The sequence below is a fragment of the Danio rerio genome, chromosome 4 (genome assembly GCF_049306965.1).
Source record: "Danio rerio strain Tuebingen ecotype United States chromosome 4, GRCz12tu, whole genome shotgun sequence".
In the NCBI taxonomy this organism is placed as follows: Eukaryota; Metazoa; Chordata; class Actinopteri; order Cypriniformes; family Danionidae; genus Danio; species Danio rerio.
The window spans coordinates 16,426,879-16,571,057 of record NC_133179.1 but is presented as its reverse complement, the minus strand read 5'-3'; the positions used below and the strand labels follow the sequence as shown (position 1 = coordinate 16,571,057).

Here is a 144,179-nt window from a genome sequence, read left to right as displayed (position 1 = left end):
TTCACCATATGCTAAAGAAAAAAATACAGAGCTATATTATTTATTTATTTATTTATATATATATATATATATATATATATATATATATATATATATATATATATATATATATATATATATATATATATATATATATCATTCAGAACTAACCAATCATTTGTGTTTTTTTATGATTTAAACTTTTTATTGGTTTTCTTAATTGCAAAATATGCAGATGATATCAAATACAGAGCATTAACATAAAAGCTGAACGATACAAAACAAATATTGTCTTATAAATTGCGTAAATAAACCAAACCAAAACACATACAAAAAAAAAAAAAAAAAAAGAGGATGGTTGTCAATATCATAGTCATACTTTTTATTTCATCTCATTAATATGTTTGCTAGCTCCTTTGGTTTACTTTTCTGACAACGTAATAAGGATGTTGATAATACATTAGATTGTGATCTTACTAGTGATGAAACCAAAGCAGAGCTGGAGACGCTGGGCACTTTGTCCACAATGGCCTGTTTCATGTATCGTTCAATAGCCTGCAACATTGTGGTCTGACGGAACGGTTGGAAGAAGAACAGTTAATCCATAAACAGAAAAGATCATTTATATGAGTTCCTTTAGTTTTAATGTACTTTATGTCTCCCTGAGAGCCAATTAAATGAGTTTTCAAGCAGCTGAGACTCACATCAGTGATCCTGCAGAGAGCTCTGATTGCTGGTCCTCTATAAACGTCCTCTTTGCCAGTCATGTCCTTTGTCAAGCTGAGACGCAAACAAAACATTCATCAGCGCTTTTCTTAAAGGTAATATATGTGGCGTGTCCAATGATTTCCGTTCTTCATTTAATAATGTATTTTTAAGCTACATGCATTATAAAAAGTATATTGCAAATAATATTAAAAATGCTGCCATGGCAACCGGAGCTTCTCACCTGCTTGTAACAATGATCACATCCTCTGAGATGTTGGCCATCTCCTTTATGGTCAGGTAGCACATTCTTCTCAGGGTTTGCTAAGAATGCAATGCAAGAAATTATGACTTGGAAATTAACAAGAAATGATGACTTAAGTAACAAAACTAAAAAATGAAAATGAAATAATAAAAAACTATTTAATATTGTGGCTGGAAACGAACATTATTTGCATTTAAATATCTGCAATAAACTGAACAACAAATAATTGAATTATTTAATTAATAAAATTATTTATATAAATATTTAAAAACTACTCATTTTTTATTAATTTAATTTTAATTGTAGTTTTGTTTTTCCCCAGATAAAAACATAGTAATTACAGTCCTTAGACAAAGTTATTTTAGGTTAACTTCTTTGATAACGATTGTTATTTTTGTCAGTTTTATGCTTTTATTTTGTAATATTTTATTTAGATTATATTCAATTTCAATGTTCTTCATAGCTTTAGTTTATGAAAACAACCCTGGTCGGTGTACATAAATACACACACATACACAATTTTTATTGATCAAACTGTGCTAGCATGTTTGATTAATGACCAATTCGAAAACCAACAGCCTCAATAATGCGAGTGATTTTTGAACTACATTTAATATAGTTAAATATTAATGTAGCTTAATACATTCATTGCATTAGTTCAGGGTTAAAATTAGTGTATATAATTCAATGTTAAAAATAATTACATTAAATGATATCCATTTATTTATTTTTTAATAATTAATAATAATAAAAATAAATAAATAAAAGGTTCGATTTAACATCACTTAACAAAAAAAAAAAAAAAAAAAAAAAACTAAATGAACGTCAATTTCTTACATCATTAGACTGGAACAGCCTTGTCATGGCAAAGAAAGCTTCAGTGGCTTCTGTGGTTCCAAAATGCTCACCCTGAAAAATAAAACAGCTTAGTAATGCATCAGTCCACATAGAAGGATATAGAAATTGTAATAATCAATTCAAAATATGTGCCCAGATACCTGGTTGAGCAGGTAAATGATCTTGGTCAGGATATGCAGACATCTTCTTGGATTTATAGGCGTCTCATTAAAGATCCGAGCCTTTGAAACAACCATATAAAGCGTTTTAAAATACAACACTAAAGAGACATTCATGTCATTTTAATATCCAGCGGTATTAAACTCACCTCCTGTAGTACAGCGCTCTTCTCCAAATGCTGAAAGGGGTTTGAGCCACTTCCTAAACACATCACAATACAGATGTTAATCAGCTAAAGGTTAGTGCATTCATTCAGCTACTATAAATATTATTTAAACATATATATATATATATATATATATATATATATATATATATATATATATATATATATATATTTAAACTTGGATTACATAATAAATCAATCATAAATCATAAGATAAGACGTAATTTCTTTGTGGAAAAACAGTAAATAAAAGCATGGAATATAATATATAATCTATTGTGTTCAGGAATAAACATCAACATTAGTCACTTATCTAAAATTTTAACCCTAAATGTAAGGTAAAATACTAGCAGACTTGAATCTGAGCTATGAATATTACTAATCTGATCAAGTGCCTTGATCAAACAGTTAAAGTTTGTTGTGACAGGACAGAATAGCTTCTATACATGGCATGTTTTCATCCATTTATCCAATTTTATTAGTAATTTCTCTATAAGATAAAAAAAATGGAGAGCTCGTGATGAATAACCACTAAACATGTGTACAACCTTTTCCACTGACACAAAAATAAAATGATGAATACAAACGAAAACAGCAATTGCTAATCCATTAGCTTCTTTCGTGTAAATGAAATAGTCAAATTACATGACATTGCAAAGGCACAGAGCAACCACTGGCTAATCAGCCATCAAATTCAGATTTGAATATATATCTGAAGCATGCACATAAATCTTCAGTGTTATAGTTTAGTTAACGTTACAGATGTTGTGATGTGGCCTGCAGAAGCTCTTCCTTAGCAAAGCAGCCGATTTCCCTTTCGGCCACTGCAATACGCAGTTATTCATAGTAAGCTTCCTGTATAATGTGGCAGGATGTATTTAATAAAGATCTTACCAGACTCCTCGTCCTTCTTGTCGAATTTCTTGATCATTTTGCGGAATGTTTGAGAGCAGTAAGCGAAATGATCAGACAGTCATTCACGCTCTTTTCCTCCACGTCAACTAGTGTGACGTACGTTGTGAGCTGGCGGAGGTGAAGATGGCGCTCCACGCTTCAAATTAAAAGTCTGCGTAAAAGTCTCGATTGCTATAAAAATGTTGTTTCTTTTTGTACTTTAGAAATAGAACACACAATTAAAACACATTTTAATATATATATATATATATATATATATATATATATATATATATATATATATATATATATATATATATATATATATATATATATATATATATTTATATCTTAAACTTGCTAGTTTATTTGAAGTAATTTACCAAAATGTTGTGGTTGATGTGGTGCAGTGACAAAAAAAAACCACAAAGCTAAATGTATCTGTCTATTTTAAGACATTGGAAGGCTGGAAGGGCATCTACTGCTAAAGCATATGCTGAATAAATTGGCGGTTCATTCCGCTGTGGCAGGAAACGCTGTCAAACTCAGTTCTTGGAGGGGCGCAGCCCTACATATTTCAGTTCCAACCCTGCTTCAACACACTAACCTGGAGGTTTAAAACAAGCCTGAAGGGCTCAATTAGTGTGATCATATACATACAATATATACAGTATATATATATATATATATATATATATATATATATATATATATATATACAATATAATACTATATTATTTTGAGAAGGCATTTTCCACGCATGGAAACGTTTTGGGAAAACAGAAAAGGTCAAAGTTTTGGAAAAGTCCGGGAAATTTGTTTAACAAATTTCTATATACTTAAATTAGGGCTGTGTGATATTGGAATAATCTGACATTACCATATTTTGTATTTCTGTGATACATATTGCGTATGAATATTATTTCACCATGATGATTTAACAGGTTTATTTGGATTGATTGGGGGGGGGGGGGGGGGATTCTGTAGAGGAGTGAATTTCGAATAATATATAACAAATAAATTACAAGCATAGATAAAATAAAACACAGTAAAAATAAAAGTGAATTATAGTTTTCATGTATTTATTCAGGTACAGATATTGAATAATCAACACTGCATAGTCTCCGTTGTATATTATTTAAGCTTTATTAAAGTTGCAAAAACTGTGGCCGGATGTTTTAAAATTTTAATTATTGAAATGTTCACACAGCCACAGGCCTTAAAGGAACAGTTTACTCAAAGATTAAAATGTACTCACTATTTACTCACACTTCACTTGTTTCAATATTATAGGAGCTATTAAATTGTATATTTTTTTGTGTGTTCAAAAAAAAAAAAAGAAAATTCATAAATGTTTGAAACAAGTGAAGGGTGTAATGACAATGGTAAGTAATTTTAGGGTGAACTATCTCTTTAAAACTGCATGCAGGTGCAAGTTTGTCTTCTTGACTTCTGGTCTTAAAAGGTTAAGCTAGACAAGTGAATATGTTTTGAAAGATGAGCAAAAAAGAAAACCCCTTAAATAATATTCTTCAAATAGACTCTTTAGTTTCGTTTGCATTTATTTATTTATTAAACGATAAAATAATTATTTTCAGTACAAAAATATTCAACTGTCGGTTTCATCAACAGAAAGTTTTCTGAACTTACATCCAACCCTTCAGCCGTGTATTTTTATTCATATGACATTTTTCAAAATTAATTGACATTCATCCGATCCGAGATAGGTAAATTGTGCTGATGAATAGAGATAGTAACGGTAGTATTTTCTTTCACAGAGCAAAAAAAATAATAATAAATAAATATTAAAATAAATACATAAATAAATAAACAGTCAAATAATTAAATAAATAAACAAATTGATACTCCAATCTCACAAATTTAGCACTGAAATCGAGTTTCAAAACAATAATTGTGTTTTCAAAATCCAGTCATGATGTCATAAGTCAATTTTTCCGGTTAAACAACACAAACAATCAAACAAACGTAAGTATCAAGACCAAACCATTATGTGCTGTAATGGGCAGCCTACCTCCTAAATCAAAACCCATTTACATCACCTCTGTATAATCTTTTGAAGTTCCATTCATGTCCAGTATTGCTAATCTGCTAGCCTATATGCACCTGAAAAAAACAAACTTTATTGAGATAACATGCCTCAAGTGGATACAAAAATGCTCAAGTCAAATTGGTGACACGAACACAGAGTTCATTTTCTCTTTCCAATCTGCGCAAGTAGACGCGCGTTGTCGTCCGCCTTCGCGCGCAGGTTCTTGGCTTTGGCAATGTTGAAGAGGATGTTCATAATGTTGGTGGGCACGTCGAGGGATAGAGTGACCTGGCTGCGTCGGTCGCTCTTCGCACTGTTGCGGTACAGTTTACTTCTAAGCTGCGTCTGGCTCAAGTATCTGTATTTGGACGCGGGAGTTGTCCTCCTCTCGCGCGGCTCCTCGGAGGAAAGCGCGTGAGCTGACTTGAAGAGGAGGTTTACACTGTCCAGCAGGGAGTTCGTCGGCTGCCTCTTATCATTCGCCTCGGAAAACACCTCGTTGTTGCAGAGAAAGTTGGGCTCGGGGTCGTATGTTGGTAAGCAGAGGCTGGAAACTGGTGCGCAAAGGAGTGCCAGAGCGAGGAGGGTCCGCGCTAGCCACATTGTTCTGCCCTGTTGAACGGAGGCGAGAGAGATTGTTTACAAGGCAAGCACTTTCATATTTTGTGAGGAGGTTAACATTTGAGTGGCAAATTTGAAAAGCTTCTGAATATACTGTGGTAAAAGGTGACATTAACGGGATATTTATACTCTAAAAATTTAATTTACAATAATTTTACGTGCCCTCGACTGGTTCCAAACCTTTACGAGGTTCTTTTTTCTTCTGTTGAACAAAATATATTTTGTTGAAAGCTAAAAACTTGTAACCATTGACTTCCACAAAGGAAAACACACTATAAGCAATGGTTACACGTTTCCAACATGTTTCCAAATCATTTATTTTGTGAATAAAGAAGAATGTAACTCATAAAAGTTTGAAACAAGCGAGTAGCTAAATGATTTGAGAATTTTTAGAGTGAACTATCCCCTTAAATAAGTTGATAATTACAATGTTATTACTGCATCCTTGTGTCCTTCCAAACATAACTTTTTTCCCATCTGGATAAAACAAAGTGTCCTGTTTCTGACTGCATCTTTGTAATTGCATAAAGAAAAATGTGCACTGTAAGCCCCCATAAGTCATGCATATCTGGAACAACCTGTGTATAAATTACGGCAATCTAGTATGCTACTGTCTTATTGATGAAAGAATGATTCCCTCAAATGTGCAAAAGTGCCTTACCTGCACTCTTTGAATGAGGAAAGTCTTCTGAGGTGAAGCGCTTCTCGCTCAGCCAGAACTTTTGGATCTCGAGTCCGAAGTGTTATTGAAAAGGCAAGCGAGTCACTATCAACTCAATATCGCATTGGATCATAAGAGTGATTTAGTGGGTTTGATATCTCCCTGGCTGCTCATAATATCCGCTTGGACTGTTTGCTCATTGGACGTGCATTCATTTAGTATAAGCACAATTACGCCGCAGTCGTACGCCAGCAATAACGTCATTTATTGGGATCCTCCCAGTAAAATGAGGCGGTGATTAATGCGCTCGAGCACCTAACGCGCGTGTACAGTCACCTTATAAAATATACAAAGCTGATTTGCGTATATAGCCTTAATGTATGACTCTCATTCAGTGCATGTGCATTCATAAAACATTCCTACCTTATATTATTTTAATACTGATCAGCATTTCATTAATGAGTGAATGCGAACAGATTTGAAAGTTTTAAGGTTGTTTTTACCATGGTATTACTGGATAACTTCTTTATATATATATATTTGAAAGTTTTAGAATAATGACTACATTTGCATGTATTTATGATATGCAAGAGCAGAGATGCCAAAGTTGGCCCATGACAACCTTTGATTTGCCCCACCATTCCATCTGAGAAGAGGGTAAAAATGGAGGGGTTGGTTGCTTTTATTAGAGCTTATATTTTCTAACTTTTTTTATCGTTGAGATACAAAAAAGCAAGCTTGAATTAAATGTTTCAATTAAATTAAATGAATGGCACAGACTAATTTGAACTCCATTGTGTTATAAATAGAATTGTTTCTTTTCATTGTAGTTAATTTTAAAATATACAAAATGATAACGCAATAGTTAACATAATATGATTAAAGTAATCCTTTCTATTTATTTTTAAATATTGTTATTATTAAATTAGTAATTAGGCAATTTTGTAATACAGTTTGCAATATTTACCTTCAGCCTACAGCCTTCAATTATGTTTGGTTTTTGGCTCATGATAAGAAAAGGTTTTGGCATTCCTGTGTAAGAGCATGTTATAATCTGACCAGTTTTTAGCACTGGAATGAATCCCAAAATGTAAAAATTTATAACTAATCTATAACTTATGATTAATCAAAAGTTGATTTGCTGATAACAAAACATTGGTAACAAAAACGCTGATAACAAAGCAGAAGTTTTAAGCTAAAATATAAATAAATATTGTTTAAATGTTCACTCTCTAATTAAAAAAGTCCAACTTTTTTCATGCCGCAAAGTATTCTCAATAGACTTTTACATATAATTGTGCTAGATGTGGGGAAAATGCTTTGCAAAACTTTTATACTAACATTTACACTCTCAGAAATAAAGGTACAAAAGTCATCACTGGGTCTGTACCTTTTCAAAATGGAATATTTTGTACCATACAGGTGCACATTGGTACCTTAAAGGAACATTTTTGTACCTGTAGGGTTTACTTGTGTACTTTTATGGTACTCTGAAGTACACAGTTGTACTTAAGGTATACCTATGTATCTTTATGGTACAAAAGTGGACCTGAAAGGAATAAAATTTTACCTTTAGAAAAGGTACTGCCCCAGTGACAGCTTTTGTACCTTTATTTAAGAGAACTAAAAGTCTTCCATACATACCTGGGTCCAAAATGCCCCAATCACAAGATGTGTGCATTTTCAAATAGTAATTTTGCCTAAAAATAATTGTTAAAAAGTTCAATATAAAAAAAAAAAGATGTTTATTTTGGATGGATATTATGGATGATGGATTTACAGCACAGTTTGGTCCCCCTAGTTGAAACTATGCAGTTTTCAGACATTGCTTAAGGATTATGGATCAATTCTAACCAAAATATATTATGACGATTGAAGAATGTGAAAAAAAAAAGATTTTGTCTTATATACCGCTCACTGTACATTATAAAGATGTTATAAATAGCTAACTTACATACATTTGTACATAGATAAACAAACACACATTAAATATTTATGTAAATTACTTGGGGGTTAACCAATCCAATCTTATGAGAAATATATAACTTAGCATGTTTTCAATTTATTAGATATTATTTACTGGACATTTTGCCATGTGCAAAATAATTCATTCATTCATTTTCCTTCAGCTTGGTCACTTTATTTATCACGGATCGCCACAACGGAATAAACCTACAACTTATCCAGCATATGTTTTACACAGCGGATGCCCTTCCAGCTGCAACCCAGTACTGGGAAACATCCATACACACTTATTCACACACATACACTACGGACAATTTAGTTTATCCAATTCACCTATAGTGCATGTCTTTGGACTGTGGGGGAAACCCATGCACCAATAGGAAACCCACACGAACATCCAGAACATCCAATCTCCACACATAAATGCCAACTTGGCAAGCCGGGACCTTCTTGTTGTGAGGCAACAGTGCAAACCACTTAGTCACCATGTCATCCCTTTTGCAAAATAATAAAATATCTAATTTGTTAGTTATTATATAAAACAACTGACCACTCATTGACCTGACTAGCAAACAAAAATACCCCAGAGAGCTTATGACTGAAAAGGTAATAAACGAAGGCTTTTAAATCAGTCAACATAATGAGAATCTACCAGCACATCTAAAAACATTCAGCACCACGGACAGCGCCGTGTCTTACTTACTTCCACTGCATGAGCAATAAACCATTGACAAATCTGGAAGTCTGCATGTTGTTTCCTCAGTTTTCAGGGTCAGTGACCACTTCGAATGTTTGTGTCTCTTTTTAGACATCCCTGCGAGTTAATTGCCGTGCAGTTCACGCTCATAAGTTTAATGAGTTGTCTCCGCACCTCTTTTAAATGATTGATTGTTTTGCTATCAAGGGCCCTGAAGTTTAGCGACTTCATTAACGGTCACCCTTAAAACATTGTAAACATTGCGCTTTGGACTTGTGCATTATTCCACATGACGTTAAAGGAAGCTCATTAAAGCTTAAAAACGACAGGCTACATTTTAAAGCAGGTGTAAAGGGCATCTGTGCTCGGTAGTGTACACAATGCAGTTCACTCAGGGATCCCCTTAGACACAGTGTAAAGGGCGTCCTGTGTTCTGACTTGTACCACAGTCTTCTCAATGTGCTCTCAATTGGACCGCAGCCTGAAACACGCACCTCCTGCAGACGGGACATATGTAAAGGGCGAGAAACCTCGGGATGCAGCAGGGAGCAGCTAGGTTGGGGGTTTATATAAGACAGAACACAGTGAATGTCGGAGGAGGGTGAAGCTGGATAAAGGGATGAAAGATATTGAGGGGTAAAAAATGAGAATGAAAGAGATGGGGGAAGATGTCGCCATTAACAACAATGTGCATTTATTTTTAACACTCTGGTGTTGTTCGGTCAATTTAGACTGAAATGAATGCATTTTCAGTTTTAAAAAAATCATAACTTTGTAGGAATGATAGAAAATGTGGAAATTGCTTGTGTGAAGATATAAATATTTACTGTATATTAAGCTGTTTTATAGAATAGCCATGTTAATAATGGCTTTAAAAAATGTACTTACTTTTCGAGTGCTTTGGACTTATGATTTCGTTGTTTATCTTTATGAATTCCTTACCCAAAGAGCACAGACACATTAATTATCCCTGAAGCACTTTTGGTTTGATTTTGTATTTTGTTATGGTTGTTTGCAAACATAAAATGTCCATGAACTTAAATTAACAGGAAATGCAGTTAAATTTGTGAAAATTTGTTACAAAAAAACAAAGAAACACAAAACATGTGACTGGAAAAGAGCAAAGTTTTGGGAATTTGTGAACGAAATTCAATTATTTTGCAATAATGCACAATTTAATAATTTAAAACATATTAAAATTCTAAAACTTAATAAAAGCTTTACAGGTTTTTGTTCCCAAGATGGCAACTCTTTGTCTCCATTTGGTTGATTTTAGGTATGTTTACTCTACTTTTAACTTTAACACTGGGTCTGATTTTGGGTCGTGTGCTGGCAGTTTACGGTGTGAAAATACAATGTTATTACTTTAAGGTAATGTAGCTCTTAATCTGCTTTATAAATTAAGTGAAAATTGTAGATAGATAGAAAGACACACAGACAAACAGACAGTTAGTTAGTTAGTTAGTCAGTTAATTAGTTAGTTAGTTTTGTGGTCGGTCAGCGGACGGTCGGTAGGTCTGTCTTACTTAAAATTAGCCAAATGGAGACAAAGTTTTGCGGATAGCCCACGGTCAGACGATTGGGCCGTCAGTCTTAAAAATAGCCAAATGGAGACAAAGTCTTGTGATTGGTCGGTCGGTCGGTCAGTCTTAAAAATAGCCAAGTAGAGACAAAGTTTTACGGTTGGTCGGTCTTAAAAATAGAGAATGGAGACAAAGTTTTACGATTGGTTGGTCGTTCTGCGGTTGGTTTGTCTTATGAATAGCCAAATGGAGACAATAGTTTTGCGGTTAGTTGGTCGGTCTGCGATCGGCGGGTCTTAAAAATAGCCAAATGGAGACAAGATTTTGCAGTAGGTCAGTTGGTCTGCGGCCAGTCGGTAGGTTGGTCAGTCCTAAAAATAGCCAAATGAAGACAAAGTTTTGCTGTTGCTCGGTCGGTCAGTGGTTGGTCAGTCTTAAAAATAGGCAAATGGAGACAAAGTTTTGCTGTTGCTCGGTCAGTCAGCGGTCAGTCAGTCTTAAAAATAGCCTAATGGAAACAAAGTTTTGCAGTGGCTCGGTCAGTCAGCGGCCAGTCAATCTTAAAAATAGCCAAATGGAGACAAAGTTTTGTGGTTGTTCGGTCGGTCAGTGGTTGGTCAGTCTTAAAAATAGCCAAATGGAGACAATAGTTTTGCGGTTGGTCAGTTGGTCTGCGATCGGTCAGTCTTAAAAATAGCCAAATGAAGACAAAGTTTTGCAGTTGCTCGGTCGGTCAGCAGTCGGTCAGTCTTAAAAATAGCCAAATGGAAACAAAGTTTTGCAGTGGCTCGGTCAGTCAGCGGCCAGTTAGTCTTAAAAATAGCCAAATGGAGACAAAGTTTTGCGGTTGTTTGGTCGGTCAGTGGTCGGTCAGTCTTAAAAATAGCCAAATGGAGAAAAGATTTTGCGGTTGAATTATTATTAAATTTAATAATAAAGACATATTTAATTAGCCATATTTTAATTAATGACTCAAAATAGTAATACTATAAATGCAAATTATATTGATCACACTCAGATAAAAATAGTGAAGTAAATCTTATCCTGTCCAACTCACATATACACAAATGTGTAAATGTAAGCCACCCACAAATACAGCTCATCCACTCAGATGCACACAGGGCCTTTCTGCCTGCCCACAGGAGATGCCGTCCAGACACGACTCGACTAACATTGCTGAAGAAAAGCCAACATGGCAGCACTTATACACAACACAGGGCCAAGCTCGGTGAACACTGTCCAAAATCAGAGGTCACGATGAGCAAACATTCTCACGCACACACACATTCACTCACAGGGAAAGCTATATAGCTCATTCAAAAAATGTATTCCGTTCATTCTTTTATTATCTCACATATTATATTAAAAACAGTCAGATTAGGAACATATTACAAACCGAACCATTAGTGCAAAATGGTAAACAGGACACTTATAATAATAGTGCATTTAACAACTAAATTAATCATTTTTTAAACTGTAAATCAACATTTACACATTTAATCATACCAACAAAACTGTATGGCTTAAAGTAAAGATCATGTGTTATGAATTTGTTGATGTCCTTGTATTACAACAAAAGTGCAATACATGATGAATAAGGAAGTTATGAACATTGTTTTTGTCGCATACAGCTATAATGGACTAATATACATATGGGAAATGTACAAAAATAGCATTTTCAGTAAAGTTAACATCAGTTTAGCTGTTAAAATAGCATGTATTTTCCTTCTTCAGGATCCAGAATCTGTAAGTAGACAGAAAAATGTAACTTAATATTCTGCTATATTACTTTAGACAAAAATTGCAGTTTAGATATCCTTAAATTATTAATAATAATAATAATAATAATAATTATTATTATTTTATTTTACTTTCTGATTGTAATTTTTCTTAAATATCACCTCTGATCATTTATTTTAAAACCTGAAGTCTGAATTCTGATTGGCTCTTTACCTCTCCTTCCCAGAATGCATGTACTCTGGCAGTCCTGTTTGGAGCTGAATCGGTTCCCATTTCCTCCACAGCCACCGTACACAAAAGGACGGCATTCTCCTGACACGGCATAATAGTACCAGAGCAGGACGTATTCAGTGCAGTGGCCCTCGGACATGGGTTCAAGACAGAGTTCAGCTGCCGAGTCGACATTCACTGCAGGTAGATATTACATTACATCAATTTCAAGGCAGTAGAAATGCATTCACACCGCTGCAAGGAAAACAATGTATTGAATCTGAAAAAAAGAAGTCAAAACCTATTAAATAATAACAATTTTTAAAATGTAAAAATATTCAGTCGTTTATCTGAGCTGTCAATATATTGCTGCAGGGATATATATATATATATATATATATATATATATATATATATATATATATATATATATATATATATATATATATATAAATTATATATAAATACAAGAACTATAAATGATAACTAGACAAATAAGAAATCTTGGAGCTAAGCTGTCCATATATCACTGCAAAGATTTTAATTTTAAAATGTAATGGAATTTTCAAATGATTTTAATGTTCAGTTTATTAAACTATCAATATAGAAACATACAATTATTAAATTATTAAACTTTAAAAACTGAAATCATATACAGCACTCAGCATATATAAGTACACTCCTCACAAATCTATCTTTTAAATCTGCATGTTTTTATGCATATACATTAGATTTGTCAGTACTGAAGCTAAATCTGGAGCTTATCTTACAAAATAACTTAAGATAACGGTCTAAAATCTAGTACACCAATATTTATATGTTTCAGAAAAATATTAAATACAAATTTAAAAAAGAGAAGCAAAAAATGTGCAAAGTTTAGCAGAAAATGTGTAGGTTGTAATTTATTTTTGCAATATTTTGCTTGAATTTGATTGTATTATCCTTCAATTTTTAAATATGTTTGGTGACTAAAATATAATTTTAATTAATATATCTGTTTAATGAATCTGTTTTGTTTAAATGCACTAAAATATCAACACCATCATACCATCAATATATCACTACAAGTAATACTTGGATCTTCATATATCTATCATATAGATCATATATGATATATGATATATCAATTTATTAAACTATCAATATAGAAACATACAACTATTAAATTATTAAACTTTAAAAACTGAAATCATATACAGTACTCAGCATATACAAGTACACTCCTCACAAATCTATCTTTTAAATCTTCATATTTTTATGCATATACATTAGATTAGTCAGTACTGAAGACAAATCTGGAGCTTATCTTACAAAATAACTTAAGATAACGGTCTAAAATCTAGTACACCAATATTTATGTTTCAGAAAAACATTAAATACAAATTTTAAAAAGAGAAGCAAAAAAATGTGCGAAATTTAGCAGAAAAATTGTAGGTTGTAATTTATTTTTGCAATATTTTGCTTGAATTTGATTGTATTATCCTTCAATTTTTTATTATGTTTGGTGACTAAAATATAATTTTAATTGATATATCTGTTTAATGAATTTGTTTTGTTTAAATGCACTAAAATATCAACACCATCATACCATCAATATATCACTACAATTAATACTTGTATCTTCATATATCTATCATATAGATCATATTTGATATATGATCAGATATATATATGTCATATATCCTGTCTAACAGCAGCTCTTACTTTTAATCAAATGTATCACATGTCTTTCTATCAGTCAAATGTTCGGCTTATCTCTTGTCTCTGTCATACATATGCATTTTATAAATGGAAGCCCAACACAGCGATGATCGGAATGTATTTATTCAGCGCTCTCATTCTAGTCTTATCTGTCTCTTTTGGTTCCCTGTTTCTCATATTACACAGTGGATATGACAGAAATAGCTTATGCTCATGCTTATGTGCTTTTGGTGCTCACTACTTGCCTCACTACTTTCCCTGATATAAACCAAATTTTTTTCACTGCAGAACCTTTTAATTTAAGATGCAGGTTTAATTTGTGAATATCACTTATGCAAGCAGTTATTGTAGCTGTATAAACTGGTTCAAAGCACTTGGAGCTGCAGTCAGCAGAGGACGATGTTCTCCTCTTTTACTCCACACACACACGCACCTGAGTGGAGCTTGAGTACACGTCTCTTTTCTCTCTGCTCTCCAGCTCTCTCAGCACTGGCACCTGAGTGCAACAGAAAAGCTTTTATCAGAGCCAGATTCAGACTTAGTTTACACCAAGTACGTCAAAGCACAATCCATAGTAGACATGAATTTGGTATATAGACTCATTTTCAAGATCAAATTTACTAATGTTGATCTATTTACACTACAGTATGGTTGTTGGACAAAAGGGGAATGCATAATATTGGCATTGTGATTGGTCAGATTACTTGTCTGTCAAACTCCTGGAGTGGTATTGCTTCAGTATTGACCTTAATCTTCAATGCGGAAGTGCGCTCGTTTTTGCAATTGTTTTAGAACTTTTGATTCAGTCAGCCATGGGAGAAATGACTAGGAATAATAAACGGCAGAAAACGGTCAAACTATGCTCTACAAACAAGTGCATGCATGACTTTACATAAAAAGCAGAATAATATAACAAGAAAATAATTTGTTCTCAAGTTTTAAGTTCATACAAGTAGTCATACAAGTTAATACTTAGATTTAGGGGTATTACATTTTGGAATGATTTATACCATACAATGAAAAATTGTTCCTCTTTAACAAGTTTTAAGAGATGCATACTGTAGGTAACACTTTACTATAAGGTTCATTAGTTAATGTATTTACTAAAATGAACTAATCATGAACAACACAGCATTTATTAATCATAATTGAACATTTACCAATGCATTACTAACATTTAAGTCCATGCTAGTTAACATTAGTTAATGCACCATGAGTTAACATGAACTAATAATGAAAAACTGCATTTTCATTAACTAACATTTATTAACATGAATAAATACAGTAGTAGATGTATTGTTCATTGTTTGTTCATGTTAGTAAATGCATTACTTAACATTAACTAATGAACCTTATTGTAAAGTGTGGTGGTGTGGAGAGTCTCCCTCATGATTATGAAGCGCTTTGGGTGTATGGCCATACACAATAAATGCGCTATATAAATACACATTACATTACATTACCGATGCATAAGAAATCACTTTCATTTTGTCCTGTAATTTTATAAGAATTCTATTGTATGCATGATTTAATTTTATTTCATGTGTGTATGTGACTTTGTAATTTCATTTGTGTGTATTATTATTCACTAGTCACTGTCATTTAGCATTTTTTGTAATGCGATTGTTTTGTCATTGTCTTTTTATAATTATTATTTAGGCTCTAAAGAGGCTTTTTGGGCTTTTTGCCTCTTCATGCACATTATGGCTTATTTTTTCAGTTTTATTCAAATATTATTGTATTCTTGTGCAAATACATAAAGTGAAATAATATCAGTTTGCAACATCACAAACTGTTTTCAACATCTACATTTTTTTTGCAAATGAAGGAGACCTGAAGTCTCTAGCCAAAAAGATTCAAATAGCTGTGCCTACTCGTACGTGAAGAATAAGGTCAATATTTTGACAATGAATGTCTGGATCCTATCCACAAGAGTGGCGTTTTGATGAAACGTAAAAATGTTCTGTATGTTTTTCTCTCAAGAGCAAAATAAACCCACAATTTTTTTAAATAATTAATAATAAAAGCATATTGATCTGGGTGTTTGCACAAGCTCTACAGTCTATCAGCATTATTTTGAGAGATGCAACAAATACATTTCATTATTGGTTGGATGCTAAAAGTATATTTGAGATTATAGACAATATAAATATTCTTAATATTAATATTAAAATTATATTTATATAGTCTATGGTCTCAAAATATACTTACTCAAATATACTTATTGCCAGGTAGTATAAACACTACCTGACAAAAGTTTTAGGAACAACAAATAATAACTTGACTTTTAGTTGATCATTTGGTATCAGAAGTGTCATATGAAAAGCAAAGGCCTCTAGATTACGCTTATTTTACCTAAATAAAATATGATCATGGCTTGATTTTTAATTATTTAATTAGGACAGTAAGGTCTGACTTAGCTTAGACAAAAGTCTTGTTACTTAACAGAAATACAGTATAGAACAAAGTCATGGTGCAGTGGAATTAATATTGTGGCTGTTGATGTTGCCATCCACTCTGCAGATGTCTCGTATGCACCCATACTGAATGTGTCCCCAAACCATACTTTTTCCTTCACCAAATTTGACTCATTTCCATGCGGGTTGCAATAGGTCTTCTGCAGTATTGATTGATGATTGGAATTTATCTGAAAAATCAGCCTTCTGCCACTTTTTCAAAGGATTAACTAGAAGTCAAGTTATTATTTGTTGCTCTTACAACTGGGATTGACGACAAGACTTTTGTCAGGTGTATTATGGATTCTGCAATTTCTTTGATATTATGCTAGAAAATAGCTCTTTCTGTATTTATTCTGAACGTTGCATTAGCTTTCGTTTCATGTCTCAGGGATGAAACTGAGACTCTTGGAATCATGCACAAACAGCACATCCTTTTGGTTTTGATTTTGGCAAAATTGTCCAGACTTCTTGAAATAAAAACTGACTCTACACGAATTTATAAATAGGCTAGGAAGTTCTCAGCTTTTCAAAGCTTAAAACAGCATTTCATTATTGACAGTTTTTAGATATACCCACTTTAAACAAAAGAAAAAAAGCTATTTTATTATTGTACATCAAATGATTAATAAAGATTGTCCCTTTTTCAAAAAGAGCCACTGACTAGTTTACAGTCTGACTCTCTCTGTAACTCAAATACAGACAAAAGTCTGAAACTAACAAGAACATTAAAGCAAGCACTGGTTTTGAAGATCCTATAATCTTTTCTCTCAATTTATTCTATGATGTACTTAATTGATGACAAAGAACAGTTCGGCTATGTCTGATTGCCTGAAATCTTTGTCTTTGATTGCATACGTCATATAATAATGTGTAGCCTTTGCTGACTGTCACATCAGGCTACAAAAAGTAACTACTAGATGGTTGGAACTATAAAAAAAACAAACATTTCAAGTGATATTCACAGTGTGTGACTCATTTGCTTAAAAATAACACAGAGTAGACCATGCAGAACCTTTGCGTATGCCTCGGTATCTATTTCCTGTCACCATTTCCTGTTTTCCATCAAGCAAAGAAAAACAAGTAGCGTTTATGGATGAATGAGCTCTTCTAAAGATGCCAGATATCAATATAATAGGACTGATGTCTATTATTTACATTTAATCAATTCTCATCTGAATATGAAACTGTTAAATAAAACGAGAGTTTCCCTCATGCACACCCTTCCAAACACAAACCAAAAGGATGATATCATAACAGAGAGAGCGTGCTATAACATATTGGTTCAAAGCGGGAATATACCTACTTGTAACGTTGCCATATGCTGTTGTTGGCTCGGAAACAGCAGGATGAACTGTAGTTGTTTCATCCTCCACCTCTTCGTCCCACACTTTGGGACGGGTGAGCAAAAAGCGAGAGGCAGAATCCACTCTTTTCTCTTCCCTCAGGATGCTCCCATCATCTGGATCATTGGTGTTCACCATCAGGAGGATTTCTTTTCCTTTAGTTGAAAACATGAGCAACTTTATTTGCCAAATTAAATTCAAATGCATTCAAATAAAAAGGAAAAACAATCATTTAAATTGAGAGAAGTCATAAGAGTGTTACATTAGAGTATTACTGAGAGTGCTATAGAGAGTAGTGTGGTGTTGGTATTAATGAATGAGTTAGAACATGGAGTCCTTTGCCATTTTTCTTCAGTAAGAGAATCTACAAGAACACAACAGATGGTGGAACCCATGAGGTCTTCAGGCCTCCACGACGGGAGCATAAACTGAGAGAAACAAACTTGCACGTACACACAAAACCACACACTTTATCCACCTACAAACACATGTTAATGAAGCTCTGTTTTTCAGTCATCATTTCAGTTCAATGAATGGCAGTAAAACATGCAAATGAATTGGGTGACGTTTTAGTTTGGGGACCAGAAGAATATTAATATTGGCTATTTAGTGTACTAGTATTGATTGATGCCTTATTATGGGTGGCGTATTTCAGATTCCTTAATCCAATGACACATTGCATTTATGAACAACTTAATGACTATTAATAAGCAGCAAAACTAAAATGTGACCAAGAATGGATGTTAATGGGGATTGGTGGCATATTTAACATTATTTGCGGTTTTCTCTTTAAAATAGATTTTCTTATTTAGTTTTGATTTCAGTACAGTTACCTAAAATTTCCTAAATGCAGGGTTACTACAGGTTCTTGAAACCCTTGAAAGTTTGTAAAATGAAAATAATAAATAAATAAATAAATAAATAAATAATAATAATAATAATAATAGCAATAATAATAAATTAATTAATTTAACCTCCTTGAAAGTTTGTGAAAATAAATTTAATAATAAATATATAAATAATACAGGTCCTTGAAAGGGCTTGAATTTATTTTGTGCATGAAGTTTTCAAGAAAAAAAATATTTATTATTTCCTCTGGTCCACTAATATAAATGATAATAATAATAATACTATAATAATAATTGTACTATAATAATACTATAATACCCCCCCCCCCCCCCCACACACACACACACACACACACACACATTACATAATGCTTAAGCCTTGTTTTCTGAAATAGTGGTAAAAAAATAAAAAATTAAGGAAGTTTTTTTCTGAAAGCAAGAAAAGTAAACATAATTCTAAGAAAAAATAAGATGTTACCCAAAATATTTCCCAGATGATGTTTAACAGGGCAAGGAAATTTTTAAAGTATGTGTGATAATACTTTTTCTTCTGGAGAAAGCTTTATTTGTTTTATTTTGTCTAGAATAAAAGCAGTTTTACATTTTTTTAAACACCATTTTAAAGGTCAATATTATTAGCCCCTTTAAGCTATATTTTTTCCCATAGTCTACAGATCAAACCATCGCTATACAATAACTTGCCTAATTACCCTAACTGGCCTAGTTAACCTAATTAACCTAGTTAATTCTTTAAATGTCACTTTAAGCTGAATAGAAGTGTCTTGAAAAATATCTAGTCAAATATAATTTATTGTCATCATGGCAAAGATAAAATAAATCAGTTATTAGAGATGAGTTATTAAAACTATTATATTTAGAAATGTGCTGAAAAAATCTTCTCTCTGTTAAACAGAAATTGGGAAAACAAACAAACAGGGAGGCTAATAATTCAGGGAGGCTAATAATTCTGACTTCAACTGTATATATTATTTCTTGCTTCAAGCATTAACCTTCAACTTAATGCTTTTTAAGTTTGATTTGAACCAATTTTCTGGAAATAAGACATATCTTGAGCCATGTACGTTTTATGTAAATGCATCTTGCTGTTAATTGTTTAAGTTAGTATTACTGGAACCAGTTAGTATTATAAGAGCTGCATACTAAGAAAGATAATCCCTGTTTTTTTGTTTTTTTTGTTTTGTTAATTCATAATGAGGTGCTCAATGCACTCTTACTCGTAGGAAAAATAAGGGTTTTATTTTAACATGAATGGTTCTACAGACCCTTTAATATTCACAGAACCTCACAATTAAATACAAAATAAAACAAAAATGTTAAACTATTTTACACACACAAACTATTAAATAACTATTTACAAAAATAGCTGTTTAAGGCAAAAGTATCAAACTCTTCTATGGGATGCCAGAAAAAAAAACACGCTTTGGAAACTTTATTTTTAAGATACGAAGGTCCATTATGTGTTTAGTATTTGCCAAACTACATATGTCATACACACATACTCACCACACTTGTCAACCACCTCTTTTGTCACAAGATCTTTCACTTCCTCCACCTGAACAAAAGAAACAAGTATTCCAACACACTGTAATCCATAATAACTTATATGTATGTATATGTATATATATTAGATAGAAGGTATTGCTGTTCACATACACTGAGTCCTGGATCTCCTTTTTCTCCTTTTGTGCCTGAGGATCCCTCTTCCCCCTGCATAAAGAATGCTGCGTGAATAACTTGGAAATGTAAATGTTTGTGAACAGATAAACTCCTGTTATGGTGGAGGATGCAGTTATTTGTGTGTATATGCTTTATTACATCTAGGCCTCGGAGTCCAGGTATTCCAGGCGGTCCCCGCTGACAGGCCTTTCCTCTGCCTCTCCTGCCCTTCTCTCCCTGAAAACATCAAAGCTGCATGTCAGCACTAAACAATCACTGACCCTGGGCCAGCCTGAGGCTACATACTGTACAACTAAACCAATGGATTTCTTACATCATTACTTACTTGAAATATATTCATATAAAATACTGTACAGACAATTTTAGAAAAGAAAACAGCAGAAAGTTAAGACTTTGCAATAATGCGAATGTGTAGTTTATAGTCATTTAAGCTATAGTTCATCCAAAACATGAAAATGACCTCCTTCATGCTGTTTTAAACCTTCATGAGTTTTTCTTTTTTTCTGTTTTTGCTGGCACTCTTTGACTTCCATAGTAGGGAAAATAATATATGGGGGTCAGTGCGTCCTAGCAACTATGGAGCTAATAATATGCCAAAAACAATTTGATTTTAATTGTGTTAATTTTAATTATTAACAATTTTAATTCAAATTTTTATATGCTGTTAAAAGTTGTTTTAAATTTAAATTTCATAACTTGAATATTGAATATTTGAAATTTAGAACAACTGAATTTTTCAAGGCTGAATTTTTATAGGCGTATTTTCAAACTTGAGATTTTTTTTTGTGTTCTGAATTCCAAGATTGCAGATGTCCAGTTTGTAAAAATACAGCTTCAAATATTCAAGGTGAGGAAATTCAGAACATCAAATTGTATGTTCTAAAATTCAAAACCAGAAATTAAAATTTTGAAATTCAGATTCTGCAGAAAGCAGTTCAGGGGTCATCAACCGAAACAAGTAGACGATTTGACGTTTGAAAATACATCTATAAAAAAATTCAGCTGTCTTAAATTTCAGATGTTCAATATTCAAGTTATGAAATTCAAATTCAAATAAGAAATAAAAAACAATTTTTAACAGCACATAAAAATTCTGATTTATTAAAATTACAATTGTCAATAATTCAATTTAAAACAATTCAAATTCTGATAATTTTGGCATATTATTAGCTCCATAAGCAACCAGCATTTTCCAAAATACCCTCTTTCAGAAGGAAGAAACTCAAACTGGTTTTTAATGAGTTAAGGGTGACTAAATGATGACTGAAAAGCATGGCAGTAGATATCATGAATTAACATGTATTATATATACAATATCCAATATTTATGATTTAATATACAATTATTATTTCTGCATGTATAATTTTGCAATGTTGTGTGTTTTTATTATTATTACTACTATGAATACTATTATAAATGGTTTACATTAATACTACTTCAAATCGAACGCTAACAATGAACAATTGTATGTTTAGAATTAAAATCAACAATAATACCAAAAAAGTTATATAAAATTATTATTATACAAAGTTATAGAAATTACATACCATTAATATAAATTTAACACTATGCTAATAATTTTTGGCTTATTTAAACGAGCATGAACTAGCAATGAACAATAACCTTTTTGTAATTAATCAACAACAACTACAAATAATCACAATCACCATTAATAGCACTTCATAATTAATATTATTAATTGGGGTTTATGTCTAAATATGTACATTTTGTGGCAGAGGCAAGAAGTTCACCAATACGGGTGAGTAAATACAGTACACAAAGTGACCATATCTTTCAATTTCAACAACCTTAATCCATTTCACAAAACCTGGGCCATGTTTTAAGATGAACAGTCCACGAGTGGAGCTTTCTGAACCTCTCCTTTCCCATCAACATCAAGAGCTGCCTAATTGTGGCTAAAGGCGGCCTCAGTGCAGAGTTTGGTTTGATAGCTCAAATCTTCATCCCAGCAGAAATAGCTCCAACCCCCCAACCTCCCTGTATCTGTCTCTCATCCTCTCCGTTTCGTGGGTTAATTAGGTCTTGTCCTCCTCCACATGAGATTGAGTGAGGTATGAAGTTGGCCGTAATTACACCGGCTTGACTATTTATCCATCTATTTGTGAGGTTTGATGAATCACACGCACATATAGGAATGCACATCTATTATTGTTTTATATATTGAATGTGATGTGGGTCATACCTTCGGTCCCATTTCACCTTTGGGTCCAACTGGTCCAGGTCGACCCGAAGGACCGTTAGTACCAGGTGTGCCTGGAGATCCCTTAAATCCTGAGAAACCTGCAAATCCAGTCACACCCTGAGGAAGGACGCGATGAATATGGGAATAAGCTCAAACTTATTCGGTGATCATTTCCTCACATACACATACTTAAGACATACATGGTAATGAATCATGATACATCACGCAACAAATATGGTGTCAATAATTGTTTTCCTGTGTCTTATAATTGAATTTGCACTGATAATAGTATTATTTTAGATCTATTAATTCCAGCAACAATAAACATAATAATAACTATATCCACAGTGATGGGTTGCGGCTGGAAGGGCATCTGCTGCATAAAACACATGCTGGATAAATTCATCCCACTGTGGCGACTCCTGATTAATAAATGCATTAAGCCGAAAAGAAAATGAATGAATGAATTAAAACTATCATTATACATTTGTGTTCACCTCAGTGTTGATGTCTGCTGTTTGAAATGTTCTGAATTTGTTAAAGCAGGATGGATTTTGATTGGTTGTCAATGTGTTTACCTTCTATCACCTCATTCCAACAATATAATTCATTTTTACCACCATCTTTGGTAATGTAGTGTGGACTATGCAGTTCTTTAACATTTCCAGCAATCTTTAAAACTACATCTTAATTGTCGTAGTTATGGTTTTTGGTTAGGAGAGTCCTTTATGGTTTTTATTCATATTCTGAATGAGCTTTTCTTGCATTCTCCATAAGTTTACATTGTCAGTTTACCTTCTCTCCTTTTTGTCCGGGAGCTCCATCAAGACCATTCAGCCCACTATCACCTTTTTCTCCCTGGACATTAACAAATAGCAATGAAAAAAGAAATGACAATTAACTCACCTTTAAAATAAAAAAAATCTATATCTCGCTGTGTAGAGACTCGCCTTTCGTCCTGGGAGGCCGTTTAGTCCTGGAAGGCCAGGCCTTCCGGGGTCTCCATGATCACCCTGTGTTTTACATTCAAAAGAGCGGTTCTTAGAGGCTTTTTTAAAACAATTTCTTGCTTAAGATGTAATTTAGACAAAAATACCTGTTCTCCATCCAATCCCGGGCTCCCTATTCGACCAGGGAAACCTCTGAAGCCCTGCAGAAGAATAAGACATGCAATGCAATACTTGAAGGTCATTGAGAATATAAAAAAGTAAAATCAATAACATCAGATTGAATTTTCCTACCTTTTCTCCTTTAATACCTGTATCTCCAGGTAAACCAGGTTCACCTGTCTCACCCTAAAAGCAGAAACCAATGGGCGTCAAGACTCTGAATAAAGTGTGCAATCTTAAATAACTTAAAACTGACAGGAAAACCTACTTAATTATTGAATCATTCATCTAAATAATGGAGTTAGTTAGAAAGGTTAAGGAACAGTGTTCCCCCTCTCAGGTACCAATGTTGCTCACAGGATTTTTTTCTTAATATTTAATGCAGATGATTCATATCCTCACCTGATCTCCCTTACGGCCCTGCACACCCGTGTCTCCCTTATCACCTTTCTCACCATCCAGTCCATGTTCTCCATTCCGACCCTGTCAAAAAAATCAGGAAGATTTAAAATAGTTCATGAAAAGCATATATAAGAGTCACGAGTGTTATGCTAAAGGTTACCTTTTCCCCATTGGCACCTGGTTCCCCTGGATCTCCCTAAGCAAAGAGTAGTATCTTCAGTATTTTCAGCATGTCTTTCTAGATATTGGTTTGATATTGGTTTTTGTTTATCAAATATCTTTCAGAATTTACCCCAATATACCGTGCTCAGCATAATTGAGTACACCCCATTTTGAAAATGAATTTTTTTTATCCATTTCTCTGTGAATATGGGTAATATATTGGTGCCTTTAAACAAAACATTTATAAAACAGATATATTTATTAAAATAATATTTTAGTCACAGAACATCTTTAGAAATGAAAAGAAAATACATTTAAATTCATGCAAAAAAAATAATACAAACCACAACATTTCAACAAAATTGTAAATATATTTTTTGTTTCTCTTAATTTTTGCTATTTTTGAAAATGTTTTTTTTTATATTTTTCCCTAACATACAAATTAGGGCTACTAATCTTTGAACCATTATTGTAAGTTATTTTGATAGATTAGCCCCAGTATTGGCTTCAGTACTAACAATTCTAATGTACAGTATATACACAAATATAATATTGTAAAGCATTTTATTGAAAACATTAATTTAAATGAGAGAGTTGCGGGGGGTGTACTCATATATGCTGAGCACTGTAACATGTCACACAAAATAATAATATAATAATAATAATAATACATTTTATTTATAGTGTGCTTGTCTCAGACCTAAAGTGCTACAAGGCATACAAGACAAACAGTAACGAAGCAGAACAATAAAAAAAAGTAAAAAAGACCACAATAAAACAATAAAATATGAACGACTCAGTATAATTGGATGATTAAATTAACAAAAATAGTAAATAAAAAGAAGAAGTTTCTTAAAACCGTCCAGAGAAGCAACATTCCTGATGCTAATGGGTTGGCCAATATAATCTACAGTGTTCTAAAAATGTACTTTTATCAGCAAAGTGGTGTAAATAAATGTCATTAGTGTTATCCTTGACCTTTTGTCCTACTGGACCACGTGCACCAAAAGGTCCCATGCCTCCTTTGGTACCAGCTTCACCCTTGAGCCCCTGAAAATGCATAAAAATAAATGATAAAAATTCACTTTACATTGTCAACATATGCAAATCTCTTAATGTGTTTGGAAAAAAAGAAGAAAAATTGAGTCCAGTAGCATTTTATTATACAAACAAAATAAAAGGAAGCAATTTAATGGGGTTAATTTACTGCATTCCTACTAAAAATAATAAAAACATATATTGAAAAACAAAACTGACTCCCTAATTAAAAAAAAAAATACATTCACTTAGAATGATGTGTAAAATACTTTTGCACCAGGTGGACCATCTTCACCCTTCTCTCCTTTATCTCCATCAAATCCAGGAAGTCCGCGTTCACCCTGCCATACAAGATATAGACTACACATCAACAACACTGACTTAAATTGGTCATTTCTTAACTAAAACCTGATATGAACTGTTAACTAAGAAATGTTATGAAAATTGTACAATAAGGTACAACCTTTAGAGGAAACAGAAAAATAAAGCGCAGAAATATCTTACTGTATCTCCTTTTAGACCCTTATATCCTCTGGGACCTGGCATGGAGAGAGGGCTGCCCTACACAAACACGAAACCAACTGGTAAAACAATCTATATAAACACCATTTAGGTATTTAATATAAGTGTACGCAATCCTTACTTTCTCTCCTCGGTGACCGGACATACCTTTGTCACCCTGTCAATCCAAAAAGTTTTGTCTTTATTCATTTTATGGTGGGATAATTCTAAACAAACGAATCTAAAACAATAGGTGAGATGGACCATTAAACAATTGAAAAGGATTACTGTACATTTGAACCTGTCATACAGTTATGCTGAGGAAAATTCACGACTGCAGTAGACTGTACTGTCACCATATAAATATTTTTTTTGAATATAGACACTAAAGGTCGAAGAATAGATACTGGCCAGTCAGTACAGAGAAGTGAAGCTCTGTCAAAGCTGTCTGCAAGCCAGAAAATGGCCATGACAGGTTGCTCGGCTATTAATATTTAAAGCCCTTCCATGTTGTGAACTTGTTTGGAATTTAAACCAGGGTGGGTTAAAAATAGATACTCACCTTTTCTCCTTTCGCACCAGTCAGGCCTTTGGGACCCTTAATTAAAGATAAAGGTCATAAGAACACAGGGCATTATATAGAATCATAACATCTTTATTAAACCACATATTTGGCTGGTTGTTCAGTACTGTTTATTGCATGGACGCACAAAACATTGTTGCATTGATTTATTGATTTTCAGTGCTTTAATTCAAAGTATGTTAAATGAGAAAATACATTGAGCTAATATAAGAAAACAACACTGACTGATATATTTGACTACAAAAATATGCGAAATAAAAAACAAGATCATTTGCAGCTTCACAGAAGTTGTTTATTAACTGTTGTATTATCAATCTTTTGTTTATCAATCACATGTTTTATGCTTTTCTGTTTAGAAAAATCATATTAGATATTTTCTTGTCACCAATTTGGTCATTTTCTTTTTAAATTGTGTACTTAGACTGAATAAGTTAACTAATCAATTTATAGAAAGAGAATAATTAGGGCAAATAATTGAAACAAAAGCTATAAACAATTTAAAACATATATATATTAAATAAATGGAATATATATATATATATATATATATATATATATATATATATATATATATATATATATATATATATAACATTTAATCTGATTATGATATAGTGTCTTCTAAATTGATAGTGACGTACCATGTGACCTGGTGGTCCTTTATTGCCATCAGTGCCTTTGGCTCCCTTGTAAAGCAAAAAAATGTTGTTTCAATACAATTTAATAGCACCATATGCAGTTAGTAATCACAATAAACATGCTATTACAGAAAAAAACTGTACTAAAATCAATTTAAAAATAACATTTATCATATTATTACCCGGCGACCCGGGAGTCCAGAATTTCCTCTGTCTCCTGGTTCCCCTGGGATACTGTCTCCCTGGAGATAACACATAAATCCTTCAAAGGAGTGTGCATTTATTCCTGGTTGTGCTTCATTTTGAACTAATATATTGATGTTGAGGTTTAACATTGCATAACATAATTCACCTTTTCACCTTTAACTCCAGCAAGACCAGGAGGCCCCTGTAAAATGAACCACAACTTTCAAAATCCAAGGTAGAAGTATACTCTACAAAATAATAATAATAATAATAATAATAATAATAATAATAATAATAATAATAATAATAATAATAATTAATTAATTGCAGTTAATAAAAAATCATTTCTACTTGAAAATTGCATTAAGCTCTGTACTTGTATGTTAGCATATGCACACATTCGACTGCACAGCCACTTTAAATATGCAGTTTTGGTAAAGAAATAAAAATAAATAAATACAAACATCATTCACACTATACATTGACCCTTGTGTTAAAAAAAAACGACCTAAAAAAAACAACATAATTTGCAACACTATATGCAAACACAGCCATTTAGTGCATGCTCTATTAAATAGCATATGTGAACACAGGTGTTAAAAAACTTTCATTTTGTCTTGAGAAGTTATGAGCAAAAATAACATCTTTGTATTCATTTAAAGCATTTTAGAGTAGTAAATGTTTTATGCACTTATCGATGCACTTTGGGCCTAATTAAACACATTACCTTGACATTTCTTTGCAAATGCTGCTTAAATTTACTATACCAACTTCTGAACTTGTGCAATAAACTTTAAAGTAGACAAACCGGCTGTCCAGGAGGACCAATTGCACCTTGAGCACCAGCTGAGCCGTTCTTCCCTCGTTTCCCTCTATCACCCTTTAAAACAAGCAAACAAACAAACAATTATTTCATTAATGTTAATTTCCTAGCAAAGTATGAATAAATAAACACAATTATTACAATAAAGAAAACTATTAACAGCATGGGGGCTGCACAGTGGGTAACACATTCGCCTCACAGCAAAAAAGTCTCTGATTCAAGCTCCGGCTGGGTCAGTTGGCGTTTCTGTGTGAAGTTTGCATGTTCTCCCTGTGTTTGCGTGGGTTTCCTCCGGGTGCTGCGGTTTCCCCCACAGTCCAAAGACACGCACTATAGGTGAATCGGGTAGGATAAATTGTCCGTGGTGTATGTGTGTGAATGAGTGTGTATGGATGTTTCCCAGAGATGGAAGGGCATCCGCTGCGCAAAAACATATGCTGGATTAGTTGGCGGTTCATTCCGCTGTGGCGACCCCAGATTAATGAAGGGACTAAGCCGAAAAGAAAATGAATGACTGAACTGACAGCATGTTGACCTGTCTGCCTGGCTCTCCGGGATCACCTGGCTGACCTCTTTGACCCACTGATCCAGGGATGCCAGGGTTGCCACGAATACCCTGAATGCCCTGTGCTCCAGTTGGTCCTGGTTCTCCAGGCTCACCCTATGCACATTACATTCAAAAGGCAAAAGTCATGAAAAAGTTAGTTTTATACTATATAGCAGGGGTGTCAAACTCAATTCCTGGAGGGCCGCAGCCCTGCACAGTTTAGTTCCAACCCTGCTCCAACACACTTAACTGTAGGTTTCAAACAAGCCTGAAGGACTCAATTAGTTTGATCAGGTGTGTTTAATTAGGGTTGGAACTAAACTGTGCAGAGCTGCGGCCCTTTTGGAACTGAGTTTAACATCTGTGCTACATAGGGATGGCACAATATATCGTTTCAGCATCTATATCGCAACGTGTGCATTCGCAATAGTCGCAGGATCTGCAATGCTGAGTTTATGTTGAGCTCCAATGTTGGATTATAGTTGATCAGCAATGAAGTCTGCACAGTGTTATTTAACATTACATTTGATTATTCAGTTACTCTACCTGAATATCCGACTACTGTTTGACTCTCTGGAAAACCACAGAGCACTGCTTGTTTCACTTTCACCTTAGCTCCATCTTATTTATTTATGCTTGCAATTTGTTTGATTCACTCCGCTACAAAATAATCTCAATCCATAAAAATGAATGATCTCATTTCAAACAGAGCTATTCAAGTTAGCTGCTGAAATTATATTCATATCTCAATATATATTGCAGAAATATAAAAGGTCACACTGAATTTTGATGGTCCGTTTGTTTTATTTTAAGTTACACTTTGGATAAAAGCGTCTGCTAAATGACTAAATGTAAATGTACACTGCAACTAATTCTCAGTAGATTATAAGTAGACTGTTAGGTTGAGGATAGGGTTAGTGTAAGTTGACATGCACTTGCTTGCTGTTTCTTTTAGTCAGTAAATGTCTGTTGAAGGAGCAGTATCAACAGATATTAAGCAGACAGTCTACTAATACTCAAATGGACCATCAAAATAAAGTGTTACCATATAAAATAATGCAATGTTAGATTTCTTTCAATATCATGCAGCCCTAGTTGCATGTCTAAACCTTTTTGGAATGTAATATTTAAATTATTAAACTAATAGAATAAATTGAAAGTTACACAGCATTAATTAATGAACTAACCACCTTTTGTCCTGCTTGACCAGCTTGTCCAATTGGCCCACGGTGACCAGTTCCAGGCTCTCCCTAGCACAGAACATATACAGCTCAAAGGAGGCTAAAGCATTATAGAATAACAGAGTTACTGACACCAAAGATTAAATCCAGTGTACCTTTTGGCCTTTTTCTCCAATCTCCCCCTGTACAAATTCACAACAGAACAACCACTCCATTTTTTTACATGACAAATAAACAAAAACAGCTCAAAAAGTTCAACAGTACATTATTATTAAACAGATCAAAACTCATTTCATGCATATAGGAGTACAAGTAAAGCTCTGGGGGCATCAAAGCAAGTAGAAGTGGGCTCCTGAAATTCCGCCCACCCACTTTGATTGACAGTAATAATCTCCTAGCATTGAGAATGAGGAGGCGGGATGTCATATGCGTAGGCAGGGGCGAGGGCCAATCAGGAAGCGGAAACGATTATCTAACAGACTTTGGTTTGGGAACACACAGAGCTTATTCACTAACAAGACCTGATGAGAACACTGCTTGAAAAATATATTTTCATGATAAGACTATCATTCTTATTAGAAAGGACAGACTGCTCTGACCTACAGTATAATGAAAAGGTTTGTCTGACCTTAGGGCCCGGTTTTCCATTTTCACCAGGAGGTCCCTGTACAAGAAAATAGTTACAGATATACAAAATTTGTTTATTATTATCGATTTTTTTTTTTTTGGATGTGCATAATTACAGTGGGGTACAAAAGAGCATAGAAATATACGTAAATTGAATTGAATGTTTATGTAAAGATAGATACTGTAGATAGATGTTTTATAATTATGGAATATAATATAATATAATATAATATAATATAATATAATATAATATAATATAATATAATATAATATAATATAATATAATATAATATAATTTAGTGTGACTCAAAGATTTTACATACACTAACCGGCCACTTTATTAGGTACACCTGTCCAACTGCTCGTTAATGCAAATTTCATCCAATCACATGGCAACAACTCAATGCATTTAGGCATGTAGACATGTTCAAGACGATCTGCTGTATTTCAAACCAAGCATCAAAATGGGGAACAAAAGTGATTTAAGTGAATTTGAATGTGGCATGCTTGTTGGTGCCAGACGAGTTGATCAGTCAGATGAGTGTTTCAGAAACTGCTGATCTATTGGGATTTTCATGCACAACCATCTCTAGAGTTTACAGATAATGGTCCAAAAAAGAAAAAAATATCCAGTGAGTGGCAGTTCTGTGTGCTCAAATGACTTGTCGATGCCAAAGGTCAGCGGAGAATGGCCAGACTGGTTAGAAAGACAACAAAAAAATAACCACTCGTTACAATCGAGATTTGCAGAAGAGCATCTCTACACCACTGAGGCTACTATTTGCACAGGCACACCAAATTTGGACAATACTAGATTGGAAAAACATTGACGTCCCGATTTCTGCTGCAACATTTGAATGGTAGGGTCAGAATTTAACATCAACAATATGAAAGCATGGGTCCTTCCTGCCTTGTATCAATGGTTCAAGCTGGTGGTGGTGGTGTAATGATGTGGGGATATTTTCTTGGCACATTTTGGGCCCCTTAGTACCAATTGAGCATTGTATCAACACCACAGCCTTCCTGAGTATCGTTGCTGACCATGTTCATCCCTTTATGACCACAGCGTACCCATTTTCTGATGGCTACTTCCAGCAGGATAACACACGTGAATCATCTCAGACTGGATTCTTGAACAAGACAATGAGTTCAGTGTACTCAAACGACCTCCACAGTCACCAGAACTCAATCCAACAGTGCACCTTTGTGATGTAGTGGAACGGGAGATTCGCATCATGGATGTGCAGCTGACAAATCTGCAGCCACTGTGTGATGCTAGCATGTCAACATAGACCAAAATCTCTGAGGAATATTTCCAGTACCTTGTTGAATCTCTGCCATGAAGGATTAAGGTGCTTCTGAAGGCAAATGGGGTCTCACCCGGTACTAGTAAGGTGTACCTAATAAAGTGGCCGGTGAGTGTATGTAAATCAGATGTGTAGAGTATTTGTGTACATAATTTTTACATGCATAAAGCACACTTACATTTTAAAGCACTCTCTTACCTTCAGATAATCACAGTGGGAAATATGTGGCCCCATGTCCTCTTCTCTGCTCGTCTCTCCCATCCTCTCCCTCTCCATCTGTTCTCTTTGTCTCTCCCACTCCAGTCTCTGTCTCTGCAACTGTCTCTCTCTCTCCTCTTGCTCCATCTCGACCTCCCTCTCCCGCTCTCTCTCGCTTTTCAGTTCTTCCTCTCGTTCCGTCTCCAGCTCCATCCGTTCTCTCTCCATCTCCTGTCTCTCTCTCTCCCTCTCCAGCTCAAACTCTTCCTCCTCATCGCCATCGCCTGAGCTGTATTCTTTGCTCTCCGTTGCACCATCCTCTTCCTCCACATCCCACTGTGCCTCCGTTTCTCTTTCCTCTTCAGTCACCATCTCCTTGTTGTCAAGATAGCCTTCGTCCTCTCTCTCTGTGCCCATGTGAGTCTCCGTCACAAGTTCAGACTCTTTGTTTTCTTGTTTCTTTTTCTACAAAAGTGACAGAAAATAAAGTGTGAGAACTTTTTATCTTAATATAAGTTTGTTTTTTTCTTGCACTGGAAAAACTGTATTTAAATTTAGAGGATAATTCTTAAATGTGTGATACTGCATTTTTGTTTATTAGTAAACCAGCTTGATCTTATAAGGAAACGTAACTATTTTACGCTTTGTCAGTTTAGTGGCTAAATTGTACAAATTTGTACTAGTTCATTCGTATGGAAAATTTTTACTATTTTAAAAAGGCGGATTGGCACCCAACAGCACCCCTAACTCGAACCGTCATTGAGGCATGAGCAACTAAATCGTACGAATAACATTGTAAAAATTAGCCACTAAATAAAAAAAAAAGCTACGAATTGCTGTGAGATCATGTTGGAAATACAGTAGAATGCATGCACTGTAAAACCCAATAACTTAAGGCAGGGGTGTCCAAACTCCTGGAGGGCCGAGCTTCAACTTCCTCCAACACACCTGCCTGGAAGTTTCCTAGAGTTAACTAGAAAGAGCTTGATTAGCTGGTTTAGGTGTGTTTAATTGGGGTTGGAACTAAACTATGCAGGACACTGGCCCTCCAGGACCGAGTTTGGACAACCCTGACTTAACGTAACTCAAACCATTTAAGGAAACCGTTTGCAACAATCCATTTAAGTTCACAAACTAATCCTAATGAGTGCTGTGAACTTAATCCGTTTGAGTAAACGAAGCAATTTAAAAGCCAATAAATGAGGATAACTCAAACTAACTGAGTACTGTAAAACCCAATAAGTTAAGGCAGCTCAAACCATGTGAAGAATCTGATTGCTACAAACCATTTGAGTTCCATTTGAGTTCCATTTGAGTCTGTATGAGTACTGTGAACTTACTGTAAATGAGTAATATTAACTTTCAGCAAATTTTGAGTTAACTACATTCATTTCATTTAATAAAGTTGACTGTTGGGTTTTACAGTGTGGGCTTACTATCAAAATAAATAAATGAAAAAAAAAAAGAAAAACCACACTGTAAAAAAAATCTTACTGCCTTGAATATTTTAGTACAATCAATTAATATTTTCTACATATCTTAACTTACATCAGTCAGAGTGACTTAAAATATTAAGTTAACCTTGTATAACTTATAAAAATGTATTTGAAACCTGATTAACTTATTAATATGGGTTGAAGTAATGTTAAAGCTTTTGTTATATTTTAGCCTTTAAAACCAGTATGTTAAGTTTTCGAGTGTATTTTGGTAGATATTCCATTACAAATTAGAACAGTAGCTTTTAAATCCCACAAATTAATAGCAAACAGCCACAACAGGAACCAATTAAAACCAATACAATTTACAGTAGAACCATTAAACCCATGTTAACCCTTATAAGCTGTTGGGGATGTTTTCATCCACTCTGGAGTGATTTTGTGTCTCAATTCGGCCATGACTTTTCTCCTCAATGATACACTCTGGGCAAATTTACTATACTTTTGTTAAGTTCATGATTAAAACATCCACTGAATTTAACTGCTGTAAAAACGCACCAGGAATTTTATTTTATTTTTTTGAATAAATCTGTTAATCAACATTAATTCTGATCAAAGCTACTAAATTGTTTATAAAATTACAGGATTTTGACTCTTTAATTGGCAAATTTATAAATGATGTCACTGATTTGGGGGGAAAAAATCCACAAAATGACATTTTCAATATAAAAAGTAATTGACTGGATTTTTTTTTTAACCTTTTCTCAAAGTCTTGGGCATGAGAAGCAACATTGCATTTGATGCTTTGTTTTTAATTAATTTTCATTTATTTCTCCCTAATTTACTGTTGGTGGCTGTTTTTGCCCCATTATAACAACATTTTTTAAATTATAAAGCCATGACTCTATATAGTCCTACATTTTTGATTGTTTGTGGTTTTCCTCAGTTGGGATAAATTTGTAATTTACTGTTGATCATCAGTTGGCATCATTTACCCTTAATTAAATAGGCCTGTGCAAAAAAAAAAGCTTAGTTTCTCGATTTTATATGGTGTATAACAGCAAATTAAAGTGTGTGTATATGTGTCTGTTAGTGACCTTTACGCAAATATCTTGGTGTGTCTGAGAAAATCAAAATATGAATCTCAGCTCTCAGAACTACACAGAGTAAATAAAAACAGAGGCTGTGTATTTATGCACTCTCAAAATATGGTTATAATGGAAGTCAATGGGGCAAAAACAGCCACCAACAGTAAATTAGAGAGAAAAGTTTTGAATCTAGCAATGCATCAGGGCCAATTTTGTTACTAATCGTAAAGGTAAAAAAAAAATAAATAAATAAAGGTAAAAAAAATCCAGTTCACACTTATTTTATATATTCTATAAGTCATTTTGTGTGTTTTTTCCCCAAATCAGTGACATTATTTGTGAACTTGGTAATTAAGGAGTTAAAATCCTAGAAATCTCTAAACAATTTAGTAGTTGACTGATGTTGTTTAACAGATTCATGCAAAAATAATTGACAAAATAATAATCTGATGCATTTTTATAGCAGTTTAACTCAGTGGATGTTTTCACCCCGAACATAACAAAGAGTGGTAATTTTGAACAGTACACAAGAGTTAAGGCATATGATTTAGCATCATTAATAACATTTTTATTGCTTGCTTGTACACATGGCTAACATGTTTTGTCTTGCTTCTCGTGGGTTTCTAGCATTAGTTAGCAAATTGATAGGATTTGAAAAAAAAAAAACAATAATAATAATGACACTTTTAAAGTTTTTAAATTGGGTAAATTGCTAATTTTTTCAGGTATACTTACATTCAGCTTATTTTTGCCTTGTGTACCTGAGGTCGACCTCTAAAAGAGAAGGAGAAAATGCTGTTTTACTTTGCTCCAATAATTTCCCCCTAATTCAGCTCATCAAATCAGAAGCATTAAATACAGCAGTTTTTATCACCTTATATCCTTGCCTGTATCGGTTTAGTCCTCCTGGTGTCCCAGGCATATGGGCCTAGAGAAGATATACATGATTTGTGCTTCATTAAGCTGCTTTTTCTACGTGCAAATGATATATTCTCCAATCAATACAGTTTTGAACAAGAAGTTTTACCATGTACTGAGGTGAGAGGGCGCTTCTCTTCACTTTATATCTTGCTGCTTCCAGGCCACTACTATGGGAGAAGTTCCCCTGTTTATACCCAAACACTCTTATAAGCAATCAACTCACTTTGAAATCAAAACCATTTCAAATCTTATTGATTTTTAACATCGCAATATTTGTTATCATTGATTTGTGGCCTAATACACCGCAATTAAAATGTATTCGCAGTATTCTTGCAACATCCCTTCTTTACTGTACTAGTCTGAATATTTGTGCGAGAGCAGGGAAATGTGTGACAGTCAATGTTACTTGAATCAGCCAATCAATTCCAGATGGACAATATCGAATTCTACTTTTTTTCGTTTGCTTTACTAATATATAATTCACATTAGGCAAAATGCTGCTTCATGTAGTGATGCTCATTTCGGTTAATTTTCCCAACTGACAACTGCTGCTGATTAACCAAATATTAACCATTAACCTAATAAATAAATAATTGACGTGTCCAATTTGTGTCTAACACGTATTCCATTTTAAAATATTGATTTATAGCATAGAACAGCAACAAATCTTCATGCTCCTGCAGCGTTTCCAACAGCATAGGAAAAAAATAATAAACTAAATAAAAATCATACATTTAATAGTCATTTAAATACCATTACTTAATGATCAGGACTACCAAACTTTGAGAAATTATTTTTGAATGTCTGTTCTTTTAAATTAGCTTAAAAAAAAAGAAGAAAAAAAAAGAAAATTAGATTTGTTTTTACATTTTATCGAGCTGTATCTTAAAATAGAATGATGCATCTTCAGACATACTTTGCCAGGTCTAGTCACAGATAATAATCATTTTAACCATTTAACTGATATTAATCAGTTAAAAACGCATTCTTTCGGTTAACGGTTAAACAGTTATTATGAGCATCTCTAGTTTCATGCTGACAATAACATACGCATGTAGATTTACTCCACTACTTTACTTCCCACCTACCAAACCAAATAAGTAAACAACTGGAATTGCTATGCTATTCTACAATTTGAACATCACATTATAATATTTCTCCTTCTCCACTACCTGTTTATATTTTGCCCTACATTTATTACGTTATTGGTCATGTTTTCTCTTGCATTAAGTGTGGTTTATAAGGTGGACTATATTTTTCTGTTGCTTTAATTTAATTTGTTTCAATGATCTATTGTTTCATTAATCTAGCTATACGTGTGGTTTATAAGGTGGATTATATATATTTTTGTTACTTTATTTAATTTAATTTGTTTCAATAATCAATTGTTTGGTAACACTTTATTTTGATGGTCCATTTGAGTTTTAGTAGACTGTCTGCGTAATATCTTTTGATACAGCTCCTTCAACAGACATTTACTGACTATAAGAAACTTTGCAAGTACATGTCAACTTACACTAACCCCAACCTAACAGTCTACTTATAATCTAATAAGAATTAGTTGGAATGTAGTTGCAATGTAACTTAAATTCAACAAACGGACCATTAAAATAAAGTGTGACCGATTGTTTTAATAATCTAGCATTACGTGTGGTTTATAAAGTAGATTATATATTTTTGGTACTTTATTTTATTTGTTTTAATCATGAAAAAAAGCAGCAATTTCTCCTTATCTGTCTAGCTTGATTGTGACACTTACGCTGTAAAAAGTGATGACTTGACTGTTTTAGTTGCTTATTGAGTCAACAAACTATGTGCATGCACTGTATTGCCTTACATTTTTAGATGAATAAAATGAACTTTTCTTTTTCAGCTCAACTTACGTCAGTTAAACAGACTGAAAATATTAAGTTAAACTTTGTATAACTTAAAAACTGTTGTTGAAACCCGGGTAACTTATTTAAATAAGGTAAAGCAACATAAAATATTTTATCTTTACATTTACATTTTACAGTGTAGTTATAAAAGTTAAGCCAATGAGTTTACTGATTTTATTTTAAGTAAAATCAACTTGTTGCTTTTAATGCAATGGGTGTACTCACTTTGTTTTAGGGTAAAGTAACTGATCACTTTTTACAGTGTACAAATAATCAAAGCAGCTAAAACAAATAAAATAAATCTATAAATCTGGCCAATTTCTGATATCAATATATCACACATTCCTATTAAAATATGTAACAAAGCAAAGTTTTTCACGAAACACACACAACACACAATAAAGACTCAGAAACAGTTTAAGATTTAGGAAGAGCACATTTACTGACAGACATGCACAGACAGATTAAATATGAAAGAAATGCCAGTGAACTTCACCAGTGAAAACAGGTCTCACATTGTGTAAAAGTAAATATGCAGACAAAATACAATCTCTTTTAGATCTTATTAATAAATATGGAGCTGATTACCAAACTGATATTGCATGAGCTGTCAGGACAATAAAAACAAAACCTATTTAAACAATTCAGAATAATGCCTTGTGTTTGTCATGTGAATAATATATACGATTTAGCTTCTGGTTGTACCGTAAATGTAAAGGCAGCACATTACAGACACATTTGGTGGTTTCTTCTCAATCTATCAAAGGCACTTGCAGCATACTGAACGCTAGTCGTGGTGGAGGCAGCATGGACGAATGACATCATCATTGTGCGACGGGAAAGGAGGCTCTCCCAAAGTAATGCCGGCCAGTCAGATCCTCCCCCTCTCTTTTACCCTTCACAGTTTCTACACACTTGAATGTCTCTCTTACAGAGTTTAGGGGAGCTCCTGTGTTAAGAAAATACATATATTAAAGAAAACCTGAAGCGGAGGGACGATGAAGCGCGTTTAATGGTTTGTTTTGCATTGCGAGTGCACAAACCAGACTTGAAAATCAGGTGCAGTGCATGCTGGGATGCCAGTGTGTTACTGTATGATCATATTTCTTTTTTTTATTTTTGAAATTGACATTCATTTTACATAAAATATTGTTTGCACTGGTGAAATTCACTGACGAAATAAAGGGGATTCATTTCTCATGCAACAAAAAAATAATGCATGCACGTTAAATGACTCAAATAAATTACTTCGCTAGTTGCAATTGGACAAAACGGCCAACAGACATGCTAATAGAAAGATTTAGAAAGCTCTGTTAGGTTCGTGCTTCAAGCAAAATAGCATATGAATGATTTAGAGAACGTCAGCGCATGAGGTTTTGAACATAACAAACAGGATAGAAGATAGAAAGCAAAATGACAGACAGGTTTTTACCTCCTCTCCAGTTTGTGTTTCATTTAGCTTCAATAATAACGTGGTTTCCGGTGGCTTCTGTAAAACACACAAAATAACTTCAGTATTTTGTTTAATACTGTCAGAATGATTGTCATGTGTGTGACGTACCTGCACTGTGATGCTTGATAATACCCGAGGACTCTCTGTTGTTGTGTGAGCCGTCTGAAACAAATTGAGAGGACAATTTTTAGGCATTTTGCAGGTTTCAACTATTTTAAGTGAACTTAAAGGGGACCTATTTTACCCTTTTTCAAGATTTAAGATAATCTTCTGTGTCTCCGGAATGAGTCTATAAAGTTTCAGCTCAAAATACCCATCAGGTTGTTTATTATACCTTTATGAATATTGGAGATTTCAGGTCTGAGCACATTGTAGCTGTTTTTGTGCCCTGTGCCTTTAATGCAAATGAGGTAGCTCTCCCTGCCCACCATTCCCACATGCCTGTCAGAGTGCGTCTCCATAGCTGCGTCCCAATTTGTATACTATCCATCTTAAATAGTAATCAAAAACAGAATATGTCCCAAACCACCAAAAGTGTATGCCAAAGGTTCCCGGATGGTTTACTATTTCCGATTAAAACTCGAAGTGTAGAAAAGTCCTTACTCTAACCACTGTTATTACCCACTATACATTACACTTTGGACGTGAATTTGTTTAGAACTACAAGCTCGGGTAAAAAGTGTAAACAAACTAAAAACATGGCGGACGCGTGAGACCAACCGTTAAGCAGAGAGGCTTTGGTAGTTGTTTGAATGACAGTTAATTAAGATCTAGCCACCTGTTACATGTTTAAACCGCGTTTTCCGTGTTATATTTCATCTGCAACAACAATTACATCAAGATATGTTCGGACATTAACTTCTGAACGCATAATTACTCAAACACCTGAGAAGATTTCTCTGCATGAAAGACTCGAGAATGGCAGATTATTCTGCTGCTGCTTTCACCGGTAAGGTAGGAAATTAAATATGAAAGAAATGTGGATGATATGTTGAGATGATCGACAAGGAACGAAAACAACATAATGATCTGTTAATGAGGAAGTATGTCCCAAAGCTTGCATACTCTTCTGTTACACACTTAAAAGTATATACTTTTCCTTTACAAAAAAAGTACATAATTTTAGGGCGTAGTACAAGTGTGTAAATTAGGACGCAGCATCTCTCTTGCTGCGTCAGATAAACAGCACAGTGACATACGTGAGGGAAGTAAATCTCACATAACGTTTGTGAGAAATACTACCGTAAGAACTTACCCAATGATTATTTGATGTATTTGCTGTGGAATAAAATTCAAGCCTTTCTGCAATGATGAGTCACACAATGTCATTACCGAGTTCACGCACACAGCGCTTGCGTTTAAATACGCTCTGTTTTTGCACGACAAATGTGACAGGATACACTATATGGACATCCTTTATGTTAATGTACAAAATAAACCTGATTTAACATCCACAAAGCAGGATTAAATTGTCTTCTTTTAGAATTGTACTGACACTATGCAGCTGTGGTGATGAATTACATCGATTTTACTGCATTTTTTACAAACATGCACTGTTTTAAACACGTTTTAAACCTGTAAAACTCATTACTGATCACATTTGATGATGATTGATGATCGCAGAGTGTTAAACTGATCTTTTAATCCCAGTTGCTTTGCATATGTCCTGTTTTGTGGATGTGATTACACGCTTTATTACAAAGACATGTTAATATGCGGCTGTCAATCAATTGGGCAGGGAAAACCGCACTACGTCACATTGCAGTGAGCTTCAAAATGGTAGGGATTTGTATCCTATTTTAACGTCAGGAAATAAAAAAAAAAAAGAGACTTATTGTGTTTATATGACCCCAATATGACTGTGGACATACTATCCCTACACACAGATCTGTCCAAACAGCTTACAAAAGATGATTTAATCATAGGTGCCCTTTAATATTTTTAGTCAGTTTGATTGATGTGTGTATATATATATATATATATATATATATATATATATATATATATATATATATATATATATATATATATATATATATATATATATATATATATATATATATATATATATATACATATACATATATATATATATATATATATACATATACATATATATATATATATATATATATATATATATATACATATATATACACATATAGTGTATATATATGTAGTGTATATTCTCACCAGTGTAACTTCTTCTGGAGACTGTGTAATCTTATACGTTTCTGTCTCACCCTGTGTGATATTTTGACAATTAGACCATTTTTAATCACAACCATATAAAATGATTAGCAATATTAAAAAGAAACCATTCCACACAGACACTTACCTCAATTTCTTCTGTATATAAAGCTGTCGTTGCTAAGTATTTTAGCTGAGGACAAAAACAGAAAAAAATAGCTCATTGATCATATTGTGTTGATGAAGCTGTCTGCTTTATTTTCTTTATTGTGGGCGTTTCGTAACTCTCCAAAGTTTCTTTCTATTTTCATATTCTCAATTTTTCAGCAAATTTGACATCAAAATGTGATCATTTTATTAACCATAACCATTTACCTTTTTAAAAATCAAATCCACCATTTTTGTGTGTGTTTATACAGCAAATATCACAAAAACCTCCCAGTTTTGTGCAAAAATGGCTAACTCACCTGTTCCCCTCCACCATCTTCCTCCTGAGAGGGAAAAGGCTCTTTTGTGGGCAGCTCGTCCTGACACAATACAAAACATGCGGGAAAAAAAAATCATGAAAAAAAGTGTTTTGATTGAAGACTTAATTTAAGAAAGCAAGCAATGGGAGATTAGGAGAATAATTACTCGATGTTAATTAGAAATGTTGTGATTACTGTTTCTTATTAAGGCTGGGAGTATTATATTAACATGTAGTCATTTTGTGTGATGTGAATAGTGTTATTGGATTTTAGAGTGTGGGTGTGAGTGAGGGAAATATCAGGTGATTAGCGTAGGTTGTATAGTTAGCATGTTAACGCTAAGAGAAGCATCATTGGGCGGATGTATTGTGTGATATCTTTTAAGATTATAATGATTCACAATACAAGGTGACAAGATGTCTTTCATTAGCAAGATCAAAAGGTACAAAATACCTCATATTCAAGACTGTATTCCTCATCGTCATATGATGCTTCCTGAAGCTCCTCTTCCATGTTGTCTTGACCCTCCTGTAATTTACAGTATGAAAATATGATTTCTGTCTTACAATAATTGATATTGATCAAACAGACAGTACATGATGAGCTAAAAAGATTTATTTTATACATATATTTTGACATATTTAAAAAAAAAAGATATAATAATGCAATAATCACAGAACATGTTATGCATTACAGTGTTAGTTACTGAACTTTATAAGGAATTTATGAAACTATAATTAATTAAAAATTAAAATATATTTTAATAACTCCACAATGACACTTTAAATGTTTTTTAGCAGCAGTGTTTGTTAAATTAGTTATGCATTATGATTATGTACATTTAAAGTTTGATTTTTGTTCATTGTTATTTTAGGATTTATGCCATTTCAAAGAAATATTTAGACATATTTAGAAAAGTAGCTCAATTAGATCAGAATATTCAAGCAATCACAAAAATAAAGGTTAATTTAACAGTCATAAAGAGCATTATTTAGTCAAAGTTAAGCTTGCTCGGGTGTGAATGATGTGTGAATGTCAGGTTAGAAGTGATGAAACATTTACCAAACGTTTCCTTTGCCGTTTTTGACGTCCTTTATTTCCTTTGCCCTGGTTGAGAGTTTAGCAGTTGAGAAGCATCATAATTTATGAGACGGCTTTAAATAACAATCATCAGAAATATTTAGAGACATTTAATAAGATAGTGGCAATCCTATTTAACTGTAATGTTATGTTATTATTATGTCTGATTAGGATGTCATTATTACCTGCCAGATTGAATACTTTCAACAGCACAAAGTTATTTGTTTAAAAGCCAAATCCAGTTTATGGCAAGTTTTATATTTTTTATTAATTGTTAATTCACAGTAAGAATAACATATAACTGAGACTTACTATACATATATATATACATCTATCTATAGTAATGTTTAATCAAGCAACTTTTTAGTTTCTGTATCACTTTACCTTTCCCTTCTCTCTGCCTTTCTTCTTCTCTCCAGATGTTTTCTTCCCTGTGTCCTCATGGCTGTGGAAAGCTGTCTCCATACTTACCTCAACCTTTCCAGAACCCAGCTGTCAAAAAACAAACAAACAAACAAACAAACAAACAAACAAACAAACAAACAAACAAACAAACAAACAAACAAAAAAGCCATTAAGACCTGCTTTAAAATGAGCCAGAAGTTTAAGTATTATTCAACTAAATCTTATAATAAGACAATCCAAATCAAAATAAACTCAGTCGTAAATACAAAATTAATGTTTTCTGATTGCTTTAAAATAATAACTGCTTAAGTGCTGAGGTGCAAGTTTGGCATTTTTAAATAGATGAACTTCATTTGTATGCATATAAATACACTCTAAAAAGTTTCACTTAAACATTAAATAAAAAAACAATGATCAAAAATGAAAATTGTATTTTAATGTACTCATTAAGACTGTGGTTATTGGTGGTTCATATAATGCAAGTCAATGGCTTCCAGGACTCCAAAAAACACATATACACAGGCAAAACTAAATTAATACCTATGGCATACCCGTCAACCCTCTCGTCTTTGCCAGGATTCTCCCGTATTCCGGAATTCTATCCCACTATCATCCCGTAAAGGTATTTTCCCATATTTCTCCCTTATTTGTAATCTTTCTATGAAGGGTGGCAATAAACATTAAAGAGTGGATCCTCCCTATTCGCAACCTATACCGCCGAACCACCAGGGGGCGCCCATTGCTCTTAAATTTGAATTTGTTCTGTGCTTTTATTTTATTTAGGCATGAAAACACTGAAATAAATATAAAAGCAGTGGGTATCCCTTATTTTCACATTCCAATGTTGACAGGAATGACATGTGGCTCCTGACAACACTCTGTCCTGAGTGTATTTCTTCCAATGACTAATTGTTTCACTACATAAGACATCAATGTATCATCAGGCACCACATGTATTACTTTCCTTTTGACTATATATGCTTTTATTTAACTCTCAACGTATCGATAACTGCTGACCAACATGGTACTGTATGATGGTTTAAGCTTGAAAAGCTCTCTAATGTTCTACTAACAAAAGTGTTTCATAATGGATGACTATCTTTGGTTACTAACTCTATAAATACCACTAGTAATCCTACCCTTTCAGAGGAGCTGTTGATTTGGAGAAACTTTAAAGATGTAACATCACTGAAGTTGGTTTCTACTAGTTTCTTTTCTTCTACATCTACCAGCATGTCCTTGGTTTTACTCAGATCATCATTTTTGCGAACAGTAGAGATAGTCCAAACAGTAGGAAGCACTTCTGGTTCACCCACAGTCTCCTTAAGACAATACAAACATTCTATCAGTACAAAATGTGTCAAATATATTTAAGAAAAAAGTATTTAAGTGATGTTATGTTTAATGTTAATGTTTGCTTACAGGACTGGGTTCAGGCATCTGTCCTTCTTCAAGATCAGACTCTTCTTCAATCAAGTCTGTATCAGGTAATGGCTCTTGCGGGTGACTGTACTTTACTGAGCTCTGTGGGTTAGAGGTTTTATCGTTCAGAAAGGCTAACGGTAAGTGCACTCTGACTACTAATCAGAATGTCACTATGATCCTTCTCATAGATAGTTTAGTAAATTCAGGAGGAACTCACGGTGTATTCAGTGATGATGTTGGAGTCAGGATCTCTTCTGTCTCCTTTCACTCTTCTGCTGGTGCTGATCTCGTGAAGAAGCTCCTCCATTCCATCCTGAAGCAGCCTGTCAATCAAAGCCTTCAGCAGAGAGAGCTGGAAAGAGTGATTCATATTTTATTGTAGTGTAATGTCAATGCATTTCAAAATTGTATGGCTTGACAAAGGGAAAATTGATTTATGGATGGCTTAAAAACCAGTGAGAAAGGTCACAGTTTGTATATACCTTGGCAGACTACTGATCATTTAAACTGCATGATTCAACTCAACTCAATTTATTTCTACATCACTTTCAACGTACCACAATGGGTACCAAAGTGCTGTACATGAAAACACACAATACATGCAAGCACACAAGGAACCAAAATACATAAACCCACAACACATGATGAAAAGCTAAAGATTTTTCAATGACCTTTGAAATGACTCCAAAGTAGGAGATGTTCTTAAGAAGAGTGGAAGATCGTTCCAGTCTTTGAGCTGCTACTGAAAAAGCTCTATCACAGGGGTGTCCAAACTCGGTCATGGAGGTGCGCTGTCCTGCAGATTTTAGCTCCAACTTGCCTCAAAACTCCTGCACCGATGTTTCTTGAAAGCCTAGTACAAGCTTGATTAGCAAGACCAGGTGTGTCTGATTGGGACTGGAACTAAACTTTGCAGGACACCGGCACTCCAGGGCTGAGCTTGAGCACCCCTGCTCAACATTTCAAGTGGAACTGTCAAACAGAGTGGATTCTTAGAGTGAAGAGATCTCACAGGTTGACGTACATTATATTTATTAGCTCAGAAAATATAGTAGTTAAGTATATAATTAACTCACATATAATTCACTGTTTGTTGTTGAGTAGGTTTAATTTTTTTAATATAGGATAAGAATTGTTATAGAAAAGTAATTTGAAAGGGTTTGTGCTGTTGAATGTAATAGATGCAGCCTTCAGCAAAAATAGCAGCTTTATTTTATATAACTAATTGAATAATAAACCCTGTTTTTGCTTTTAGGGTAAAATATTACTGTTAAAGTTTTCTATATTCATTTCAATAAAGTAAATAAATAATAATTATATTATTAAAGCATGAGTAAAACTTACAAAGGAAAAAATGAAGTTTTCTGTTTCATCATACTATTAATAATAAAAAAAAAAAGCTGAAACAACTATTCTTGTTTTTTTGGGACACAACTTAATTGTTTTTTATGTTCAACCCACTTAAATGGGTAAAAACAAATAAGGTAACTCAATTCCTGCATGTTCTCACAACACAAATCAATTGTGTAGAACCCAGTATTGTTTTTGCTGGTGTAGGAGTCAATTATGTAAACAATTAATATTCTGATATCAGCAAAAAGATTTAATGTAATATAATATTTATGTAAATAAAACCATTTCGGGCGAGGCAGTGGCGCAGTAGGTAGTGCTGTCGCCTCACAGCAAGAAGGTCGCTGGTTCGAACCTCGGCTCAGTTGGCGTTTCTGTATAGAGTTTGCATGTTCTCCCTGCCTTCGCGTGGTTTTCCTCTGGGTGCTCCTGTTTTCCCCACAGTCCAATGACATGCGGTACAGGTGAATTGGGTAGGCTAAATTGTCTGTAGTGTATGGGTGTGTGTGTGAATGTGTGTGTGGATGTTTCCCAGAGCTGGAAGGGCATCCGCTGCATAAAAACTTGCTGGATAAGTTGCCGGTTCATTCCACTGTGGCGACCCCGGATTAATAAAGGGACTAAGCCAACAAGAAAATGAATGAATGAATGAATGAATGAATAAAACCATTTCATTCCCGTCTTTCCGTTGTTTCACAGCTCCACACTTCTTCCTTTATATTGTACTTTCGAAAAACTTTAAAATTAATCCTGTGTTCCAGAAAAATCGAACTTCATGCCTGCAGGGTTAAAGGCGAGCTGTTTAAAATATACACCACACTTACTTTAATGCCATACGAATCGAACAAGCCTTCAATGTCCTGAAATAGAGCACAGCAATGTTTAAACCACCTAAGACCAGTTTTATAATCAAGTAAATAATATAAAGGCATTGAGTAACCATGAAGACCTTCATTTCAACCGCTCTCCCAGGTGCGCCAGCATCCCCCTGTTAAATAATACAGTTTGAACTATCATTCCTTCTGCAACATGTGAAGGCAATCAATGCTGAAAGATTTGATACCTTTTCTCCTTTCAAACCCATCTCTCCTTTCTCTCCCTGCCAAGCAAATAGGAAGACTTAAATATATCACCTCAGACTTTTCATTTATCCAATAAACTTCTGCCAATTCAACTTTACCTTCATCCCAGGAGGGCCCTATAAAGACAGAAGCGTGCATGTAACTAAAAAGTCTTTGCATCCAAATGCCTCAAAAGTGTAAGGTTACATTGACTGTGTTCAAAATGCTATCAATGTTCCACACTCACTGTCGCGCCAGGAGGTCCCATCGGTAAGGGAAATGCCTTTTTCATGTCCTCAATCGACATGCCCTTAGAGCAAACACACATTTAGCAGCAGTTGCGGTTGTAAATAGTAGTTCGTCTAAGCTGAAACTGGTAAACTTTTACCTCCTGTAGGACAATAGGAGGACCTGGCAATCCTGGAGATCCTTGCTCTCCTTTTTGACCTTCATTTCCCTAAAATAGTGAAAATAATGAATAAAATGGATATAAATAAACATTCAAGGAAAGAAATGTTGCATTATTACATAGATAATTTGTATTATCTTACATTTGCACCAGGTTCACCTTTTACACCCTATGAATTAAAAGAAGAAATGATGTTGTTTAAATACATTTAAATTGAAATTTAATTGTTTATTTGAGTCTGTTGTCCCACCTTTTCTCCTTCATCACCCTTTGGTCCTCGTTCTCCCTGAGGAAAAATGTGTTTTTATAAAAAAAAATAGGTCAAATGTAAAAATACAATAAGATTTAGTTAACCAAAAAACTAAGGTAGTAATCATTTACTCCTTTACATACAGTAGTCAACATTTGAAGTGGATCAAAACCTTTCAATAAAGTTGTCTTTTCAACAACACCTATTTTTGTCTTAGGATAATTTTAAAAAGCATTTTTGATGCACTTCAAATGTTGATTACTGTATATTTCTTATTTTGAACAACACAAAAGATGACATTGAAGAACATTGGAAACGAAAAAGTTTATGGAAATCATTGACATCCATTGTGGGGTTTTTTCTAATATGGAAGTCGATGGCTAATGTCAACTGGTCATCTTCATTTTTAAATCAACAGAAAACATAAACCCATACAGGCTTAAAACAAGTAGAGGGTCTGTAAATGATTAGTAAGTCATTTTTGGATGAACAACTGCTTTAAACCTACATCTTTTCCAGAAACTCCACGCTTCCCATCAACACCAGGTTTACCCTACAAGAAAAGAAATTAAATTAGAGGCTTGATTATAGAGATGTAATGTTTTATAACTGCTGTAAATGTTTGTATACTTACAGGTGTCCCAGGTAAACCAGGCATACCAGTAATCCCAGCACGTCCGTGATCTCCTTTCTCTCCTTTCTTATTAATTAAACAAACACACACACAAGATGATGAATTCCGTGTTTTACTGTATGAGACATCGCATAGACATATTTTTAATATAATATAATAATTTAATATATTTTTAATGTACAAACAGAATATATTATCACCAAACCCATTTAAATTGTCATCATTTAATTTGATTTATAAGCTGCTAAACTTGCTCTCCTTATAGGAACTCAATCCCACAGTCACAAACATCTGAGGGATTACTATCCTTGTTCAGACATTATTACCCACAACATACTGTGGGAAATACCTGAACACACACATACACACACAAAACACGTAAAAAGGACATCATTGACTTCAACTACTCTAATTATGATAATAATCTATCCTTCAGAAGAAAAAAAATAACCTTTATGAAAGTGCATATAAATGATAGATTTTAAACATTTTAGCTAGAAATCTTCATTTTAACTGACATTAAGCAAAATGGTGTCACACAGTATTACTCATCAGCAGTCATTTTGGAGCACTTTAATACTGTACACCCTGCAATTCAGTTAATGCCTTTGAAATTTCAGATATGAATCATGTAACCACAAAATAAGTTTTATTGGGCCTACTTACTGATCCTGGTTCACCTTTCTGTCCGGCTTCACCCTGTTCACACAACCACAGTTATCAATAAACTTATATAAATTATTAATACAATACATATGAAGAAAGCCATCAACAGTATACATAAAAGCTGTATAAATGAAACAAGGTACGGTCTCACTTTAATTTGATGGTCCATTTCTTGAATTTAAGTTACATTGCAACTGCCTGCCAACTAATTCTCATTAGATTAAAAGTAGACTGTTAGGTTGAGGTTTGTGTTAGTGTACGTTGACATGTACTTTGCACTTATAGTCAGTTAAATGTCTGTTGAAGGAGCAGTATTAACAGATATTAAGCAGACAGTCTACTAATACTCAAACGGACCATCAAAATAAAGTGCTACCGAAAGTACTCAAACCTTAGATCCAGGGATTCCTGGCAGACCATCCAGACCGTCTTTCCCTGTACTTGATCCAAACTAAAAGAGAAAGAATACAGAGCTAGCCAAGTCATGTTATAGACATTAATACTAATAATTATGCTACTAATAAAAAAAACAACAACAACAACAGACTTTCTATTAAAAAAAGACAAAAGGGAATTATATTTCTGTGTCCAAAGATGTCTCATTCCATACCATATATTAGATGAACATTACTGCTCTATTAAGGCAAAGTGCCCTTAAAATGCCTTTAAAGCTTTTATTTTTTTACACCAGTCATAAACATATTAGGAAAAATCAGGATAAATCAGGATAAAAGTCTCCTTATCAGAACTTAATACAATTTTGACCCAATGTGTAATCACTGCACATTGCCTTTGGTGGGCAGAATAGTATGCAAGTATGTGAGTTGAGTAGTATTAGTAGTAGTAGTAGTAGTCAAATTCAAAGTATTCTTAAAAGAATCTTTCAGTGAGATTCTGAAATGTGCATATAATGGATTTTTTACTATCCCATAAGGCCACAGAAGAGGACTATGTCTTAATTTATATCATTAATTTATTTTTAAAATATTTCCCAAGTTATGTTTAACAGAGCAAGCAAATTTTCACAGTAATTAAAATCCGATAATATTTTTTTTTTTCTGGAGAAAGTCTTTTGTTTTATTTCGGCTAGAATAAAAGTAGGTTTTAATTTAAAAAAAAAACTATTTTATAGGTCAATATTATTAGCCCCTTTATGCCATATTTTTTACAGTCTAGAAAACAAACCACTGTTATACAGTAACTTGCCGAATTACCCTAACCTGCCTAGTTAACCTATTTAACCTAATTAAGCCTTTAAAATGTCACTTTAAACTGTATAGAAGTGTCTTGAAAAATATCTAGTCAAATATTATTTACTGTCATCATGGCAAAGAAATCAGTTATTAGAAATTAGTCAATAAAACTATTATGTTAGGAAAAGTGTTGAATAAATCTAAACAGAAATTTAAGAAAAAAAAGAGGGCTAATAATTCAGGGGGGCTAATAATTCTGACTTTAACTGTATATAGAGTGCATACTTTGCATTGGTATAAAAAGTAGTACTATCAGAAATTATATGATGAATTAGTCATGTCAACATGTGTTTTTAGTTCATTGTAACTTGTTAAACTAAGTTGATCAGGTTCTTAACTTAATTTTATAAGTTACAAAAGCTATTTTAAGCCGGTTTACCAATATAAGTTCAATAGACTCTTAAGGTTAATTTGATTCAGCTTGAAAATATAAGCCAACCAGTATTTTTTTTACAGTGTAGTATACATTATGCAGTTTAGGATGCGGCTTATAGCTCACCAGTGAATTTCCTGGAGGTCCTGGTTTACCTTCAGGACCCTAATAGAGAATAAATCCAACATTTAGACATATTGCTCTGTTTTAATTAGTTTGTTCATTGGATGGGAGGCTTTACTTACAGGTGGTCCAGGACGTCCTGTCTCCCCCGGTGGTCCAGGGAGCCCAGATTCACCAGGTTCACCCTTTCAAGCACATCAAAAACACATTCACAAATAACTGAAGGTCACTAAAGGTGTTGTTGTGTATCAGTCAGTTTAGGTGTCTTACTGTACCTTAATGGCCCTGGTGAGAACGGTGTTGTCTGATGTGGTAAACTAGGAAAGCAGAATTAACAACAAAAATTAAAGCGACCCTACAATGCTATTTTAAGGGGTTTTATTTTCTTTTAATACACATTGGATTTCTAATAATGCACATAGCATTAAGTTTTTTTAATCTAAGTGAAGTTTTTAAACAAATTTCGAGAGGAGCACATGATATAATTGACTGCAGCTGGCCATCTATCTACACTCATTAGTTAGCCAATCAGATCTATCCTAACTCACTATAAGTATTACTCCCTTATCTTCGTTTTCCAAAGAAACCCCCCATCCACCCCCTTTCTCCTCCTTTTCTTCTTTACAAAAAAGGGGAGCTCTCGAGAACCACCTGATCTCGTACTCCCCTCACATATTCTATGGACCTGGCGGGAGCCCTGGGCTCAACTATCTCCGAGCTCAGGGTTCTCTCCTGGGACAGCATGCCAAACCTGTTTACAGTTGTCAAGCAATATCTAAGTGTGAACTCTTGAAACATCTTTTCAAGAGCATAATTGGCTGTTATTGGTAAGAATACCCAGTCTGTAGAAACTGATTGAGTTTTAAAGCACTTTTAAACACACTGGTAAATAGTTGTCCTTTTTACCTCAACATCTTTCGACATGAATTGAAGTGCAAGCAAAGACAAATTGCTTTTGCACCACCGAAAACTAAATCGGCCTAGCATGCCAACAACACTAATCAAACTTATTCATGTCTTAGCTAGAGCACTACATTAAACAAGTATGCAAAGTATTACAAACCTACAAGGTCATCATTGACAACTCATTTCAGATGGTTTGGAATGAATATTTCTGTAGTCAAAAAAGCTATTATTCGTAAACTTCACTAATCTACTAACTACTAATCTTTAAAACACAGCAGGTCTTTAAGAATTCCAAACAGCTATTTCACACACTGCATGAAAGACAATATGAAAAAAAGTTAAACAGGTGCACTTTAACAAGGACAACCAATAAACAATCAAACAAATGATGAAAAAGTAACATAGCAGTGCCTCTAAGAAACCAATAGAGCTGCATAGGATTGACAGATTTCGTCATGTGTAACAAACTAAACAACTGGAAATGGCATTTACATTCATTTATGTAAAATATGTTGATTGTAACACCCAGTAAGGGTGGTTAAAAACTCACTTGAGTAACTCCCGGTGGTCCCGGCAATCCCTGCAGGGATTAAAACATTAATACAGTGACTCTTCAATTGATCAGCAGAGAGCTCCAGAGGGAAAACAACTGAGATGTTATGCTATCTTTAATGTGAAGTATTGAAGTGTAGTATAAAAAATGAAATAATTTCTGGGTTTTTAAATAGCAGCCCATACCGGCTCGCCTTTCAATCCTTTGTGTCCCTCCGGACCCTGAAAAACATGAGCATTCATTATCAAAAGATATTGACTGATCTGCTGTTCATAATTCAGCATCTCTCTAGAAGTGCTGTAAAGGGGAATTTCATCAAATATGCTTTACACAATGTTAAATAAAGGATGCTGCCTACTGGTAAGCCTAATTTCCCAGGCTCGCCTTTGTCTCCAGGGTCACCAGGTCGTCCTGGAAGACCGAGGGGTCCCTGATAGTGGAGATGAGAAAAAAAGTGTGTTTTAGACTTTATGCTTTTAGATGCAATAGAATATTTCCATTTTTGCTTGAAATACCTTAACACCCCTATCTCCAGGCTCTCCTCGAGAACCAGGTTCTCCCTGTAACAATAAAAAATTAAATAATAATTAAGCATTTTAATTCACCGTAGGATCGAAGGCTATTTGCATTGTAAAAGTAAAACATAAAAATAAACAATTTATATCAAACATAAATAAAATCAGCTTTGGTTTGGAGAAAATAAAATACATGTTGCTCATTATAAAAACAATAGAAGTCAATAGAGGATGCCCACTATGATAGAAATCTCACCCTTGATCCTGTGTCCCCTTTTAGGCCTGGCACACCCTTAAAATAAGCAAATGAAATTATTTAAATATGAATGAAGCATAATTAAAAAGCAAATCATAGATAATTGATGACAAAATAACGCTTTTATTTCTAATATCTTTGATACAAATGATGCAAAAGACACACACTCACTCACATAGACACACTGACACTCTTAAACTTTTGGTATCAGTCACTCTGGGCTCTCCATTTACTTACATCTTTACCTCTTAGTCCTGGAGAACCTGAGGTGCCTGGTAAACCGATCTCTCCTTTGTCTCCTTTGGACCCATCATTGCCCTGGAAAAAAAGTCAGTGTTTCTGTGACATACGTTTCATAAAATGTTTGTTAATATGTAAGAGTTATATTAAATAAAAGAAAACTTACTTTAGGCCCTGGTTTTCCTGATAGTCCAACATTGCCCTGAACATTTAAAAAAAAGAAAAAGAAAAAAAAAAGAGACAAAATTGATGTGTTTTTGCATTTAATTTTGTTTTCAAAGCCTTGGTGAGGATCAGAGAGATTAATTGTGTGTTCACACCTTGCAAATTCGGTTCAGCTGAAACAAACTAAGACTTGATTGATAAGTTAACACTGCCATCAGAGCCTCACATTACACCAAACAAGTGGATTAAAACAGCTGAAAATTGTGTTTCAGCCCACTTCTAAATGTACTTGAATATTGTGACTGCAACAGGTCATGAAATACACTTCCAAAGAGGACAGAATAACCAAGCAATTCTATTTGTTTTCTCATCATAGAACCTAAATTGCCCATAGTAGTTCAGCACAGATGTATTAAATGCAACCCTCCTTTAAGCAGACCTTCTGGTTCTGTTCTGACTCCTGAATCCATTTTATGAGCTCTCAGTTGATAAAAAATACCATTATATGTACACATACATACAACATTCATACCGCATGCATACCACATTAAATTCAAAATTCTCCTCCTAGCATTTAGATCCTTAAATAACCTAGCACCCTCCTATCTCTGCAACATGCTTGTCCCCTACACCCCAACTCACTCTTTACGTTCTGCTGACTCTGGCCTTCTCGCTGTCCCTCCGTACCGCCTCTCTTCAATGGGGGGCAGATCATTTAGTGTTGTTGCACCCAAACTCTGGAACTCTCTACCACGCTCACTCCGCTCTGCTAATAATATCTCTGAATTAAAATCCTTACTTAAGACTCACTTATTTTCTGAATGCTTCGCTTCTGATCTGCCAAACTGACTACTTTAACTGACTACTCTATCTGATCCACTAACACTCTACTCATATGTCTCTTAGGTCTTGTTTGTGTAATTCCAGTTTGTTATATTTGACTTCATGTATGTTTGTTCATCTTTTTGTTGCATTCCTTGTAAAGTGTCCTTGAGCTCTGGAAAGGTGCTATATAAATAAAAATTATTATTGTTTTTATTATTAACATTGGTTTGGATGTTTATTTATTTATATTATCTTCAGGTTTAGTCTTTAAAAAATTACAGCTTAAATGCCAGGAGTAAATGTGTTATTTAGTTTTTGTGGTGCAGACCAAAAGAACGAGAACTGACCCAGCAAACAATTTAGTGTATATATAGACATCTAATAGACATCTAAACATAGACAGCTTGGCTAAAACAAGGCTTTTTTTTTAGTTTTCAAAAGATGTCTAATAGATGTCTAATGGACGTCTAATAGACATCTAAATGAAGACAGCTTGGCTAAAACAAGACCTCACTTGGGATGTCAGTGAAAATCTAATAGACATCCAAGAATAGCCCAAAACTAAACTAGTCATCAAATAGACAGATTAGACAGACTTTATATGTGTAGTCATTTATTTCTATTTATTTGATGACTAGTCTAGTTTTGGCCTATTTTTAGATGTCTATTTTCACTGACGGCCCAAATTTAGCCTTGTTTTAGCCAGGATGACTATGTTTAGACATCTATCAGACATCTTCTAAAAACAAAAAATGCTTGCTGGGAAGCCAAAAGTGTGAACACATTCTAACAAATCTAGAGGATCCCAAACCTTTGAAGAGTAATATATATGAGTTTCATTTCATCCACACCTTATTAAGATGTAAAAACTTAAAACATTGTTGAATACCATCAGAATCAGTAATGTTAGTGTGTGGACATTTTTCTGCATCGTGTTATGTGGTTGCATAACCCAACATAATGCACATTTTCTGTCCGTTTCCAACCTATAAGCCTTATAAATACTCACTCTTTCTCCACTTTCTCCTTTGGGACCAGGCTGACCAGGGATTCCAAATCCCGGATTGCCCTTTAAAAAGCCAGCAGATGTCAAGTCAGAACATGCAGATCAATAAATGCAATTAATTGTACTTCCATGTCTAAAACTCCAAACAAACACCTACCTTTTCACCTTTATCACCTCGATCTCCTTTGATTCCTTGCGGTCCTGGTGGCCCAACTAGCCCGATATCCCCCTTTACACCCAGGAAAAATAGATAATCTCTCTCATATATATATATGATTATGTCCATGTAAAACCAACAAGTAATCAATAACGCAATTGTCCTCAAGCTTAGTCTGAATTACCAACTGAAAACTTTTAATGAAATGCGCCAATCATCAATTTAGCCCTGGAGTGTTTTGGGACCTGGAACAAAGCTCCGTAGTCTATAAAATGATAGACTAGATTTGTGAGAGCACTTATTTTTTATATCGATGCTCATGACACTAATTAACCGTGTTTAAGTTGTCCAAGTGCTGGATGCACTGCTTGTTTTCAATGTAGATGAGGAGAGCCCAATGGGAAAAACTGCCAGACTTCACTCATGCATGTGGGACGTAAAATGCGAAGATGATCTGGCTTTGGTGCAGACAATTAAGACATTTTCTGAAAACGATTCTTGATCTTACCCTGGCACCTTTTTTCCCTGGAGGACCAAGTATCTGTGGAAAATTAGGGGAAATATTAGGAATAGTATACTCTTAAATAAATTCTGGCCTTCTGGGAGATCACTTTTACCCCTTTAGCTGGCTCGCCGGGAGCGCCACGTTGCCCCTGTCAATCAAGCACAGGAATACACATCACACACTGTCTGAAAATACTTGCTTAAGAAGAAACATATCCATTTATTTCAAGTGAAACCTCTACCAAGGTCAAATAATTTGCAGTAGGCATTTTACTAGCAAACACAAGCTGAAGAACCACTTCTATTAATGTTTTTTTAAAACATTAATGATCACTGATTACACATTTGTGATAATATATGCATGAAAAATATGTGATAGTGATATAAAATTAGCAAAAATGAAGGTCTAGGTATCATTTATTGTCTCCTTATAGGAGAAATGTATTATATTACTTCTTGTGCATTTTATAACCATTATATTCATACTCATTTAGTGGCAGAAACAGATAAACGTGGCTGTGTCAAAGTTTTATTATATTAATTCAAGCCTCTATTTCAGCATTTTGGAGATCAAATGACCAATGATTGGCACAAAAAACAAAAAATGTGAATGCATTATAGCCACCTAAACAAATCTCAAACCTTACCAAATGTGTTTAAATGGGAAGCATAACGGTTTTTCTGCAGTTTTGAAATGGCTTTGAGCTCTTTTGTTTTCAAAGTTCTCACTGTAAGCAAGTTTACTACATTGTAAAAGCCATACATAAGCACATAGATATGTGATGCAGACGTTGAAATGTATTTTAAGGGCGATAACATAATGATGTGCAAAATAAGTGAGTTTTTTTATTAATAATGTGGTCTGGAATTACAATTTGCAATAAACAGAATTAAAGTTGTTGGTGTTTTACTTCCTCTGGTGATAATTTCCGCTAAAAACTGCTGCAAGTTCTATACTGTCAGTATATTTTTAGAGTTTTTCCATAAATGTTGGTAGAAGCTGAGCATGATACGCAGTTTTAGGTGTACTAACTTCAGGTATAGTCAAAACAAGTGAGATCCTACATAATTTGAGCAGTGTAGAAGCACTATCTGTGATTTAATGAAGCAAATAGTTTAGATTCACCTCATCGCCCTTTCGTCCAGCAGCTCCAGGGAAGCCCTAAAGTTTCAAAAGAGAAAGTCAGCTTTCCTTCTAATCATGGCAAGAATTATGAAATTAGTATTCAGCAAATACGAATGACCTCAGGTGCTTTGAGAGATGTCAGAAGTCTAGTGCAGGCTCTCTGAGAGCATCTTTAGTGCTGCAGTAGAGCTCCCAACCAAACGTTTTATCATACCATAGTGTTTCTCTGGGAATCGAGGTATAATGAGGAGTCGAATCGTTAGAGAGTTTGCTTGATCTGCTCTCTGAAGGGATTGGTTTACTAATGACTGTTTAAGCTTCTTTTTTTAAGCAGAGATGGACACAAGGTGGCAAGGTTGCAGGTAAATGATATAATAATCTGGTAACTCTTAATGCTTCGCACATGTTATTCTCTTGCCGTCTAATTATTTGATGGAAACTCCATCCAGGTGTTTCTTTTTTTAATCAGGTCGATTATGCTTTGACGTGTATTTGGGAGTCCATCACTGGCCAGAGAGCTGAGAGGAGGCGTTTTTTTCCTCTTTCCTAATCGACTCTTTTAATTTCCCCAGAGATCTACAGCTCATTCTTGCCCTGAAAAGAACTCAGTACCACACAGAGTGAAAAAAAAGTTTGAAGAGTTAACAAATGATTTAGGATCCGACTTCTCACTCTTCAGGTTTAAGTCTATTAACTGGTTCATCAGTCTGTTGTTTAGCTGATTCAGATGCTATTCATATTTTTCAGGAAAACAAACAAGTGAAACTTAATGGACTTACTGCTATTCCTGGAGACCCGATCGGCCCATTTTCCCCCTGTGCACCCTGTCAAGCAAATGTATTGTTGAATAGGGTAAGTAGTTTATTTGGTAATGAACAAACGTTACGAATGATGAATCAGAATAGAGTACTCCAAGGAAAATATTTTCATAAAAAATTATTTTATTTGATGCTTTAAAAAGTTAGTATTTCAAAGAGTAAACAGAGTTATGACCACAAGACTAAACTGAAAAAACTATTTACCATATATTTGATTAATATTTGTTGTTTTATTTTAATTGAAAGCAACAGTCGGGTTCCAGAGAAAAAAAAAAAAAAACTCATTCATTTTCTCCGTAGGGGAACTGATAGTTCACAGCAGGTCTGTCTTTTTAAACTAATTACAGTATATATTCTTTAGTTGAACCTTTATTTAGTAACACTTTATTTTAATGGTCCATTCGAGTTTTAGTAGACTGTCTGCTTAATATCTGTTGATACTGCTCCTTCAACAGACATTTAACTGACTACAAGTGCAAAGGATGTCAACTTACACTAACCCTAATCCTATTCCCAACATAACTGTCTACTTCTAATCTTATAAGCATTGACATGTAGATGCAATGTAATTTAAATTCAACAAACGAACCATCACAATAAAGTGTGCCCCTTTATTTTTATAGAAAAGGCACATTTGTCATGTTCCTTAGTAAAATACCTTCTCTCCTTGATCTCCTTTAAGACCCTTTTTCCCCTAAACAGAGACAAAAACACGAAACGGTGAAAAACCTCTGCCATTATGCAACACTTTTTCAACCAAATCTGTGAAAATATTCACACTGATTTACTTTTAAAGTGACATTATTTAACACTATGAATTGACTTTAAATGTGAAATGGTTGTGTAAAGTCTGACAAACCCGAGGGCCTGCGATCCCTTGGAGTCCTTGGATTCCTACTTCACCCTTGGGATGAATACAATACAGATTACACATTCCACAAGAAAGTCATTTAATTCCATTGATTTTAAATACTTGCTTACCTTTGAGCCTGAGAGTCCAGTGTTTCCCTTAAGAATGTATTAGAACTTATTTAATATTTACTCCTTTTACAGACAAAACATTTATACATTTAACAAAATGCTAATATGAATGTGGTTTGTGTTCATCGGAAAAGCAAACCTTTTCTCCAGGTGGTCCAGGTGGACCTTGAGCACCTTGTGTTCCAATACCGTCCTGTCCCTTTATATTTAACACAAAAGAAATTCAATCAAAAAAATCCAGCTGTACTATTTTTAGCACTATGCAGTTCTGACTGAGAGGAAGTGCGATTTTTTTTACAACACTCCCAACAATGAGTCTTACAAAAAAAGGGCCAGAATATTTTATTGATGCATTTTAACTTTCTTGTGCATTTATGTATTTTAACTTTCTGTAGACAGTCATTCCTCAAAATAGCTTTTATACTACTGCTGAAAGTACAAATAATGACACATGAAACTATACTACTGTAGATGTTTGTATATATCTCTCATTCTCACCCACCTTTTCCCCCTTCTGGCCAGCAAGTCCTGGAAGTCCATCCACTCCCACTGGTCCTGGTAAACCTGGCAAACCCTTCATAAACACATACACATGACTGAACTATTTATTAATTATCTACAATTTAAAATACAGCCTACTTTTGCAAAATAAAATAAGAAAAGTATATGAAGCTTTAGATCCCACAAAGCATTCTGTTCAGTTTTGACAAGGAGATAGTAAGAGAGCGTATAACTTTTTGAATGTTTTAAAACTCCCTCTCAATATATACACATTATGCTTTTACATTTTTTTTATTAATTACTGTTAAGGTTACTGTATAGGTTTTATTTTGGGTATATATGGAGTAAAATTACATGTCAAACAGACTTTTTGTTCATTTCGTCACCTTAGAATTATAAGGTTCTATCTGACATTTTTGTAAAAACGGAGTTATTGACATACTCTTATTAAATGACAACTTATCTACATTATGGGATGATTTTTTTAAAGTTGTTTATATTAAGACTTTTTATTTAAAAAACAAATTCCGGGAGTTTTCCGGGAGACAGAACAATACGGGAGATGGATCTGAAATACGGGAGACTCCCGGGAAAAGTGTTGGCAGGTATGAGATAGAACTATATAATACCAATGTGACAATATATTTACGATCTTAAAATACTATTGTGAAATATATGAGTATCGAGTATCTCACACTTTCGGGACTCTTTTAATAAACATTGCTATGCATGTCTATTGACAAACCAGAAACCGATACTAACGAACTGAAGAAAGTGAAAATTTGTTTAATCTGAGCTTGTTTCATGTTTATTCAAGTAATGCAAGTATTAGAAATAAATATGCAGAGCTCATACATATGCATTTATATTTATATTCATTTCTATGATTTTGAATGTGTTATTAGGGTTAATATAGTATGCACTTACATTATTCCCCTGCTCTCCTTTCTCTCCTTTTTGACCTGGTTTTCCACGTGGACCCTGAAGAGTGTGAGAAGCATTAAGATTGCACATTGTTTATTGTGTGTTTAGTATGCATGTTTTATTGTAAATTACTGCTTGCACTTAGATGACTTACTTTAGGACCAGGTTCTCCAGACTCCCCCTAAGAGGAAGAAGTAAAACAAGGCTGAAACTCCACTCAAGTCATTAAAACGTATTCAGGTCAATACATATGCATACAACCTTAAATGGCCTTGGATTGTAACTACAAAGGGACAGTTAACCAAAAGTTACTTTTCCCACACCTATATGTGATTCTTTTTTTTTTCTCATGAACACAAAAGAAGATAGATTGAAGGGTGGGAAACTGATGTCAGAGTCCATGAATTTCATGTGATGAATATTTTATACTAACCTTAATAGAGAGTCCTGGAGACCCTGAAGGCCCAGGAAGACCAGGCAGTCCTGGAGGACCAGATACCCCTGGGACCCCAGGAGCACCTGAAGGGCCCTTATAATTGAGAGAGCAAATACATGAAAAAATCTGAATAAATTACTAAAATCCAATATAATTAAGATAAGAAAAATACTATGTTAACCAGGGGTGTCCAAACTTGTTCTTGGAGTGCTAGTGTCCTGCATAGTTTAGCTCCAACTTCCTTTAACACACCTGCCAGGAAGTTTTAGCTAGAAAGAGCTTGATTAGCTGTTTATTTGGGGTTGGAACTAAAATATGTAAGACACCGGCCCCCCAAGACCGAGTTTGGGCACCCCTGATGTATACTAAGCAGCAGTTTAGTATGATACCAGCACTTACTGAGGATCCGGGTTCTCCTTTACGGCCTGGAAGAACCTCCATACCTCCCATCACATAGCCTGGCTCACCCTAGAAAGAGAGAAAAAGGTTGAAATACAAAAGCTGACTTAATTTAAATAGCATTTTATTTAGGAAACTATTGCATTTACAAAATAATACAAAAAAAAAAAAACATTTTAACAGGCTTGATATAAAAATCAAATTATATGTTCTTTTCAATGACTATCTTTTTGTCAATTTCTGTTAAAGACTTGTCAAAAAGTACACAAAAAGAAGCTAATTCAAGTCAATATGATTCCAATTATATATATATATATATATATATATATTATTATTATTATTATTTTTTTAATAAAATAAAATGTAAACACAATTATACACCACATAACACGGTCGTCTGTGCCTGAACTTACTCTCTCTCCTCTCTGTCCTTTAGGTCCAGTATTACCAGGAGGCCCCTGAGATTGTGGAAAAAGCAAGACAGGAGAGAAAAGGTTTTTCTAAAAGTCTTGAGGCACAATCACACAGAGAAGTATCAAAACGTGAGACGTTTAAAAGAAACTATACCGACTAGCCATAATCATTCCTCATTACTCCCTCTGTGAATCATAATTACACCTTTCCCAATTCTCGTACTAAAATGTACAAAGGGTCAGGGCATTACCAGCGAACTAACTACCGTTTCCAGAATATCACCACCTACATTATGTTTTTATATAGCAAGGTGTACAAAAAAATGACACTCACCATGTCTCCGGGAATTCCAGAAGGCCCCTGAATCACATTAAGAGATTGTTTCTTGCTTATTCAACATGACTATACTTAATAAGATACATATTCTGCTTGATTGAATTAAAATAAATTGTTCACCCTTTGTCCAGGAGAACCAGGTGGTCCAGTTCTGCCTGGCCGTCCTGGTAAACCTGGAATACCATCAGTCCCGGGAAGACCCTGAATAATGGAAATATACAAGCAAACAATAAACATCACAATATTATACATTTATATAACACACAGAAGCTGTTTGATGCTCCTCAAAATACAACATCAGAACATCTTCAGCTGCGCATATTACTTTGAAATCAAATATAGAGCAATATGAATCCACGCCTTCGCATTGATACGTATCGCCAAAAAAAATAAACAAGGCAACGTCTACAACAATGCGGCTCTTGTTAGCATGACCTGTCACATTTCATTTGTTATTCAAAAGAGTCGCTTTGATATGACAAGCGCTTTCATGTGTCGCCTTCTCAAAGAGATAACAGGAACAAAAAAAAAGCAAAGTACGAACGTCATCCCTCGCCGAGGCAGATCTGTGATATTAATAATTAGATTTAATCCTTTAATCTGGTAAAACAACAAGTGAGTCACAAAAACAATCTCATCATTAACAGAACGCTTTGGTTTAGCTAATAAACGCTTCAGTAATTAACAAACACTAAAGTGCGATTGCGGAGGGCGTTTTATTGATGTTTATTTAAGTTTGTGTTGTGAAGCCAATCTTCGGATGCTGGATGTACTCACCCGCTCACCCTTTTCTCCTTTAACCTTCAGAGAGAATGAGTCAAAATGCCCTGGGCCTTGCTGGAGCCGCTATGTCAACAGGAAAAATAAATAAATATATATGAAAAAGAGAATTACAGTAGAGATAATACTGCATGAAAGACATTAGATTTATATATTTTCTGAAGAAATCGCGTGGGCAAAACTGAAGCTGTTTGTAAACCAAAGTGTTATGGGTGGTTGAAAATGCCAGCATTCTTCTTCTTCAAAATCCAAAAACATATCTGTGGTTGTGGAATGTTTTTTTTTTTTTTTTTTTTCTTGTTGATGAAAAATAAAGTGAGATACTTTTGTTATGATGTAGAATATCTGCAGTACTGCACTGTTAAAAAAAACAATCAATGTCACGACTGCATGTTTTTATATTTAAATAGACCCTTAAAATTAGTCATTTCATTTTTTTTAAGTATTACAAGTTGTTATAAGTCTAAGTTTAAAGTTATGTAAGTTAAAATGACAGGCAACAATTTACACTCTAAAAGATGCTGTGGTCCACTGTATTGACGTGTTGGGACAACATGAAAAAATCAAACTAACTTATACGTTTTCACAAATGTAAGTTCATAAAACATAAGTTGTTTCAAAAAAATAAATTAATTAAAAAAAAAATTGCAAGAATTGTGTTGCTTTGCACTTTGGTTGTGCAACGTTTTTTTTTTCTTGTTTAACAACTTGTTGTTAAAAATGGTATAATCAATATGTGACGACTGCATGTCTTTATTTTTACATAACTCATTAAAATTAGTCATTTCAATATATTTTTTTAAGTTTTACAAATTGTTAAGTCTACGTTTAAAGTTATGCAAGTTAAAATTACTAAAAAAGATTTAAGGCAACAACAATTTACACTCAAAAAAATGTTGTGTTTCACTCAATTCATTTGTGTTGGGACAACATGAAGAAATTAAGCTAACTTATAAGTTTTTACAAATTTAAGTTGATTGAACATAAAAAAATTAGGTTGTTCCAAAAAAAAAAAAATCTCAAGAATTGTGTTGCTTTGCACTTTGGTTGTGCATCTTTTTTTTCTTGTTGAGAAAAAATAAAGTAATATATTTTTATTATGACGTAGAATATCTGCGCTGTTAAAAATAGTATAACACGACTAGTATAACACGACTGCATGTTTTTATGTTTATATAACCAATTAAATTTTTTTATTTCAATATTTTTTAAGTCTTACAAGTTAAGTTTAAAGTTACATAAACTTTAAACTTATTTAAAGACTAAAAACATTTAAGGCAACAACAATTTACACTCTACACTGTAAAAAAGAGACTTTTACTTAAAGCGAGTAAACCATTGACTTTACAAAAATAATGTGACCAATTGTAACTTGGAAGTTTTACTTAATTTTGTTATTTAATGAACTGTTATTTAATTTAATCTACATAAAAAAAATATTTATTGTGGCAATGATTAAGACAATCAATTTCGCTGTGTAGGGTTAAGGGTTTGATTAAACTTAATTAAAAATATGGATATCACTTTAGTAAACAACCCTAAAAAAGAAAAAAAAAAAGTCCATCTGTGTGAGTTAGTCAAACTGAATTCCAAGATGATCCATTGATATTATAGAAAACCAGAAGGAAATGAAGAAACATACCAGGCCTCCATGACCAAACCCATCGCCCTGCAGCAGAGAAAATACATGCAATCATACCATCAGTTATAATAACACGATCGATATCAACACAGCACCACAACAGCCACTTACCTTTTCTCCTTTCTGACCCTGAGAATGAAAACAAACCAGGAATTAGGTTTCACATGAAACATGACATCAGTATCCTACATTTTGTAAATATATCTAAATATAAAAATAAATTGTGTGCACTAGCATAAAAGTTGAGGTGTATTAATTTCTATGTTGAATAAAACACAAATTAACGATTAAATCAGCTAAATTTATAGCCCCTTTTACAATAATTATGCTTCCAGCCTTAATTTCGCAATACAATTCTGAATACAACATACTGTGAATTTCACAGTTAAATCCTGTAAAGTAATGCTAATGTAATTTACTGTGAAAAAATACAGTAACATCGAGATAACATTTGTCAGAGAAAGCATTTACCTTGCAGTTAAGCGGACAAGGTCCTTCTGGTTTAGCAAGAGCTTCTGGGTCTTCTGTAGGTGTGTCCAGTTGAGCAGACTACACAAAAATATGAACATATTATTAGTGTTGGGTATATTTATAGCTATAATTTCTTTTATCTGCATGGCTCACCTCGTCGTGTTGTTTAAATTCGGACTGCAGGGCTTCGCTGCAAATGCTACCGATGAACTCTCTCTCGATGGATGGGAGGTCGTCAAAATCACTGGCGTAGAAGATGTTCTTGTATGTGGTGGGAGACGCGATTGTCCTCACCTCCTCCATGTCGGCGTGAGCGATGCCGATGACCAACACACTGACCCCTAACAGACAAGTAGCAGAAACTGATGTTTAGCATTCACTTCTGCTTATACTGAAGTCTACGCTGATGGAGTAGTAAGTGTACTTTTTAAAATACATTCATACAATTTTAGTTTACCTCTGTTGTTTGTTGAAACATATAAGTCGGAGAGCCAAAGCATCAGATACATAGAATTATTAGACATCAACTGCTCCAAATTTAGCAGCAGAACACAATTTGCTAACATGTTCTTTCTCTCTGAATAAAGTAATACAATTACATATTCTTGCATTAAGGAAAACAATAAAAAAAAACAAAAAACATGTATTTGGCCAAACAATACTGAAAATATATAAATACAAATATGCAAAGAGTGCAGCAGTAGAAAATAAATAAAAATAAAAATAAATAAAAATAAAAATAAAAATAAATAAAAATAAATAAAAATAAATAAAAATAAAAATAAAAATAAAAATAAATAAATAAATAAATAAATAAATAAATAAATAAATAAATAAATAAATAAATAAATAAACAAACACTCTCCATTTATAACTAAGTCAGGGGCAGGGAAAATAGGTCAGCTAAATACTTGCATACATATACACATTTATTTATTATTTTTACTTTTAAATTGTAAGAGGAAGGGTTGTTAAATAGTGCCAAATTTTTCAGTATTACTGCAAACTGTATATCTAATCTTTTCTATTTGCATAGACAACATCAGATCATGCATCATTTATACAATTTTTTATATATTTTTTCAAGGATATATTAAATTGACATTTTTTTGACAGTAAATTAGCCAAAAGGTCCTTCAAATAAATAGTAGTTCCTAGTATAGACCATTTTGAGGCATGTAAACAAAACTTTTGTTTTCATTTCTATAGCTTCTGAGAATCTAAAAAGAGCCACATATTGATAAATAATCTTATGACGGCTGTTTTAACAAAGTTATGATTGAATTGCCTCTTGTTACAGTAAGGAAATGATTGTGGGCCAATGTTATGACCACATTGGAATGGTCTATAGATGCATGGGTAGGAGGCTTTAATTTTTATGTTTCAGTTTTTATCGTTATAGTTTTGTAGACATTTTGTTATGTTATTTGTTTTTATTTTTATTATAGTTTTTATTTTATTTTAGTTAACAGTTATTTTTAGATTTTTGGATTTCCATGTGCTTTTCGTTCAGTATTAAAATCTTATTTAAATTTGTGATTTTTTTTCACAAATAAACAGATCTTCACTGTAAGAAATAAACGTAGAAAAATATAAATCTTAATCAACAACTACTGAAATAAAAATGCATAAATAATTTAATAAACGTTAAGACTGGATGGCTTTAGAAAGACAGCTTTAAATGACAAAAATAAAAACATAATTTTTTGTATTTATTATTAATATAGAAATGATTATAGATTAATATAGAAGATATTTATTTTAAATGCCAATATTTAAATATATTTAGTCCTAGGGCTGGGCGATAAATCGAAAAGTAATCAAAATTGACATTTTAAAACCTATAATTGATTACTTTTTCCAGGACAATTTTTTCAATTTATTTCCCGACGTGTCACGTGACGATAATTTTTACATTTAAAAGGCTGTGACTGACTTCTACTTCTGCGGCCACTTTGCAGCCACAGCTGATCTTTGGTCAAGTAGAAAGATGGACTCATTCTTGAGCCTTACTTTGCACTACATTGACGATGAATGGAAGATGTGCCAGAGATGCATTTAAATGGCATATAAAACTGGTCAGTGAACTATGAGGGCAAACATTTTTAATAAATAAAAAAATAATCTCAAGATTTTAGGCCAAATCGCTGAGCCCTATCTTGTCCGTATAGCAGGGGTCGGGAGCCTTTTTTTCAGCAAAGTCCATTTCAGACTTTTTTGGCAAATGCATTTTTTTTAAAGACCCACTATATATATATATATATATCTGATATATGTATAGTTTACATTTAACCAAAACCTTAATTTATGTATAATATAAACCTATATAGGTTTAACCTAAACCTTAATTTATGTCCATGCACAATCCAAAAATTAACTATTAAGCAAGTCCATGAATGAAGAAAAGACAATTTATAGAATTTTTTCTTCTCGCCATCCCCACTCATTACTGTTGTTTGAAGTTATGTGTACGAGGTGACCATAGAAATGTTTGCCCTTTATTTGTTGTGGGAATTCAAGTTTATCCATTGGTCAAAACATCCTTTTATTGTAAACTAAGTTTTCATTCATTTTGTTCTAATTATTATTAATTAAATTATTATTTTTTGGTCAAGAAGCTACATGTGTCTCGCAAGCTATAGGTTTGCCTGATAGTATGTTGCAGTAATACTTTTTTAATTGTCTGTAAAAATCTATACTTTTATGATGGTTTTCTCAAAACTTACGGCATCATTTATTAGCCATTGTGTTTTGCTGTGAAAATATTGTACACAAAAATATTGTATAATGTTTCTATTTTATTTTTATCTCAAGAACAATTGAACTCATAAATCATTATTACTGTTATTTTATTTGTGATCAAATAAATCCAGACGTGATGAGACTCTCCCCTTGACTGGTGTGTTTAGTCATATATGAATGTTACTGTCTCTCACCCAAAGCGTGCGCTATCCTGGATGGCGGCTCCACATCATCCTGTGCTCTTCCATCCGTCAACAGCACCAACACATGAGGAGCTTCCTGTCTCATTCCCAAAGACTCCTGAAACATCTCCCTGAGGACATAACTGATCCCACGACCTACACACACACATCCACAATCAGCACATTTCAGACATGATCGCTAACTATTTTGAATGTAACCTCTGAATGTAAGAATTAACCTGTTTTTGTGTTTCCTCCTCCATAGCGGACTTCTCGGAGAGCTCTTAAGACGGAGTTACGGTCTTTATGAGTGTTGAAGTTGAACTCGATCCTGGGTTGATCACTGTAGTGAACTACTGCTATCTAAGGCAAGAGAATAAGACAGTACAGATTTATTATAGTAGCATTTGCTGTACAGTTTACAGTTTGGATTAGCATTAGAAATTAACAAAAGTGAGTGATTGGTGTTATTGAGAAGAAGATTCAAAATGGCCTAAAATAAGTGAAAAAGCATTAATTTGATGTAGCACATTAGCATGTCCTACCTGCGTTCCCTTAGGTCCTATAGAGGGGAAGTAGGTGACCGTTCTGAATAGGAAATCCTTCAGCTTTCCAAAATTATTAGTACCAATGCTCCAGGATTCATCCACCAGAAACACAATATCTGCCTTTACCCTGCCACACACTGAAAGATAAACACAATTCATTCAAACATTCACATAAATAGCAGGTTTTCTTTTGTTTTTTAAAAATTTGAAGTGTTGTTTTTTTATATTTAGTTAATATTTAAATTCACAAAAACATTATTTATTTTTTCTCATGTCTTTCCAAATATGATTAAACCCCTTAAGTTTATATATTAGTTAATATGATAATTGTATTAAAGTTATGTTTATACTATTATTAAATGTTATGATTGACCCTAATATTTATATTAAGTACAATAATATTCAGTAAATGCAATAAAATTTACTAAAATACTTGGCCAAGGTTGTGTTATTTTTCTGTTTAATTATATTCAGTAGAAAAAAATAAAGTTAAAGATAAAAATAATAAAGTTGACCTAACTTGGATAAAAGTGAAATTGATGATTTTAATTTAGGTGTGAACAGTATCTTTAAATGTTAAATAATAAATAATATGGGTTATTTAAAACTCATGGAAAAATCCCAATATTGTAGTGGAGTTCTTATAGGCTTCATATTGTATAAAACCTATGAATAACAATTAATGTGTGTGGAAAATTTCAGCTCAGATGTAAAACTTTACAAGGCATTTAGAAAGCAACAAAACCAGCCTGTTTTATTTTAAGGGGTCACTGAGAGGGTGGATAAAGGTCATGTGTTATATAACAGAAGTTTAGTCATTTTTATATTGGTCAAGTTGAAAATTGAGGGTACTTTTGCACAATATATGAAGATGATTGCATTTTTAAACCTCTATTTAAAACTCATTTTCAGGCCCTTACAACACCAACATCCTGTAAATGAATGTATAAAAATGTATCTGTTTGTTTTTAAAATGGTGTTATGCAAACGCCCCCTGAAAAAAAAAGAGATCAACATCATATTGATTGTGAATGACCTGGTCCAGGTGGAGGTGTTTCAGCAGACAGGATGCTTTGGTCATTGACTGTGGTCATTCTAATCAGTGCTGAAGCCGTTTGGCCGGTGGCAGAGGCTGTAACAGGGGCTTTGACCACTGGGGTACGAGTGTTTCTGGTTGTGGTTTGGAGATGCATGTCATTGCTCTTGGTGTTTGCAGAGACAGGAGCCGGTGTGGAGCTCTGGACAGGAACAAGACGAGGCTCTCCCACTGTAACACAAGCAGAAACAGCACAAACAAACATTTGAGTACACGGTTTAGTACAAAATACCAAAATATTGGGTTACTAAGATTTCATGTATTTGATAGAAATTTCACAAAGGCCTCGTTGACTTGAACAAAAATACAGTGAAAACTTACAAATAGAAATGATTGTTTGCTATTTTGAGGCATATAGAGTACACAGTGCCAATAAAAATCATCATACCCTTTGAAAATCTGCACTTTTATTCACATTACAACCTGGTTTCAAAATACCTCTGGAATACAGTTGTGTTATTTGATTGTAGGCTGTATGACAAATAAAGTAAAATAAAAATATAGATATTTTAAAGGGGTACAATGATTTCCTATAGGCATATAAATATATATATATATATATACCCACGCACACACACACACGCGCGCACACACACACACGCGCACACACACACACACACACACACACACACACACACACACACACACACACACACACACACACACACACACACACACACACACACACACACACACACACATATATATATATATATATACACACACACACACACACACACACACACACACACACACACACACACACACACACACACACACACATGTTTGTTATACATATACATGTTTGTTTATATATATATATATATATATATATATATATATATATATATATATATATATATATACATATATACATATATACATACATATATACATATATATACATATATACATATATATATATATGTATATATATATATATATATATATATATATATATATATATATATATATATATATATATATATATAAACAAACATGTATACAAAGCATAGCATCAAATTAAATGTGATCTTATACACAGAGAACAGTAAGATGTCTACTTATTAAAAATATATAAGCCTATGTGATCATACCAAGATTTATAATATTGTACAATAATAAAAAACTTTCTGATCAATAAGCAAACCTCGTGGTTTGAAGGACAGTTTAAAAGTATTCCTTAGTATAGCCATAAACGCTTTTTAAAATACCATGAAACAATTATTGTTCTAGATATGAATGACAATCTTCTTGGTATGTAATCTGTTGTTACACTGAATTATATGTTCGGGAGTGTCTTCTATAAATCACGTTAAAAATGATGATAATCATAATTATTTTTCAAGAAATAAAGATACTGTACACAAGCTGTCACAATTGTACCTAAAGAGTCCATATTGAAATTTCAAATTAATATTTGAATACCTTAAGAGTGCAATATTATTGCTTTTATAATATTTACATACTATTTATGTACTTTTAAGCCATCAAGATGGAGCCAAGTACATAAGGTGTTCACCAGTTGCTTTATTTTAGAGTGCAGTCTTATAAATTGCAAAACTGCCTTACAGATTCTTTTGGTGATGGTTGTGACCGGACCCTCCACTTCCCCATAAAGTGGCCTGATGGAAAAGATGTAGGTTCTGCCATACTGGAGATCTCGGATCTTATACGAGGTGAAGCCAGAGCTCAGCAGATCAGTGGACACGTCCACCTCTACAGAAAACAACAACAACAAAGACAATCATATCAGGACTGAATAATGGCTCCAATGGTGCCAGCTGAAGAAAACTAAATGTGGGAGAGACTATTGTCTGCACAATGACAAAATAAATGACTCTTCAATATTAGTTTAAAACCCTTAAAGGGCACCATGACTTCAGAATCTGAAAATTTTACTGACAGTCTTATAAGCATCAAAAGCTAAATAATAAAAATCCACCTTTAAAACCCTCATAACCTTCATGTTCGGGCAAAGGACGTCCTCAGTATAAGGCCCTGCTGACGTCATTATAACTGGCATGAATCACAGATCTTTCATGACATTATCTCCGCTGTCTATTCTGTTCTTTTTTTTTATGTCTGCATATCAGACAAAACGCCTTTTGTGAGAGGAACTGTTATTACAGTTCTTATCTGAAATTAGTTTTGCCCCACCATTTAGCAACACTAATTAACAAATAAATGGTCATCCTCTTTGTTCTATACAATCTGAGCAGTATTAGAGTGAAGATCCAGTAAATGTAATATACAGAAAATAGAATTAGTTTTTACTTTGTTATTATTTTCAAACTTAATTCACCTGAATATCCAATGTGCATGTGCCAATGTTAACTGTCGGCTATTAATATTATTGTATTAATAATGTTTATATCTATACTAGAAATACACATTTGGTAGAAACACAGATTTTGAGAACAGAATTTTTAAATGTTGTTATTATTTATTTGATAATTTATCATTATTTTAAAATTGTTATTATTTATTATTTAATATTACTACAAATTTTACATTTGTATTATATTTTGAGAGGTTAAAAAAGTCAAAACTGTGAAAGGTCATGATTATAAGAAATAAAATCATAATTCAGAGTGGAAAAATTGTGAATTGGAAGGTTTGATGCAAGGGCTGAGAGGAAAAAATAGTCACATTTGTAGGTAATACTTTAAAATAGGATCATATTAGTTAATGTTAGTTAATTTATTTACTAACATGAACAAACAACGAACAATATTATTTATTACAGTGTTTATTCATGTTAAGATTATTTAAAAATATATAGTTGTTCATTGTTGGCTCATGTTAACTCATGGCGCATGAACTAATGTTAACAAACATGAATTTGGATGTCGATAGTGCATTAGTAAATGTTGAACTATGATTAATACATGCTGTGCAAGTATTATTCATAATTAGTTCATCTTAACATATAGATGAACTAACATTAACTAATGAAACCTTATTGAAAGTTGTGACCTAATTGGGAAAAATAAACAGGAGAAGGGCATAATTCAGTTGTGAAACGAAGGTAAAACTGCAATAAAATTGAGAAAGGTTACAGTTATACAGGTACAAAAATGGCCATGTGTACTTTATTTCAGCGATAAACATTCTTTGTTATATAAACATAGTTTTCAGAGTGATTTGCATATTACCGTGCTACCATTTTCCCTACATATCTAAATTGACATTATATATATTTACTTATACAGTAGGTGACACTTTAATAGCATTACTGCCATGCCTTGTACCGCCGCCGCTCTAAAGGGGTAAGGGTTTTTTTTAGGTATGACCGCAGTTTGCAACTATGCCGCCAGGGAAAGGATGCGAACGGACAGAAATAGCCTATATAGTAGCTGAAAATACTCTGCTACTTGTAAATAAAGATAAACAATAAAACAAAGCATTATAATTCCTTCATTATTCATTAAAAACTTTTTAACAAGCTTTATTATCATTGTAAACTTGTTAAGTGCAATGAAAATTCATATTGAAAAGTAGATTTAACGAAATGAAAGATAATTAAAATGAAAGTACAAACATAATTACAAATAAATAGGCATGTATAAATAAATAAATAAATAAAACAGAGTTTTAGCCTAAATATAGTATATTTTATTTGTTATTTATGAATTCAAATATAAAAATGAATGCAGTCTATGTGGAATTATGAATGCTAATGATTCCCACCAGATATGTGTCTCCAGGACAGCAGGTATTCCTGCATTATTTGTTATATAAATATAATCATAAACATAGTTTTCAGAGTGATTTGTATATCAATGTGCTACCATTTTAAGTACATATCTAAATTGACATTATATATATATGTATTTATAAGTATATTATTTATATATGACTTAAAAAAAAGTGAATGCAGTCTATGTGTAAATGTGAATGCTAATGTTTCCTACCAGATATGTGTCTCCAGGACAGCAGGTATCCCGAGACTCCAGTCACACTCGTCCAGTTTAATACAGTGCTGTTGTCTGTGGTGTTCAGAGCACTGAATCCAGTCACCTTGGGCAGATCCACTGGAACAAAACACCACACGTATGAATACTCTTATGCAAATACAAAAAAAAATAAAAATAAATAAAAAATAAGCAGCCTGAAATATTAAACTCACGAGTGCGAGCGGTCACCATTACTGGACTTCCCTCTTTGCTTCTGACCATTGCAGAAAGCTGGATCTTGTAGGCAGAACCGGCTGGCAGATCAGTGATGGTGAAGGAAGTGGCAGAAGAAGACACGGCCTCACTCTTCTTCTCTCCACCTGAGTAAAAACGAACAGATGGATGATGGATTGAAGAGTGACTATAATGCAGTGTAATGTGGATGGCCGGTGCCTACCGTGGAAGGGGCTCCAGGTGATTTTGTAGCCAGTGACGCCTGGTGTTTTCTTCCATGCCAGTTTGAAAGAGCTGACGCCAGTGTCCACAACCTTCACCTCGCGAACTGTCTCGATCAGCTCGGAGTCGGTCAAAGAGGCTGGGAAATTGATACGGATAGTGACACAGAGTACAAGGAAATTCATTCAAATATGTGTATAATTTAAGTTTGATTCTTTTTTTATTTAACAAAATTTCAATTTACTATTAAAATAAGTCAAATCTATTCAATTATCCATCATTGCATTTTTGATGACTTTAAGTTTTTTTATACAGTATACACACAGAAAGAGAACAAACATCGGCTCGTACTGTAGACATTCAAAAGACAATATAAAAGAACTCAAAAAAGCCCCCCCTCCCCCACCCGCCCAAATAAAACTAGAGAGGGTATATAACTGAAACTCTAGAGGGGTCACTGGATTGCTCTTGAGATATAGATTTGTCAAATAAATCAAGAAATTGACCCCAAGTGGCCAAATATCATATCTGCAATCCAGTTGTGGAATGAAGGGAGTAAATGTGATTTCCAATTATTAAGCACTAGTCTTTTAGCCACCACCATGCCATGGTTCAAGGGAGAGAAGATGTGTTTTGTAAGAAGCCAAAGATAGCAAGTTCGGCATTTGGTAGAAAAGGTCTGCTATAAGCCTTGGAGTACCAGTCAAATATGACATTATTGTATTTTATAAGATATTAATAAAAGAGCATGAAACACGTATTTTAAAACTTATTTAAATCAAAACATAATCATAAACCTGCCATAAGCAAGACATTTCATACAAAATTTTACACCGATTTAAAATGGTATAAAATCATGCTTAATTATTCTGTTCAGATTTTTTAATGGTCATTTTAAATTATGATGTCATAAAAATTGGATGCAACTTCATTCATAATAGGAATTTTCACACTAAAACATGTTTTAATTCCTTTATATTAGTTTATAATTGAACAAACTATTATTAACTATTCATTCATTCATTCCCCTTATCAATCTGGGATCGACAGCGGACTGAACCACCAATTTATCCAGCATATATTTTATGCAGTGGATGCCTCCTCCAGCTGGAACCCATCACGAAACATCCATACACACTCATTCACCCACATAAACTACGGACAATTTAGCTCACCCAATTCACCTGTACCACATGGGTTGGACTTGTGGGGGAAACCGGAGCATCCGGAAGAAAATCCATGTGAACATGGAAAGAACATGCAAACTCCACACAGAAATGCCAACTAACCCAGCTGAGGATCAAACAGGGCGACCTTCTTGCTGTGAGGTGATCGTGCTACCCACTGCGCCCCCTTGACGCCCATTATTAATTATTATATTTCTTTATTTCCTTACATTCTCCATTCTTTACGTAATGCAATTGCTTAATAAATGCATATCAGTCAAAATGGGTCAAATAAATATTATGTTATTAAACATAGCATATACAGGCAATCTTTATATTTGTGTGTGCATATAATAGCGCCATGATAAATTATTACTATAATTCTTCTGTTAAACCTTGTAAAGCTGTTACAGTATAATTAGTGTAATCTTTATGCATATGGCATTAAACTGCTGTGATTTGAAACAGCATTTTTTATATATGTGTATCAAGTGCAGCTGTTTTTATCTAATGGTGTTGCCTGGAATATGGTGAGACATGCTGCCAGCAGTTAAGCACACACACATACACCGAGCATCAGTAAAAATACTGCTATACAGCTGTGCTCCTAAACATGGGAGCTCAAACACAGGAGCTGTCAATCAATCTCCTGATATCCGACAATCCCACTGGAACAATGGGCGGAAGATCTCCATATCCCCGGACACTGACTGTCTGAAGTGTCTAATTAACTGAGCACAGTTTTCTTCTTATGGCTCTGATAAATGACATGTGCCTGTCCACAGAGCCAAACCAAGCAGACTAAAACGAGTCAAGATTTGTTAGTACAGATCACATAGAGAGAAAGAGAAACAGAGTGGAAGACAGCATTAAAATAAAGTGAATTTTAATTAAGGTAAAAAAACATTTTAAAGGAAAAAAAAAAGATTTAAGTATAAAGACAAAAAGTATTTATAAGTATTTAGACAAAATCATTGTATACAATAACCCATAACAAACAAAAGGTTAGCAAATATACAGCACTTTAAAAGGAATATTCTGCAATCTGACGTTATGATTGAGAATGAAAAAAAAAAAATTTGACATTACTTAGACAAACCGAACAGAACCAAAATAAAAACCACAAAACTGAGAAAAGACCAAACTAAAAAAAAGACAACAGCGCAAAACAAGAAACAAAACAAAAGTGAAGAGTAAGAATCAGGACATAAAAGAGCATAAACCGAACTAAACAAGGCAAAACAAGATGAAAAAGAACAAAAGTGATTCAGTAAATAAAAAAAATAAATAAAAAAAAATCAACTAAAAATTTAATAAAATACTAAATGTCCTGGTTATGTCTGTAACCCATGCTCCCTGAATAGGGAACGGAGACGTGCGTCTGAAACAGAAAATGGGAGTTCGCCAGACGACCAATCACTCTGAAGAGTAAGAAAACGGGCCAATGAATGTCAAATGAATTGGCGGAGCTCAGCTCCACAGCTGTCAGTGATTAATCATTAACAGACTATTTCACCTGATGGCTAGGAAGCAAGCATTAGAATTTTTGCCTGCTAAAGAGCAGTCACAGCTAACAGTTGCTGGGGCAGTGGAGACACACGTCTCCGTTCCCTGTTTGGGGAACATGGGTTACGTACATAACCAGGACGTTGAACATTAAAGGGGAACATATGTCTGGAACAGTCTGTGAGAGACTGTATGGAAAACGCAAAGGCAGCTAAACCTATTATTACGCTTCTGATGTGAAGTTTGCCAAGCATAGCGTGAGCGCACAAGCATCACCAACACCGCAAACCTTCCTATGTCACCATAGCTCTTAAATTAACATTAGATGGGAATATTTAGAAAATTTTACAAAAAATAAAAAATTAATTAATTAAATCAATAAATAAACAAAGACAAAAACAAACAATAACAAAACAATACTTTGAGACTATATCCTCTGTTCAAATGTATACTATCTGAACAGGATTAAATAGAAGTGAACAGAATAGAATTCAATAGTATAGCAAAACAAAACTAAACAAAAAACAGAATGCCACTAAAATACTGTTTGAATTGAATAGAATAAAATAGAACTAAATGCAACTGATTTAAACAAAACAAAAGAGAACAAAAGAGATGAAAACAACAAGGAAAATTATAATAAATACGAAACAGGACTGAAAAGGGCAAAACAACATGAAAAAAACAACAACAAAAATAACAACAAAACAAAAACAAATAAGACAAATTCCTCTGTTTAAATGTGCACTGTCTGAACAGAATGAAATAGAAATGAACAGAAAAGAATTCAACTGTATTGAATAGCAAAACAAATAAACAGAATGGCACTGTAAATCTGTATGATTAGAAGAGATTAAAATAGAACTCAGAACTGGTTTAAACAAAACAAAGCAGAGCAACACTTTAAACTCTTTTGTAAATATAGGTGTTGTTTGAGATATTTTTATTGGAAATAAAAATAGTTTAAAATCTTCTTTTAATGATCAATCTTTCTGAACTCGTACTGAATTCTTAATGTTCTTTGGAAATGAATGCTTGGGTGTCTTGAAGTCCAGAAACAACCCAAACAAACTTCTCTAATACGCTTTAATCAAACTTTAATCAAATTAAACATGTTTTTGATTCACAGTACCTGTCTGCTGTGAGAGGGTGATATCTGGCCCTTCCGTGTTGCTGTAGAGAGCGTGAATGCTGACAGAATAAAGTGTGTTTGGCTGAAGACCAGTGATGCTGTGCTTCAAAACGCTACGGTCCAGATAACGGCTCTGAGGACGAATGAATTCTGCGAGCAAACATACCCAAAATCAAACCAAATAATTCTAATTACATATGCCATATTAGAATTCATTTATGAACCAACGGGTGAAGAGCTTCTACCTGAACTCCAGGTGAGTTTGTATTCGGTGGCTCCTACAATAGGACTCCATTCCACGTGAATGGATGAGCTGGTGTATGAAGTCACTTTAAAATTTGAGACGTATCCGAGAGGAGCTGCAGAGAAGAAATGTGTAAAACTGACTAACAAACATTCTTCTGGACATTCTTCTTTTACAAATAAAACCAATCTTTTGATGCCACTATAGAGTTACTGCATCCCAGCCACCAATAATATAAGAATTTATAAAAAAGGTAAATGAATTTGAGCATCTGAGATAGAAACATTGTGATTGTCAACATCATTACAGCGCACTGTGAGCATATAGTGCTTGATAGAGAGTTTGGACCAGTAAATTTGACGTCAGATTTAATGAGCGAATAGTGAAAATGTGTTTGGTCACTCACAAGTCCTGAATGTAGCAGTGATGCCCGGACCGACCACTGAGCCAAAGAGCACATATAGAGAAAGCACATACTCTGTGTCGTGAACCAGATTCTTCAGAATATATTCAGTAGTGCTGCCATTCAGAGCCAGCTGCCTCGGCCGATCTCTGCCTGTGAACTCTACGCACACACACAAAACACAAGGAGAAATTAATCTTTATTGTATGTGCGTTTGAAATACAGTACATAATAAAAAAATTCAACAAATACAAAAACGTGCATTTATCTAGGCACATTAAGATAAATTTGGGATGTATTTAATATTATTAAGTTTTATTTCTTTACGTTTGGTTTAGAATATACAGTTAAAGTCAGAATTATTAGCCCCCCTGAATTATTAGCCCCATTCTTTATTTCCCCCCGATTTCTGTTTAATGGAGAGATTTTTTCAACACATTTATAATCATAATAGTTTTAATAACTCATCTCTAATAACTGATTTATTTTATCTTTGCCATGATGACAGTAAATAATATTTGACTAGATATTTTTCAAGACACTTCTATACAGCTTAAAGTGACATTTAAAGGCTTAACTAGGTTAATTAGGTTAACTAGGCATGTTGGAGTAATTAGACAAGTTATTGTATAGCAATGGTTTGTTCTGTAGACTATTGAAAAAATTATATCCTAAAGGGGCTATATAATTATGCCAATATTTTTTTTAATGCTATTATTCTATCCGAAATAAAACAAATAAAACTTTTTCCAGAATAAAAAATATTATCAGACATACTATGAAAATGTCCTTGCTCTGTTTAACATCATTTGTGAAATATTTTTAAAAAGAAAAAATAATATAAAGGGGGGCTAATAATTCTGACTTCAACTGTATATTTTTAGCACTTCTAAAATTTACATTTTTTATTGAAAAACAAACAAACCACTGTTGTCAAATGATTTTACTAATCAACCCAACTTTCCTAACTAAGCAAATAATTGCAAATTGCACTTCTAAGTAAATATTGCAAAATCACCATTGAACTATTATGAACTATCATCATGACAAAGACAAAAGTTATTAGTCATTAAAACTATTTTGCTAAAAATGCATTAAAGTTTTCATTTTGGGATGCATTTGAAAAGAATTTTAAATCATTTTTTCTTCATAATCAAAAATATCCAAATTCAAAAATAATTAAGACAAAATGATTTTAAATTCTTTTCAAATACCTCCCAAAATGTCCATTTTAATACATTTTTAACAAAACAGTTTTAATAACTCATTTCGGTAACACGGTTTTAACAAAGCATTAACTAACACTTCTAGCTTAATGAATGACTAATTAGCTGTTTATTAAAAGTTAGAAAGGAAAAGTTGGGTTGAGGGTAGGATTAGGGATGCAGAATAAGATCATACTTTATAACTACTAATGAACAGAAATATATCTAAATAATAGGCAGGTAATAAATCAGTGGTTAATTGCATGAGTTGTGACGTTAACTAAAGTGTTACCCTAATTTATTTTGTCTTTGCCATGATGACAGTTCATAGTTTAGTTATTTTTGCAAGATATACTATAAGAGTACACTCCTCACAAATCTGTCATTTAAATTAATATTATGCATAGGAAGCTTTACAATAATATACTTGTGCATATACATTAGATTAGTCAGTTCTGAAGCCAAATCTGGAGCTAAACTAACAAAATAACTTACGATAACCGTCAAAAATTAGTAGCTCAAATTTATATGTTAGCAAAAAAGTTAACATTTTTTTAAAAAGAGCAAACAAAATTCAAAAGAAACCAAAAAATGTATACATTTTTGATGAAATTGCATAGTTTGTAATTTTTCCCCAATATTTTGCATGAATTTAAATGCATTATCTATATATAAAGATGTTCTGTGACTTAAATGTTATTTTAATAAATATATTTGTGTAATAAATCTGTTTTGTTTAAATGCACCAATATATATATATTACCAATATTCAATGAGAAACAGATAAAAATATTCATTTTGAAAATGGGGTGGACTCAATTATGTTGAGCTCGGTATATATCACATACATTTCTATATTATATATAAACATTTTTGGTATATTATTCAGAAAATAAATAATAAATACTGTTATGTAAAATTTTTGATTAATTGGAATAAAAATACAGGATATTTTTCCTTTTTGTGTGTCTGTTTGTGTAATAGATCAGAAATTATAAATATTAATATTATTAGTTTACGATAGTAATACAATTTAAATAATAAACATACTATTAATAATATTAATACTAATAAAATGCATCATCTTATTAAAATAACCTCTCGCCCTCCATTTCTCTCCATAAAACTAATTTCTCTGTGTGTATCAGAGAGTGTGGTATGAGTCACAGTGCACTCCTTCATTACAACCTCCATCCAGCTTGTTCTTTTAAAACAGTGGACCGCAGCCCTTCACACTGACGGAAAGGACTCACTTTCAAAGACTCATCACACACACACACACTTACACACACAGAGCTGATGCATGAGTCATGAAGCACAGCGACACCTCATGTTGTCACCAACCTGTCGCTTCCATGAAAAAGGGACTATAAATCACAGAGGAAATGAGAGAAAGGGAACACAAAAGAGAGAATGGAGAACAAAGTGAAGCTGAAGAGTGGAGAAAGGCCAAGTGCAGGACAACGAGAGAGTGACGACGGTTTGGGAAGAGTTACAGAGGTACAGTATACCTGCTGTCGGGCCCCAGGCCAGTCTGTATCCCGTGGCTCCGGGTACTGAGTTCCAAGAAGTGACAGCGCTGCTGGTGCTTACAGCTGACGCTCGCAGAGTCTGAACTGCGCTGCTCTCCACTGACACACACACACACACACAGCACTATAATCATCTGTACCAACATTTATTATCAGAGTTCCTGCAAAGAATGCACTGTAAAAGGTGATTGTGAGGTAAAAAGTGAGTAAATCCATTGCCTTCCAATTATTTAGTAAATGAACCATGTGTATGATTATTAAAATGAAGTGAACAGTTACAACAGAAATATTTGTCATTTTGTCAACTAGAATATTTTACTGTAATTGGTTTACTCACTCACTTTTGGGGATTTACACCTACCTAACATGAAATATAAACAGTTCTTGACCCCAGTAGGATACAAACACAAATTAGGTATCATTGGAAAGAAGACACAGAGTTTTACTGTGGTAAAAGGGAAGGTTTCATGCTAGTTTCAAAATATATAAAGGTTATACATTATGAAGTCATGAGAAAAAACAATTGTGTTGTGTTCAATATTTGTATATATATATAATAAACATTATATATAACATTATATATAATCATATATAAACACAGCAAAACATTAATGTAATGTCCTAGAAATATGCCTTGAAAGCCAAGTGTCTCATGAGTTTATATTTCAAATTTGATGAAAATAGCAAGCAAATTGAGATTTCTGTAAAAAGATTTCTGAGACTACAGTATATCTGTGTCCTTCTCTCTCTTACCATCAGAGGCATTTTCTTAAAATTGACCTTCCCAAACTAAAATTAATTTGGTCTACTTTCACAGTTCATGTATCTTTGGAAAGAAGACACTTTGGGCTTTATTATCCATTATCTAGAGTTTCTAATGCTCAAAGTGAAAAAAGTTATAGATGCTTAAGTAATGTAAAAAAAAAATTGCACAGCACTAAACATTTCATAATCAAATATATGAAATTAGTCCTGCAGCAATACACATCTGATAACTATGGCTTGAATTTGATGTCAAAATCATGCAAAATTTAATTTCTGTAATTATCTGTAACAATGTCTTGTGATTTTTCTCTATTTGTGTCTCTCCTTGTTTGTGGAGAAGCAGTCTGATGAATTCTGACAGTTAACAACTATTTTAGTGTTTCACATACCACTTATCAATCGCTTTGAAACAGTGTCTTGCTATTTTGAACACACTCTATTGAGTTAAATAACACATTTTACTGCACTAAAAGAAAAAAAAATACTAAAAAAGCAAAATGATAAGGAATTACACATCTTGTTTTCAGAAAAAAAGTAGTTTAAATAAGTTTATGCCTAATATATGAAAAAACAAATGTATAAATCAGTGGTGTTTGGAAAACAAAACTGACCGCAGATAAAAATTTCCTGTTTATATTTGTTTTATATATTTCATTTCTCAAACCAGAATCAAGTTTTTCTTAAGAACAAAATTTAATAGTATTTTTGTTCACTTTTCATGACAAAAAAAGAGCTAACATTCTTAAATCATCATTTTCACACACATTTCTTGAGCAATAATTTAAGCTTCAAAGTGAAAGGTATTGTAGATAAGATTAAATTCAGTAAGACTTTTTTTTGATGGTCCCTATTGCACATTTTGTTGACTAAAATTTGCATTGCAACTTGTGTACATGCCAATTACTTCCTATTTGAGTATTAGTAGACTGTCTGCTTAATATCTGTTGATATTGCTCCTTCAACAGATATTTAACTGACTCTGAGAAACTTTGCAAGTACATGTCAACTTACACTAACCCCAACCTAACAGTCTACTTACAATCTAATGAGAATTAGTTGGCATATAGATGCAATGTAACTTAAATGCAACAAAATGTGTTAAAAGGACCAACAAAATAAAGTGATACCTATAAGTCTTGTTGTAAATGTTTAATTTTGATGGATTTTCCGAAAAACAAGACTTCATTTCTAAAATTGTCCTAATCTTGTCTCGGCTAAAACATTTTTTGAAATTCATCATGGGAAAAAAGAAATATTAATACCAATTAACATTAGTCTTTTTTTTTGTGTCTGTGTTGAAACCCCGCTTTATTTATTTATTTATTTATTTATTTAGGAAAGCAACATTTTCTAATGCATCAGTAAACACAATTCAAGCATGTCAATCAAATAATATCAACCAATACAAAACTACAACTATCCAATCAATTACCAATGGTCAAACTTTTTACTACAATAGAAAAAAAACCCTGTAACAGCTCTCAAAGTGAACATGCAGCACACTTACATGTCTTGGCTTTGGCAGAGGTCACAGGTCCCTCAATGTCCCCGAATATAGGGTTAATAGTGATAGTGTATTCAGTGCCAGCATGAAGCCCCTGCACCATGTAGAAATTAAAGTTGTCTCCCAGGTTCACATTTTCTATGTGTCCCTCTGCAGAAACATTGAAGTGGAGACCTGCATCTGTAGTTATGCTTCAAACAGGTTGACTTTATTATTAAAACTCTTCAGTGTTTGTTACCTGAGGATGACCAGGTGAGTCTGTATCCTGTAGCGCCTCGGACAGATGACCAGCGGGCCTGAACTGTGTCTGTAGTGGCGTTCTGCACCAGCAAATCACCGACTGGCACCAATTTCACTGTGATGCACAGAAAAAAGGTAAGAAAAGAGTTTTGATGATAATGCATGTCAGAGATTACAGATAGTTTACTGAAGTTACTTATAACAGAGAAAAACGTCTTCAAGAAGATGTGTTGTAGTGCCATCTTGTGGCTACAAGTATAACACACAATACATGTTTTTTGTTTATATAGTTTTTATTTTTGCCTTTTCAAAAGTTACACAAAATATTCAAGCCAAGCTATTATAAAATTTATTTATTTATTTATTTATTTATTTATTTATTTATTTATTTATTTAAGTATTAGTATTAGTAGTATTTTCAATGTATTCTAAGTATTATTTTTAATTATTAATAAATCAACAACATGATCAATATTAATAAATAATCATCAATTATTATTATTTTATTAAACAAAATATAAACGCAAAGTATTAAATATATATTTTTAAATAAAAATAAGTTATTAAATTATAAATACCATTAAACAAACATGAAGTATATATTTATTCATTGCACTAAAGTATAATTATTATTGTTGTTGTTGTTGCTGTTGATATTGTTATTATTATTATTATTATTATTATTACTGTTGTTGTTGCTATTATTATTAATATTGCTATAATATTAATAATAACAATAATAATTATTATTATTATTAATATTACTATTAACATACTCATTATTGTTATCATTATTAATGTTATTATTATTATTATTATTATTATTATTATTATTATTATTATTATTATTATAATAATTATTATTATTATTATTATTATTGTTGATATTATTTGTTATTTTTGCTGCTGTAACAACAATATTCTTCACATGATTTCTGCTAGTGTAAATGAAATTTGCGATACCATCAACAAGGAACAGTGTAGCTATTATTATGGAAGGAAATGAAAAGAATGAAAAAGAAAAAGCAGAAAGGAGGGAAAATAATTTAAAATGGGCCCTCACAAGTTTTCCCAGTGATAGATACAGGCTCACTGTGGCCTTCCGGGTAGATGGAGTAGATGTTGACGGTGTACTCTTTATCCTCTTCTAAAGTGTCGATCACATGAGAGGAAGTGTCGCCTGACAACATCTGCTCATATATGAGTCCGGGTCTGTCGGCTGAGGAGGAGAAGATATACTGTAGAAGAACATCTATCTATAGCATATCACATATACCGCCTCGTAATATCGATGTTAGTTTCTCACTTCTTGGAACATAAATTTTATATCCATCCACTTTTCCAAGTGCAGGCGTCCATCCCAGGCGCAAAGAGAAAAGTCCTTCTTCAATCACACGGAAGTTGGCAACGGCTGGCAGAGCAGCTGAAGAGAAAAGGCACAAATGCATACTGGATTACTGCATATTGTGTGCAAAAAAAAAAAAAAAACACAGATTCCTGCCAAGCAAACACTCACTAGCCAATTTACTAGGTACACCTGCTCAACTGTTTACATGCAAATATCCAATCAGCCAATCATATGACAAGCTTAATCCATTTAGGCTTGAAGACATGGGCAAGAAGATCTGCTGAAGTATAAAAAGAGCATTAGAAAGGGTTGTTTTAAGTGAACATGTCATTATTGGTGCCAGGTGAATTGGTCTGAGTACCCAGCAATATATATTTTTGGTTTAATAGACCTCTAATAGAAGTCAACCAGTAGCAATAATACATCATTTTATTACGAAACCCCTAAGGCAGGGATGTCAAACTCAATTCCTGGAGGGCCGCAGCCCTGCTCAGTTTAGTTCTTACCCTAATTATACACACCTGATCAAACTAATTGAGTCCTTCAGGCTTGTTTGAAACCTACAGGGTTGGAACTAAACTGTGCAGGGCTGCGGCCCTCCAGAAATTGACTGACATCCCTGCCCTAAAGTGACAAGTGCAAATTTTTTTTTTAAATTAAAATAAAATAAATAATGAAAGCTTTCACGTTTGCATGCGATATGTATGTCTATGTATAGTATTATATAGTACAAATACACAAACGGGCACTTTATTAGGTACACTTTACTAGTACCGGGTTGGACCCTTTTTTGCCTTCAGAACTGGCTTTATCCTTCGTGGCGTAGATTCAACAAGGTACTGCATATACTCCTCAGAGATTTTGGTCCATATTGACATGATAGCATCCCGCAGTTGCTGCAGATTCGTCATTCAGAGATGCTCTTCTGCATACCTTGGTTGTAACAAATGGGTATTTGAGTTACTGTTGCCATTCTATCAGCTGGAACCAGTCTGGTCATTCTCCTCTGACCTCTGGCATCAACAAGGCATTTGTGCCCACCCAACTGCCACTCACTGGATATTTCTCTTTTTCAGACCAATCTCTGTAAACTCTAGAAATGGTTGTGCGCGAAAATCCCAGTAGATCAGCAGTTTCTGAAATACTTAGACCAGCCCGTTTAGCACAAACAACCAAGCCACGTTCACGTTCACGTTTAAGTCACTTAAATCACCTTTCTTCACCATCCTGATGCTCAGTTTGATCGTCTTGATCATGTCTACATGCCTAAATGCATTGAGTTGCTGCCATGTGATTGGCTGATTAGAAATTTGCGTTAACAAGCAGTTGGACAGATATACCTAATAAAGTGTCTGCTGAGTGTAGTATAGTTTATAGTATAGCATGCACACAAACACAAACACATTCATTATTTATTTATTTTTTTTCACGTCACTATAGGACTCTTTAGCTTATAGAAAACAGTCTAATTTTGTTAATGAGAACTGATAATAATAACATTAAAATGTGCAATTATCAGCCGATATCAATATGGTCGTCAACATATTGTGCACATCTAACAATAGTCTAACAAGAGTTTTTATTTTTAATTTTAATATTTTCCAAATGATGTTTAACAGAGCAATGACATTTTCACAGTATATTTGATAATATTTTTTCTTCTAGAGAAAGTCTTATTAGTTTTATTTCGGCTAGAATAAAAGCAGTTATTAATTTTTTAAACACCATTTTAAGGACAAAATTATTAGCCCCTTTTAGCTATTTATTTTTTTGATAGTCTACAGAACAAACCATCGCTATACAATAACTAATTACCCCAACCAGCCTAGTTAACCTAAGTAACCTAGTTAAGCCTTAAAATGTCACTTTAAGCTGTATAGAAGTGTCTTGAAAAACATCTAGTCAAATATTATTTACTGTCATCATGGCAAAGATAAAACAAATCAGTTATTATAGATGAGTTATTAAAACTATTATGTTTAGAAATGTGTTGAAAAAAATCTTCTCTCCGTTTAACAGAAATTGGGGAAAAAAATAAACGGGGGCCAAATAATTCAGAGGGGCTAATAATTCTAACTTCAACTGAATGTGAAGTCTATTTGATGATTACAGTACTACAGTATTTTTGTACTATTGGTAGATGTCTAACTTTCATTGACAGCACATTGTTTTAGCCAAGACATCTGTTTAGATATCTATAAACAAACGGTGACAGAATTTAGATTTTTTTTTTTTTAGACTTTACTTTTTTTGATGACTATGAATAACAAAAACAGTAAACAGTAAACTACTTGCACTACAAACTAGTATGTTTATAACAATATATACATAAAAATTTAAAAATGTGCTAAAAAGAATACCAGTTTGCAACATAATACTTGGCTAAAAATATCAATGGAAATAAATGAGACCAGAAGTCCTGACATATTTAAGTGACATTAATTGCGCCTGCTCTGACCAGAAAAAGACTGTGGATATACAGTAGCATGCATGTACGTTTAGAAACATTTTTGCTATATACAATCTGACACCCACTGGTTACTGTGGCAACAGTAGCAGACTCTCCAATGCGTCCAGGATAGATGGCGTACACACTGAGAGAATATTCAGTCTTCGGATTCAACCCGGTTACTGGAGTACTACTGATATCTCCCTTTAGATCAATCTGAAAAAATAAGAATGCAAATGTATAGTCAACACCGGCGCAAACGTGTCCATGTGCATTGCTCCATCTGCTGTGCGCTGCTGCCTGCGGTGTGCATATGTTTAGGTGAGCTGTCTCACCTGCGTCTGCTGTGCAGGAAGCAGATGGCCCTTTGGAGACACAGGGGTGATGAGCAGCCTGTAGCCGGTAACGTCTCCTGTGGCCTGACTCCAGGTCAGCTGTAGAGAGCTGTAGCTCAGCTCACTCACTTGCAGATCTTTAGGCCCGATTATCCTTTCCACCACTGTTAAGAAGAGAGAACAACAGATGTATGAGGATGAATGTGATATAATTAGCTTTTGAGATGATTGCACTATAATATTTATTTTTTGTAAATTAACAGTATTTTGCGATTCATGTTTTTTTTTCCTCACATTTATTTATGCTTTTGAATTGCATTAAGACACCTTGATCTTTCTCCCAACAGCTTCTAACCATGAAAAGTTAGAAAAAGTGACTTTATTAACATTTTTAATAGCTGAAAGTGATATACCGTCTGGGTTGTTGTTATAAACCTTATTTAAAAAAAATAAAATAAATGACAGTACATTTTCTGTTATTTTACAGACCTAGTTCTCTATATATTACGTATTATACATTATATTATTGCAAATATATTCAAATGTCAATAAAAGTCACTTTGTTATAATGTAGATTTGAATTTTCAACATCAAAAGCCGACAGAGCAGAGATCAAGGTCCCATGATGCAATTCACAACTGTAAATAAAAAGAAAATACTCATGAATCACTAAACATGGAACCTGAATAAATAAAGAGCTCAGATGCAAAGACCTCCGAGTGCCATTTAGAATTTTCTCCGTCAATGAGCTTTTTTCTCTGCCTCTTATGTTTATGTTGAGTTATTTCATGTTTAAATCAATGAAAATAACCCATTCTTTGCCATAAAAGTGAAATTACTGAATCAAAACATAATTTTAGAAGAACATTTCAGATGTCACTTAGAGATTTTTGCATCTGAACTCTTCAAATAGTTTTTGCAGTGTGTATTATTAACAATGAAAAATGTAAACTGAAGCATTTATTAATGCAAACATCATAACAACCAAAAGTTGCATTCTAATATTTAAGAGAATTCCGTAGAGCTGCTTTATACAGCAGTTGAATTTTTCATAATTCATGAGTTTTACCACTATGCCCCAGGTTTATCATCCAAATTTGTCATGAAATCAAATAGGTGCATTTAATGGCCTCTATACATAAATGCTGGCATGTCATGAAATTAGGGCACGTTGCAGGTCAAACTCAAACCTTCTTTTCTCATATGGGCACTATAGCTATTAAATTACCACTATGCCACAGGATTATCAATCAAAAAATTTATGAATAATGAATTATGAAATCCAGCAGGCACATTTAATGGCTTCTATATAGAAATGCTTACATATTATGAATGTAGGGTATTTTGCAGGGCAATTTAACAACATTGACATTTGTGCAAAGCTGCGTAACTCATCTGTAATACCTAAAGTGCTATATAAATAAATTCTTCTTTTCAGTTTCAGAATATACTCTTTACACTAAAGGGCCTGATCAATTCTAATGTACATACTGCATAAAACACAATTACACTTTATATGCTGTTGATCATTTCTTCACATGTATGTAGAAATAAACATCAATATAAGAGTTCATTTCCATGCTGAAAAATCCAGCTTAAACCAGCCTAGGCTGGTTGGCTGGTTTTAGCTGGTCGACCAGGCTGGTTTTAGAGGGGTTTTGGCGACTTCCAGGCTGGTTTCCAGCCATTTCCAGCCTGGTCTTAGCTGGCCAGGCTGGAAAATGATCAGCAAAATCCAGCTAAAACCAGCTTGACCAGCCTGGTTTAAGCTGGATATAGCTGGTTTTGGCTGGACTCCCAACTTGGCTAGGCTGCTCAAGCTGGTTTTAGCTGGTTATTTCCCAGCCTGACCAGCTAAGACCAGGCAGGAAATGGCTGGAAATCAGCCTGGAAGTGGCCAAAACCCCTCTAAAACCAGCCTGGTCGACCAGCTAAAACCAGCCAACCAGCCTAGGCTGGTTTAAGCTGGATTTTTCAGCAGGGTTTAATGAATATAACCTATTCATTTACAGTAATTCTTACTTTTTTCCTGTGAGGCATTTTTAAAAAGGAATGGTTTACCCAAAACTAAAAATTCTCTCATTATTTACTCATATTCACTTGTTCCAAACCGGGTTGACTTTCATAGCTCTCATGAACACAAAATAGTTTTGAAGAAAGTTAGACACCTCAAACCATTGACTTCTATGGTATTTTCCATTGACTTCTATGGTTCTTACTGTCAATAATCACCAGTTTACAGCTTTCTTCAAAACATCTTTTTAGTGTCCAACAGAATAAAGAAACCTATTAATGTTTGGAAGAACTTGAGGCACAGTAAACAATGTGCACATTTTCATTTGTTTACTTTTAAACAACCAGCATCTAACCAATTGAGATCCGAGTTTAACAATCCAATTAACGCATCAAACACTTAAAAATATATAAGCTTTATGTTTCATTGACAGAACTCATGGAGGATTTACCTGGCGGCTTTTGTTTAACAGGTCGAGGTGGTTCCGAAGCAGTGAAGCAGATGCGGCGAGAGAGTTTGGGCAGCAGATGCTCCAGGAAGGAGAAGTCTGGACTGAGCATCAGATGTTCCTCATGAGGCTCTGTGACGATCTTCTTCAGCTCAGACTGATCGGCATTCCTCACCCCTGAAATAACAGCGGAAAATGACCAAGTAAGCTACATAATTTAATCATTTTCATAATATTCAATTACCACTATGCCATAGGATCATGATCCAATGGTCAAGAAGAGCTGTAAGTCACATTTAAGAATGTCTATGCAGAACTGTACCATATTTTGTTATATTATAAAATGAGAATATGTTGCAGGCCAAACTCAAACCTCCATCTCTCACATGAGCACCACAGCTATTCAATTTCTACTATACTGCAGATTCATATTACTAAAATTGTCATGAAGGTAAGTAAGGCACATTTAATGGCTTCTTTACAGAACGGTTATTATGATTGCTCACATATTATGAAATTAGGACAAGTTGCAGGCCAAGCTCAAACCTCCATCTTTCACATGAGTACCACAGCTATTCAATTACTACTATGTTGTATATTCATCTTATCAAAATTGTCATGAAGTAAGTAAGGCACATTGAATGGCTTCTCTACAGAACTGCTACATGATTGCTCACATATTGTGAAAGTAGGACATGTTGCAGGCCAAACGCAAACCTCCATTTCTCACATGAGCACATCAGTTATTCAATTACTACTATGCCGCAGATTCATCCTACCAAAATTATCACAAAGGCAAGCAAAGCACAAAAAAATGGCTTCTCTACAGAACTGCTATATGACTGCTTACATATTATGAAAGTAGGACATGTTGCAGGCCAAACTCAAACCTTCTTCTCCCATATGATCACCATAGCCACTTTATTACCACTATGCCACAGGTTTCCCATCCAAAATTGTCACAAAATCAAATGGGCGCATTTAATGGCTTCTATACAGAAATGCTTCATAATTGCTCACATATTATGAAATTAGAGGAGGTTGCAGACCAAACTCAAACTGTCATTTCCCACAAGAGCACCACATCTATCTAAATTACCACCATACCACAGGTTCACATCCAAATTGGCCATGAAGGCATGTAAGGCACATTTAATATATTCTAAACAGAACTGCTCACATATTCTAAAATTAGGGCATGTTGCAGATCAAACTCAAACCTTCTTCTCTCATATGATCACCATAGCCACTTTATTACCACCATACCACAGGTTCACATCCAAATTGGCCATGAAGGCATGTAAGGCACATTTAATATATTCTAAACAGAACTGCTCACATATTCTAAAATTAGGGCATGTTGCAGGTCAAACTCAAACCTTCTTCTCTCATATGAGCACCATAGCTATTGAATTACCACTTTGCCTCAGTTTTATAATCCAAATTTGTCATGAAATCAAACAGGTGCATTTAATGACTTCTATACAGAAATGCCCACATGTTATGAAATTAGAGCCTGTTGCAGGTCAAACTCAAACCTTCTTCTCTCATATGAGCACTATAGCTATTTAATTACCACTATACCGCAGGTGTATCATCCAAATTTGTCATCAAATCTAACAGATGCATTTAATGGCTTCTATACAGAAATGGTCACATGTTATGAAATTAGAGCCTGTTGCAGGCCAAACTCAAATCTTCTTCTCTCATATGAGCACCATAGCTATTAATTTACCACTATGCCACAGGTTTATCATCTAAAATTGTCATGGAGGTAAGGCACATTTAGTGACTTCCATGCAGAACTTATTCATAATTGATCACATACAGTATTAAGAAATTACGGCAGGTTGCAGGCCAAGCTCAAACCTAAATCTCCCACATGAGCAGCACAACTATTCAATTACCACTATACCATAGATTCACTGTTTAAAATGCTCATATAGACCTAAAACACACATTATTAGCTTAACAGTGTGTGTTTGTGTGTGTGAATGAGTGACCCTTATGTATCTCAGACTGTTCTCCAGTATTATCTGAGGGTGTATCGGGTGTTGAGTGATGATGGGAGAATGTCGCGGCATGTTGCCCTGCTGTACATGTGTCTCATAGATGTGTCAAACGGGCTGATTTATTCACATCTCTCAGGAAAAACTGATTAGAAAGGCAGGACATGGTGTCGGTGTGTGTGTGTGTTTTATGTGAGTGTGTGTGTTGAAGGGGGCAAGGAGGAATGAGCCTGATGAAAAATTACAGCAATTAGTTGGCCACCGGGTAATGAGCCATAATTATTTCAGCACTCTGGGCGTCAAAACAGAAAGAGCGTAAGAAAGTCAAGGAAACAAGGCTGACACACACAAATACATATGCATGTTTTATGCCTTGGCACAAGTGCCAGTGTTAACATTAACCGTAAATTGCTGCACTATAGTCGCTTTGAGACACATATGCGTCACGCCTGTTCAAACTACAACACCACTGATAATAGTGCTGAAACTCACCAACTGCAAACAGTGAAATCCCACTGTCTGCTACAGCTTTGGCTGGATCGTCCACTTGATCATCAGATTGGCCATTAGTGATCAGGACAGCAATCTGAAGACAAAAAGAGACAGCACAATTTATATAGATTAACAATGAAACTCAAATATTTTACCTAGTCGTAATAAAAATGCCACACTGTAAAAAAATTGCTGTTTCAAATTTTAGAGTTGAATAAAATGAACTTTTCTAATCAAACTGACAAAAATATTATATATATATTATATAACCCAGCATATATAAATATTTGCTGTCATGACTTTTTGTCATGGACTTTTTTTACAGTGCGAAATATTAATCATTCCTAAAATAACAATTTATAAAATGGCATTTCATTTTTGGTGTGAAATATAAATTGGACATTTTATTGCCCAATTTTTTTTTCTAATAGAGTAAAATACAGTGCAGTCGGCTGTAGTTTATTTTAAATATATATATTTAAACTGGGTCATAGTTGTAGTTTTCCCTTAGACACGCTACATGCTAATAAAAAATACACATCTTGCTAAATTCAAAGATGCACAAAATAAAGTAACGGTCCTGTGCTTAACCCAAAAAGACTAAGGCTGAAAAAAATGAAAAATATAATTGTTATTTATTTATTTGCATTGTCTAAGGTTAGTATGTATTTAACATGTACAAGTACGACAGAACTTTTACATACAGTATAATATATATTTTTTTAAAAAGGTTCTAAAAGTGCAGATTTTTATACCACAGTTTTTATTACTGTTGTGTCATCATATACTTTTACTATTCTTTAATGTTTCTATATCATTTACTTGTCTAAAAAATATTATAATTTTCATTACTGTAATGTTTACCTACTGATAACTTTAAATGCTGTTTGTTTTTGTAGATTTTTTCATTTAAATTATAATATACTACCTGACAAAAGTCTTGTCATTGATCCCAAGTATAAGAGCAAGAAATAATAACTTGATTTCTAGTTGATCATTTGGAAAAGTGGCAGAAGGAAGATTTTTCTGATGAACCATCTGTTGAACTGCATCCTGATCATCACATACTGCAGAAGACCTATTGGATCTTGCATGGACCCAAGATTCTAACAGAAATCAGTCAAGTTTGGTAAAGTTAAAATCATGGTTTGGGGTTACTTTCAGTATGGGGGCATACGAGAGATATGGAGAGTGGAATGGCAACATTAACAGCCTGAGGTATCAAGACATTTGTGTTGCCCTTTACATTACAAACCACAGGAGAGGGCAAATTCTTCAGCAAGACAGCGCTCCTTCTCAGACTGCAGCCTCCATGTCAAAGTTTCTTAAAGCAAAAAAGGTCAAGGTGCTCCGGGATTGGCCAGCCCAGTCACCAGACATGAACATTATTGAGCATGTCTGAGGTAAGATGAAGGAGGAGGCATTGAAAATTAATCCAAAGGATCTTAATGAACTCTGGAAGTCCTGCAAGAATGCTTTCTTTTCCATTCTAGATGACTGTATTAATAAGTTATTTGAGTCATTGCAGAGATGTATGGATGCAGTCGTCCAAGCTCATGGAAGTCATACACAATATTAATACTTTTTCCACTGCACCATGACTTTATATTCTATACTGTACAATACTTTTGTCTAAGCTAAGTCAGACCTTACTGTCCTAATTAAATAATTAAAAATCAAGGCTTGATCATATTTTATTTTGTAAAGCGTAATCTAGAGGCATTTGCCTTTTATATTGGCTTTTTCTGATACCAAATGATCAACTAGAGGTCAAGGTATTATTTCTTGTACCTAAAACATGTATAGGTGAGATTAGACTTTTGTAAGTCTACAGATTATGAACATTGTTCAAAAATATAGCACATTCAACTAAATATGTGTGATTATTTTATTTTACAGTAACAGGGAAAAACTTTAAACTGACATTCTGGGAAAAATACGCTACACTGACATGGAAAAAGTCACAAAACAACATACATATACACACAATAGACTGAACTTTCTTCATGCAGATTGTAATTTGAATCACTTTCTTTTGATATTGCTGTGAAATATGCCTTGGACTTTTTTCGTGTCAGCTTCCATGAAATCCCCCCAAAAGAGTGAGTCTTCACTAAAGGACTCAATCTGCCATTAAAAGTATCATGCTGATACTGATGCCCTTGAAAGCACGCAGCATGAATTATCATCTCATTGCATACATAATTCTCCAACCGCAGCAGATCCAAACCTGCAGAGTCGCTTACACTCACAAATGAGGAACCAGAAAAAGAAGCATCTCGTGGGTCAGCTAAAGTTCAGCAGCACTGGTGGAGCTGCGGCTGGATTCATCTTTATGCACCGTACACTAATGTGCCATTACTGTGCATGTATGTGACCAGAGTTTTAATAAAAGGTGAAATCTCTGCAGTTCATTATAAACGCCAGCTCTTTTCTCCACACCAGGTGCTCGGCGGCAGGACCGGCAGCTGTGTGCGCTTTGGAATCCTAATCAAGCCCTAAATTAGGATGGGTGGGACACTGCGGAGCAGAGAGTGTGTACTGCAGCGCAGGACGAGATGTCCTGACAGAATCAATGACAGACTGCAGGTGCAGCTCTCTCCCAGAAAATGATAAGCTTGCTCTATCAATATGTGACAGAATGTTTCATTTGCGAAAGTAGCATTTTTAATACTTTGCTGGAGTTTTAGGCATGCAGAGATTAGAATGGAATTTTTTTGGAGAGTGTGCCAAAATAATAAAGGACAATTAAACAGAAAAGTTCATTTCTATTTCTATTTAAAAAAAAGTTTTCACAGTAATGTCATTAGATAAACCGAAGTACCCAAAGAACAGTTCAGTCGATTGCTACAATGAACACGTTTTAGTCTTAGTAAGGGTTACATTTTAACAATCTAAACAACCTTTATCCACTATAAAAACATTTTGTGGAATGTGAAGTTTCCATTAATGTACAAATTTCGTAATGGATCTGTAAATGCCAATTAAAAACTTTTTTTTTAATGGTGAGGATTTAAGTTACAAAGTTTTCATTGGGATTCACGACGAGCGTTTAACAATATTTTAACCTTTTCATTTTATAAACAGGTCTTTTTGTGTAATTTTTTTTCTTTGTTAATAAGTTTTAAACGCTTTTACACCCAGAAATGAAGTTATTTTAACTGGTTTATTTCATGAGTATCTGGGCCATTGTTTACAACCAAGAAGCATGTCTTAACGTATTTTGTGCCTGTGTTGTTAGTAAATAATAATTATAATAAATGTTGCTGAGTTGCTGAGACATGAAGCACTTTTTTTGTTTCATTGATTCTCACAATCTTCAGCAATCAAATTCTTGCGGATCGCTGGAGGACTACACACACACACACACCACACTAAAGAACTGCAACTCCCACAATGCACCTCTCACACACACTGGTTCCTGTTTTCCACTGATTGCAAACACACAGCTGATGCTATTCATGAACTGATTCAAGGACTATATAAATAGCACTCACACACATCTGGGATGAGTCTTGTCAACTGTTTGGTGAACTTAACGACGTGTTTCCCTTGCCTTGCTTTGGCTGTTTGCGTTGCTGGCCGCCGAAACTGATCATTCGCCTGGACTACGCTCTGGATTTCCCTGCATGTAACCATTTGCCCCTGCTCTGGCCATTGTTTGTCTAGAACAGTGGTTCTCAAACGTTTTTCATTAAGTACCACCTCAGAAAAATATTGTCTCTCCAAGTACCACCAAAATGAGCAGTATAGAAATACAGTAGCGCAGTAGGCCCAGTAAAGCAGCTACAACTCTGCACATTTAAAAAACGTGGCAGATTACATCAGAAATATAGGTTATATGTCATATATGACATATTATAAACATAATTTTTGATACATTTTGAAATGTGTGTAGCATGTACATGACATATTTCATTCCTCCGCGTACCACTAGAAGGAAGCCTGCGTACCACTAGTGGTACATGTACCACAGTTTGAGAACCACTGGTCTAGAATAAACCTGCATTTGGTTCCTCAATTCCATTGTCAACATGGTCGGTCAGTCACTGACTGACTGACTGACTGAATGATTTATTCATTAGGTCTTTGTACAAGCCATTATCCAAATTGTATAATAAACTGACCTTAACAAAATTATTTATGCATTTTCAATAACATCCAATGCATGTTTGGAACCTAAAATGAAGGTTCAATTGATTGCAAAATAATTTAAAGGTTAAGAGTGCCCACCCTCTCCATGATCTTTTATCCATGATCCATATGTACATTACACATCTTCTCAATTGCTTTGACTGTCATGTCATACAGCAGTTTCACATTCAAATTGATTGTCCCGCCTTTAACAGTGAGTTAAGATGCATTTCTGCCTTAAAAGAATGTGAAGTAATCACGCAATATCACATAAAATATGTGTTTGAGATTTTCCCAGGGCTTTAGTTGACTTGTGTATAATGCTTTAAGGTGACTTTAGAATAATAATCCATTCGTTAATGTTAATAAATGTATTTAATAACATTAATTAAAAATAAATGGTCATTTATTAATCATAGTTCAACATTTACTAATGCATTATTACAATCTAAAGTTGTGCTTGGTAATGCACAAGTGAGTTAACATGAACATTGCTTAATTGAAATTACATTAACTAAGCTTAACAAAGATAAATAAATATCATAATGAATGTTTGTTCAAGTTAGTAAATATAGTAACTAATGGACCATTATTTAAAAGTGTTACCCGCTTTAGATATAGCTACTCTGCCACCTATGAATGCACTGTTTTTCTAACAGATGTGAATGTTGAGGTTTTGAAGGGATAGTGATTAAAGCTTCCCACCTTTGGGGCGCTTTCTCTGATGATAGAAGGACTGAACACAGACTCCTCCAGGAACTCCAATGCCAGGCCAGTGCGGCTGCTGCCCCCCTCATACGGCACGTCCTCCACGGCCCGCAGCACCTCATCCAGAGTGGAATAATCCGTCAGAGCGATACGCATCCTGAACAAGGACACCAGCAGATGCATATGCAGTGCTCAAGCAGTTTATTTGTGCTTACTAAGATACAAGGTTGAGTATATAAAGCAAGGTCTCGCATATTCATAAATGTTCTGCTAGAAATGCTAAACGACTGTGGACACTGACCTGGGCAAGTCTGAATAGACGGTCACCCCAAAGCGAATGCCTTCCTGTCCGAACACATTTCCCTGGAAGGCTCGGATGATGTCCGCTATGAACTCTTTGATTTGCTGGAAACTGGTCGGTCCGACTGACCAGGAGTCATCCACCAGAAACACTATATCAGCAGGCATGGCTGTACGGCATACTGAAAAAGAACAAGAGAGACTTACTGACTTACTGAGATTTATTTATTTGAAAAATATATCATATTATTATGACTGATAACGTTGTAACTGTTAAAATGGTTAATAATGAGAACTTTTGGAGTACAAAACCTGATTGACGGTGAAATTAATTTATAAAATGGATGAAAGATCAGATCTTCAGATAGAAAATCATTAACAGCTCACTGTTTATAATACAATTAACAACATCATCAATCAGTTCTTTTTTTATTGATGAACATGCTTTGATTCATGTCTGTTGTTTTTATTTTGGTTTTGTTTGGAGATTATGGTAAATTAAAGCATCCTGGGGAATTAAAACTTGATTAAATTATATGAAAACTAGTAGCACATTGCAAAAATGTCCAATTTGTTAATATTAAAAGGAAGGTTCAGCCAAAAATGACAATTCTAAGGTCATTTACTTCACTTGTTCCAAACTTTTTTTTTTTTTTTTTTTGGTCTGTTTAATACAAAAGAAGAGATTTTCTGATGGAAACCTCTACCCATTGGCTTTCATAGCATTTCTTTTTCTTACTGTGGATGTCAGTGGTTACAGGTTTCCAACATTCTTTAAAATAACAAATTTTTTTGTCCAAAAAAAAAAAAAAAAACAGGTTTGAAACAAGGGTATGTGATGTCAGAATTAAAATTTTTGTGTGAACATTCCCTTTAATCAATACAACAAATATTAATAAGCCATACATTTTTACAGTTTTTATTGAATTTATCGAAGTTAATAATAATATATCTATTGTGGTACAATTAACCAAAGAAAATCATTTTAGATGAGTGTTAACATTTAGCCTACATAAGTGCTTTTACCTTGCAGTGCTCCCTTATTTTATCTATTTATTTATTTATTTATTTATTTATTTATTTATTTATTTATTTATTTATTTATTTATTTATTATTATTTAAAAAAAATTTGCAGAGAATATATTTATTTAGAACTGACTGCAGATAGTGTGGTCAGGTAACTCATTAATTTTCAACCACTTTTCCTGGGGCCAGGCTGCGAGGGCAGCAGTCTAAGGAGAGAACCCCATACCTCTCTTTCCCTAGACACTTCCTCCAGCTCCTCTGGGGGGATCCTGAGGCATTCCCAGGCCAGTAAGAGACATAGTCCCTCCTGCAAGTTCTGACTCTTACCTGGGGTCTCCTCTCAGTGAGACATGCCTGGAACACCTCCCTAGGTAGGCGTCCAGGAGGCATCTGAAACAGATGCCCGAGCCACCTCAGCTGACTGCTCTCGATGTGGATGAGCAGCGGCTTTACACCAAGCTCCTCCCGGGTGATAGAGCTCCTCACCCTGTCTATAAAATGGTGCACCCTACCACCCTGCGAAGGAAACTAATTTCAGCCTCTAGTACCTGAAATCTTGTCTTTTCGATCATGACCCAAAGCTTATGACCATAGGTGAGAGTAGGAACGTAGATTGACATGTAAATCGCCTTTCGGCTCAGCTCCTTCTTTATCACATTGGACCGGTACATCAACCGCATTACTGCTGCCGCTGCACCAATCCACCTGTCAATCTCATGTTCCATCCTTCCCTTACTCGTGAACAAAATCCCAAGATACTCAACCTGGGGTAAGGACTTTCCTCCAACTTGGAGTTGGCAAACCACCTTCTTCCGGTGGAGCACCATGGCCTCGGACTTGGAGGTGCTGATTCTCATTCCAGCTGCATCACACTCGGCAGCAAACCACTCAAGAGCATGCTGAAGGTCCATGCTCAATGAAGCCAACAGAACAACATCGTCTGCGAATAACAGAGATGAGATCCTGTGATCCCCAAACCAGACCCCCTCCAGCTCAAGGCTGCATAAATGTCAAATAATGCACAATGCAATTTTTTTTGGCAGATTGAAAACATCTATAATCTAGGTTGGTCATTTAAATTATGGTACAAGAATTAGGTAATGCGCTCTCAGTTATTTTAAGCTGTCAGTTATTTAAGGAAATTAATTTTAATACTAATTTGGCTTTTGTTTTTATCTATATATTTTCAAATGTACCTTTTTACAAGAGAGACCAGAAAAATCATCATGCTCTACATTATTATTATTATTATTATTATTATTATTATTATTTAATTGTTCAATATTCCTGGCCAAAAAAATTATTGGCCAAATTCTGATTGAGGAAAGATGAATGTGCTTAGTTTATTTGCCTAATAAATGATACAATAGGCTACAGTTTTTAATTTAAAACTTAAGCATATTCCTTTTTTTTCCTAATGATATATGTAATTTTTTTTTTTTATATTCTAAATCTTTAGGAAAGTTTTTGGTACTTCAAAAAGTGTGGCTATGATGACCCTGCGACAAGCTAATCCAGCTAAAAAAAGTGCTTAAAATACCACTAAATGCAGTATTTAAACCTCATAATTAAATAAAAATTGAAGTAAATAACTGCAAAAAGGTCTCCTTTTTAATAAAAAAACTACCCCTTTAACCAGGCTGGCTACGGGGCTGATATGTAAATGTTTGGGCAACAAGGCCTTCTTGTTCTCATCCAGCTACAATGTGTGCAGCCACCATTAGATGGCAGTGTGAACTCAGATAAAACCACAACTCTTACATCCAAGCAGAATAACCTACACGTTAAAAACTACACTGAACACAAACATCAGCTTCAGAGTGTAAAAATAAGACCTGACAGAATAAAAGTAAAATCCGGCCAAACAATGCTTGTGTTTCATATGACCTACAAACTCAGGATGCTTTCTGAGCTTTATCTCCAGCACCGTACTCCCTAAACCAAACCCACTTGTTTGTTGTCTTGGTTCACTCTGAACATGGCACTGGTTGTGAGGTGATTACACCGGCACTACTAAGTGGACTGCAGATGTCCTCTGAAATCACTCTCCAAAGACAAGCTGCTGAAGGCAGGAGCTTATCGGCACTAGATTAGACCTAATAACAGCAGACAACTTACAGCCAGAGATCAGAGAAGATAGTTTCACACACCCACACCTGAAATACAATAAAACCCAAACAGACAAGTGCATCCCAACGCTTCTAAGAAGAAAGCTTTGAAATGCTCATTTTTTTTCTACCTTCCCAACAAGCGTAAGACAGATGCTATAATAACATCAGAACACAAAAGAGCTCTGGAAACAAAAGTACATGCATTAAACACCTATTGATCATCTAGCATAAAACCTTCAGTTGCATTTTGGGAAAAGTTGGTAAAACGGAAACCCTGCACACTTTGGTGATTTATTTTAGCATGCTAGGAGAGGAAAAAAAGTTTAACTGCAAACTTTAACGGTCCAGTGAGGATACTCGCTCTGACGGACCAGAGGCATTCAACCAGTGGGAGAGATGAAGACAGACGGACTGGAAAAATCTGAATTCGGCAGCTGTCCTCTATCTGAGACCTTCACTACACCCTTTACAGCAGTGGTCTCAAACTCTGCAGGGCCACAGCTCTGAAGATTTTAGTTCCAACCACCTCCAACTCACACCTGCTTAATAGTCTCTAGTAGTCTTGAACACCTCGATTATTTGTATCAGCTGTGTTTAATTAGAGTTGGTGGAAAACAGTGCAGATCTGCTGCACTCGAGGAATCCTGTTTGAGACCCATGCTTTACGTGAACTGCAGTGCTGCTGCTTGCAAGACTTTTAAGTGGACAGTGAAGACAGCTGAGAGGATCATTGGTGCCAGTCTCCCCTTCATTCAGGAGTTTGACCTTTCATGAAGCTCCAGTAAAGTTTCCAGTATTATAAAAGACTCCACTTATACCTTCCGCTGTCTCTTCCAGTTCTTGTCTTGAGGAAGGTTGTTTCAGAGTATTAGAGCCTACTCGGCTAGACTACTCAACAGCTTCTTTCCACAAGCTGTTAGAGTCCTCAATTCCAACAACCTTACCCCCTTCTGAAACTCTTGTCCACAAACTACAAAAAACAGGATTCCCTCTCCTCTCCTCTCCTCTCGACTACACCATTCAATTCAAGTTCATAGCGCTTTTCACAATATCTATTGTTTCAATGCAGCTTTACAAAAGAAAAGTTCAGGGTATTAGCTACTATAACTTCCCACATACTGTAGCAAAATATCTCTGGCCCACACAACCAGCTTTTGCTTGGCCAACATGCTGCGGTGAATTACAGTACAGGACTACACCAAGTCTGGCTTCCAGACAAGAACTAAAAACATAGACCATATCTAGGCCAAGTCCCAGTCAAGTTACTAACCCATATCTGGGCCTAAACTGGGCGAAATATGTTGGTCATGTGTCACGACTGCAATGAAATTGATGAACCCTTGAAACATTGCCCTTTAGGTGGGCTATGGGAATTCTTTTTCTCGAAGCGACCTGATAGGTGGATTTTTTTTTCCTTCATTCAGAAATAATAAAAATGTATTTTAACTGTGGGTCAGGTTAGGCCAAACTTACATGGCCCACAAATCCATTATTAGCATCTGGGCCAAATACTACATTTGATTTCTGGCCCAAGTATTTTGTGTTACCTTAAAGACGGTGCCAAACACGGGCCATGTTTGGCCCACATGCCATATGCCAGTGCCGGATGAATGCCTGCTGTGCCAGCTTTATGCCAAATCTTGGCCTGAAATCTTTGCTACTTGGGTTTATTATTCTTTATGAATGTTTTTATGTTTGATGTCTTCTCGTACATATGTTGTTGTTAATATGTGAGTTTTTTTGTTTGGCACTGTTATGAATAGGGGACTCCAAATGTACCTTCAGCTATAAATAAAGTAACCTAACCAAACCTAACCTAATTTAAAAATCAAGGTAGTCACAACTGACATCAAATCAATTAGCATTTTTTTTAACGGTGCCTGCTGGGAAGGCACACAAAAAATTAATGTGAGGCTAAAATTCTTAAAATGCTTTAGCATGTCTGGAGATTTTAAAAGTTAAACCATATTATAAATAATTTTCCCACATTGTCAGTTTTTGGCTTTGACAAAGAGCTACATATTACAAAAGCATTAGATAAATCTTTCAAAACTTGTTATGTGTCATTATTATTATTAGGACAATCGATTATTAAAGCGGTGATCATGTAAACATGCTTATTAACATTAATACCTCTAATATCATGACAGAGCCTTTATCACTACAACAACCGGATAATCTCCAGTTTTCCTTTCTAGTCGCATCTCAGCTGCGGCTTGCGGAGCGCGCACTTGCGTGTGAATAGGATTAAACTGAAATCATCTGCCGCAAGATTAAAATCATCAGCCTGTGAAGATGATGTAGTTTAACACGATACAACTTAAAGAGCTCCATTCACTGCCGACCCATAAAATCGGCGAAGAAATAAGCAAACATTCACTTAATCTAAAAGCAGACTGGCAGGTCATTACGATGAAAACAGGGCCCTGAAAGCAATGAAAAGTGACTGCCTGACTGTGTATTTACAGGCATGCGAGTTTATTACTATATGGTTAGATGCTCAAGCTTTTACACCTAACAGAAGTTAGTGCGATGCTGAAAGAGCACAAGGACGTGACCTCACAAAGTACATTCTTTCCATTTCATAGTCAAGTGTCTGTCACTGCAAACAGCCGTTTTGAAGAGGTGTGGAAAATTACAGTGTTTCAGGGCATTAGTGCCTCAGTCAGTAATTGGTCCTGACAGACTCCTCTAAAACCATCCTGCATGAATTCAATATGTTTCACATTCTCGCCTCATACACACACAGCTCAAGGTGAAACACACACATACACGCTTTTTTGCAGAGAGGGAATCAGAGAGGGTGCAGTGATTTATCTTAAAGGCTGGCTCTGCAGGAGGGATGCAGATGTCCTGCAGCAGAAGTTGCTGATTCAGAAGGACACATATGGAAGAACTCAATGTTCACTTCAGCTCCACCTGTATCGAGTCTTCAGGTGTGCAAACAGACAACAGCTGACAAACATGGACAGCATTAGAGGTGGATTTTCTCAAATACTCTAGTACAGAAGACAGTCGCTCCACGTAAGAAAGCCATATAGATTTTGCCAGGTCAGGAATTTCAGGTCAGAAAAAGTACAAAGTGAGCTATGTGGGAGATTCTAACAGAATTGGATAACTAAAAAAAAAATTTAATTAATTATTCAACCAACTATTAAATAACTATTAAAAAAATACTCCAAGGCACTCGAAAAATGTGGAAAAATTATTTAAAAAATTATTATTCTGATGAATCCCACACCCAAAGAGCACAGACACATTATTTAAGCTACCCCTGAGCATCTTTTGTTAGATTTTTTTATTAAATAACTCTATTTGAACTGACATAAATGACTTTAAAATCTTAAAATTTCTAATATTTTTCCAGCTAAATAAGATCAAATAATATATATCAAATATAATATATACTTTTATTGAAGAACATGTCTGTAGCGTAACTGATTAATTATTCAAAAATAAAATAAAATAAAATGAATATATAAACTAATAACATTTAGTTTAAATAATTTATCTTTACTTACAAGAAATTAATCAACTAATTACAACTGAACTGAAACAAATACTATCTAACTGTAACTGCAAACTGTTTGATTATTTAAAGATTACCATACAGTACCATATTGACTTATCTAACTAACTTTTTAAATTAAAAATAACTATGAATTAACATGAATTATTAAAGAAATATAATTTAATCTGACAAAAGTGACCAACTACAAAGTAACCACACTGTAAAAACTGCAGGGCTCCACACAATTTAGTCAAGTTGATCCAACACTAATGGCTCTATTTTAATGATCTAGGCAGAAAGTCTAAAGCGTATGGTGCAAAAGTATTAATGGCATGTCTGAATTAACTTTTGCTATTTTAAGGACAGAAAAATATGCTTTACGCCCACATGGTCTAACAGGTTTTTGCATATACTCTTAATGAGCTATAGGTGTGTTTTGAGCATAATGTGCATTAAACCAATCAGACTTTCATCTCCCATTCCCTTTAGGTGTCAGTTGTGTCACTCCATAGTGCATTTGCTATTTACATTGCGGATTTGTAAGTGGAAAAACTGAACGCTTCACTAGCGAGGAAACAGTTAAACCGCCTATCTGCAGCGCGAGGATAAAGAACGAGCCTCCTCCATTTGGCCTCTTTACTTTCTCTTTACTTTTATTCTTTACTTTAGTCCTTTACTTTCATCGATAAGGAAACAGTGTTGTACGCACTCCACTGAAGACATCCATTAGCCTGCATATTTAATTTAGCTTGTTTAGCGCAATGATTAGTTTGAAAACTATTTCTAAATTCAGTTTTAATTTCCAGGAAACAAATAAATGAAAAAACTGAGTATTATCCAAACACACGTCCTGTTCTTGTGCCCCATATGGTGATGCATGCGTCTTTAAAACCCGACAGGTAGACAAATCATAACATGTTTTTATAAAAAAAAATGTAAATATGCAAATAAAAAATAATACCAATTGTCATGAATAAACTGAAAAAAAGCCCCTCGGCATAGAGGCAGTGTTTTATTTTTTATTTATGCAGTAATAATAATTATTTTTATAATATTTACATTTTTTATTTTTTTATTTATAAAGACATTAATGTATTTCTGTACATCCTGTGTGTGTTAAGCAATGTGTATGCATTTAGAGCACACAACCAGGGCTTAATTTGTGCCGGTACACGCCGGATTCTGATCAGGCACCTCGGAAATCTGATCCAGCACCTCATTTTACCTTTCCCCCTCTTCAACCGCCCTCCTCCCCCATCTGGTGTTCACTTTCACTTTCTACCGCGACTCCCCTGCCCAAACAGGGTTGCGTTGGTCTGAAAATAGCAACAAATTATGCCAAATACATCTTGTGCCTTATTGCGGGGTGTATGATAGGGGCCCTTACACAAGCTTAACCGATTTAAATGGATTGAACATAAACCAATTAAGTTGTCCCCAAAAAAAAAAAAAAAAAATCTCAAGAATTGTTTTCAGCTTATTTAAAAAAAGCAGTTTGCGCAAGCAGCAAAAAAAAAATATTTTTAACGCATTCATCTACCAGGAATAATTTAGACATAACTACACTGTAAAAACACTAGAACTAGACTAGAAATTGTCATTTGATTCAACTAAATTTCAAGCAGTAAGATGTTTTTACAGTGCAATAATTAAGGATCTTTGTCTGACAATAATCAGCATAACTTTATATTTTAGCATTTTAAAAATAACTCCTCTTTGATATACTGAGGGTAACTTAATTCCAACTGCACAACCAAATTTTGCCCAGATTTAGAAGTAGTGTTGATTTTGACTCATGCCTGCAACCTTCTCAGAGGGTGATTGACTGTAGGGCGGGATATTGGCAGTTCAGCGGGGACTGAGGAGCCCCTATGGCATGTAGATAAAGCATGATTCAGCAGTCTACCTTCAGCCTCTGCAGTGCTGCTTTGATAGCAGAGAGACAGGAACAAGAGGAAGATCCATATGCCGCAATATCCCATTCTCTCTCTCTTTTCTGTGGTTCCCTGTCCTCCCTCCTCTTATCTCTCTGCCAGCAGATCCTCTTCTTTGGACTGATGTCCTGAGACGGGCTTGTTCCCTGCTTTATTTAGCTGCTTCGCTCTCTCCCTTTTATCTGTAAAACACAAGAAGTGAGAGAGATCGGTATCGTCATACATATGCATAGACACACACGCGCGTTCAGAATAATCATTTTGATCTTTTTCTGTTAGCAGAGTCAATGTAATCGGCGAATCGTCTCTGGAAATCGCCTGTATAATCCAGCACATTTATCCTGTCAGATATGGCTGAGCCCAGCGCCGCTTTAAAGGAATGAATAGCACTCAGATGGAGACAGCTATTATTTCAATAAAAGAGAATTGTTTAAGCTTAAGGAACCGGAGTATGAGCACAATGATGTTAGGCCTGAGAGTTTTATTCCTCTCAGGGTGTCATGCATGATGATAATACTCTAAAGAATAGTTCAGGCAAATTTGGTAATTGTGCCATAATTTACACGCTATGCTACAGACCTGGATACATCATGTTTGATAGCATGCTTTTCCCCCCATATTAAAGTGAATGTGAAATTAAGACGTCAAACCCCACATGACTTAATATATAAATGAATGTACTGTAATACTTACTGCACACTGCTATTCAAATGTTTGCGGTCAATGAGATTTTTTTTACAGAAAAATTATGCTTTTATTATAACAAGGATACATCAAGCTGTTCAAATACTAATAATAATACTAATCAAATACTAACAATAATTTTACAAAATATTACATTTCAAATACGGTCTATACTACTGTCACTTATAAAAGAATCCTGATAAAGCGAAGCCACAATTAGAAATGAAACAAACATTAAGCAACACCAATGTTCTGTTCATCTGTTTCTTGAAAATTCATACTTTTTTTTGATAAGCTTTACAAAAATTATTTGTTAAAAATATTTTAAATCCTAAAATCTTAGGAGATCCTAACATTTGAATCTATCATATACATTCTGAAAACTGTATAGAAAACTATATTACAGCAACAAGTCATCTGAACTATTTTTTTATCTGTTTCTCTCCATTTTAGCCACTAGTGTTGGGGCTAATGCATTACAATTATTTAAGTATTTAGTAAGTTATGTAATAATTATGTGGGGATATTAAGTGGGCATAGATGTATTTGAGTTGTTACCATCAGGACGCAGGTTTAGAATTCCTAAGGCACGAAGAAATGCTTATAAAAAGTAATTTATCCCAATGGCAGTTGTTATTTTAAATTTGAAGTGAATGTGGTGGTTGCCAAGAATGATATGCAGTAGCTTGTATGGGGCTAATTTGGTTTTTAAACTTTTAACTTATGTTGTTGTCTTGATGAGTGTTGTTATTGTGTGGTTGTTGTATGTATACTGAAAAAAGTGTTGCATGCAGAACTGTTGCAAACAATTTATTTGTGTTGAATTTAAACAAACAAATTAAGTTTAATAATGTTCAACTTAATTTGTTTGTTTAAATTCAGCCAAAATAAATTATTTACAACCACTTAACGTAAAAAAATTGAGTAAATCCAAGGAATCATCTTTGAATAATTTTTTTCAGTTTGCAACTGTTGTCTTAAACCCAGTGTTAAAGATAAAATTCCTTTCTGTGTCAAATAAAACAGACAATAAAGTTTAAACTAAACTAAACTAGATTTTTTGGATCTAGATTAATCTCACTGTAATCTTGGAATTAATCTAGATTAATCTAAATTAAAATGGCTCATTTGAATTCTGCCGAAGGCATTCAGAATATGTGTAATACCCAAATAATGACTAAAACTAAATCTCTAAGAACAGGTTTCTCAAGCCAGGTGGCGCATAAGACCAGGGGCTCATCTCCCGTTTTCAAAACGCATCACAAACTGTTTGAGAAACTGTTCTACTATGATAATTGGTGATGAAAATAAATTATGATTAATAAGATGTACTTGTGTTTACTAACTGTGTATTCAGTTAAACATGAATTTTAAACTGTAGGCCTACATAAGCTCAAAACAGTGATTTTTTATTACCTTAATCCGCCAGTCATAACCGAACTAAACAAATGGAATTAAGACGTGGAGTATGCATATATTAGTAGGATTATTGAGGTAAACACCGTGATCAAACTATTACCGCAATGTAGGACTTTTCACCATATTTTCCGACAAGATCCACACATGCAACACACATCGCGAAATTTCGAAGTTTTTTTCTTTCCATTTGGCGTGTTATTAAATTCCATAACACTTTCACCCGTCCTTACTCCTTATTTGTGTCTAATACCCCAGTTTATCATGGGGGCATGAATAAAATGTTCATGATTGAAAGTGAAACTGCCGAACTGCAGTTAAAGTCACAAAAAATTAACAAGCATTAACGCAGCACTTTAACGAGTAAAGTAACGCATTACTTTTAAAAATGAAGTAATTATATTTAAGTTTCTTTTTTTTTTTAAATGTAACATGAATGACTTTTTTGTTGAATTAATCAGCTTCTAAAAAATAAATTGCTTAATTAAAATTGATATGAGAGAATTATAGCTGCCAACACTCCCGTTTTTTACAGGAGTCTCCCGTATTTCAGACCCATCTTCCGTCACCCTCACATTTTGTTTTTCTACTGGAAAACTCCCGTAATTTCACCCTGCCCCTAGTCCTCTGCTTTTTGGTACAGTCTGTAACACCCCTGGGTCACCATTTGGTATAGTATCCAATCTCAATCGCAAATCCCGATCCCTTCCATTGAAGGCTTCTAACACCACAGTACAGTTACTAACCCAGTTAAAACAAATTACTAACCCAGAAACAAATATTGGCAGGTATGGAGAGAATGCGTTCATTATTTTGAACACATGGAAGAAAGTGAATTGTACTTGAAAATAGTTTGCACTTCACTAATAAGACAAAAAGTACAAAAGCAGCAAACACGTTGCTTTAAACTTTCATTAATCAGTACATACGGCACGCAGAGCTCTGGGCTCAGAAAGTCTGCAAATTCTGAAAGAGGTCAAGCCTCAGCCCGGTAAGGGAATAACACAAAACGAATAACACAAAAGTAACTCAAAAGAAGTGCAATGCATTACTTATCATAAAAAGTAACTAAGTAACGCAACTAGACTTTTTGGGAGAGTAACTCAATATTACACTTGCTTTACTCCCTGGAAGCCAATGACTTGTATTTTATAATAAAATGGTTCACCAAGGATCACCATACTTTATGAAATGTCCCTGCATTTAACAAAAAAAAAAAAAAAAAAAAAAAACTTTACTGATTTAATGAAAACAAAATTCATCTACAATGACTTTAGGAAGAGTAAATTAACAGCAAATTTTTATTTTAAGACGAAATCTTTCTTTAGCAAGAAGCAAGTAATCATATTGAGCTCACTATAAAGCTCTCAAGAATGCAGCAAAACATTTATAATGCTTTTATTTTGCCTCAGGTTCAAAATGTTTAAAAATGTATAAGAAACTACATGAAACATTTGCAGACTGATGCATTGCTGAAAACACCAGCTGGCTTCATCATTCGCAGTGTTTTGGGTACTCATTTCCAGCACAGGATGCTGCTGTGCTGCCATCTCCATTTGTAACTATTTTACTAGCAAGATTTCCTTGCTAAATCAGCTTTTCATCCAACAATACATTTTAAAGCAGTGTTTTCTTTTAAAGGAGACCTATCATGTCTCTTTGTACAAGATGTAAAATAAGTCTCTGATGTCCCTAGTCTTTGTATGTGAAGTTTGAGCTCAAAATTTTCCATAAATAATTTATAATAATAAATAATAACTGCCTGTTTTTAGGTTTTAATCAAAATTGCGGCGCTTTGGTGACTGTAGCTTTAAATTCAAATGAGATTGTGCACCTGTCCTCTTTTCAAAAGTGTGTGGAGCAACAAATATCAAGACTGGAATGTTTACTCTCTGAAAAACTGAAAATGTCAAACAAGTGGCTCAAAACAAAAGGTAGTCTATGGAGACTACAGTATTCCTTTGTGCATCTTAAAATGAATAATTTATAATGTTTTTGAGAGCACGTCATGATTTTGCCAAGTACTGACAAGATGCTGACATTCTCTTCGCCAAGTATGGTGAAAAAACTCTAATGGTGGATGGCTGCTTCCCACTTAGGGCTGTTTATGCGAATGAGAAAGAGCTTGTCACTAATGGGTGGGGCTTTCCCCGTATGATGACATGTACAAAGGGAGAATGTCAATTAAAGTATTTCTGCAGACTGTTTTTTATAAAGTGTGATTGAATGAAAAAAATGTTTGCCATTGGAGGCTGGCTATATTCACACACTGTTGTTGCACAATTGTGTTTAAACCGCTTTTAACAGTGAATTTTACATAATAGGTACTCTTTGAAATGTGCTGGGCCTATTTGAAGTCTTCGGCTGTGTGATGAATGGTTTTATTTTGTGTATAATTAGTTGTGGTTTCCTTCTATATTTAGTGCAATATTTGGTGGCCACAAACAGTTCAATGACAGCAACTTGACACTTTCAGCAGGTTTTTACACACATGGTTGACATTGAGGTCAGAGTATCACAACAAACTTGACCTTTGAGAGAGACAGCAGGTGTCTGGTTCCTCTAAGCGGGTTTAAACCGCTCATTAATGCTTATGTCTGTGTGTGGCCCAGAGTGTAGTGGAAATACTGATCCTGTCATTTGATACAATCACACTCAGACTGGCTGAAGAACTAGAAAGCTGAAGAGGAGTCTGGGATGTTTTTGAAGGTGGAGTTTCCTCTCAACGAGACCAATTTGCTGATTTGAGTTGTATATTTTGACAGAATGCCTCAAAATAAACTCATTGTGAAGGTGAAATCTCACAATGTGACTTGATTTCATAAATGCAACTTTATTTCTTGTTATTGTGAGTATTTTTTTATAATGTGAGTATATTTGACAATGTGTCTAAAATTCATTGCTTAACTTTTCACCTATGACTTCACATGACAATTATTGGTTAATATTTCGAGATGAGACTTTAAGTCATTGCTTATTATCTTAAAATGTGACATTCATAATTTTTACTTTATATCTTACAGTGTGACTTTGTCATAATTGCGACTTTATTTTATAAAGTTTTTATAAAAATGTTATTTTATTTTATAATTATGGCATGTTGGCACAATAAGTGTCAACATAAGAAGTTCTGCGCTAAAAACACAGAGCTAAATAAATCTACAAATATCTCAGAAGCTTTAAAAATGGTAAAATCAATCACTCTTTGAAATCATAATCACAAAATCCAATGCCCCATTCACACGGGGTGTCAGCGTCAACGCTTCCCATTCATTTCAAATGGCTGCAGTCAGGTGTTGCTGAACTGCATTGTAGGTTTGTCTGCACTGCTTTAGTGGCGTTGCTCGCTGCAGAAGTTGGGAAATTCTCAACTTTTCAAGCGCCAACGGAAGCATCAGCCAATCAGATCACTTGATGCAAATACCCCAGCTTAGACGGTAGCTGATTGTGGACTAATTTTATTGGCTGATGTTGCTACGATGATCATGACTGCCCTAACTTCAGACACGCCCTCGGTCAAGTGTTGACACTGAAGCCCCGTGTGAAGGCACGGTAAGGGCCCAATCATAGACTCAGTGCAACACTAATTTCCCCATTTTGCTCTACGTTGTTAAAATAGCAAAACCATTTGCGTCACTTTGTGGACTCATGGGTGTTTCTGTTTAAAAAGGAGGTGTGTTAAGGCGCATTGTTGGCGCGTGGCTATTTTGAAGAACTAAAAATAGACTGCTCCATTGACCAAGTAAAAGCTGGTCTAAAGTCCGGCACCGAGCATGTTAGTTATGTGCCTATGTGGTCCAAAATGCATACACATTGCTTAATACACACATTTCTTTACATATGAAAAAAAAATAAACGATTAAAAAAGTTACAAAATGTATTATTTTCTACACAAATTTAAAAACCACTGCCTCCATGACTCATCTCGAAGGGTTTTTTCAGATCATTCATGACAATTTGCATTTGTATAATGTTATTAATAATAGCAGTATTATTTACTATATGGATATTTATATTTGTTTTAATAAAAACAAGTTTAGATGTGCTTTATTAAAACTAAATTAAATATTTAGGTTAACGGATGTCTTCTGTGGAGATTGTACAACACCGTTTTCTTGTCCACTAAAGTGATGGAGTAAAGAGTACAAGTAAAGACAAAGTAAAGAGGCCGAATTGAGGAGGATTGTTCTTTATCCTCGCTTTGTAGATGGTCCTGCTAATGAAGCGTTCAGTTTTTTCACTTACAAAGTCTGCCATGTAATTAACAAATGCACCATGGTGCGACGAAACGGACTCTTGAAGGGAACGGGAGACAAGACTTTGATTGATTTACTGCTCGTTTTGCTCAAAACACACCCGTAACTCATTGAGAGAATAAAAACAACCCTCCTAGACCATGCTTTAATGCGCATTTTTTCATCCTTAAAAAAGCAAAAGTGGATTCAGATACGACTGTAATGCTTTTGCGCCATGCGCTTTAGACTTTGCGCTTAGATCGTTAAAAAATAGCCCAATGTCTCACATTAAATTTATTGTGAATGTGAAATCTTACAATGTGAGGATTTCATGACTGGAACTTTATTTCTTGTTATTGTGGGTATTTTTTATAATGTGAGTATATTTGACATTGTGTCTTAAATCATTGTTTAACTTTTCACTATGTGACTTCTCGACAATAATCGGATAATATTTCAAGTTGAGACTTTAAATCATTGCTTATTATCTCAAAATGTGACATCCATCATTTTACTTTATATCTTACAGTGTGACTTTGTCATAATTGCAACTTTATTTCTCATGATTATGGCACAGTCACAACATGCCATTTCACAAGACTTCACGTGGGAAGTTGTGCATTCTGCACCAAAAACACAGAGCTGAATGAATCTCCAAATATCTCCGAAGCTTTAAAAATCACGACTAATCACAAACTGTAAAAGCTCTTTACACAAAATCCAGAGGCGTCAAGTGGGTGAAAAGTTTCCTCGCTAAATAAAGACTGTCATTCCAGATGCTGCGCTAACTAACCACGCAGCATATACAGAATCAGTGATCTCGCACAGAACTGCTGCAGCTTTGTCAGGTTACATCTGTGGGGAATATTACAACTAGGCAGTCTTTGTTCAGCCAACAGACAGCACTGTCAAGCAGTACAGAAGCCACAGCCAAGCTAATGCAATGCTTTACTGCACAACTGCCACCTCTAATATGCGGAGAACAAGTCTGACAGTCCACAAAATTAATGCAGCTGCAAGGCTTCGGCGACTTTAACAAACTTCTCCGGCTGTCTGTAAAGCATTTTTACATAGCGCTAAAACTTTTTATTATCATCAAAGACACTTCCAAGGAGGTCAGAAGACACCCCTAGCATGCAAAATTAGCACGTTTTTCTATTACGTGCAGTGGAACGGGGCCAGAGTTTTCATCGAGAAACTTCAGGACCATGAACTCTGCGCATACCAGTCCTGTTGGAGCATGTAACCTCGAGCACTTCTGCACTTCAGTCAGTTTGCTTGATTTTACATGGGCTCTGGCACTCTGGACGGAGCAGATAAGACTTTTTGAATGGCTGCACTTTGCAGGCTGCAGTCTGATTGTGCGATTTATGAATGAATTCGATTGAACAAGCGATTATTTGCGTCGATCCTACAGACAGGAATGTACTGCTGTGACTCCAGGGGATATTTTTCTGATGTACAGCCACTTGCATACAGCAAAGTCATACTGTGGAGAATGTAATCTCATGAGCGCAGGCCCACTGTAGAGGTGAGCGTGCAGTTGGATTGTGCGCTTTGAAGGATTATAAAGGTACAGGAGTCGACCCAAGCCCCCTTCTTGCTCTTTATACAAGCCCTGCTGCTTGTTAGCATGAGGCTACTTCACAGGAGATTATCTCTGTAGCTCTAAATTAGGGGTTTTCTTGAAAGCAACCTGAAAATGCAGAGAACGACGCTAATCAAAACAAGTCGCTCAATTGTTGTGTGGTGAATGCGCACAAAACAAAGCCAAACATCCTTAAATGGACTTCAGTGATGAATGTTTTTTTAAGATACTGGGAGGACATCATCACAAAATATCCGCTAGTGCACAAATGTCCAAATGCATACTCTCAAACTTCTCTCATTCACAATAGCATCCGCTGTTTGCAGGCTTATCAGCTGCAGGAATAGGCAGACTGCCAGTGTGCAGTAATGAAGTGACTTTATGCAGTTCATCTGACATTACGGCTACATCCAGATTGCCGCTCAACTCGGAGGGGTGTGTGAAAGCCTGCGCGTGGAAGGAAAAGCTATCAGACTGGAGACATCACCGACACACTCTAGAATTTTGTTCAAGGCTTTTTAGCTGCATTAGCGGGGCTATTGAAGCCGTGAGATGCGGCGGTAAATGGAGTGGAACAGCATACGGTAGATCGAGGCTCTGATTTTGTGCCACAATTACCTAATCAAAGAACACATTAAACAAATGAATGAACTTGGGTCAAATCATGCTGGTTTTGATCAGTTGGGATGTTTGAGAAAATTCACGTTAAAAGAGCGATTACAGCAGCTTAGACCAGTGGTCCTTAACTAAAGGGTTGTGAACTTTTAATGGACCGCAGGTCTGTTCTGATTGGGTCAGTGTGAGTAGAGGAAAACATTGCCAAATTCTAAATCCAAAAATGTCAGGCAATATTTAGCTGACTTTTTTTAAGGGAGGGGAAAACTTTTCCCATATTACTGCTGATCTGTAACCCCTCTGGTTTTATTAACCCTGCTCCAAGTAGGATTCAAAACAATGTTTTCAACATGGGTGCACTAACAAAGATGGTAAAAATCACAGCCTCTAATGTCAGTCACCGGTTCACCTCTGGAGGCCAGAAAGAGGAGGCTTTCTTAAACTATAAGTGGCCTCTGTTACACCTATTACCTAAATCTCACTCCCATCAGTCATGGGTACCAAAAACTGCCCCTTTAGTTCTACTTACCCTGGGAAAATAAAGCAGAGTTTCTGACATACAGGGCAGGTGCATTAGCAGCAAGGAAGCTAAGGATAACAGCCTCTGGTGCTGGTGAGTCTTGAAGCTCGGAGAGTGAGGTTTACATAAATAGCTTTTACTAGCTATCCTGCACCCATGGTACACCCACTACCCTAAACCTTTTAGTTTATTTGTTAAATAAACTAAAAACGCTATTTTTTACAACCTTTTTATTTTCACTTGATTCTGTATTAAAATAAAATATTCTGTTTTATTTACAGTACACTGTAAAACCCAACAGTCAAGTTTATCAAATAAAATGAGTGTGTTTAACTCAAAATTGGCTGAAAGTTAATTCTACTCGTTTAAAAAGAGTTTTGAACTTAGTGTTAAAGGTAATGTGTTGATTAAATACTTCATTGCTTCAAGTTCACAGTACATATACAGTACAAACTCCTACTAGCTGTCCTCTGTTACACCCATCCCCTAAACTTCATTCCTCCCAGGTCACCATTGTAACTCCTCCGGTTGTCCCTGTTCTGAGTGGAATTTAAACCTAACATGTTTCTAACATGTGAGGCAGGTGCACTAATTAAAAAGCTAAAAACAATCACAGCATTAGTCAGTTTACACACACAGCTGGTCTTTGTTACACCCATCCGGGTCACGGCACCAAATCAATTCCACTTGCCTCAGTTCAAGATTTACATTAGAGTTTGCGGGATCGGGGGCAAATTTACTAACAAAAAAAGCTAAAGGCAACATCTGTCAGTTGTTGGTTTAGATAAGAAGGAGGCTTTCTTGAAAAGCTCCTACTATAGCTGGCTTCTGTTACACCCATTAACATTAAACTCACTTCCCTCAGTTATGGGTTCTACTTACCCATCTCAAAAGGGAACATAAATATCTAGCTTTAAATTTAAGCACACCAACAAGAACACCTAAAGCCAAAACTCTTAATAGCTGGCTTCTGTTACTTCATTTCACCTGGGTCACGGTACCATCGTAGCCCCTCCAGTTCTCCCTGCTCTGAGTAGAATTTAAACCATCCACCATGTATGGCAGATGCACTAATAAAAAAGTTTAAGGCAACAGCCTCTAGCGTTAGTCAGATTACACACACAGCTCTGCAAGCTGGTCTTTGTTACATCCATCCGGGTCACGGCACCAATTCAATTCTTCTAATTCTACTTGCCCCAGTTCGAGATTCAAGTTAGTGTGTGTGGCATGGGAGGCCAATTTACTAACAAGAAGGCTAAAGACAACAGCTGTCAGTTGTTATATAAGATGAGGAGGCTTTCTTGAAGAGCTCTTACTACATAGCTGGCCTATGTTACACACATTAACATAAAACTCACTCACTCGTCATGGGCATAAATGCTGCCCCTCTAGTTCTACTTACCCTCCTTCAAAGGGAATATAAATATCTAGCTTTGAAGTTAGGCACACTAACAAGAAAACCTAAAGCCAAAACTCCTAATAGCTGACTTCTGTTACTTCATTTCACCTGGGTCACAGCACCACGGTAACCTCTCCGGTTCTCCCTGCTCGGAGTAGAATTTAAACCATCCACCATGTAAGGCAGATGCACTAATAAAAAAAAGACAACAGCCTCTTGTGTTAGTCAGTTTACACACACAGCTACTGCAAGCTGGTCTTTGTTAAACCAATCCGGGTCACGGCACCACATTAATCCAATTAAATTCAATATAGTGTTTCTTGTATTGGAGGTAAAGACAATTTTTAAGATAAATACTATAGATGTCAGTTTATATTGCACCCTTTATACCATGTGGGTAAGGTATACTCAGACAGCTTCTGATAGCTGGTCTGGTTGGTTATCGAATCAAACTTTACACTAAATTAGAGTCAAATGATGTTTCAGCTGTATGAATCCAGCCAAAGCAGACCTTCAGAGATAGGTGGCTTGGCATTGCTTGGTATACTGTCAAAAATATTAACAACTCTATTCAAGGTAAAAGGAAAAATAACTAAAATGTGGACCACACTTAACATTTAGTAGCTTTGGGGAACACTTTACTTTGAAGGTCCACTTTAGACACTCTGTTGACTTGCAGTAATTTTTCAGCTATAAGTGAACCACAAAATAAAGTGCAACAGCCAGTTGTTGTCCAAGAAAGTCTGAATCCTGAGGCAAAACTAAATAAGAACAATTGGCTTAGAGACTCTCAGAGAATGGCCCACTTCCAAAGCATGCAAGGGAAAAGAAAACGAGTGAAAGAAACTTGGCAAAGATTTTCTGGCAAGAGTTTTCTGCATTGTGAGGCGTTGGACTGCAAAAGTTCACCGTGAGACCTTTACTCACCTCTCCCACTGTATCCTGCATCATGATCCTCCTCTAAATGCAATCCTGTTTGAGCCACTGGAGATCCGTCAGGTAATAATCCAATCCAAGAACCAGTTATAGCTTTACACACCTTTGTTGTGGACTGTCCTGGGACTAGGAGTGTGAGAATCCAAGAGAGACTAAAGAGGGTGTGTGAGGGAAAGAGAGAGTGAATGAATGAAGCAAATACCTCTAAAGGGGAAAGTTTAGGGGGTGTGGAAGAGCTACAACAGGTTGGCTCACAGTCAGAACAAGAAGATGGATGAGAGTGAGAGAGATGGTAAAAGCAGGGGGTAGGGGTTGGGGTGGGGGGAAGAAAGAGAAGGAAAGAGCAGCAAACAAGAAAAAGAAATTATTTGATAAAGCAAAGACGTGTTTTTGTGTTACATAATACTATAACACATTAACTTAAAGAAAATAAATGTATGTTTAGTTTAACTTGAGGTATTAAAATAAATCAAATACATTTGAATAAAATTCTGAAACTTAAAAAAAAAACTTAGAACATGACATGGAAAAAACTATTAAACTATTATACTAATTCAAACTATAGCTAGGAGTTACAGAATAATCCAAATTACACAAAATAACGTGTGTAGTATATATTTTTACATATTTTTTTTGACTACAAAACAGAAATGAATATATTTAACTTTTTCTATTAAGATCCCAGCAAACAATTTTGTGACAGTTTGGCTAAAACAAGCCTAAACTTAGGCTTTCATTGAAAATCTAAAAGACACTCAAGAATAGCCTAAAACTAGACTAGTCAACAAATATACAGATCAGACAGATTTTATATGTTTAGTCATTAATTTCTGTTTATTTGATGACTAGTTTAGTTTTGGCCTATTTTTAGATGTCAATTAGATTTTCACTGACAGCCCAAATTTAGACTTGTTTTAGCCAAGATGACTATGTTTAGACATCTATTAGACATCTATTAGACATCTTTTAAAAACAAAATATGCTTGCTGTAATGCGTGTCATAATTCTTAAATAATTATTATCATTATAACATATTTACCAAAACAAACCCAAATTAAAATGGATTCATCTAATACACGCCTATTCTTAGATGTCTAGTAGATTCTCACTGTGAGTCCAGATTTAGCCTTGTTTTAGCCAAGATGACTATGTTTGTACGTCTATTAGTCATCTATTAGACACCTTTTAAAAACAAACAAAAAAAATGCTTGCCGGGATGGTTGTCATAATTCTTAAATAATTATTATCATTACAGCATATTTACTAAAACCAACTCAAATTAAAGTGGATGCAGAAAATATAAAATAAAAAAACTAAAAATACTTTACAGTTCTTTAAATTCTATTTCATTGAAACTGTTTCTTTAGAAGTTTGTTTTTAGCAACATTCAAATTTCAACAAATGACTAAATTAATCACTAAAATTCAGTTTACACACAGCTTCTGCAAGCTGGTATTTGTTACACCCATCCAGATCACGGCACCACTTTATTCCATCCTGTTTTACTTGCTCCACTTAGATTTAAAACTGTGTTTCTGTGACTGGAGATAAAGACTAGATAAGGTAAAGACTGTAGATGTCAGTTTATATTGCACCCTTGATACCATGTGAGTAAGGTCTACACAGGCAGCTTCTAATAGCTGGCCTAGCTGGTTATCTAATCAAACTCTACTCCAAATTAGAGATAAATTATGTTTCAGTTATTTGAATGAAGCCAAAACAGACCTTTAGAGATGGTTGGCTAGGCATTGCATGGCATATTGTCAAAAATATGAACAATTCTACTCAAGGTAAAAAGAAAAATAACTTAAATGCGGACCACACTTAACATTTGGTAGCTTTGGGGAACATTTTATTTTGAAGGTCCACTTTAGACACTCTGTTGACTTTTAACTAATTTGTCAGCTAGTTGAGAGGAGGAGAAACAAATGACTAAATTAATCACTAAAATTACTAATAAAATCACTAAAGCAAATCCAGAAACTCTAAAAACTTTCTTCAAATAAATTCACATGAAATGTATATTTTATTTGCACAAAATGTGAATTCTTTGAGAATTTGAGGTACTTTCAAAAGCCATTTAAATCATTGTTTAGCTAAAGATGTGAGATGATTAAATCTAAAAGGTGAACTAATTCCACACAAAATATGTACCTCACAATCTCCCAGAGCCCTGAGCTCAACACATGTCTTCATGAGAGGCAAAACACAATATAATTGCCCTGTTTGAGCAGAGAATGTGATATGAGGGCTCTTTAATGGTTTTCTACAGGAATGCAGGAACGGAGTTTATTGGTTTTCTCCAGCTGTCAGTCATGACACACTGTAAATCAGCCAGACCCACAAACACTGAAAACTGCTCTGACCCAAGGTCAAAGGTCAGGCATGGGGCTATCATGGAGAGAGAGAGAGAGAAAAGAAAGAAACAGAGGCTATAAAGAGAAGTGCACACATTTAGGAGAATGCATAAAGTGAAGACGGAAATAAATTAGTTACAGTCTCATTTGAATATCACGTCTGAAATAAACAAAGCAATCAATACACTCTTCAAAAGACTGTAAAAGGTCATTATTGGCATCACTAGTTCCATTAAGATCCTTTAACATCCGAAGAAACTTTAAATTCCATTAAAGTTGGGGAAAATGTAAAACAAAAATGGCTATTTTAAGAAGTGTTCAATAACAGATTGCTTCAGAGGCAAAAATGTTTCAGTGGCATTGCAGCAAAACTGTTCTAAACTTGGTTACAAAATCTGTAGTAATCTTGATTTCTGAAGAGTGTAAAGAATTACAGATGACAAATGATTAAACAGTATAAGACTAAAATGCTTTATTGCCATTGTACCAGTGAAGCATTATTGGCAACTCTCAAAAAACAGGGAATAGCCACGTGTATTAATAAGTCTGAAACTAAGAAATTGAATTATAAAACAAAGAGCTTGTTGTTATTATTTTATTAAATACATAACATCTAATTGCAAATATCAATTATAACATTTTGATGATTCAAAAATGTTACATCAGTCTGAAAGATGTGAAATTCAAAATGCATTGAGTAGACAAGTCATCAGGAAATATTTACAATTTATGGTTTCTGTTAAATAAATCACATATAATAATAACAAATTAATAATAATATATTTTAAAATTCTATTCAAAATAATAACTTTGAAAGACACTGTCAATATATATATATATATATATATATATATATATATATATATATATATATATATATATATATATATATATATATATATATATATATATATGTGTGTGTGTGTACAAAGCCTGATTTAAACTGCACTGTAAAAAATGCTGGGTTCCACACAACACCGTCATGTTGTCCCAACACAAATTGATTAAGTTAGCTTAACCGTTGTTACAAATTTAAGTTGATTGAACATAAAACAACATTAAGTTATCTCCCCCCAAAAAAGAATTGTGCCGTTTCAACTCATTTCAAAATAAAAGTTTGAACAAGAAAGTAATTTTTTAATGTGTATGAGAAAAATATTAATATTGACAATAACGAATAAGTTTATATATTGACTATACAAAACAGCGAAATGGTAAATGTTTTTAGATGTCAGTTTTTTTTTTTCTGAAAATCAAGTTTAATATAAAAATACTTAATGAGAGAGATATCAAATATCAGTATAATTAAAAACATATGACTATGCATGAATGCTACCTCTGCCAATAATTGATTTTAATCTAATGAACTTCCAGTTTATCTCATACAAGCCCAGAACGACCAATGCACATTTACTGTGTTACCCAGAGCCTAAAATAACATCTCAGAAAAGTATCGTGACACACTGTGAAATTGAAAGTCCCTCAGGTAACCCTATGGGGTGACACCACAAAGCCAAGCATTAAAGCTACAGAGGGAAAAAGGCACAGAGTGTGGGAAAGGACAGAATGGGAAGGAAGGATTGGAGAAAAGGGTTCCCAGTGTCCTCATGGTGGCCCACAGCTGTGCTGACGCCTGCTGGGCTCAATAAGGTCAGGCCTTCATGTGTCAGGGCATCTCTGACTGTGGGGTGCCAGGACAGGCATTCCTTGAGAAAGAGGACAAAAGAAGACGGACGACCAAACAGAAAGAAATAAAAATGAGATGGTACACAGCAGAATCCTCCGAATCAAATTTACTCAGTTTAGATAGTGTTTGTTTCTTCTCTAAATTGAGTAAAAGTTACTCAACAGCAGAGTTATAGTTAATGAGGCAATGCCAGGATTAAGTGATGATTGAGCACCGATGACCAGAACCTGCTGTTAATAAGCAGAAACACAGAAGAGAAACCCAAAATTACAACTGACTTCAAACAGCAGCAGATGTCCATAATAGTCCATATGAGATTAATTGAGAATTAACTGTTTAAGTTATTTACAAGGAAAAAAAAAGAAAAAGAAAAAGAAAAAGTCCTCCTCTCTAATGTCTCTAATTCTCTAATGAGTATGAGAGTGCACCAGAACACATGCAGCTAAGATTATTCAATAAACCCTGCTCATTTATTATCATCACTTCGTCTCCTGCCTCTGCTCTTCTCTGACTTCCTTCCACAGTCAACTCCTATATTGATAGTAGACTGTTAATTCAGTTGAATACTGGTTAACAGGTTTGGGTATTGGCAACTCTGCTGACTTGTTGTCCAGATACCTGGAGAAACTGGCGAGATCTGGTGTCCGGGGCTGGATCTTATTTATCTGGCATGGAGAGTGTGATCTAACACAGCTTTTGTGAGCCCTTTACATAACAGGCATAAATTGCTAAGTCCAGATCCGGAAAATATTTGCACTTGAAACTATGTATACTACACAGTACTTAAAAATATGACTTATTACAAAAATTAAAGAAAAGATACAAAAGGTTACAAAAAGTTTTTCCATTAAAGGAATTCTGATATAAAACACATTCCCAGAAATGCTCAGTTTTAATTGTGTCACTAGAAGCCAACGGTAATCATTTTGTTTTGCTTATATATGTTTTTTCGCCTCTAACTTGCAGTACTCTAAAGTCCAGATTAAAATCTCCTGTAATGTCACATTATGTCACTCCTAAAAAGTCTCTGATGTCACATAACGTCACTCCAAATAAGTCACATATGCCAAAAGTTACAATTACAAAGCCAGTATGTCCTAAATACATGTGTATCTTATCTTTGACTGTTCCCCGGATTCGAACTGAAATAGAGAAGCGAGTCTTTCAGTCACCCTTTGGTTTTGTTCTTGTTTAAACTAAATCATTTAAATGTACGGTAGGACTCACATGGGTTTCAGTATTATTTACTTCATCACACAATATGTTTTCATCAGTGCATGTATAAAGACAATTAACGTACAGTCAGCAGATCATTATAACAAATCAACTGTTCACACATTACTGTATATCTGTAAAGCTGCAGTCACACTGCACTTTTCTCCCCATAGACTTCTATTCTGCGAAATCGCATCATATGATTGCGTGAGACCAATCGAGGATCAAAACATGACCTCTCTGGACAGAAATTTAAAAATGGACCAATCGCTTACTTTTTTAAATGTCTAATCATCTTCTTAAATCCCGCTCTTTTTTCGCAGAGCCGTTTTAATTTCGCAAGCTCAAATTCTATTGTGACTGCGGCATTACATTGTAAAACCCAAAAAGTTAAGGAAACCCACCAGTTACGTTCAAAAACTAATCCAAATGAGTAAACTTAATCCATTTGAGTATATGAAGCATTTGAGCACAGTGAAACCAGATTAATGAAGAGAACAAATCAATTAAGTACTGTAAAACCCAATAAGTTAAGGCAACTCAAACCAATTGAGGAAACTGATTGATACAAACCATTTGAGTTAAAAAAATGATATAAGTATTGTGAACTTACTCCATTTAAGTTGAAGTAATGAAGTATTTAATGAACCAATTACCTTCAACGCTGAGTTCAAAACTCTTTTCAAATGAGTAGAATGAACTTTCAGTAAGTTTTGAGTTAACTACACTCATTTCATAAAGTAGACTGTTGGGTTTTTATAGTGTATCATTTTGCCTGGATTCATTTTGCAATAATGGCCAACAAACCGTGCATTATGCCACATAAGTCATAAAGCGGGCTTTGGTGGAATGAAGGAATGCAATAACAATCATTAGTTAGAATTGCTGTAAGAAATGGCCACAAACAAAACACATTTAAGTCTGATCCGAGTCATTTCTGAAGAGCTCCTTTAGCAAGGTTTGAAGGACCATTTAGAGAGAGAAAAAAACAACACACCCCAGTTCTGAAACTCGCTGTATGATAATAGCACTGCATCACTGAGCAATTAAAGGCATTGAGGAGTAGGTCTTGAATAAAGCTGATAATAGCTAATCAGCCTGGGAAATATTAACCAGGCTTGTCTTTATAAACTAGCGGCTAATTGCTGTTTTTTTTTAAAGCCTACAAATCCCCAAAGTTCTTCGCACTGCAGCAGAAATGTGCTTTGATGAAATTTAAGCTTTAGGCTGAAGCAAAAAACAATGATGAATAACAATGAACAGCAAAGAAATCTCATATATTAGGAATTCGCAGGGCTGGGCTGAGATTCTGACACGGTGTTGTAAAAGCATCATTGATACGACGGGTAATTGCTCCTTTGCTGCTTGTTTTTACAGGCATGTCAGTTGAAACCCCTCTTCACTATCTGTCCCCTTTTCCTGTCTTGTCAACAAGATTTCCAGCGTACGTAGCCTACTAAAACACCTAAAAAATGCATCACGTCACCACAGAAGAGCGGTTTCATGTTTTCAACGAATGAATAATAAAGAGCTATTGCTTCATACGCTCCTGGGAGACATAAAAATCCAATTGGATGATGTATAGACTTAATGTAATGCTGAAATCTTAATTATAAGTTCATTCTGTGTGCTCCGATGGCCCCGGCGGTTCATTATTCTGCCCCGCGGTGCCTACTTTAATTGTGTTTTTGATGTAAAGTGAGTTCAAAGTCTGTGTTTAAATAATGCGCCTGCCTGAGTTTTGCTTTTGGGGGGGGGGGGGGGGGGGGGGGGAGTATTGACTGATGTAATATAAACACAAGTTCCTCATTTGAAGTTATGTGTCTGCGGAGAGGAGAAATGAGGAAAGCTTTAGTGTTGTAATGTGGTGAGCGAATATGAATATTATATTTAGTGTGTTTTGGGTTTCTGGCATGACTGGATGGTTTGGTGCTATGCTGGAAGTCAAGAATTTGTTTCCCATGGCAGTTGTGTATGTATGTTGTATGTCGGCCCTGTTGGCAGGTATGTGGCACAGTGCCATGCTTCAACACGCAATGAAATAAAGTATGACATATACAGAGCTCAGCATAATTGAGTACTCCCCATTTTGAAAATCAATATATTTATCCATTTCCCAATGAATATAGATCATATATTTTGGTGCAATTAAACAAAACAGATTTATTAAACAGATATATTTTTTAAAATGATAATTTAGTCACCAAACATTTAGAAATTGAAAGAACGAAACATCAAAATGAGCGATTCATTCACTTCTCTTAATCAGAATGTTTAAGTTATACAGTGAAGAAAAGATTAATGAGATTTTGACTTTGAATGAGAACTTTATAATGAGAGATTTCTTTATAATAGCAATTAATTTTGATAGGCTAAACTGTTTGCTAATTTTTTTTTTTTTGCATTAATGTAATACTGAAATACTATTTAACCTATCCTTTGTACGTAGTAATAATAATAATAATAATAACAATAATAACAATAATAATAATATTACTGACCGTTTAACTGTTTATTTACAATGAAGCAGCCCCAGATAAACATTTGTTCACTGAACTTCGGTCATCTAACTAGAGACTGTTATGCATCCCAAAGTCAAGGCTAAAATTCAGGGGTGACTGTGCTTTCGCAGTAGCTGGTCCTACCTTGTGGAATGCTCTACCTCTCTGTATTTGGTCTATTTTGAAATGTTGGTTAAAAACCATTTGATTTGGCATTTTATCAGTGACAAAAGTTTGTTTTAGAGTAGCTATAAAAATTATCTGTGAGAATAGTTTGTTTTAGCTGTAATTTTTTACCTTTCTCTTAGTGATTTGTATTGTTCAGCACATTGGTCAATCTTTGCTTGTGTTTAAAAGTGCTGTGTAAATAAAATTGACATTGACATATCTAGTAATTTGTGGCATATCCCTTATTTTCACATCCCAATGTTGACAGGTATGATTATTATTTGTCGTGTTCATGCATTTGTTCACTTTTGAATAGTTAAGAAACAAATAATCGGTGGGATAATCTTGATCAATCAATCACAAATAAAAAAACTTGAAAAAACAAAACTGTATTCTGACTGATTTTCTGAACAAATTAAATAAAACAAAGCTGTAAATGATAACATTTGTGTTTAAAATTGGGAGGTAATGATATCAGTCCTTTCTAGAATAAAACAAATATTAATATTTTTACTCAAACTCTTACATAATAAATGCAGTAAATGCAGAGAAACTGAGAACTTTCAAGTGCTCTACAGACTGTTCCTTATAATGACTGTATAATAGTATTAAACAATTATTTTTTTAGTTAAATGAGTATTATTTACTGGAAATCATTGTTTGCATATTTTCGGGTCAAAATCCTGAAGACCCAAATGCATTACAAGAGTTTAAAGCAGTAAAAAAACCTCACAGATTAGTGCACTAGTCCAGCGATATTCTCCCTAAATGTTGTTTTCAGTGGACAGATACAAATGTTCTACAGTCAGGCACTTTAACTAGTAGGCACTGGTGCGTGAACGGATGTTTGTAAAGTCTCTCCTCCTATCACACACAGTGTCCTGCTCTGCTTTGTGGGCTAATGATGTCTGAGACTTTATTTCTGCTGTGTCATTCAGTCCTTGCAGACATAGACTGATATTCGCCTCATTAACACACATGTAACATCACAGTCTGACCTTGACGTAATGCTCAGAGGCTATATGAATGAAACTAAACCAAAATGGATAAATATGGTACACTGTAAAACCCAAAAAGTGAAGGTAACTCCAACCATTTGAGAAAAATGATTGCAACAAATCATTTAAATTGAAATACTGATCCTAATGAGTGCTGTGAACTTAATCCATTTGATTAAACAAAGCAATTTGAGCACAACTCAAATGATGAGAACTCAAATCAATTGAGTACTGTAAAACCCAATACGTTAAGGCAACTCAAAACATTTGAGGAAACTGACTGCTGCAAACCATTTGAGTTAAAAACGAATCTACATATGTACTGTGAACTTGAAGCAATGAAGTATTTAATCAACACATTACCTTTAACAATAAGTTCAAAACTCTTTTTAGACGAGTAGAATTAACTTTCAGCCAATTTTGAGTTAAACACACTCATTTTATTTGATAAACTTGACTATTGGGTTTTACAGTGTACTGTAAATAAAACAGAATATTTTATTTTAATATATTTTCACACAGAATCAAGTGAAAATAAAAAGGTTGTAAAAATAGCGTTTTTAGTTTATTTAATAGTTTATTTAAATATATCACTGAAATATTATAAATTGAAATGATTAATTATTTTACATATTTTATACTATTTTAAAAAAGATTTTATCAATGGAATAAATAATTTTATTTTCAACATTAATTGAATTTAATCTAAATAAAAGCAGAATTAACACAAACATTTAAAAAATGGAAATATATCTGTAAATGTTCTATTAAATTATTTGTTTTCTGTTAACACATACTGATATATAGTTACTACAGAGCTATTAAAGTGATGTATGTAAGGATACTTATGTGGATATGCATCCCTTGTGCATGTTTATTATATATTATTAATTATTTACATAATTATTTGAACTTTTATTTTGATCCCCATGGAACAAGCTAAAGATTCCTAGACTAGTGCATATTAACACAGTTAGTCAACAAAGTGAAAGTGAAAATAATTGAAATACAGGGTCACACGTGGGCCAGTATTTTGTGACTCTTGCACTGTTTTCTTTTTCTTATGGTAAACTAATATAGACTGGTAACAGTTTCCTATAGAATCTACAGCAAATTACTGGCAGCAGTTCGCCAGTAACTTACCGTAAATCCATTACAACAAAAACACTGTATTATAGCACCATTTATCTTGCTGTATATATGTATCTGTATGTATATATTCACTGTAAATATATACAATAAGTTTCACAATGCAACTTTAAAATATGGTGACATACCGCATAACTGTCCAACAGTAAAATGCAGTTCATATTACAGTTTAATACTGTATAATTTGCAAAAATCATTGACAGTGTAGTTTGGATTCCTGGACTTATTTACACAGTTACTTAACAATAAAAGTCAACTTCAAATGTCGTAAGTCAAAATTAATCCAAATATAACACTTTTAGGGTCACACCTGGGCCAGAATTTTGTGACCCTTACACTCTTTTCACTGATGAACATGTAATCAAGCCTTCTGCTCAGCTCAGACCGTTAGTTTTACAGCGTATTGATCATAAAATACTACAGCCATAAAAGAACACCTGAAACCAAGAGTCTCCAGTGTTTGCACATGCTCCAGACAGGACAGGGTGCCCCTTTTGGACTTCATCCAGACACCCATCATTTCCATTAACTGTCCCATAAAGCAAAGAGAATGTCACAAATGAAGCCAAACACATATAAATAGACTCTAAACAGGAAACGCTAAATCTGTAAAACAACTCTTTTCATCTATATTTACAATTGAATCACATATCCAAACACACAGACTCATGGTTTAGTCTTCAAGCTAGAGGCTCTCAGACAGTGGGATGTCTAATGAGTCCAGTCTTTGAGCTCGGGCTTGATTTATGCTTAGCTGAATATCAAAACCATGCTCGGCTTCATTGTAGCAGGAATGCAGTTTTCTCTCACTTTCACTCAGGCAATGAGGAGAAAAGCACAAGCAGAGACAAGCCTGGATTCCCCACAGCAACATAGACTTTTCTCCATAAGCAAACATATAGCGCTAGATGCTGAACTAATGACACCACTGACATACAGTGTCCTACTTGTTTAATCATATGTAGAGATAAGAGCATGAGCCTCGGGAATAACACTAACTCAATAATGACCAGTGCGAGAGGAACTATTCTGTAGTTTCGGGTGGTGTTTTGAGCATTGTTCAAGAGTTCAAGACTAGATTTTGTATTTACAGGGCACCTATGATGGAATCCACTTTTGTAAGCTGTGTTGGACAGAACTGTGTGTAGGTATAGTGTGTCCACAGTCATTTTGGACTAATATAAACCCAACAAGTCTCTTTTTTTTAATTTCCTGACGTTAAAATTGGACCCAAATCCTCGTGATTTTAAGGCTCACCGCAGCGTGATGTAGGAGCTCAGTTTTCCCTGCCCACCAAATTGATTGACAGCATGTTTCCATAATAACATGTCTACACACGTCCACAGAACATTTTTTGTCAAATAAACTGGCATTTAAGTATTTGCTAAAAGTTTTATAAGTTTAAAACGTTTTTAAAACAGTTTATACTTAACCGCGATAATCACCACGGTCGCATGGTGTCGATAAATGTTAATATGTCTGTGTGTGTGCTGCAAACTGCATTTGTGTGGGACTCATCATTTCAGAAAGGCTTGAATAAACTCCACCACAAATACATGAAATAAACTTACTTGGTATTTTTAACTAATGAGCTGTATTTTAGCTCTATCCGAGTCTCTATCTGTTACTGTGCTGTTTATCTGACATAACGCATAAGCAGACACGCATGCTGGGACGTTCGCTGGGGATAAGCAGCTCATTTTCATTTAAAGCCACAGGCTACAAAAACAGCTACAGTATACTCATACAGCAAAATGGGCAAATTATGGAGGCTAAAATAAATTATCTGATGGGTGTTTTGAGTTGAAACTTTACAGACACATTCTGGAGACACCAAAGACTTATCTTATATCTTGTAAAATGGGGAAAAAAAAGGTGCCCTTTAGCTGTAATATATTTTTAAACAAGTATTTGACCGTTTTATACTGTAAAACGTCATTAGTTGACCTTACTAAAAAAAAAAAGTGAGTAAATCTTGGTGCCATAAAATTAGCTAAATGAAGGCAAGTTTATTCATATAGCACATTTCATACACAATGGTAATTCAAAATTCATTCATTCATTAATTTTCTTGTCGGCTTAGTCCCTTTATTAATCCGGGGTCGCCACAGCGGAATGAACTTATCCAGCAAGTTTTTACGCAGCGAATGCTATTCCAGCTGTAACCCATCTCTGGAAAACATCCAAACACCAATTCACACACACTCATACACTACGGACAATTTAGCCTACCCAATTCACCTGTACCACATGTCTTTGGACTCTGGGGGAAACCGGAGCACCTGGAGGAAACCCACGCGAAGGCGGGGATAACATGCAAACTCCACACAGAAATGCCAACTGAGCCAATGTTCGAACCAGCGACCCAGCCACCTTCTTGCTGTGAGGTGACAGCACTACCTACTGCGCCACTGCCTAGCGGTAATTCAAAATGCTTTACATAAACAAAAATAAAAGAAGCACAAAATACAAGTGAATTATATTCATGATTATAAAAATGAAGTCAACTTAACAATTCTAAAGGAGTTTGCTCATTTTGGAAACTAAATTCAGCTTGTTACTTTTAAGGCAATGAGTTATGTAAATTAACTAATTGTTTTTTTTAATAGATTTTCTCAAAATAAATACTTTAATTGCTTAATTGAAATGATACGAATTTGTATTTTTTTGTAATAGTTGATTGAACATCTAAATATTTATTCATTTTCTGAAGTTTGATCCAATTAAACTGTATAAGAATTCTTAGATTTAATATTTTATAGCAATTATTGCTTTGTATTTGACATTAAAATCCACAATAAAATATATTCCAGCAAGACTACACTTATTTGATCAAAAGCGCAATATAAATTTGTTAAATCGTGAAATATAATTTACATTAAAAAGAACTGCATTCTAGGTGATAATGTTTAAAAAACAAACAAACAAAGATTATTCCCCTGATTACTCCAGTCATCAATAGCTGGGTTTCATTCACCCAGTGTAAAAGCCCATTTTGAATTATCGCACAACAAACGAGTGATTCGTTTTGAATTCCAAATTTATCATAACAATACCTTAGTTAGCAAAAGAAAAAAAAAAAAGTTTTACCCTCAGATGCAAAAAATGGGAGATGAAAACCATTTACCAAATGAACTCTGACATGGTGAACAATACACCCATGTGACCAATCAGTTGTCTCCATTATGCTCTCCTCATTTACTGTTGGTTTCTAGGTTACCAATACTACGGTCAGCCACTCTAACAATTAATTGAAACACACCTAAAACTCACATCTGGGATTTTCCCCTTCCTACTTTAAAAAGATTTGCTTCATGCAAGGATAGATACTGTAACTGACTAATGTGACCATTTTATTTCAGTTAATTTTTTTAAATTCAATTCAATTCATTCATTCATTCATTCATTCATTCATTCATTTATTCATTCAATTAACCAATCAATCAGTCAATCTATGACATTACCTTCATTCATTGGCATAATCTGTGAAAAATCCTGGAATTGTTACTGGCTTGAAACACATCTTTATTTCCGGAGTAGCTCCATTTCTCCACCAAAACACTCATAGTGGTATTTAAGAGTTAGTATGCTAGAGGGAGTCTGAGTCTCCATGGTTTAGAGATCAACACCACCAACACAACCCTCCACCTGCCAATGACTGCACCTCCAGCTCCTGTTCAGCTTCTCACAAGCATCAAAGGATGAATCTCAGAAGGAACAGGAGGAGTAAAGAGGAAAACAATGGACAAGGAGAAGCAGAAGGATCCACTAATGGTGTGAGCAGGCACTGGGAAAGAAGCGCATGAGGTGCTCAGACAGAAAACTAGACCCTGAGAAACTCTTGATGGCCCCTGAGTGACCGGATCTGGACAGTGTTCATGAGAACAGAAAGTTTTACAACTAGAGGCTGCTGAGCAACGTTGTGATGTCAAGAAAACAAGAGAAAACTAAAAAATAGTTAACATTAATTGTTTGATAATAGTTTCTTACAGGTAATAGCAACTATTAGGTGGAAAAACTAATATACGTTTCAAAAAACATATACTGCAGAAATTTATTTTATTTACAAACTTCTAATTTATACACACAAATAAAGATTTTTTTATTTGTTTATTAAAACTTTTACAGATATAATAAAGTAATTTTTACAGAGAAATTTAAACAAATATTATTCCCACCCCTACCCTCTAAACAAAATGACATTACAATTATCCAAAAAGTAAAAAGGATAAAAAAAATAAATAAATAAAAATAAAAATAAAATAAATAAATATTTGTAATAAATTTAAAAAACTAAAAAAAGAAATTAAATAAACAAACAAAAAACTTGTACAGAGTGTACCTTGAGAACCCAATATTATAAACATTAATCCTCAGGTATTTATACATTGTACTTAATTACATTTGCTTTGCAATTTAAAGGTCCTAAGGTTTAAATTGACAGTCTGTAGAGATACTCACATGCTCAAAAGAAAATGGTAAATGGGTCCCATGTTTAGAAAAACATTTGTTGATATTGTTTGCTCCATGAATTACTTTTAATATCCATGGAGTATTTTCAATCTAAAAAACTTTATAGTAAAAAAAAGTTTCTTTAGATTATAAAATTGTTATTGACATATGGTAAAAATAGATATTTGAAAGTTTTCCAATGTCATTCAAGAGTATACAATGTTTTGGATGTTTTAGCATCCAAATGCAATCAATATCACTTTTCACTCTTAAAAATAAAGGCGCTTTCTTCACATTCATGGTTTAGAAAGAACCTTTAACACCTAAAAATTTTTATACATTCAACAAAAATTCTCTTCGTTATATTAAGAACTGCTTACTGAAATATAACTATTATTATTTAACTCTTGGCTTCAGCAATATGAGTTTATAACAATGATTTAATTTGAGCAAGATCTGGCAATGATATGCATCATAATTACTCGATAGTTTTGCAAAAACTGCATTGAATGTTTGTATTCAGTTATCACTAACTGTATTTTAGTTGCTGAACGTGAATTCAAAGGTCAAAATACAAAAGCATGTTAACACTCTCAAAAAAAAAAACACTTGAAAAAACTACTTATGAAACTGCTGAAACAACACATTTTCCAAGATTTTTTTGGGACAACTTAATTTTTTTATATTCAATCCATTTAAATTTATAAATACTAACCAGTTAACTTAATTCCTTCATGTTGCCCCAACATAAATCGGTTGTGTGGAATCCAGAGATGTTTACAGTGCATGTTGTGTTTGTTTGGAGGTCAGCATGGAACCAACAGAGAGTTGCCATGTCCTCTTATTAAACAACTCTCATTAGCCATCTTTTGGCTTAAGTAATCAGTTTATAATGCAGGCAAGTGCATGCTGTGATAATTTGGTTAATTTACTTAGTTGATTTGCTATTTATTTAGTTGATTATGGCTTTGCTTTTGGGGGGGGGGGGGGGGGGGGGGTTAGAGAGATCTGACAACCCTAATAAGTTAGGATGTACTTCATTCTTAGTTTAAAGACATCTGATATATTATTATACCATACATCATTTCAGTGTATTAACACAAGATGTAGTTTATACTTTAAAATAAAAAGATTTAGCAATGCTGGTTTTCAACTAAATGCAGGTCTTAAAACCACTGCTTTTTTTTTTTTTGACAGTTTTGCATGTTGTCCTGAAGTACTGTACACAACTCCTTCATCCTTCACCAAAAGCCCATAAAACATCAGTTATAACCTATTATTAACACAGAGACCATAATCACACAATGACAACCTCCAAATCAAGTGTGAAGCTGTGCCGTCATCCTCCACATTCACTCAGAAGGAATGTAAACAGTGTGAATAGAGAGGAATGTCATTTGTCACTTATCTGTTTGTCTGTAAGTGTTCAACTGTTCTGCTGGATGGATGGACACGCTGAGGCCTGTGGAGTATCAACTGGGCTTCTGACCGGGGTCTGACCCTGAGGGATTGGATAAGATAAGGTAAGATAAGAAAGATAAAACAAATAAAAAAGAAAATGAAATAGTAGATCCATATAAAATCAAATCAATTTTGTCGTCACATCAGCAGCAGCATGTACGTGTACTATGATGAGAGAAAAGCTTAGGTGCTGGCTCCAGACAGTGCAAAATACAACAACATACTCCAAAAAACAAAACAATATACAATTACATTGTCGACAGTAATGCTTAGAAGACAATTAATATGTAAAAGACAAATCCCTTATGAAAAACACCCACTACACATGTAGGCACAGATAGACAAAAGAAGCACGAAATACAACAAAATGACAAGTAAAGCACACAAAACACAACAAAGTTTGCTGGGAGCTGGCAACAAGGCGGCCATGCTCAGCGCCATCTTGGAATTTAATATCACATATAGTTTTATAGTATTATTAGTAGTACTACATATTGTATTATTAGATACATATAGTAAAAAATATTAATAAAAATAAAAATAAATAAATATGCATTGTAAAAAATAGCTAACAGTTTCCGTATTTTGTGATTAACAAGTGTTCTTTGGGGTTGTGAATTGCATTATAGGATGTTGATGTTTGCTCTGTCGACTTTTGATGTTGAAAATTCAACTCTACAGTTAAACAAAGTGACTTTTATTGATATTTTAGTAGTTTGAAATAACAATATATAGTGTGAGAAGTCTGTAAAATAACAAAAATCTGCTAAAAGTTTATTACAAAGTTTTTGTAGCGTAAGATACAACACCAATGCAGACAATAAATCACTTTAAACTAGTAAAAATGTTCATAAAAGTCACTTTTTCCATCTTCTCAAGGTTAAAAGTTGTTGGAAGTACAATCAAGGTCTTTTTGTGCAATATAAAAGTAAAATAAAAACAAATCACAAAATACGGAAAACAGCTAATTTAGGGATATTTTTTATAGTGACACACATGCTAAAAGCTGGTTTATACTTCTGCGTTGAGTGATCGGCGTGACCCGTGCCCGCTGCTTGTGTTGCTCTGCAATAACACTTCTGAAATACTAGCTGGCAGTAGGTTTTTATGATCCTCTGTGTCCAGTTTCTTCATGAGCATTTTGTTTTTTCTGACCACTAAAAGTAGCTAAAACTCGCTCATTTAGAGGCGGCAACCGGCGGATGTGATTAAACAACTTTAATCATAAGGTAAACACAAAACCAAAGTTTCCATCTGGAGCTCCTTTACGGGACACTTGTAAACAATCGCTCCATCAGGCTCTCAGCACCGCCCACGCTACTCACCTGTACCAAGCAGACCAATCACAGAGCTATTGCTATGTGTCGCAGAAGTATAAATCAGCCTTAAGGGTGACATTAGTTAACTATTTTTTAATATAATAACCCAAAAGCTAAATCCCTGGAACACATCATACATTTTTTATCTTATATGGCAAATTTTTCATTCACAAAACAGAAATTCTCAATAATTACCCATTCTTTGCTCATTTTAGAATAAAATTGAACTCCCTCCTAAAATCACTTATTCTTAATAAGAATAAAGAGACCTTAGATTCCTGAAATATCGTGCAGACGTATCTAAAGAAGATCCTCGATTCGAGTTGCTTTCCTTATGGTTAATTGTTTAAGTGTCGTTGTCATTTCATTATTTGTTTGTTTGTTTTAGTAATTTAGTAATATTATTTTATTATTATTAATACTTTAATTCTATTATTTTTATTTTTCTCTTTCTGTCAAATGGTATTATTTGCGTTTGTATGTGATTTATATTTTTTCTTATGACAATTATTGACCTTTTTTAAGATCTGTCTGTGATCCCTTGGACTTTGTTCTGATGCTCTTGTATTGTCTGGTCAAGCAATAAAAATCAGTTAATAAACACTACATACATTAGAAATGAAATAAAAATGAGACTTAAAATAAAAATAAAAAATAAAAAAAATAAAATGATAGAGATAAAATTATGCAATAAACATGAAAAAATACAATATACACAAAACAAAATAGACAACCCAGACAGGCTACTATAATAATAAACAAAAAAACAAACAAACAAAAAAAAAACATTTAGATCCGCCTATCTTGATAACTGAATCTATCAATCAGTAAATGGTACTATACAGTAGGTTGTTTTGGGACCAGACATTGGTTTGTATATACTGACATTTTAGTAATTCTAATTGATTAAAGCATTAAAACATTCCTCACCGCAATGAGCTGAACATGAAATTAAATCCAGTCCAGAAAGCACTGGATCTGGTTCAGCATGCTGGGTATTTCAGAGACCTGACTCCACATTTGCTTGTGTTTAGCAGAAATCTGAGAAGCAGAGGTCCTGCTGCAGCATCAAAGGGTGATAAATAAACCTGTTCAACAAGCTTGATAACATCCACACAACTGCTCTCCATCACACATTAAACACTGTGCTTCAAACGGGCACCATATTTAAGAGCTGCAGGAAAACCTGTGCCCAGAATTAAAGGAAAAAAACTGTGTCCGGCAGCCGCTCGGCTCCGCATGACGACTAATGGGGTGAATGAGAAAGACAGATGAACGTTCATCTGGAGTTGACTGGATTCTTATTCGTCCTGCAGAGCAAAATGCACCTTCTTTAAATATGATACAAATTACGGCCTGACGTTTAAAAGAATGCATTTGCTCAAACGTATGAGCCATTGTATTTTGGATTATCTTCATGAGGTACTAAGTTTTAATACTAGATTCTAATAATTGTTTGATTTGATAAAAAAAAACTATTACAAACTTTGATTCAAATTTAAATAAAAACGTGGGTTTCTCCACACACTCTTGGCAATTTAAGTTATATTAAATACATATCAAATACAATAAATAAAAAATAAAATAATTTATAAACGATAAACACTGAATAATTAAATCGATGACATAAGATAAACAAAAACGTAACATTCAATGAGTATTATTTAATAAATATTACACACTAATCTACTGAAAAAATAACATTTATATGAATGAATGAATTATTTATTTATTCATCTCTTAGTTTTATAGTTTGAATTTGTATTTTTATTGGTATATAGGCCTTTAACATCTGGCAAAAGGACCACCAATGGAAACTAGTCTATAGGCTAATTTGCGTACAGTCACGTTCTTAAGAAATGTTGGTTAATGTACATAGTCCCTTGTTGTGAAATAAAATAAAATAAAATAAAATAAAATAAATAAAATAAAATAAAATAAAATACAAAAACTAAAATAAAATAAAATAAAATAAAATAAAATAAATAAATAAATAAATAAATAAATAAATAAATATAACTTTTTAAACATTATTGGAAAAAACACTAAATAATTAAATAAGATAAAATAAAGAAAAAAAAATTTTACATTCCGAAAGTAACATTACTGAATAAACATTACATATTAATTGACTGCAAAACAAAAATTAAATAAACAAATCAATAAAATTTTAGACAATATTTGATTAACCCTGAACACAAAAAAACAATAAAATAAAATGAACAAAGATAAGCATGCTACGGGGAAGATAAACATTATATTTATCAAAAAAGTTTGATAAACATTACACACTAACTTACACAAAACAAAACAAAATAAATAAAATGCACTTTTATGCATTATTGGGGGGAAAAAACTCTAAATACTTAAATCAAGCAGATAAAATAAAACAGAAGGAATTCCAAGAGGAACATTATTGAATAAACATTACACACAAATATACTGGAAAAACTAAAAATGAATAAATAAATAAACTTTTAGACAATATTTGATATCTATTGAATACATAAATCACTAAAATAAAATAAAGCATTCTAATATTGTTAAATTTTACACAATAATCGACAATAAATAAATGCAACACATAAAGAAATGTCACTCAAGTGCAGTTGATTTCTTACTGATTTGATTAGCTTATATTTTAGTAATTAAAATGAGTTAACAGACATTTGCTTGTTACCAAACATAAAAATAACATCAGTAATATTTTTTTTCTGAGGTAACTAGTGACTCCGCATGCTTTATTAAATATAAGTCTAATGAAGAGACACTTTGCACAAATAAGCCTCATTTTATGCACAGACACGACACTGATTAACTCAAGCTTCAGACAAGCATTTTAACACATCCCTAAACATACAGAGACCATCTGACAATGCACAAGGCAGAGAAAGAACAATAAACTGAACAGTGTGTGCTTGACTGACAGTCTCCACTAATGAAACATATTAGAGATCTTCCTATCAGCATAAGGGTGAAATGCAGAGCTGCAGGAACTCTACACAACAATATGGCAGAAAAAGCCTGTTTGACCTTCACCTAGAGAGAACCAAATTCTTACACACACACACGCACGCACACACCCTGTCAGTATTGATATGTTGGGCTTGGTTGCTTTTCATAAAGCAATCTAATGTAAAGAAATTTACTTTTGAGTTACTTTTTTTGCACTTTATCAATGTGTCTGTAGATTTCAATTCATATTTTTAATACTTGACAATGCATGCATTTTAAAGGCTGTTCTTTGCCCCCTACACTGAGCTATAAATATGTTCATATATAATTTTGTTCTTTATTTATTTTTCTTCCTGTTCACAGTATTATCTAAATTATAAAACAATTATAATAATAACAAAACATAATTTGTATGAATTTGTTGGATCTTGTCCCTTCATTTTTGTACAATTAGCTTATTCCACAATTATAGCTTGGGTTTGGGGGTCCTTATAAAAATGGTACATTTACATACAAATTAATATGTTTTATTCACATTAAAACACCCACATATAAAAGAACATACTTTAAATTTAGCTACTTTTTGACAATAGTTACATTTCGTTGTGAAATTTAACTAGAATTTTAAAGTGATTTGTGATTTGAAGTGGTTTGGGTTAGCGTTTTATATATTATTAGAAAAACACTGAGCACTTAAATCAATAAGATAACACTATTTAAGAAAAAAATTACACAAATCTACTGCAATAAATAAATAAATAAAACAACTTTATTATAAATAATATTTAATAAAAATTATTATATATTATTAAAAAATGATTAGCGTTTATGCATTTAAAAAAACACTTAACTCTTAAATCAATATGATCAAATAATACTGAAAAGAGTAAAATCAACAAAAGATTAAACAATTTACTGCAGAAAATGAAACAATAAACAAATAAAATAATTAACGCCTCAAATGCCTCATTTGCATATTTAACAAACATTTTTGAAAACTTGTAATCCCCAAACTAGTTTGCTATACTTAATTGATTGTGTCTTCCCTTAAATTATATATATCTGCAAAGAGGATCTGAGGATGCATTTTTAACTTTTCTGGTGAACAGTTGAAAAATAAAATGGATCAGTCAGTGGCACCTAATAAAAATTTCTGTGTCTGAATGTTTTAGTAGGACCAGAAGTTTCCACACACCTTATTCTGGACAGATGGAGCCTTTAATACTGTGTTCAGTTCAAAGGCTGCTGTTAGTGATGAGAAACAGCAGCTGATACCCTTTAAACCTGCAGCCTGTTGACAAATTAGAGGAGGAGCTTCCAGACCAATTGAAATAAGCCAATATAAGAAACTACTCAGCTGCTATTAGACAAATTAGACAAAATGTTGATAAACAAATGTGAAACAAATATCAATAGGGTTAGAAGACTATAAATCAATTAGTAAGGTCTTTGTAAAAAAAAAATACAATAAAACAAAACTAAATAAAATAAAACAAAATTAAATTAACAAAATAAAATAAACTGTAAAAAATGAAATAAAATAAAACCAAATAAAATGAAATGGTCTTTGCAAAATAAAATAAAACAAAATAAAATAAAAAGGTCCTTGCAAAATAAAATAAAACAAGATAAAGTTAAACAAAATTAAATAAAACATTTAAATAAATGTAAAAATTTAATAAAATAAAACAAAATAAATATAAAATAAAACGATCTTTGAAAAATAAAACAAAACAATATAAAATCAAATGGTCTTAGCAAAATAAAAAATAAAACAAAATTTAATTTAATTTAATTAAAAAATAAAACAACATAAAAAATGGTTTTTGTAAATTAAAATAAAACAAAATAAAATAAAATGGTTTTTGCAAAATAAAACAACTACATTTAATTTAATTTAATAAAAAAATAAAATAAAATAAAATAAAATAAAATGGTCTTTGAAAAATAAAATAAAACAAAACCAAGAGATCTTTGAAAAATAAAATGAAATAAAACAAAAACAGAAATTAAATAAAATGCTATTTGCTAAATAAAATAAAACTAAATTAAATTAATAAAAATTTAATTAAATAAAACAAAACAAAAATATTTTCCCAGAGATGGGTTGCGGCCGGAAGGGCATCCGCTGCGTAAAAACTTGCTGGATAAGTTGGCGGTTCATTCTGCTGTGGCGACCCCGGATTAATAAAGGGACTAAGCCGACAAGAAAATGAATGAATGAATAAAAACAAAAATACAACAAAATGGTCCTTGCAAAATAAAATAAAATAAAAATAAATTAAATTCTAAAAAAGTTTAATAAAATAAAAAAGGCCTTTGCAAAATAAAATATATCTAATTTTTACAACAAATTACAACAATTACTATTACTTTTAATCAAAGTCATATTTCAAAGATTAGCCACCTGTAACTTACCTGCAAGCAGTCAAAGCCACAACGAAGCAGAATTAAGTGAAAAATCATTTATTGGTCATTTTAATAATAAATAGTTTTTTTTTTTTTTTTTTTGTAACATTGACATTTGAAGTACACACTGACACGACACAAATAATATGTTTTATTCTATTATATGATAACCAGGGGCTGGAGTGGACTAATTACAAAACTTCTAAACACATTGCAATACAATCATGCTTCCATAAAAGTCTAACGGATTGGACCAGATGTGAGTATCTACAGATTTTGTGTGATACAAACGTTTAGAAACGATACTAATAAGACAGTTGTTGGTCCATTTTATTGGCGATTCCTAATATGAAATTTAACCGTATAAGCTTGGCTAACAGTTTTGGAGAATTTGATGTATGGAGAATTTGTTGCTTCTACAATCATACAGACATACATTTTTTGTAATCCTCCACTTTACAATTTTATGCCAAAACAATTACAGGCTTCGGCTTTATCTATACAAGCAGCATTTTTAGTAATGTGGTAAATAGAGAGCAGTCACAGATGTGATCCTGCAGGCCTGCACTGACAGCTTTGCCGCGATGAGGGTCAAATAAAGTAGATTCACTTTCTCTCACTTTTTTTTTCTGTGTGGAAAACATGATTTATGCTGGTTCTTTGTCTTCCAGCACAGCTTTGTAGAATATAATGTGGAGTGGTTTGTCTTTTCTCTGAGATATGATACTGGGGTTATGGAGAAATGCCCGGAGATGAAAGAAAAAGAGGAAATTATGTCAGCTTGTCATGATTATGATTATGAGAGGGTTATGAAAGTGTGGCACTATATGAGTTAAATGATATCTTGGCATTTATTGTATATGCATTCATTGTTTATTGCATTTAGTATATATTTTAAATATGCAGTGTTGGTGTAACGCATTACAAGTATAAGCAACATAATGATTTAATTTTCTAAGTAACGAGTAATGTAATGCATTACATAAAAAAATAAGTAATAATATTTGAGTAACTTTTTTGAAAATGTAATGTGGGTTACTTTTTAGTTTAAATAATTAGCTTTTAAAAAAATTGCTGAATTAAAATACAAAAAGCAATTTACAATGAATTACGCAGTCAATGAGAGAATGTGTTCATTGTTTTGAACGAATCGAACAAAAGGAAAAAGGAATAGTCTCAATGGACAGTGATTTTTATTTAAGACAAATAGTACAAAAGTAGCAAACACATTGCTTTAAACTTTCAATTATCTGAATATATGGCATATGGCTCTTGGGTCAGGAAGTTCTCAGATAACATTATCCTAAAATATTTTTTGATGTGTTTTTTTTTAGGTAAATGTAGGTGTAGGTTATACAGTGCATTGTTAACTGTAAAACTCCTCTATTTAATAAAAAGAAGAAAAAACAAGTTCTGAAAGTGATCAAGCCTCAACCTGGTTATAAAAAGATCCTTATTGATTATTGCTGTAACTCTATATCTAATGCTACTACTACTACAATAAACAATATAAATACCTAGGCACCATTCGTTATGAACATGGCCAACACTAATTTTATCTGTAAAAAGGTAAATCAAAGACTGCTCTAAGGAAGTTTAAGGGACTTCATGTTGATAGGCCTCTTTTTAGGACATTTTATTCTTCTTTTATTGAGTCTACTTTTGCAGTAATATGCTGGTATGGTAATTTGAGAGAGACAAGTGAAAACAGACTTTGAAAAATTGTTCATCAATCTCAAAAGATTTTGGGCACAAACCTTAATAGTATTGGACAAGTGTATGAGGTGAGAGTCATAAAGAAGGCTATGTCCATTTTAGCAAATGAGAACCACCCACTATTTAAAGTTTTGTCTCTTGCCATCAGGCAGAAGGTATACTTATTCTAGACGGGTAAGGTCCAACAGACCTGTATTTATTTGTTCCAACTACAGTTGGGTTACTTAACAAGCTTTACGTTTTTTTTAATGATTAATTTTATTGTTTATTGTTATTTTTATGTTGAGTGTGACTTGTTGCTGTTAACTGCGGCTATTGCTGTAAACCTAATTGCCCTTCAGGGACATTCTAATCTAAAATGTAATGCAAAACATAACGCATTACTCATCATAAAATTAACTAAGTAATGCAACTAGTTACTTTTTTGGGGAGTAACTCAATATTGTAATGCATAACTTGCAAAAGTATAACAAAAATAAATGATTTTTCGATCTTTCTTACTAAACATAAAACAAATAAAGCAAAAATTAGCATTAGCAGTTATATAATATCCCAAGATTAACCAGCCTGATCTCATGAGGAAACCTAAGTATTTTAGGTTTTGCCAGTTTAGTGGCTAATTCGTATGAACTCTTACGAGTTCAGTCGTATGAAATTGTATGATTTTAAAAAGGAGGCGTGGCACCTAACCCCACCACTAAACCCGACCGTCATTGGGTGATGAGCAAATCATACTAAATTGTACGAATTAGATCGTACGAATTCATACAAATTAGCCAATAAATCAAAAAGTTACAAATTGCTGTGAGATTGTGTTGGATCAACATATGTTTTCCAAAAAATATTCTTGCTTCGAACTATTCATGTAAAATCAGCTGACACGACAAAATTCTTGAGATTTTTTTTTTTGGGACAACATAATTGTTTTAAGTTCAATCCACTTTAATTTGTTCACTTGTAATTTGTTGATTTCTGATTTGTGTTGGGAAAACATGAATTAACTGTGTGGAACCCTAAATTGTTTTTGCAGTGTAAAAATGAATGGATGAAATTTATTTTTTAATCTATCCCTCATTTTGGGAAACACGGTGGCTCAGTGGTTAGCACTGTCACCTCACAGCAAGAAGGTTTCTGGTTCGAGTCCCGGCTGGGCCAGTTGGCATTTCTGTGTGAAGTTTGCATGTTCTCCCCGTGTTTGTGTGGGTTTCCTCCGGGTGCTCCGGTTTCCCCCCGACAGTCCAAAGACATGTGGTACAAGTGAATGAGTGTGTCTGAGAGTGTATGGGTGTTTCCCAGTACTGGGTTGCAGCTTGAAGGGCATTCCATGTGTAAAACATATGCTGGATAAGATGGCAGTTCATTCTGCTGTGGCAACCCCTGATGAATAAAGGGACTAAGCTGAATGAAAATGAATAAATGAATCCCTCATTTCAATTCACTTTGGATAAAAGTGTTGGTTAATGATTTTACAAACACGAACAAGCAATCAGCAATACATTTAGTACAGTATGTATTCATCTTTGAAAATAAAGTGTTTTGTTGACTCACAGTGCATAAACTAATACTAACAAGCATAACTTTTGATTTAATAATGTATTCATATTAGTCTCCCTTATCTGACCCATTAACTTCAGGTTTTGGAGTCTCTTCTTATGTTCTGATGAGTTGATTCAGGTGTGTTGGATTAGGGAGGGGTTGTAAATGTTTATCGTTGGTGTGCCTTCAGGAACAGGGATGGGAAACACTGATCTAATGAAACCTCATTTTAAAGCGTGTCAAAAGTGTCTACTTAATAAATAAATAAATGTAAAGCTACATTATTTTTCCCGCTGAACATAATGTGAAAGTGCAATACATTGAATCCAGTCATATCTTCATTCATATACAGTAGTATTAATCTTATTGTATGCTTAGGTCGGTCAGCATCTTCACATTTTCTTAAAGGCTGTTAAACACAGTGTTTGAAAACAGCTGTGCTCATAGTGCAGCATTATAGCCGTAATATCTAGATGAGAGTCGTAAAGCTAGCAAAAGTGTGAAGATTGTCTCTGTAAGCAGGTTTAGCCTGAGGGCTCCACAGCCGTCTTGTCTGAAACTGCCTCTGAATTATGAGATCATTGCAACATCTGCCGGTTCGAGGGACTGACGCTGATGGACAGCCAGGTGTGTGTGTGTGTGTGTGTGTGTACAGATATATGCACACCAGCTTATTACACACTGATGACAAATGAAAGCGGAAATGAAATGCAACTAGTGTCATGAGATACCCGAATAGCTGTCTCAATATATTTACTAGTCAGTGTGTGTGTGTCAGATTGTGTCATGAGATACATTAATTACAGGACAGTCTCTTCAAATCATCCAGGAATGGGGCATGGAAAGGTTCACACTTTGTATTGATGGTTCATGGTGCATGCTGTGCTGTATATATTATGTTGACTTAATTATATGTATTTATGCTAACATATTCTATAATTTATGAATCTAGCAGACACG

The 144,179-nt window shown here is 34.1% G+C and overlaps 4 protein-coding genes across 7 annotated transcripts in view; all 4 read right to left on the bottom strand.

Moving 5' to 3' along the window:
- Nucleotides 1–3,098, bottom strand: part of copg2 (COPI coat complex subunit gamma 2) — a 12,585-nt gene extending 9,487 nt beyond the window's left edge. Inside the window, 8 exon segments of the mRNA NM_130994.1 lie at nt 1–11; nt 457–549; nt 684–759; nt 929–1,008; nt 1,787–1,858; nt 1,948–2,028; nt 2,115–2,167; nt 3,027–3,098. The exon segment at nt 1–11 is cut by the window's left edge and continues 76 nt beyond it. Coding sequence (NP_571069.1) covers nt 1–11; nt 457–549; nt 684–759; nt 929–1,008; nt 1,787–1,858; nt 1,948–2,028; nt 2,115–2,167; nt 3,027–3,063 — 503 coding nt within the window. The 5' untranslated portion in view covers nt 3,064–3,098.
- Nucleotides 3,099–4,570: 1,472 nt separating this feature from the next.
- ucn3l (urocortin 3, like) lies at nt 4,571–6,481 on the bottom strand. The gene is made up of 2 exons (NM_001082954.2): nt 6,359–6,481; nt 4,571–5,688 (listed from the first exon to the last, which is right to left on the bottom strand). The coding sequence occupies exon 2, from the start codon at nt 5,677–5,679 to the stop codon at nt 5,236–5,238; it is 444 nt and encodes a 147-aa protein (NP_001076423.1). The 5' UTR covers nt 5,680–5,688; nt 6,359–6,481; the 3' UTR covers nt 4,571–5,235.
- A 5,384-nt stretch (nt 6,482–11,865) lies between these two features.
- si:dkey-117n7.5 lies at nt 11,866–18,293 on the bottom strand. The gene is made up of 4 exons (NM_001044894.1): nt 17,957–18,293; nt 14,628–14,690; nt 12,497–12,691; nt 11,866–12,287 (listed from the first exon to the last, which is right to left on the bottom strand). The coding sequence occupies exons 1-4, from the start codon at nt 18,201–18,203 to the stop codon at nt 12,274–12,276; spliced, it is 519 nt and encodes a 172-aa protein (NP_001038359.1). The 5' UTR covers nt 18,204–18,293; the 3' UTR covers nt 11,866–12,273.
- A 6,123-nt stretch (nt 18,294–24,416) lies between these two features.
- col7a1l (collagen type VII alpha 1-like) lies at nt 24,417–117,487 on the bottom strand. 4 transcript variants are annotated; one of them, XR_002458152.2, is made up of 98 exons: nt 117,288–117,487; nt 105,876–106,085; nt 97,322–97,502; nt 97,018–97,177; nt 92,179–92,272; nt 89,681–89,854; nt 87,216–87,379; nt 86,967–87,096; nt 84,390–84,506; nt 84,147–84,302; nt 83,082–83,198; nt 82,847–82,993; nt 80,554–80,673; nt 77,841–77,999; nt 77,436–77,549; nt 77,191–77,340; nt 73,388–73,525; nt 73,164–73,310; nt 72,949–73,068; nt 70,604–70,750; nt 68,972–69,202; nt 67,933–68,072; nt 67,627–67,750; nt 67,400–67,543; nt 64,617–64,804; nt 64,464–64,541; nt 64,104–64,121; nt 63,993–64,019; nt 62,348–62,416; nt 61,691–61,771; nt 61,568–61,594; nt 61,234–61,278; nt 60,821–60,889; nt 60,419–60,514; nt 60,140–60,166; nt 59,989–60,042; nt 59,063–59,134; nt 58,700–58,759; nt 58,561–58,587; nt 58,439–58,483; nt 58,238–58,273; nt 57,541–57,585; nt 56,762–56,797; nt 55,749–55,784; nt 55,640–55,672; nt 55,132–55,203; nt 54,978–55,037; nt 53,145–53,180; nt 52,976–53,056; nt 52,739–52,774; nt 52,483–52,527; nt 52,326–52,397; nt 52,153–52,188; nt 51,965–51,994; nt 50,784–50,825; nt 50,631–50,693; nt 50,512–50,550; nt 49,151–49,210; nt 48,760–48,792; nt 48,094–48,159; nt 47,968–48,012; nt 47,460–47,495; nt 47,352–47,378; nt 47,189–47,257; nt 47,048–47,110; nt 46,920–46,937; nt 46,803–46,838; nt 46,689–46,727; nt 46,564–46,599; nt 44,607–44,741; nt 44,387–44,488; nt 44,104–44,286; nt 42,944–43,051; nt 42,542–42,586; nt 41,933–42,007; nt 41,480–41,539; nt 41,161–41,205; nt 41,016–41,066; nt 38,931–38,984; nt 38,802–38,858; nt 35,599–35,676; nt 35,446–35,499; nt 35,307–35,345; nt 32,048–32,512; nt 30,544–30,579; nt 30,071–30,097; nt 29,925–29,984; nt 28,723–28,848; nt 28,173–28,244; nt 27,531–27,566; nt 27,361–27,420; nt 27,182–27,226; nt 26,520–26,555; nt 26,100–26,135; nt 25,961–26,017; nt 25,705–25,797; nt 25,397–25,468; nt 24,417–24,452 (listed from the first exon to the last, which is right to left on the bottom strand). XR_002458152.2 is itself a non-coding variant. In XM_073947120.1 (81 exons), the coding sequence occupies exons 2-81, from the start codon at nt 105,949–105,951 to the stop codon at nt 38,307–38,309; spliced, it is 6,486 nt and encodes a 2,161-aa protein (XP_073803221.1). In that variant the 5' UTR covers nt 105,952–106,085; nt 117,288–117,487; the 3' UTR covers nt 37,786–38,306. The 4 variants fall into 4 exon arrangements, 2 of the variants coding, with proteins under 2 accessions (XP_073803221.1, XP_073803222.1); XM_073947120.1 differs by lacking the exons at nt 24,417–24,452; nt 25,397–25,468; nt 25,705–25,797; ... (13 more) ...; nt 35,446–35,499; nt 35,599–35,676 and adding an exon at nt 37,786–38,318; XM_073947121.1 differs by lacking the exons at nt 24,417–24,452; nt 25,397–25,468; nt 25,705–25,797; ... (14 more) ...; nt 35,599–35,676; nt 41,016–41,066 and adding an exon at nt 37,786–38,318.
- Nucleotides 117,488–144,179: the final 26,692 nt, after the last annotated feature.

What these genes read in the sequence shown, in the direction of transcription:
- col7a1l (XM_073947120.1), bottom strand. Translation starts at nt 105,951, where the DNA reads ATGGGATATTGCGGCATATGGATCTTCCTCTTGTTCCTGTCTCTCTGC. An exon ending in CTGGTTCTCCTGGACAAAGG is followed by an intron (nt 61,595 to 61,690) that starts GTGAACAATTTA and finishes AATGTGATTCAG; the next exon opens with GGGCCTTCTGGAATTCCCGG. An exon ending in AAGGGGACACAGGATCAAGG is followed by an intron (nt 52,528 to 52,738) that starts GTGAGATTTCTA and finishes TTATTGTTACAG; the next exon opens with GGAGAACCTGGTTCTCGAGG.
- si:dkey-117n7.5 (NM_001044894.1), bottom strand. Translation starts at nt 18,203, where the DNA reads ATGCATTTGAATTTAATTTGGCAAATAAAGTTGCTCATGTTTTCAACT. An exon ending in AGCATATGGCAACGTTACAA is followed by an intron (nt 14,691 to 17,956) that starts GTAGGTATATTC and finishes TGTTGCACTCAG; the next exon opens with GTGCCAGTGCTGAGAGAGCT. An exon ending in TGTACTCAAGCTCCACTCAG is followed by an intron (nt 12,692 to 14,627) that starts GTGCGTGTGTGT and finishes ATCTACCTGCAG; the next exon opens with TGAATGTCGACTCGGCAGCT.
- ucn3l (NM_001082954.2), bottom strand. Translation starts at nt 5,679, where the DNA reads ATGTGGCTAGCGCGGACCCTCCTCGCTCTGGCACTCCTTTGCGCACCA.